Source organism: Trachurus japonicus, chromosome 14, assembly GCF_045865225.1.
Source record: "Trachurus japonicus isolate A0001 chromosome 14, Traja_1.0".
Classification (NCBI taxonomy): domain Eukaryota; kingdom Metazoa; phylum Chordata; class Actinopteri; order Carangiformes; family Carangidae; genus Trachurus; species Trachurus japonicus.
This window is the reverse complement of record NC_140920.1, coordinates 5,723,936-5,868,114: the sequence shown is the minus strand read 5'-3', so window position 1 is coordinate 5,868,114 and position 144,179 is coordinate 5,723,936. Positions and strand designations below refer to the sequence as shown.

The 144,179-nt window shown below is 41.6% G+C and overlaps 6 protein-coding genes across 12 annotated transcripts in view; 5 read left to right on the top strand and 1 right to left on the bottom strand.

Annotated features, from left to right (window-relative positions):
• The first annotated feature begins 1,056 nt into the window (after positions 1–1,056).
• Positions 1,057–8,247, top strand: LOC146974101 (solute carrier family 22 member 4-like). The gene is made up of 10 exons (XM_085797200.1): positions 1,057–1,616; positions 2,145–2,248; positions 2,343–2,497; positions 2,592–2,763; positions 4,440–4,566; positions 5,399–5,499; positions 5,610–5,824; positions 6,878–7,060; positions 7,486–7,621; positions 8,008–8,247. The coding sequence occupies exons 1-10, from the start codon at positions 1,206–1,208 to the stop codon at positions 8,084–8,086; spliced, it is 1,683 nt and encodes a 560-aa protein (XP_085653326.1). The 5' UTR covers positions 1,057–1,205; the 3' UTR covers positions 8,087–8,247.
• A 27,182-nt stretch (positions 8,248–35,429) lies between these two features.
• irf1b (interferon regulatory factor 1b) lies at positions 35,430–39,523 on the bottom strand. The gene is made up of 10 exons (XM_085797199.1): positions 39,382–39,523; positions 38,634–38,726; positions 37,934–38,033; positions 37,668–37,835; positions 37,437–37,474; positions 37,233–37,326; positions 36,987–37,091; positions 36,854–36,876; positions 36,574–36,688; positions 35,430–36,229 (listed from the first exon to the last, which is right to left on the bottom strand). The coding sequence occupies exons 2-10, from the start codon at positions 38,718–38,720 to the stop codon at positions 36,132–36,134; spliced, it is 828 nt and encodes a 275-aa protein (XP_085653325.1). The 5' UTR covers positions 38,721–38,726; positions 39,382–39,523; the 3' UTR covers positions 35,430–36,131.
• An 8,942-nt stretch (positions 39,524–48,465) lies between these two features.
• acsl6 (acyl-CoA synthetase long chain family member 6) lies at positions 48,466–88,173 on the top strand. 5 transcript variants are annotated; one of them, XM_085797195.1, is made up of 22 exons: positions 48,466–48,484; positions 51,493–51,617; positions 63,528–63,748; positions 65,193–65,307; positions 67,986–68,050; positions 70,540–70,641; positions 70,920–71,019; positions 71,812–71,990; positions 73,148–73,180; positions 73,780–73,831; positions 76,167–76,240; positions 76,474–76,551; positions 80,342–80,476; positions 80,925–81,059; positions 81,596–81,691; positions 82,410–82,482; positions 84,572–84,660; positions 84,833–84,949; positions 85,055–85,198; positions 85,303–85,404; positions 85,518–85,589; positions 85,881–88,173. In XM_085797195.1, the coding sequence occupies exons 2-22, from the start codon at positions 51,572–51,574 to the stop codon at positions 86,019–86,021; spliced, it is 2,169 nt and encodes a 722-aa protein (XP_085653321.1). In that variant the 5' UTR covers positions 48,466–48,484; positions 51,493–51,571; the 3' UTR covers positions 86,022–88,173. The 5 variants fall into 5 exon arrangements, with proteins under 5 accessions (XP_085653321.1, XP_085653324.1, XP_085653322.1 ...); XM_085797196.1 differs by lacking the exon at positions 48,466–48,484 and adding an exon at positions 50,233–50,352; XM_085797198.1 differs by lacking the exon at positions 51,493–51,617 and having other exon boundaries at positions 48,472–48,484; positions 85,881–88,164.
• A 690-nt stretch (positions 88,174–88,863) lies between these two features.
• Positions 88,864–92,245, top strand: LOC146974098 (uncharacterized). The gene is made up of 8 exons (XM_085798919.1): positions 88,864–89,050; positions 89,313–89,419; positions 90,074–90,416; positions 90,493–90,618; positions 90,842–90,878; positions 90,976–91,031; positions 91,176–91,222; positions 91,308–92,245. Exons 1-8 carry the CDS (start codon positions 88,969–88,971, stop codon positions 91,659–91,661), a joined length of 1,152 nt encoding a protein of 383 aa, XP_085655045.1. The 5' UTR covers positions 88,864–88,968; the 3' UTR covers positions 91,662–92,245.
• Positions 92,246–92,760: 515 nt separating this feature from the next.
• Positions 92,761–134,660, top strand: fnip1 (folliculin interacting protein 1). 3 transcript variants are annotated; one of them, XM_085797183.1, is made up of 19 exons: positions 92,761–93,008; positions 107,618–107,747; positions 110,974–111,111; positions 111,281–111,381; positions 111,696–111,770; positions 112,085–112,167; positions 112,847–112,930; positions 115,190–115,261; positions 117,109–117,244; positions 118,374–118,575; positions 118,936–119,021; positions 123,753–123,899; positions 125,565–125,734; positions 126,729–127,345; positions 127,727–128,892; positions 129,672–129,837; positions 130,691–130,891; positions 130,987–131,102; positions 132,074–134,660. In XM_085797183.1, exons 1-19 carry the CDS (start codon positions 92,917–92,919, stop codon positions 132,150–132,152), a joined length of 3,861 nt encoding a protein of 1,286 aa, XP_085653309.1. In that variant the 5' UTR covers positions 92,761–92,916; the 3' UTR covers positions 132,153–134,660. The 3 variants fall into 3 exon arrangements, with proteins under 3 accessions (XP_085653309.1, XP_085653311.1, XP_085653310.1); XM_085797185.1 differs by having other exon boundaries at positions 126,729–127,378; XM_085797184.1 differs by lacking the exon at positions 112,847–112,930.
• Positions 134,661–137,031: 2,371 nt separating this feature from the next.
• The window catches only part of rapgef6 (Rap guanine nucleotide exchange factor (GEF) 6), a 139,978-nt gene continuing 132,830 nt past the window's right edge, over positions 137,032–144,179 (top strand). Inside the window, exon 1 of the mRNA XM_085797178.1 lies at positions 137,032–137,494. Within this exon, the coding sequence (XP_085653304.1) occupies positions 137,420–137,494 (75 nt within the window). The 5' untranslated portion in view covers positions 137,032–137,419. The remainder of the gene's footprint in view (positions 137,495–144,179) is intronic.

Below are 144,179 nucleotides of genomic sequence, written 5' to 3'. Positions count from 1 at the left end.
ATGAACCCTTCTAATTCAAGAGAGTTTATTTTAGAGAGTTTGTTTAGAGAGTTTAAGACACAGCCTGGGGTGATTTCATCTTTGAATGGAAAAAAAAAGACTTCAAATTAGGTTTTCTATGGAGGCAGCTCATTTCCAACGATTATAGTTCAATATAGAATAGAAGAATAGAAAAGTACTTTATTGATCCTTTGTAAACTGTGGTGTCACAGCAGCTCCAATAGAATACACTACAGTAGCTATAAAAGATAAGATCACTTAGAAGAAATAAAATCATTTAACTTAGTCTAGCAAAAGTATTAACAAAAAAAATAAAAACCTGTAGACATTTTTTATGTGACACATTTACAATAACTCAATGTAATGTGTGCAATGTAATATGCAAAGTGCAGGTGTGCAACTCTTAAATTATTTGTTACAGAAGCAGAAACAGATGTAAACTGGTACAATGACTCTGTCACAGTCTAATAAATACAGATATAACACGTGCAGGTCATCTGAGGATCCACAGGAGTGACTTGTGTAAATGAATCCAGATCTAAAAACTACAGTCAGTGTTTATGCATTTATGATCTGAGGACTGGACATTCACTATAGCTGCTGGATGTTATGTAAAACGTTTACATTATACTGTATATTGTGCACTAAAGGGCCTCAGGCTGTTGTGCAGCAGGACTTTGGTCACCGGTATAGGCTATACAGGGGGAGTTAAATGAGCTCTGCAGGAAACTGAGCTGAGATTTCTTTATCTTCAACCAGAAGCAATAAAAACCTCACATGTAACAGTCAGAGAGATTATGAGATGCTTCTACACTGTTTCATCTGCTTGAGAATGATTAACTCCCCTCTTTGAGCTTTCTTGGAATATGAATCTCATTGAATAACGTTTTATATAATCGATTCGATTTTCTTATTGTTTTCAGTCTAAATCAAATATATTTGAAAGTTTTTGTGGCTCTACAAACAGGTAACACAGGAACGCACACGATGTTGATGTTTGTTAGGGTTGGTTTTGTTAGTGTCGGTGTGATTTTCACTGAGCTGTGGAGTTGCTGGGTGTCACTGAGTAACCACCCGGACTCACTGAAGCTGCTGTATAAAAGTAAAGCAGAGCTGCCCCCTCTCTCTCTCTTATCCATGTGTGTTGACAACCTGCTGCTCGTCTTTCCTCCTCCTATTACTTCATTTTTAAATCATTTTTAAAAATGGGAAACCCAAAAATCAGAGACTACGACAGCATCACGTCCTTCCTCGGATCTTGGGGACCTTTTCAGATCAGGATCTTTTTAGCTCTCGCCATCAGCATCCTCCCCAACGGGTTTATTGGCATTTACATCGTGTTTGTAGGTGACACTCCGCCTCACGAGTGCTTCATCCCTACTGAAAACTACAGCATCAGTGAGATGTGGAGAAACGTGACCATTCCTCTGGAAACAATGGACGGCGTCACAAAGCGCAGCTCGTGCTTGAGGCTGAACCTCGATGTTGTCAGGAACTTTTCTCAGCACGGTTTCATCCCAAATGTGGATGTGAATGTGAGTGAGATTCCTCTGGAGCAATGTGTGGACGGATGGACGTACAGCAGGGAGATCTACCAGTCCACCATCGTCACAGAGGTGAGTGAGTGAGGAGTCGGTTACTTTTCTTCACATAGATATGATATTTAACAGCTTTCATGTACCTGTAGGAAACCAAAAAGTTAAACAATAGACGTATAATCTATGAAATAAAAAAGGTTTAAAGTCAGGACCATTTTAACTTCACTGTCAGTGTCAACTTCACTGTCAGGGTCAAAGGTTAAACTCTTCTGCTTTCAGTTAAACAATAATTAACATGAGTAAATAAGGTGTATGATTAACTAAATAATCTGAAAAACAAAAAAAATGTGAAATTAAATTGCAGCTCACAAAATCAGGATAATAGTTTAAAATGTTCTTCTATCACTTATTTTTTTATTTTACTTTGAAATGCACTGGGGATTTAATTATCTATGCTGTTGTAAAGCACATTGAAACTGATTATTCTTAAACTTTTGTTTTAAATGAAGGAACTGTGAGTCTGTCATGTAATGACCTGTAATAACATTACTTAGTTCATATAATCATTATTTCTGTGTGGTGCTAACTGATCTGACTGATTCACAGTGGGACCTGGTTTGTGATAACGCTTATAAAAGTCCACTCACCACCTCCATGAACTACGCCGGTGTGTTAGTGGGGGCGTTTATCTCAGGACAAGTGTCTGACAGGTCTGCAGCTCTTATAATTACCCACTGTTACAGGTAAATAACATGATATTATCTGATATCTATTAACACTGAGCTGCACTGATCTCCTCCGCAGGTACGGGAGGAAGCCGGCGCTCTTCATCATGATGATTCTTCAGACTGTGACCATCACAGCTCAGATCTTTTCTCCAAACTGGGAAATCTTCACCTTCATTTTCTTCCTTGTGGGAGCAGGTGGATTCTCCAACTACATCATCGCATTTGTGCTGGGTGTGTTGTCCACACAGTATTGATCATATGTTTGTAAAGAGGGTTTATTTCTTCATATTTATATCATATATGTATTTATTTTTCCCACCCACAGGTACAGAGATCCTGAACCCTAAAGCCCGGGTGGTCTTCTGCTCTCTGGGGGTGTTCATGGCCTCGGCTGTCGGCTACATGTTGATGCCTGCAGTCGCCTATTTCCTCCGTGACTGGAGGATGCTGCTGATTCCCATGGCCGCGTCCGGCCTCATCTACATCCCTCTGTGGTGGTGAGAACATTCATACATTATGTTTTTATTGCTGCTTGTGGTTTGACTCAGTGACACCGTGACTTCAGGAAAAGTGTGAATTCTCTGTGTAAAGACTGAAGTTTGGCTTATGATAATAATAATAATAATTATTATAATAATATATATTTATATAGCAGTTTTAAAAGTGCTTGCCATCTTACTTTGCTGACTGCTTTTGATATCACAAACCAATAATTAAAAAATGCTGTGGGGAAACTGCTTGTGAAAAAGGAAGTGATAAAAGGAAATAAAAACAACAGATAGACACAGATAGATAAAACATTTTAAGTTATTTTTGGGGCATTTTTCCTTTATTTGAACAGTGGCGAGAGACAGAGGGGAATAACCACAGGTCGGGTTCAAGTCCCACGGCTACTACATGGTGCAGACTCATGGTACACCCCGCCCAAATAAAAAGTATTTATGAAAAATATAAGAAAGTGAGGTAGAAAATTAGGATAAAGGCCAAAAACAGGAAATGAAAACGATACAAAGGGACAGAGGAAGTCAGGGAAATAAACAAATTAAGAAAGAAGTTCAATAAGATAAGACGCTGCAGTGAGTGGACAACCAAAATTCTCAGAAAACATAACAAGTTGCTGTTTTACTCTTTAGCAACTGTGACAATGTCATCAAAAACAATGATACTGCAGATAGAACCTTACTTAAAGGGATAGTTCACCCTAGAATGATATTTCGCTCATTATCTACTCACCCTCATGTTGACTAAGGGCTGGAGGAAGTTTCAGATTCCTCCGTGGCTTCTCTGAGTTACAGGGGGTCTCGGCATAGCAGTGCATGTCCATATAACGGTTGCAAAGGGACACCGGAGCTCTTCGTAAAAAAACACACACAAAAAAACATCCAAATACCTCCATGATGCTCGTATGTAATGTCCGTCTTGTGCTGAAGCCCCAAATTGCGTAATTGTCCCGAAAAAAATTAAATAAGTCTATATTTTAAGCTTGTTTGTAGCGGAAGCTTCTCGAAGCTCCTCTTCCTGGTCCGTCCAAATCTCGCGTGATTCGCAGTAACCGCACTGACGCATGCTGACGCCGGCGCAAATCACGCGAGATTTGGACGGACCAGGAAGAGGAGCTTCGAGAAGCTTCCGCTACAAACAAGCTTAAAATATAGACTTATTTAATTTTTTTCGGGACAATTACGCAATTTGGGGCTTCAGCACAAGACGGACATTACATACGAGCATCATGGAGGTATTTGGATGTTTTTTTGTGTGTGTTTTTTTACGAATAGCTCCGGTGTCCCTTTGCAACCGTTATATGGACATGCACTGCTATGCCGAGACCCCCTGTAACTCAGAGAAGCCACGGAGGAATCTGAAACTTCTTCCAGCCCTTAGTCAACATGAGGGTGAGTAGATAATGAGCGAAATATCATTCTAGGGTGAACTATCCCTTTAATGTCTGATCACACAAAGTAGTGAAACAAAAACTACATTTTGGTTTTGATCAAACAACTGGTCCGACAATCTCTTCTTTGTCCAAGTTATTTAAAGTAAGTCAGGGGCTCTTTGTTGCCCCCTGGTGACCTGTGCAGGGAGTACATGAGATAGGCCCAGTGCATCAGTAGAGAGGTGTTTAATGATGTTAAATGATAGTCCACACAGTGAATCTGATGCTGTTTCTGTGCAGGTTGGTCCCTGAGTCTCCTCGCTGGCTGCTCTCTCAGGGACGAGTGCAGGAGGCCGAGGAAATCCTGAGAGCCGCCGCCAAGGCCAATCACATCGAGGCTCCGGCCGCCATTTTTACACAAGCTGAGGTGAGTTCATGCAGGGCCGTTGTATAGGGGAGAAAGGTGATGATAATTCTAGGGGCCCAGTGGGGCCCACAAAAAACCCCAGTAGTCTAATCTTTGTATGACTGAATTATTCTGCATAAGACCCTGACTAAAACTCATAGTACACTGTAAAAACTCAACATCTTTCCAAGAATATTTGTCTTATTTCTTGTCCAAATGTCTCATTTCTAGTCAAAGCGTATCTCGTTCCACTTAAAATAAGACTCATAACCTAAAAATTAACTTTTTTAAGATCATTTTCACTTGTTTCAAACAAATTTTCACTTGTAATAAGTTGAAAAATCTGCCAGTGAAAGGAAGTTTTTTGTGCTTGTAATAAGGAAGAAAAACTTGTTCCACTATCAGATTTTTTCTACTTATTCCAAGTGAAAATCTGCTTGAAAGGAGTAAAAAGTGTCTAAAAACAAGCTACTTTTAATATGATGTGTCTTATTTTAAGTATAATGAGATTTGTTTTGACTAGAAATGACATTTTGACTAGAAATAAGACAAATATTCTTGGTAAGATACTTGAGTTTTTGCAGTGTAATGCTGCATTAGCATCAAAACAAAGTAGGCTAAATAATACATGATAATACATAAGTAGTCTAAGAAAAAAAAAGTTAGGGGGAGGGGCCCACTTTAGTATTCTTTAAGGGGGCCCAGAATTCCTAGCAACGGCCCTGGTTCATGGTTCAGGCTTTACTTTGTTATCAATCATCATCACGTGCACAGTATCAGTCTGTTTGTGCAGCAGCGCTCATGCTTCATGTTTCATGTTGAAAATGTCTTCTTCTTCTTCTCCTTTTTTCAGATTGAAGACGCATTGGCTATGAAAGAAAAGAAATACAGCATTATGGTCATCCTGAGAAGCTGCAACATGTTTTCTATCACTTTACTGTGTTCACTGCTGTGGTAAGTCAACAATGTGCTTCTACATCACATCACAAAAAACCTTCATTCACAGACTTTGATCAAACAGAAATCAACATTATTCTTATCATTTCCTCTCATTGTCTCTGCAGGATCGTCATCACCATCGGTTACTACGCTTTAATCCTCAACACGTCCAACCTGCACGGAGATCCGTACTTGAACTGCTTCTTCTCAGCGGCCACCGAGGTGCCGGCCTACATCATCGCCTTGTTGCTGCTGCAGCGCTGCTCCAGACGCTTCTGTCAGTCGTCCTCGCTCTTCCTCGGAGGCGCCATGATCCTCTGTGTTCACCTCATCCCTATAGGTAACCATCACATTTTAGCTCCTCATTTTAACTCTCAGATCTTCCTCAGTTGATGACAAATTTATTCGATTCCAGCACCAGAAGAAAAACCAGGTGATCACCAAAGTTTCACATTTCATCTTGTGATGGACACAAAGATATTTAAAGGAGCTGTATGTCAGACTGAAGCCAAAATTGTTGCTGCCGTCAAATTCAAAATACTGCAGCGCATTGTTTCCCCTCCCTTTCCTCCCCAGACTCAAGGTTGCCAGATATTTAGCTACATGTTAACCTCTGCCCTACTCCAGCTTTGTGTGAGACTCACTCACACAGCCTCTACGCCACCGTTACAATATAGTAATAGAAGGAAATGAACGGGAAATGAACCGTATAAAGCTGTATACATGCACTGGGGAAACAGATTACTGTGCGAAAAGCGAGGTGTGTGTCCAGGAGAAAATGAACCATGCACTCCGACATCTGTCCTCAAGTTCTTCTTATTCAAACTTATCTCCTGTGCAGATCCCGGTTTTGTTTCTGCTTTTGTCAAGATGTTTTTGAGAGTTATAGCGAGGTCTTTTAATGTTAGTAACATCAGACATTATCCACAATTCTTGTAGCTGCAGCTCAGTCCGAACTGGCAACATACTACTACGACTTTGTGATTGTGAGATTCAGCGGTGGGTGGAGCAACAGGCCAAAACACAAAATCAAAAATAAATACATGCTTTTTTTTATGTGAATATTCTGGCTGTATTATTGTTGTCAGTTAGATCAATATTTCAAAGTAACATGATTCTTTACTCTCTGGTGACATTATGATTACTTACGTGTAGCTCCTTTAACCTAAATCCACAAAGGTGAATCTTATGTTGGTGCGATACAAAAAGCCAGAGAGTTGTTAAAGTCTAATATTTCATGGTAATAGAATATTATATAAACTAGAATAGAATATTATATAAACTCACTGAAATAATGAACCGATGGACTAAAGCTTCCATCATCAGAGTCCCGACTGGTCAGTTTTCACACATTTGCTGTAATAAAAGTTGTCATTTGTTGTAATTTCCGCAGGTTTACCGGGAGTGGCCGTGTTTCTGGAGATGTTGGGAAAGTTCGGCCTCACGGCAGCGTTCTGTATTGTTTACGCCGTCACGTCCGAGCTCTTCCCCACCGTCATCAGAAACTCGGCGATGGGCTGCTGCTCCATGGCCGCTCGCATAGGAACCATCATCTCCCCCTTCATCCTCTACCTGGGTGAGTGGGCTTAGTTTTCTGTTAATGAGCAATTAAGTAGGTTGAATTAATACTGGAGTTTAGACCTGCAGTGATCAGTCAATTAGAGTTGATGAGTTGATCAAGTTTATTTCATCATTTTGGTTTGTGACACTTTGCTCTTTTCCTTCCTCCTATGTCACAGTAAAGTGAATAAAATAAGATTACAGACTGTAAATAAAAATCATTTGCAGCAATAACGACAAAACTAGTCACTGTGGGGTCAGATCTTTTCTATTAATCTCAGAGTTTAGTTTCTCACAAAATGAGTAAGTTTCATATTTCTGACAACAGTGAAGTCAGTGAACAGGAAGCAGGAAGTAGCTGTGGTTTGTACTTCCTGAACGTCCAGGTGTGTGATTCCTCTCTACCTGTGTATCATGGTTATGGTCTCTCTGTCTGTGCAGGACAATATGTCAAGTCTCTGCCCTACATCCTGATGGGTGGTTTGGCCATTTCTGGAGCCGTCTTGTGTCTCTTGCTGCCGGAGACCTTTGGGAAGGCTTTACCAGAGACCGTATCACAGATGCAGCAGATCTGCAGGTGAGTTAACACACTGAACGAACACACACAAATGGATCCACTAAAGTTTCACCTTTGACTTTCAGCAAAAAACAGTTAAATAAAACATTAACAAGTCACAGCATCATCTTCTTACACTACGATATGGTGTTTTACACATTATATATCTTTGATTATTATACAAATAAACAAAATAATTATCAGTGTAGATGATAATTATAATTTGCACAGCTTGTTTAACTTTACAGACACAGATGTCATTTAGTTTCTGTCTCACTCTTTTATTTGTTTGTATTTTACTCTCAGTCTCACTTATGAGTCACTTTACAAACTGTGTGATAAAACTGCAACATAAATGTAACAAAGACATGTCCGACCTTTAATGTCCCTCTTTACTTCCACCACAGGAGACGAGACAGAAAAGCAAAAGAAGCAGAAAATGGAGAGATTGCGACTGAAAACCAGAGGAAAGAGTCAAAATTATAATTTGTTTTCATTTATTTCAATGGTCACAGACTGTAAGTGACATATTTTCTGTTTATTTTGTATGAATATTTTATGTAAGAGATAATGTAGAGTGCAGATGTTGTTATGGAGAATTATTGTATTTGTAACCCACATAACTTATTGTAAACTATGTTGTCAATGTTTTTTTTATTATCAATGGATTAAATAATAATCTCCAAGTGCTGTGATAAAAAAATAAGGAAACTCAGAGTGTATTTATGTTTTGTGAGTCTTTGTGTTTTTTTGAGGGATGTGAAGTTTTTTTTGTCAATAATAGATTATTTTTCAAACATGATTGATGAATAACATTAAAGATTAATTAAGATGTTTAATGAGCCACAAACACTCATAACTGATAAACAGTGCATTTTTAAAAAAAAATCAATTTGTATTTGTGATGTGGAGTGATATTTCTATTTCTATTTAGATTCCTATGAGTCTTAAAACTACTAAGGAGTATTAGGGCCAGCTAAAAAATTTTTAAAAAAAAGCCAGGCGAAAAAACAAAATTGCAGCCAAAAAAATAAGTCGCTGTAAATAGCTTTATGAAAATGAAGAAAAACATTTTTTCATGTCCAACTTTTTAATGTCCAACTTTGCCTTTGCAAAGCTGCAGTTTTCTACACCATAACAGTGAAACACTAGTATAATAAAACTTGCACAGTGTCAGTCGTAGCTACTGATCTCTCAGTGCTATAAATGTGCAGATTTATGTAAAAGCTGCTTTTCCAACTCTTAATATCATACACAGGATTTTACAGTGAAGGTGAAACTGTTGATTCAAACCTGCAGCCAAACACAAAACAACCAATTCATCCACTATTCAGTTGTCTTAACACTTTGTTCAGCTCTAAATGTATAGCCTAAATAAAACTGTTTTAAAAAAGAAAAGTTTAAACAGTGTAAAATACTTAAAAACAAAAAACATAACAATAAAGACCAAGAAAAACCAGCCCAGCACATGAAACCTGCAGCTGTTTGACGCTTTCACAACTAAAGATGACTCAGCGTGTTGCAGCTTGATCACAGTGGTTTCCTTTACATTAAAACCAGTTAAATCACGTCTCTGGTTTTGATCTGAATGTCACGGGGGTGGGTGGGTGGGGGGATCATTGGTGCATTTAAACCTGCAGCTGACGCGTCATCTGTTTCCCTGGAAAGTCCAACCACCACCAGACTCTGCACTCTTTCACTTCAGAGCTGCTGCGAGGATTCAGCGGTGAGCTGCGGTCTAAACACGAATCTCTCTGCAGCTTTAAAGTTGAAAACAAACCACAAAACACTTCTCGTTGGCGTTGAGTTTGAGAGTTAAGAACTAAAACGGAGTCGTTGTTTTCATTTTGCAGTGAAGTGGAAGAGCCTGCATGCGGTGAACTGATCTGAGGTCAGCTGCTGCTACTGCTGCTGTTGCTGTTGATGAAGCTGATTCCGCCGGAGGGGTTACACCGAAGTAAAAGTGAAAGCAAGAGTCAACAACACGGAGGGAGTCTAACCGTCGATCGTCTTTGTTCACTCTGGATTATTACCTCCTCCGATCTGCACAGGGAATAAACACACGGAGACACAGCTCCAGGTGAGTTTTATTCTCTATTTATTTAAACCAACATCAGCTTTACTCGGTTTTAATGAAAGAGCAGCTCTGATGTTTCTGAAATTAAACTCCACCTCTTCTCGTAACTGAGAAATCAATTCCTGAAACGTGTCGTTACCTAAGACAATGTATCTCTATTGATCTGTGATCGTGTGTTAATGAAAGTTTTTTTTTTCCACCTCAGTTGACACCAAAACATCGTCATCATTTAATCATCGTTTGGTCTTTTGATCTCTTTTTTTCCTATTTTCTATTCTTTCTCTTTCTTCTTCTCTCCTCCCACTCGTTGCACAGTCATCTTATACCTGTCTATAGAATAGGCCTATATCTGTGTGTGTGTCTGTATATCTGTCTGTGTGTATGTGCACATACATAAACAGGTCCTATATGTAGTAAATGTAAATATATGAATATAAAAATTTGAACCTATAGGAAATGTATAGACAGGACAAGAAACTGAACTTTTTTGTCTCAGTTTTGAAGCTAAAACAGCTCAAACATCAACATTATTCATTAATTTCATTGTAATTTTGATTCACTGTGAGTGAATTTAGGGTCTTTAATTGTTTTTTAAATCTCTGAGCCCTGCCCAGTCTCCTCCTAACAACAGTAACGGTGCATTAGTCAAAAATGTAAATACATGTAAATGTGATAAATGGCCACCAGATGTCGCCAAACGCGCTGCAGGCTTAAATGACGAGATCCTTTCAAATAAAGTTTATATACTGTAAATGATCATTTCTAAGCATCTGCTGCTGTGTATCCTTCAGTGGTCGGTGTGTTTATATTATATATAAACATGTTAATCTGCATAAGTTAGGTTTTTGGAATTTGATTAATGGATCAACAACATTTTATTGTTGTAGTTTGTTAAATATAGACGGTAATAAAAAAAAACAAACAAAGTTAGTAGTCTGTGTGTGAAGTAGAAACTTACTGTAAGGAGCTTCTGTATTTGTTCTTTTGCTCAATCATTTTCATGATGTATGAAAATTGTACATATTTCTTTTTATTGTAGGGCCTACTACAGTTTTAGAGTTGCTGGTTCTATTTTACACTAAAAATGCTTTTAAACTGACGATGAACCTGTGTGCAGCTCAGTTGTCAGAGATTGAACTTGAGGTTTTGTTTTGACTCTACTCTGGCTCTAAGTGCTTTTTCCGCAGCTTATCCAAAACAGGAAATGACCTCGTGACACAGCATTGTGTTTGATCCAACTGATAAGTACAGCTGATTAGGACACACCACTAAAATACCGTAATATAAAAAAAATACACTGTATAATTCAGTTAATTAAAAGGCTGTGTAACCTAAGTATTATCGGTGCATCACATTTAATGAACTACTCTTATATTGTTTATTTGAAACCCTCACTAACTTAAGGTGAGTCACTACAGATGAATAGGATAAAAAATTTAACAGATATCACCATGAAACTTCCCAAGTTTATCACTTACATCAAGACAAATATTTTTTGTATTACAAGTTTTGTCAAATGTTATGTTTAATTATGTAAATGAGGCAGTATCTAATGAAATATGTGCTAATTTGCATACATTTCCAGAACGGAAATTAGAACAATGGATAAATTCTTGTTTTATTTTGTTGACATATTAGAGTCAGAAGTTTTTACAGAGGGGATTTTGGATATCTCTTTTTACCACTCTGTAAATGAGAAAATACTGTCACCATCTTATCCCAGCATGTTTTTAGGGATAAAATGTTAAGGTCAAGGCCATGGTCACGTTTATTTATAGAGCACCTTATAAACAACCTAGGTTGACCAAGGTGCTTTACATAAAATGTTGTATGAATGAGGCTGTGAATGATATATCAACAATCCCCTCTGTAAAAACCTTCAGAATATAGACAGGAATAAAACTGGAAGGTTTGGTGTCTGTAAGTGCTGCTGAAGTGGAGATTTCTAGCTCAGAATCTGAGGAAAAACTCATTTTGAGAAAATGGTCTTTAAAGATTTGTACCGTAAAATTTCATAGATTGTTAATGTAAATCGTACTTTTACGATTAGTTGCGGATACGGAGGAAATTGCAATTTTTGGAGCCTACCCAATTGTTCAGGAGAGAGAGAGCTTTACAATGATACCTGACATGACATGGGTCAGACAACAGGTACACAGTATAGTTTGTCACTGTAGCATCATAACTTTTGGTGAATTTGGGAGAAATCTACAGACGAAAGAGACAAAATGAAGTAAAATAACCACCCTAATGTGGATTTTCTACCATTTCTTTTGACTTTTCTGAAAGAATATATGTTAGGGAAGAAAAATAGCCCAAAATCTCAAAATTGAACAATGCATGAATAAACAGTGTTTTTACCTGTTAAGTTAAAAAAAAAAAAAAGTGTATTTGCTCTTATATAATAAGTGGAAATACGAAGCAAAGAGCAACCATTGATACTGAAGTAGTTCAACCTGGAGCTGTTTGGACCAAATGCAATATTGAAATACTGTTTACACTAGGGCTGTCCCGATTATCATATTTTGATAATCGAAGCTTCGCGGACATAAAATCGATCAAAATCTAAGCTTCGACGGCAAGGGGGGGTGCAAAAAAAAAAAAATCGATCACAGCCTTCATGATCAATTGCCATGGCAACGAATGAAGCTTTGAAGCTTCAAATTTTTTGGGTCAGCCCTAGTTTACACAACGGCAAGTCAATAATTAGTCAATTATCTGTAATCGACCAAGCTTCAAAACAAGTGAAACAATCAGATTTCTGTCATCTTTCAGTTGACTACTTGATCCTGGAGAATGATAACTACTAGTCTGGTCGTCAGTATTAATATATATGCAGTTTCCCAGTCACTATCTATATCTATATGATGTTTGTTACTGTTACATTCAAAGGAAAGACAGCGGTTTGTGTTTTTCATAGCACTTCCTCAGTGTTAGGGTCAAATAATGAACCTTTTACTCTTCAGAGAGGCGAGTGATGCGTTTAAGTTCATGTAAATGTGTTGTTGTGCGTTTGTCATTGTACCTAGTGTACCCTTAAGGTTGGTGGTGAGGTCAGGAGAAGGTCACAGCTGGTGGAGTTCAGTTCAGGCTTTTCTTTTCTTTTCTTTTCCGTGTCTTATTCCTGCCACCAGAGGTCAGTGTTGGTCCATAAACGCTGTATCATGACCACGAACCACTAGATGGCGTCAAAGACCACGGTACAAAACACATGACACTGTGACCGTTTCATCTGGTGGTTGTTGGTGCCTGTGAATTAAAAAAAAAAAAGGGAAGTGTGGGGGTTTCAGTGTGACTTGACTCTCTGTGGATACCTGCTCAACATGAAACTTAAACCCTGACATGGTCACGTATGGAGCTGGAGTTTGTACGTGTGTTTGTGTGTGTGTGTGTGTGTGTGTGTAAAAAAAGAGTTGTACAGTACAAACCGGAAATGAATCTTGTAATCGGGGGCTGTGAAATTTGATCTAGTTAGGTTTGAAGCCAAGAAGCTGAGGTCAAAGGAGGAGGAGGGGGGTTACATAACAGCATTTCATGAACCTTTGAGCACCAACAAGTATCACAGCCGTGCCACAGACATCACAAAGCTAATGCCGACTTCCTCATTCCTCCACAGTGCAGAGGGGGGAAAAAAAGAGATAATCAAAGATCTGTGCAGCTCATCTTCAGCTGTAAGTCTGTCTGTGTCACGGTTCATGGTAACTAACCTTTGAGCTTTTAGGTATGTCTGTCTCTGTCTGAGGTTTCATGCAACCCTATTGTTTCCTGAGTGTCTCTCTTATCAGTTATGATCAGTTTCTTGAGATGTAACAACTGTCAAACAGACGACTGGCTACCACACTGATGGCAGAAGGATAAACTCAACACACACACACAAACACAGTGTTTTCAAGTCAAACACCGACTCCTGACAGTAAATGACCCAGTTCCACTCAGTCTCACACACATAGTTTGTTGGATGTTATCTTATTTTCCTACGACTTTGTTTACCAAGCTATTTCTATGACTGGTAACTGAGCTGCTGTGCTGCTGTGAGCCGCTCCACCCATCCTGATTCTCTAAAAACAATGAGGCATTTGCAGATTTGGGCATAATAGTTGAGATGTGACGAGATAAGACATTGTTAATGTTGTCTTTCATTCACTGAACCAGCAGCCAAATCATCCACTTGAGCCTACCTGATCAGGTGCCCTGAGGGGAAAAGTAATAGTCATAAGACAAACAAAGTAATAACATAAGTCATAATAATAAAAACAAAGTTATAAGTCACAAGACGGTGGTTCATCCGGCTGCTACTGTAAAAGTGCAGTTTAGTTTACTCTGGCAGGAGATACAGAGGCCATAAAACTTAGGTGTTCATTTCCCAACTCGGGGGCCTGTTTCTGAGAAATGCCTCGGCGCTGAACAACACCACCTGCTGGTCGGACGGTGCTACTTCAGGGCTTTTCAATGAAGTCACGTGATTTAGAAGAAATCGAGACTGCAGCTCAGAGCGGGTCACAGTGTGGCTGAGAAGCCTTACAGTGAAGCTGTGAAGCTCCTGACTCAGCAGTCTTTTCTTTAATTGCATTATGTGTTTGTGGGTTTTTATATTATTTATCTTATCAGGGGGTTATAAAGTAAAGGGGAATTTGCTCTAAGTGGGCCGTGCACATGGAATGTGGAATTTAATCCTAAATGCATCAGAGTTTTTTTTGTTGTTGTTGTTGTGGCAGCAACATGAGGCAACAGCTGAACATTTACCACCACCTGAACATTTAAAGATTTTGATCCACCAGAGATTCTCGTGAAACAAATTGTGTTGTCAGAGTAAAGCTGGAGAAATATGATGTTTTCTTAGAAAACACAGAGAAGCTATTGTGTGCAGTTCTGCATTTCGGGGGATTCGGAGGAATGTTGCAAGAAATAAGAGGAATTCTTTCTTAACTTGGAGTAAAAATAATCATTAAAAAAAGAAATACTGAATGCATTACACTACTGACAAGCCACATGGCAGCCTGAGGTACAGACAGACAGAGTGGTGTTTAACCTCAGCTCTTGTGTCAGTGCTGCAGAGCTGAGGTGAGGTTGTTGAACCACATGAAAACAGGCTCTCCTAAACTTACGTGAATAAAAATCTAAGGTATGTTTTTTTGAACCAGTCTCTCGGCCCGCACATTCAACCTTACCGCTCTTTGTTTATCTTCTTTCTTTTTTTTCTTTTTCTTTTTTACTGTTGTTGCTATAACTTTCCACTTGGCCTCACCTGTGGCCACGCCCACAGCAGATGGCACGGCAGCACAAAGACGCTCACAATGCAAGGTCAGTTCAGGTGAATGGGGGACGAACTGTGGGAATTACATATAGATGGTGCATGTTATGGGATTATACACTCATACATATTTATATATACACCAGATACACTATAAAGACCAACAGTAGAACATCTGGGTCATTTACAGGGAGGTTAATGTGAACAAAGCGTGTCCACACTGTTAAATAACAGACACACCTCGTTATTTTTGAATGACTAACTCCATCCAGACGCATGTTTAGACTGCTGACTCTGATCATTTCTTACTGTGACACACATACCATTATACAACCTGACACACATATAGAAAACCTTGTCAATTGAGGTGGTTGGATTATTGTTATTATATTCTAGGAGTAATGAGCAGTGGTGTGTGTTCACAGACCAGATGTACCCACTGGTTCCCTTAGAAACCATATCACTTATCTTTAAATTTGCCAACTTGTTTGTTCTTGCTGCTCTTTAGATTATTATCACTGGACCTGCCGCCGCCATGTGCAGGAATTATTTGTCAAACCTTCGTTGAATCAGTGCAACAGGTTGATTAATGCAAGTTTCTCTGAATCACTGATGAGTGTGTCAGGTGTTTTGTTGACTGCCAGCCATCTCCAGGTTGTTGCCCAGTCACCGATGTTTTCTTAAAAAGGGGTTAATCGACCTTTGGGATACAGAGAGTTGTTGGAATTTATTCCCAGGAAAACATGCCCTCAAATAACGTGACACAATTCTCCAAAAATTTGAGCACAAAGGCTGTTGTGAGCCTGTGGGTGGGTGTTATGGTTTAAAATAGCCGAACTACAGTATGAGGGCAACTGGGGATGGGGGGAGGCATGCTGGCACTATAGTAAAGAAATTCTTTTATTGAGATAATGCAAAAAGCAAAACACAGGCATGTTTTCAGAAACAAGGACAGAGAAGAGCAGGAGGATAGTTTATAGTTTATCATTTAAGGGATGAGGATGAGCTTCTCTAACATGAACAAAATCCTCTTTTTTCAAGATGATTTTATTTCACCATAGCGAACTTACAGTAAGACCTTAAATCATTAAATAGGTTTATTCACAAAGCGGTGACAGTCACATTTCTCTCTTTCAAAAACAGTTTGTCTTGCAGCCCAGCGAGTGATAAACAAAACAGGCCGAGAGCCGAGGACTGGACTCATTCAAACTTCCTGCACTCAGGATTTATGACCCAAAAAACCAGACCTCCTCCATTGTTTCAGTCAGAGGGGTGAACACGCCAGATAAAAATGTCAGGCATGCATGTTACAGTATGTTTGCTGCAAAAAAGCATGAAAAGCATCAGGGGAAACTGTGTGCAGCAGCAGCAGCAGCAGCAGCAGCAGCAGCAGCAGCAGCTGTGTGTTATACAAATTTGTATATGAGAAAGTGTGAGAAGTTATTGATAAAAAGGTGAAGTGACCCGGTTCAAAACTGGGTCAGGTGTTTTCACTGCAGGAGTCAGTGTGTGTGAGTCGTTCACTTGTTATGATGTGAATTTGCATGAGGTTTGCACCTGATAAAATCCAACTGCTGCCTGGTAAAGCTGGTCTGACACAGTGTGGTAACGTGGTCACAGTGTGCGTGCGTGTGTGTAGGACAGCATCAAACATCAACAGAGTAACTGACAGGTTCGAGTCTTTCCAGTAAATCAGCTAACTCTTGCAACCTTCTTCTCTCTGCAGAAACATGGCTTAAGGCTTTCCAGTAAGTCAGCTGACTTAGACTCCCTCCCTCCCTCTCTCTCTGTGCCTCTATTTGTTTATCTCTCTCGCCCACACCTTCAGTCCTCACCCACGCAGAAGGATATGTTGTCACATCTTGGGATTGTTCCCATATTCACTCAAGTTTGGTCCCTAAAACAGAGTCAAGTAGAGAAACATGAGGAAGACATTAAATACAAGTATCACACTGTAAAAAATGTCACATCACAACTTGTAGTTCTGCACTGGAAAACCAAAGGCGAACCAGTTTTTTTTAAAGTAATGGCTCCTGTGAGAGTTATAATATTAAACAATATATTATAAATTATTATTATGATGATTTATTGCATGAACAGACTCTGTGGAGGCAGAACTGCTTCTAATGATTTAATAGACAATGTCAGTTTAATATAATCTGGAACAATTCGCCTGAACCTGTCGCTGTGTGTGTCAGGTTGACTATGCAGGCAGTTTAGTTTATTTCGGTCTTTGGTTTGACACAGCACCTCATTGTGCAAAAGAAATTACAACTCAACATGAATACAGCAGCTAGACAAGGTCCAAGAAAAGACGACCAACCAAAAACAAGCAAATCAAAGTAAAGAAACAAACGAATACAGAAATAAAGAAGGTGTTCAATACACAATCAGACCGAAAAGGTGTAGGCTGAAGCTTATCATATTCACATACCCTATTACAAAACAGGTTATGTTACACAATGCAATCCACTGTTTTTTATCAATGAACAAACAAACCCCCCCAAAACTCTTCAGTATAGAAGAAATATAGAAGTTGATCATCCTACTCTTAAGTGTTTAAAATAAAGAAGTGGTTATTGTACTACATGTTTTTAGGTCATTTTCCAGATTATTCCATAAATTGACAGCTGTTACCATTGTACATCTTCGTTTTGTGTTTGTCCTGTCTTTGTCTTTGGCAGAAGATGCAGGAGAAGCTGAGTTGTGCAGCTGCGTGCTGTGTGTGTGTCCTCACACTCTTGTGTTTTGGTTTTGATAAGTTTCGTTTCACAGGAATTTTGGAACAACTATAGGCGCGGCTGTGGGAGCAGCTCATTACTCCTCTAAATAATTTATTCCGTTGACAACTTATTAAGTCCAAAGCTTTATGTATTTGGTTGCTGACAGGAAGTCGAGTCATGTTGAGACACTGGAAGACGTCCAGTCTGTTGTTTTAAGGATCCGATCGAACTAATGATGAGGGAGAGAAGATGTTTTCAGACGGGTCTGAGGCTTTTTTCACCACATTAATAGATGAGTGGTCTGGATAAGTTACAATGTTGTATATGATTTATTGATTAACTCAGAGGTCCACTGTAAGTTATGGATGAAAGGCACGTCATTCTTTCACTCAAAGAGGACAGGGAACTTTGTTTGTAATTTTGTTTACCGGTAAACGGTCAAAATACACTCTTCTTAAAGGATACGTTTTCTTCATCTTCATCTTCTTTTTCTGAAATGGCATTTTCAACAAGCTGCAGCAAGTTAGTTATCGTCCAGATCTCACTCTGCTTGCAAAGAGCAGGGCATCATCTGAATCCACAAACACTCGCTGTTCCCGCCTCCTGCTTCACCATCATGAGGCCGGCCCGTCGCCACAGCGACAACACGTTTGTATTTGGCGGGACGGCAAACAAATCAGCATGAAAACATTAAAAATACAGTGAATCAGAGTGAATGTGACAGACCAGTAACCTTCTGATATTTAGGATTTAGGAATATTTAGTGTTAATATCAAATGGTCGACATCACACCTGTGTTTTTATCTCAGGTGGTTCATCTTTTCTATTTGTTCTGTATTTATTTAGACACCTGTGTTTTGATTCATGTCATTGCTGCTCAGTCGCCGCCGTTGTCTCGTCTGGTTTAAACTTCAACGGAAAAGACTAGAAAACACTCACCTCGTCTGAACTGACTTGGAAACAACACAATAAACAATGAGAAAGTTCATGTGATTTTCAGGCTTACAGTATTATGTAAAGGAAGGTTTTTGATCATTATTATTATAAAGAAAACTTTATTTATACTGACTTTTCTTTACATTCTTCATATTCTTTACAAAGTAACATTCACAAGAGGCAGAAATCAAAGAGTAAAAACCAGATATATTAGTTTATGAATAAAATCTGAGATATAAAGTCAAATAAGTTATGTTCAGTTAGACAGAAAACAGAATTAATGAGACAGTGAATGGATCTTTGTTAGTTAAACGTACCGTTGGGCAGTTCTGCTCCTCCAACTGTCTGTGTCAAGATCAAACTTTGACACACGTTTAATATGTTAGAACTGGTTCATATGTAGATACGTTTATTTCATTAAAAGCAAACAGTCTTTGCACCAATCTGCTTCACAAACATACATGTCATACGAGCGTAAAGACGTGTACAGTATTTAATTAAACAGACTTTGCATCAAAGTGTAACGATTAGCCTATTATAGACACACAGATGCTTCGTCAAATTAAAAATGTTTCCGGCCCATCGTTTGGTTTCTGCTCAGACACATCAGTCTTGATCCGTCCGATTCATCATCTATTATTGATTCACTCTTGAATCTCCTCCTGCACATTAATTTAAAATGACAGACGTGGATTCACACACACCTGCTCGTTCTTTACCTGAACATTCAACGCTGAAGTGAGAGATTAGAGTTGATTGTCTGAGTGGAGCACAGGACAGGACAGCTGTTTTATGAAAGACAGGTTTTAATGTTTATATTTATCTATTTGTCTCCTTTTGGACTGAACAGTGGATTCATATCAACACTACTCTCTCCCCACAGTCAACACACACACACACCTGACCAGGTATCATTAAACATTTAACCGTTTAAACAGCTGTGAGTCGACACAGCTCAGATTGTTGACGCTCTCTCTCTGTCACTTAAAGTCAGCTCTGGTGTTTCCAGTAAATCAGCAGACTTATCACCGCTATTAGTTTCATTCTCTCTCTCTCTCTCTGTCTCTCTCTCTCTCTCTCTCTCTCTCTCTCCTTATCTATGTCAGACACACACATACGCACACACTCACACACTCAGACACAAATATGGAGATAAATGCTCTTAATTCAGCTTCAAGTCTTCACATGCAAACAAATACTCAGCGTTAAAATGTTCATGTGATCAATCATTAGGTCTGACTCATTACTCAGCTGGTATCAGTGCTTGGCGCGTGTTGCCATGGTAACGCCCTGACTGTTATTGATCCAGTAAATTAGCGTGAGAGTGATCATTAGCGTACGACCCCTTTTGGTTTAAACAGTTAAAATTCAGAAGTTAAATATCCTTAAACACACATGACACACATCTTTTTTTTCATTTTTTTGCATGCTGGTTCCAGTTGGTGAGATAAAACCTTAGACTGCTGCTCTCTGCTTCCTGCCTTTGTTTTCAATCATCTCAGATCGAAACTGAGTCAACAACTTCTTCTCCCAGATCATGAACACACAGCTTTTCACAATAAGAGTCTGTGGTTCCTCAGATCTGCCCCTCAGCTCAGTTTGTAAAATAAATACTAACACACTAAATCCTGTTAATTCATAAAAAAAAAAGAAAGTAATCCTGAAGTTGTGTTTTTATGCGAAGCCGCTCAGAGTAAGTGTTGTGCAGATGACAGGAGTCTGTGGGAGGAGCTGAAGCAGCTGCTGTGATTGATGGCAGCAGCTCGGGGCCGTGGGCTGAGGAGTAAGCTGTAATGAGGCATCGCTGACTTATTATGAAACTAATGTGTAACTGCTGAGCTCCATTTTTTTTATTATTATCATTATCATTTTGGTGGGCGTTTTTTAGATGCAGAGTTTGATGATCAGGTGAGTCATTAGATCTGTGCGAGACCAGAACAGATCATGTGACCCGGTCTCTAACCTCGACTTGTTCCAGCAACATCCACAGTCTCTTTATTTATTTTAAGGTTGGTAATAAATCAGATGAATGTGAAGCGGTACGGCAGCTCAGCCTGCAGGAATGTGACAATGTCAGTGATCCTTTAGGCTGATCAGGGATCAGTTGTTTCCGCGAAGCATCTGATCACACCCCATAGTATTTTAATTACTATTGTACTATGCACATTAAAGTCAATCATTCGGGCTAAATGTTGTGACCTCTGACATTTGGTATGTTCCCTGTTGGTTCAGCAGCAGCAAAAGAAGGAGATGAAACGTCCAAACCTGAAAATCCACCTCCTGTTCTTCACAGTTGGTGAATGTGCGTTACTATTTGTGGCATTGTTTCATAGCAAATTAATTAATAAAACCAGGAATCCTGCGAATGACACCAGACAGACAGAGTTGTAGTAGCCTACGCCCACGTTTGATGGATGCATCACTCGGGTAAAAAAAAACACTGCAATTAAAAAAGTACACATAAGCCAATAATAAACATGATAATAACTTTATCAATATTAGATCCTTAAAATGCAAGAGAAAAAAAAAAACCAAAACAGGAACCTGAAGGAACCAACGGAAAAACAAACAAGTATCAGGGCGTCATACTGTAAAACCATAAAAAGTCCAACACGAGAACTCAACAACAAATTAAATCGAATGGAGGAATCACAATAAATAAAATGTAAAGAAACGAGATCGAAATATGAAACTGCGGTAAACGAGATAAGAACGGTGAGAACAAATGAAGTATAAAAAGTAAAACTGTAAGAAGAAGTAAAACTATCATTTAAGCAAAATGTGCAAAAGGAGAAGTAGTTATTTTGACTGTGAATAAAAAGCTGTCATATGAATTATGAGTAACCTATAAAGTATAAATATAACCTCTATCATGCAAAAAACAGGATTTACCTTCACATCTCTGTTGGGTTTTAACTGTCAGACCGTGGCCGTGTTTCCCATTACTGTTTCTCTGTATTAGATGATGTCACTTTCTGTGAGAGAGAGAGAGAGTCAATTATGATGTTATTATCAGTTATACATTAGAGTATCAATTATAAACCCATTCAATCCGTTTTATATTAATGCACACGTGGCAAATGTCTGGTTACATACAGTAACAACACAACCAACAGTATTAATGTTGAGGCTTGTACTGTGTATAGACAGTAAAAAATATTTCCATAGTGGACGGTGTTTACAACCCAACACACAGGAGATGCAAATAAACAAGAAACAAACAAACAAAACAGGAAGACGAAACAAAAAAAAAAAACAGGAAGAGGGAAAATAGGATAATACAACAGTGATGCTCACCCAGCATTGAGGGGGTATACAGTATAAACTGAATATTATGGTATTTTTGATGATATTTTTACACAAAGGACTAAGGGAAGGAAAAAAGAGACGCAAAAACTGGACAGAATAAAAATATATATATCGATAAAGTCTGCCGATGCAAAATCTACCTCTTGTAGAAAAAGAATTACAAACTGGAGCTGAACACTGGCACATTTATGTAACACAATACAAAACTAATATTGACAGGAGCAACCGTCTGAGGTTAATGTGTTTAATTGTCTGGGTTCATTGATGTTACAACATGGACGAGACCAAACACACACACAAAGACACTTGTTGGCATCGGCCCAGTTCTCTCTTTTGTTTGTTTCTTGTGTAGTTGTTTGTACATTAAACAAAGTGAATACTCACACAGGTGGACGGCGGACTGTTTTAGAAACAAGTGTAACTGCTCTCGAACGCAGCTCCTGTTTCCTGTAAACTGGCATCTGTCGGGACAAACAGGGTTTAGACGACGGACGGATACATATTGTATATGCACACAAACGCATGCACGGTGCTACAATACAACACAAACAAATACAAACCTGAAGAGCAGAGAAGAGCTCAGAGAGATGATGATTACATACACACTGCTACATTCCTGCTCTGACTAAACATCATCGATCACAGGACAAACTCTCTTCTACATGAACTATATCTATAGATAGATAGATAGATAGATAGATAGATAGATAGATAGATAGATAGATAGATAGATAGATAGATAGATAGTACTTTATTATCTATCTATCTACACTCACAGTTTGTGACAGCACTTCTGCACCTGGGCCTGGACCAGGTGCCAAGTTCATGTAGAAGAGAGTTTGTCCTGTGATCAGTCAGTGAACGCATCATAAAAGCATCAACAATATAAGTACGAAAGTTTTTGCATGGAAAACTGAAAATCTGACTCAGTATGTGATGCGGATATAGAAAGTTTTGAGGAAGCAGATACTCTGACGAACCTGAGCAGGAAAAGACCGAGTCATCTTACAACAGAAAAAATACTTGCCATTAAAAAAAAGGCAGAAATTAAAATTTTCAGGAAGAAAAGTCACATCTAAAAAAACACATTAACAGATAAAAAGCAGTGTTAAAGGAGACTGAGCACCAGGCAGGTGACTCTGTAGCGTTGTCCTAACGGCAGCAGCTGTGTGTGCTGATGGAGAGGTTGTCGTCGTGTATGATTTTGTTTCTGAAGCGTTGGACCAGTTTTGTCATGGTGGTGGTGGGACAGTGGGGTTGTAGGACCGAATCCTGATTTTTTTGGGTTTCTGCCGAATACCGAATCCACGAACCGAAACATCACACAGTGTGCTTCCTTTTTTATTCTAACTGTTAGAATAAACAATGGGCCATAACTTTCGTCACTGTTTTGCATTTGAACAGAATTCACACTCATCACCGAACATTTAAGCTTCAAGTCATTCAGGTTTCAGGCTTTAGTATTTTTTCTTATTCAAAACAAGAAAGAAAAATACCTAAAAGTGAAATTATTTCCACAGAGCAGAGAAAATATCTGCTTGTGGTTATTATAAAAATACGTGTTTCTTATGCCATGTTTATGTTAAAATAACATCTGTGTGTTGGTTCAAAATTACCACGATAGCGTTGGTAATTTCCGTTTAGCCTGTCTATGGTGTTTTCCATTATATGTTAGCATCAAGCTAGTAGAATTTATATTTAGTTTGAACAAGTCGGAGAATCCTCGCGCTTCAGCGTCTCAGGGTCGGAGACAGATGAGCAACATATAGAGGAAGGAAGCTGGAGCACACTGTCAGGTTAAAGCTTTTAATAAGGTGCGGCTGCTGACGTTTCGACTTGGCGAGTCTTCTTCAGAGCAATGCTCTTCCTTTATATTGAGTTTGTTTTGATGACAGTGATGCTGGCTGTACTGAGAGCTTTGCATTGAACGTTGTCGTTCAGGGAGGAGCAGAATATTGGGTTCGGTCCAGTTGATGTTTTAAGGTTCGGCAGAAACCAAATCCTGGATTCAGTGCATCCCTAGTTTGCAGCCTATAATCAAACTAACCAGATGAATTACTTAGTTAATTTCTTGTCTTGTGCAGGTGCTCAAACCAGGAAACAACATCAAACCAGTTATTGGTGAACTCTCTTTAAAGTGGCCGACACCAGTTTGTGCAGCAGGAAAAGGCAGAGACACTTTGATGTGTGGTTTTTAAGTGCTCAAACTTTGTTGTGTCCATGGTGACGCCTCATTTCTCGCCACCTGGCCTGCAGACACACAACAGTGTTGACAGCCACATTGTGCAGCACTGCTTTGTATATTCACCGCACACAGACACACACAGAGTCCTGAGTCCTGAGTGTGCGGTGGACCAGGTTCAGGCCACAGGACTGTTATGTTTGGTTAAAGGTTCAGGGGGAGATTGTGGTTTTCATTCGAATCTAAATCAACGTTGTGTTTCATCATTAATCATCATTAACCTCATCATTAATGTTTATTACAGAACATAAACTTTCACCAGCTGCCAAAGAACCACAAAGAAAAACATTTAACTCTTCACCCAACACTGAACTACTATACTGATAAACTACACCCACCAAAAACTGAACTGATCGTTAGATTAAAAGCATTATATGTTTTCTAAAATAATTAGTTCCAGTTCCAGTATTTCCTCCTGGAAGCAGTGAAGTACTGAAAGTCTGAACTCAGCACTTGTTTATAATGCTGCACAGTACATTTACAGTGATCGTTTTACAGCAACAAACTTTTCCCTCCTTTATCTGTGTAAAGTGATGAATTCCTGATCTGTCTTCTCTTGCCCATGGTCTTTATTCTCCTCCTCCTCCTCCTCCTCCTCCTCCTCCTCCTCCTCCTCCTCCTCCTCCTCCACCTCTCAGCTTTCTGTCAAACTATAGCCTTCAAAACACGACCCGTTGTCCTCTTGGTTGGCAGCGGTTGCATCACTGCACCATTAGAAGCAAAGTGTGAACAGTTTCGTTTCGCTGCGTGTGGTCACGGTTATGCATCACTTGTGCATCCCTGGTGCACAAGAGTCGAAAGTTGTCGCGTGTTTTTTTGCTGCAAAAAGGCAGCGTGAGGTCTGCAACTTATGTCACAACAGGTGAAAACTGTTAAGAATGAAGAGTGTGAAACTATTTTCTCACCCGCTCTAAAAAGCAGGGTTGAAATGTGATTAATCAACTGAACTTGACCTTGAGTCAGAGCTCCTTCAATAATGGATCAATAATGGATCTTCTGTTATTGTCTTAAACTTATAGGACTTAACAGGCAGCAGTGTTTGTGTGGAATTATATAAATGAGATTGTTGTCAGTGTTAGGGCTCAGGACTAACTTTTTTCAGGCCTAGGGCTCAGGCCTAACTTTTTTTTTGCTAGGAGCTCAAAATGTTAAGGAGCGCAAGCAGAACATTTAGGGACACACACAATAAATGGATTTGCAATGCAAATATTCACATTTCCTTTTCATTCATGATCATCACAAACATTGGTCTGATACCTGTAATGACAGATTTCAGATTCTTTGAGTCTGCCCCTTCCACATTTCACCAGTGTTAAAGGGATACGCCAACATTTTTTTTGTGTGTCTTGCCTCACTCCCGAGTCCATGATAAGCAGATAGATGCCATCCTTTCGACTGTGCGTGCAGTAACAAGGGAGATACGGGCAGAGCTGGCGCACCACTAATTAGCTTAACTCAAATGCTGGAAGTGCATAGGTAGTGTTAGCCTGCCTCCTACCCGAGCCAAAATCAGCAGTCAGAAGCTGATTTCATTTTAGCTCTAAACTCTGTAAATAAATCACTTTATCGACATTTCAAATATTTTTAGGCCAGAAAGTAGCCATTTAGATCAGCAGCGTGTCGTTAATTTGTCTAAATACCAGCTGTTTACAATTTTGTTCGGACGAATTCGGCGCTACTCAAGCTAGCCGTTGTGACCAACACACTTCCGATTACTTCCGGTTACTTTCACAAATTAAAACACCTGTTGCCCTTTACATACAGAAAACCATGACAATAGAATTTGTGCTTTTACTTTGAAATAGGAAGCTAACCTACCCTCGATGTAGCTAGCCTGAGCCAAAATAAACCGTCTTTGCCTGGACCCTCCGTTTTGACCGATCTCGTCCCGTTACCCACATTTGACGGCTCAAGATGCCTTACTGGAGAGTTTTGTCAGCTCTGAGACGAAGATCGGCCCGCCGGTTTCCATATAGAGTTACCGAAGAGTGTCTCTGATGACTTTAGGTGGAGGCAGGCTAACACTACCTATACACTTCCAGCGTTTGAGCTAAGCTAATTAGCGGTGCGCCAGCTCTGCCCGTATCTCCCTTGTTACTGCATGCACAGTCGAAAGGATGGTGTCTATATGCTTGTCATGGACTTGGGAGTGAGGCAAGACACAAAAAAAAAAATGTTGGCGTATCCCTTTAAAAAAAACCTGACAAATTTACTGGTTGCACGTACATGTTGGATTAAAAAAATAACTTTTTATTGCCTCAAATTTTAGGGGCAGTCCGGAGCCTGCAGTGTAAATTATGCCACAAAAAAATATTTGGGACATAAGATTCCTGTGCACATTGTTGTTATAAAAGTATACGTGTGCATGCGTGTGTGTGTGTGTGTGTGTGTGTGTGTGTGTGTGTGTGTGTCTGACCATAGTGTCAGAGTTTGGGTGATAACCCGTCTGTGTCACGAGAGAGAGACAAGTAGAAAACTAGGGAAATACCAAGTCCTTCGATGTGACCCTGATGGATGGTGACTGTGGTGTGTTTGTTGTCAGTGAAGCTTCGAGAAGGAAGTAACAACCCCCCCACCCCCCCCCCACCACCACCACCACCACCCATCACCCCACCACCCCAGCCAACACACACATACACACACACAAAAAAAAGAAGATCAAAATGACTGTGGTTGATTCTCAGTGTGAACAGACCAGAGACTCAGTGTTTATACCTGGCAGTGGAAAGCACCAGAGTTTATCTCTTATCACACACACACAAGCAGACGCACACACACACGCACACACGTTCCCTCCCTTCCTATTTTCTCACACAGTCCTCTCTTGTGGTTTTTTGAGGTTTTTTTTTAACTTCCAAGATCAGGAGGGAGCCGTCGACTCCTAATGAAGTTCATTCCCATAAAACAGACACTTACACACCGATGCTGAATTAACTGCTCAGTCCTGCTCTGAGTATCTATTACAGTAATGAAAATAATCTCCAACATGTTTTATGTCTTTTCTCTGGGGGTTTGTTGAAAATCCCCTTCATTATGGTAAGATACCTAATAATAATATAACAGTTAATGAGGTGTATGTCCATATTGTTGTTAGCTACAGAAGCCGACAACAGCCTTGTGTTTATTTTTTGTTATAATTGTCGTGATAACTTCTTATTATTTCGTTATCTCGTCCATTTTCTCATGATAACGCATTAATTTATTTCTCTATCTAGATATAACAGAAGACTTTTGTTGGTTTGACACAGGAAGTCACATGTGTAGCTACCGCTGTAGGTGATGTAATCTGTCAGTTGTCATAACGAGATAATGAAATTAGAGGCCACACATTGCACAAATATAGAGAGAGCATTGATCATTCAATGATGGTGAGAAAAGAAAATGCATTGACCACTAAAATAATTTTCTACTGGGTGGAATCAAACCCACAGCGCTTCTGATTGTATAGGGCTACGATATCAGATGAGCTGTTCATTGCTCTTGCATCGTTATATTATTGTGTCTTCAGTCTCTTCAGAGTAAACCGTAAACCAGACAGCCCCAAGCCCACGTTTTTTGGATTTTTTTGTTTTGCTGTTGTGGCATTTGCCCATATTGCCCTACGACAAGTGTCTGATCCATGAATCCACCACTAAATGTTCTGGTTCAGTGACAGTTTGTATTGAAACAGTCGTCTTCATCCTGCTGTTCACACTCTGACATCATGAGACCAAGACCACACCCGTATAAGGACTCATCAACAGGACCTGAGACTACGTTGAGGCTTCAGACGATGGGATGTTGTCAGAGAGAAGTGTCCACTGAGCTCAGAGTGTCATCAGCAGGTTGAACAGAGACAGACACATTCTTCTACTTTCATGATATAATATCACTGTAGTAGGAACTTTTTGCATTTTCCGTAATTTCACCTGAAGGTTGGATATCCCTAACTTTTTGGGAGTTATGTAGCTATTCAAACTAATTCAAACCACAAGAAGTCCCTACAGAACTCCAATTTCTTATTATTGATATATTAAATAAGCTACTGTCAGATATTCATTTACATTATTAATAAGGATAAAGAACATTTCAGTCAGTTAATGTTGAGTTAAACATACTGAATAACATCATCCATAATATCCCCCATTTGATTAATGATGCAGTCTTAAAATCAGGGCTTTCAAACAATTAAAAGAATTAACTTGATTAATCATGCTTAAATTACTAATTATTATATTACTTACATTTTCTTCTATATATAAAGTATTGAAGGATGCAATTTATGTTCCTGTGGTTAATCCATTTGAATTCAAGGATGCAATTTTACTGATTGGTGAAAAATAAAAACACATTAAGATTGTTTATTTTTTTTCACATCAGCACTATATTTTGATCGGTGTATTAAATTTCTACTACTCCGGCTGCACACCTCAACCTTTATAAACAGCATGGCATTGAGTTTATCTTGATGTGATGATGCTGCATTCAAGACAAGTCAGAAATATGGGACAAACCCCCGTCGTCCCGTATTCACACAAAACAGGACGCACAATTTAATCCTCAAATACGGGACGTGACCACATTTCACTGGACGAGTGACAAACCGGCGACACAGACACAAACCGCAGCCTGTATAAACAGACAGTCATGCGTTAATTCTTAAAAACACATTATTGTTTCCAGATTAATCACGCGTTAACTTTGACAACCCTATAGTTAATTTATATGTCATGTACATTTAACACACTAGATTATGTCGTCCAAAATATTCCCATTAGATTAATGATGTGGTCTAAAAAGATGGATAATACATGACATATGATCCATTGAGTAATTTTGTTCAGTATAAAATCCTTTGAAGAGCAGCACACACACACACTCACACACACACACCTACAGTAACAGTGTGTCACGTTGTCAGATTTATTCTAAAAACACAAAGTGTCAATTACAAAACTTCCTGGGAGTCTTTTTCCACTTCCTGCTTCAGGGACCTTTTTGTTTTCGTGAAACGATCGAGCTGCTGCAGCAGATTTACAGATTTACACCTCAGGTCAGAAACACGTTCACACAGTTCACACACCTGTGGACTGGAGTTTCATTTTAGGTTCAAACTCTGATCTTTTATTCAAATGAGTTTATTTTTGGTGCAACTTTGAACTTTTGTTGTTTTTGTCTGGGATTTTTCTTTTCTTTTTTTGGGGGGTGTAGCATTATTTTATTTTTTTTATATATAAAATCATTTTCCGTCATAGTTGAAATTACAATTAATTTCTACTTGAACTTGAATTTTATAATTTATTGCCCAAATTTTGCCACTTTAGTGTGTGTGTGTGTGTGTGTGTGTGTGTGTGTGTGTGTGTTCTGTTGTTGTGTGAGTAATAGTGGTAATATGAAACTTTGAGTGTTCAGGCTTCAACAAAAAAAAAACACCTGGTTCTATCTTTACTAAACCTGAATTTCTACATATTTTATTTTGTTATATAACTCGTGTTTTGACTGAACGCTGAAATTAAAGTCTGCAAACAACGTGTTTTAACAGGCAGTAAATGTTTGTGTGTGTGTCTGTGTTAAAGTTTGTACCATAACCAACCAGCACCTTTTTCCTTTCACATGGTCTGAATTTACTTTACATAAATCATTTCACATGTTATTTAAAATAATAAAAAATAATAAAAGTTGTTCTTTTTAATTTCATATCTGGAAAATATAAACAAATGAAAACAACTGTATAAAATTGTCAGCTCAGTTTGTTATTGCAAAACGTTTTCAGGAACTTTAGGAGGGAGTGATATCTCATAAAAAAGAAAACGTATACATATTAAACAAAGATAAAAGTATTAATTTAAAAAAATATATTCATAGAGTTGGTCGTAAAACAGAAAAAAAAAGAAATCTGTAGTTTTTCTTTTAAAAACACGTTGAATAAAAGACACCAGTGAATCACAGGACATGAACAGACGACTCACTGATGCTCATGATCAGCGAGTGTGGGAGGAAAACAACACAAACAGCACACAGGCGCCACAAACCACCGGTCTACCGCGCCGCCACGGCTTCACGTGTGTTTCCTGATTAAACTGTTACATCATCCACTTTTTACACTTTACACCTGCACTTTGATCAAATTGTGATCAATTCGACCTGAAACCACAGATAAAACACACACACACACACACACACACACACACACACACACACACACACAGAGCCAGTCAAAGGAATATTATTTAGGGTAGCCTATATGATCAGAACCCCATGTTACATTATACGTACATTATATTTTACATTATGACACCAAATCTGTGGGAGTTCAGTGAGAAAAAGATGGAGCTTAATGAAAAAAAATCCAGTATAAAAGTCAAGATGATTGACAGGATTAATATGGATGAGACACAACACCTTGTTATTTTAGATCAGTACGTGTTTGAAGAAGATGCAATAACACAAAGAGACAAACTGGAGTTCTTAAACTCTCCGTCTTTCTTTCTTTCTTTCTGTCTTTCTTTCTTTCTTTTTTTCTTTTGTAGTAATAATTTAACATGGCTGCTACATTCCTGAAAAGTAAAAAAGAAATTGAAACGCTACTTTTTCCATTCAGATGTTTTACGCACTGTAATACGTGTATTACGAACTGTAATAAAAACAAAAATAAAAAAGTAAAAGTGTCCCACAAAATTCAATATTTGCTAAATTTACCAGCATGAACATGTAAAATGATAAATTATTTCTTCTCTCTTTCAGAGCAACAGTCTGCGGATGATCAGGAAGCTGCCGTCTGCAACAGAAGGAGGAAGAAGAAGAAGAAGAGTCTGAGTCTGGAACAAAGTGGGAACTGTGAAAATTTACATTCAGTGATAAAACACACACAGTAGCAATCAGGTTTAATGTTTTCACCAGTTTGTCCATTATATGAAACAACCTACAAACCTCATGAAACTGTCACTACACGTTCATCATCATCATCATCATCATGTACTGGTTTATAATTTATAGAGTTCAAAGTAAAGTATACTGACTTTATTCATTATATGAATTCATGTAAACCATCATAAACTGAACAATAGGATCATTCAACGTACGGTCGTCTGGTTCAGTTAATGATCAATTTGTTGTACGTTAGCAGCTCCACACAGGTGTTTGATATACGTTATCATATCTTTAATACTGTAAATGAGTGTGTGTTGCTGTTTTCCAGGTTGTAAAACTCCACAGTTTGTTGTTGATGTTGTTTCCTCTTTTGTGTGAATCATTTTTCTGATGAAAAGTTGTACAGTGTTAAAAAAAAGAGAGAAAAAGTGACATGATCCCTTTAAGGTGAATTAATCTCAGAACAAAATAAACCAAACCAAACCGAATCAGTTTGATGTGAGAGTTTGTGTGTGTCAGTTTCTTTGTTCGCGCACCATGGGAAAAACTATTCTGTCTGCTTCATTCACCAGTTGTTCAACACGACTATTAAAGCACATTCAAAAAAACCTTAGAAATTATGGTCTATAAATAGAAACAACTGAGTTTCTGAGCTTCATAAATCCTCAGCAGGAAAATCAAAGCATCTAAGATAATGATAATGTTTGGTAACGGATAAGAATCTTTTGATGCCTTAATGTTGTTTCCACTGGTGGAAGAAAGGTTGTAATAATACACTGTAAAAAAAATAAAATAAGAAAATACATTTATTTAAGGTGGTAAGCACGGTTCAAATGTATCAAAGGTTAAAGATGCTGAGTAAGTTTGACCTCATCATCACACAGAAAATGAAGTCATATCCTCGCTATTGTTTTTTAGGTTCTTTTATCGTATTTTTGACTCACTGTTAATACGTAGATAGATTGTTACAGAATTTCCCACCACTTGAATATGTGACTGTGAAACAACAACAATCCAACAATCCTTTCTCAACAGCTCCACATCTGAATAATTGAAACATTTTCTCATTTAATATTTAAAAATATAGATATACAGTATATGTAGATATTAGACAACTCTTTAAAAAAAACCTCTGATCCACACTTCAATGCTTCGGTAAATCTACTTGTTTGGTGGAAACAACACAATCACCTGACCAGTTAAAAGAAAAAAAAAAACATCTTGAAGACACAAACAGCCAAACAAAGCGCCAGGAAGGTGCAGGATATATTTGATTAAAAAAACAAAAACAAACAGAAAAACACTCGTCTCTTGAATAAGAGGTAAAAAGCCTTCAGGCAGCTTGTTCAAACATCACATCACGTTTTGGCTGTGCTCTGTGGCCTTCATCAGGACTTTTTAAACCTTAAAACCAAAGAAGAGTGGCCTCCACTGGTCTCAACTCTGAGCTCTTATCTCTTCACAAACTCAATAAGTTGCTGCAACATTCATCAATCACACTGTCGGTAATGGTCTGTATATATGAGGCAGACGCCACTGACAATGATCTTAATGGATCACACAGCCTAGAAAAAGCTCAGAGTGTTTAAGACAAAGAGCTTCACTCGGTTTGTTTCAGGCAGCTTCTTGGATTTCAGAGATCAGGTTTTCACTGGAGGCCTCACTGGACTGACATCATGGGATTTTTTTTATTTTTTTGTGTGTTTTTGTTGACTTTATTTAGCAGAAAGACACACAACTCCTGTGAGATCTTCGCTGTCATACTGTTTGTTTGTTTGTTCACTACTGTTAAACATTTCTTCCCTCAGCCTCCTGCCGAGCTGCTGACCACATGTTCAGACGCACGTCGCTGCAGCTGCATAAACTGTCAGATCGTCTGTGATCAGGAATCGCTTCATCCAGGTGAGAGCGGCGGCTTGTTGAGGCAGGTAGGGGATGATGTCATCAGTTTGAGGGGGCAACAGGCGAACTATACTGCAGGTGCAGTCCAGAAACATGAACGCTGTGTTGGTTGACGACTCTAAAAAATATATCAATACAGTGTCATGCAAAAGTTTGGGCACCTGTGGTCAAAAATCTCTGTTAATGTGAACAGTTCAGCAAGTGGAAGATGAAATAATCTCCAAAAGACATAAAGTTAAACATGAATGAAACACTCTTTTGCAATATTTTAAGCAATATCAGTGTATTATTTTTGTTTTCTACAGTTTTAGAGTGAAAAAGGAGATGCAGATACCTGCTTCCAAGATGTAAGACCAATAGATGGAGAGATTCATTTGTCCCTGCAGTAATCAGACTTTTAAATGACCTATGTTGAATGGGTTTTTTTGGATGTGTTTGTTGTATGTTTGCTACTCGCTGTGAAACAAATTGCCCCTAGGGGATAATAAAGACTCTTGAACCTGAACCAAAGCAGCAGCCTGCAAAATAATGGGAAACCCAGGAGACTTGAGCTCTCAGATAACTTTGACCAAGATATCAGACAAGATATTTACTATTTACACACTGTGATAGTTTCCACAGGGGAGGCTACTAGCTACTAATTATGCAGGGGGCCCAAACCTTTGCACGCCACTGTACATATATATACATGTATATAGTATCTAAATAATGTATGTATAACTGAGGAAGTGTGTGGGTGGAGGAGGAGCAGATGGGTGTCTGTCTCGGTCTCTGTGTCTCTCACCTTGAACATCAAGTGTCACGTTTGCCGTGTGAACAGTTTATTTTCATTGTAGAAAACTTGGTTTGGTTGCACAGAGACAGGTGTGGTTGAGAGAAGAGTGTGATGACGTTTGGGCGTTGAGGTTACGATTCAGTCTGAAACCAGACAAACTCTGAATTAAAACCAAAAAAAAACAACAGATTCTGACTTTAATCTGCAGCCTGAGCAGGAAATGTGTGGTTTTCCCTAAAAAAAAAACTGCACTTCACCCATCTGAAGTCATGTGATATACAGTAAACTGCATCTGCACACAACTCTAAATCCAGTATTTTACATTGTTTTAGTTTGTTTTGAACATCATGAGGAGCCGTCACCACTTCAGTTATCGTCACATTTTCATCTTTCAAAGCAGATTAACACGTCTGCTAATGCGATTTACAGTCAACAAAAAAATCCGATCTGACAAACAAGAACCAGAACCAGTGGATTCTCCCTGTGCAGCGGTCTGTGATGATGATGATGCAAAATGGCAGTTCCTCAAAATATGTAGATAACTTTATCAAATCCATCAAGATTGAGCCCTAAATCCTCACACGCTCTGCTCCTCTGAGGTATTTATCCTTATCTGCTGCTGACCGTGAGTAACATCATTGTATCCAAGATACACTGTGAGTAACATCAGTGTATCCGGGACAACGCCTGATTACTATTGCTTACACTATCAGGCAAAAAAGGTCAATAAATATAATTTTAAAAAGAAAGATGCCGATCCAGGTTCTGGAGCTTCAGCATGTGTTCTCCTCAAAGATCAGGATGAGCAAACATGGTCATCTCACTCTGTGGCTTTTGATGCCGGGGTGATTGTTGGTGCCAGTCGGGCTCATTTGAGTCTGAGACTGTGGATCTCCAGGGAAATCTCCAGTTCTGCAGAAATGGAAACGCCTCACCGGTGACACATCTTAGATGAGGACGGCCAAACTGGTTGGAGCAGAGAGTCCTGTAACTCAGAAAAAGAGTTTAAAAGGGTCATAGCCACAAATCCATTGACCCCACTTGTCTGGGGTCAGCAGTGCAGGCTGATGTCGCTGATGTCATGAGCGGGGAATGTTTCTCTTGGTGCACTTTGGTTTTCTTCAGTCTCAGGCAGCTTCTTTTTTCTACGGCCTCAGTTTATTGCCTTCTAGAGGCGACGTCCAGCAGGATAGCGACGATCCAGGTCGCTCAGAATAAAAACAGTTTGAATGGACGACATGACAATGATCACGTTCACCTCCCGGATCTGGATCCAGCAGCCGGACCGGACCGGACCGGACCGGATCGCCCGTCCTCCTGGAGATCAGCTGCACCGTCCATCTGCAGAAATAACGTGATGTGATGCAATCGTGTCACAAGAGAGTGAGGCTGTCGTGAGAGCAGAGGGAAACTGGACCTGTTAAAGTTTGTTGTTCCTCATAATAATTTTTAAAAAAGCTCAGAGTGTTTGTTGTGTAATGACACTACTTCCTAAAACTGTGGGGATTACAGGGGAATCCCAGATATTTACTGCAACAAAAGTTTCCTTACAGAATAATTTAAAGTCTCTGTCACTGGGAAATGACCTTGTTTGTAGAAAAAAATGTTTTGTGTGTTTTGTAATGTGTCACAATGGGTTTGTTTGAAAACTGGGAAAAAGTTACAATCCAGTTTAAAGGGGAAAGTTTAAGTTTGCGAGGTCGGGACTTTCTCTAATACTTTATCTCTCCGTCTTTTTGTGTTGATAATAAAAGAAACAATCACATTTTAACAGTTGATTTTTTCTTTATTTTCTTACAAAAACACAAAGACAAACAACTATTTACAATTTGTACAGTGGCAAAAAGAGTATGAAGTAGCTACAGCTTTTACCAGAAGTTGAGCGTTAAGGAAGAAAATAAGACATAATGCATTATAAAATCCCTTTAACTAAATGTTCATGTGTCTCAGTAACGGAAAAAAAAAAAAACAGACAAACAATGTGATAATTATTGTTTTTTTTGACACTGTACATCATAAACTACTTAAGAATATCAAACACAATGTCCAAGGCTGTGAATCCTGAAACGAATGAGGTTAATATTGAGTAGCTTTGCAGGTATTTGTAGGTGAGTATGATGGTGTAAATAATAAAATACTTTTGCCTGAGAAAACAAAAAAACAAAACAAATTCTGAGCTCAACATCATAAAACTACAACTGAGCACCACGATGCCTTGAACCAGCCAAAAACACACAATGAACAGTGCGTCCTCTATCAGCAGTGCACTTCAAAACTTCTCTTCGAAACTTCACATGGAGAGGGGAAAGGTGCCAGGTGTCCGACACAGGAGGAGGAGGAGGAGGATGTAGCTTAAAGTGTGGATGTCGCCATGAGATGGAGTGGGAGGGAGGATGTTGGAGAGACAGGAGCAACTTTTAAAGTCCAAAAAATTCTACAAAGCGATGTCCTGTCCCGTCCCGACACCTTATGAGGCGAATGGATGCATGAAGCTGTCCCACGGTTTGTAGGCGGGTGAAGCTGCGCTCAGATTGATGTAGCTCGGCAAGTCGTCTAAGTCGCTCACTGTAAAAAACAAACAGAGGAAACTCGAGGTCAGCATGTTGGAAGGAAAAAAACAAGCTTCAAACATTATGAGTGTGTAAAACATGTGGTGTAACCTGAAGGACTGAGCTATGATCAAAAAGCATGTTTAGCATCTTTCTAATCACCTGTCAGTTCATTTCCTTCATGCATAGGAGCATTTAATATCAACTGAAATCAAGTGTTTTCTTTTCCTTATTTCTCACTCATTCAAACAGCAGATGGACGCACAAAACTCTACTTATGTCACAGTGTTAAGGGATAATTATCAGTCAGATTATTTTAGAGGAAGCCGTCCATCTGCTGCACCAATTAGCAACATTTACCTGAGGAATCACTCGAGCTCATACTAGGACTGGTGCCCGGGCCATTGCTCAAGTATGATCCGTTGTTTAACATGTTAATTGTGGCGTTTGCTTCTTTCTCCAGCTGCTCACAGATCTGAAAGAGCAAGACTGGACTGAGTACAGCTACTAACGGTTTTATGCAACTTCACTTTTCCCCACACCCGTAAAAAAACAATCAAGCTTTTGTATCACTACTACAAAGACAAACAAACATGACTATGAACAATGAATGTTGTGAAGAGAAGAAGTCGATGCTTACCTCCATGATGTAGCTTTCCTCGTCTGTAAGGTCATAGTGAAGAGGGAGGGAGGGAAGAAGGGAGGAGACGTTAGTCTATCGCTGTCAATTCACTTTGACACATCTACTGTATGAGCATCTGTAGTTGTCTTACCGTTGCTGTGTTCAGGTGAGACTTCAAATCGTGGGTAATAGTTGTTTTCACCACTGATCTCCACTGAGTTAGCCCAGTCAGGGACTTCAGATGCGACTGTGAAACCTGAAAGGTCAGTAAAAAAAAAAAACAACAACCTTTGAGTTCACTTTGCTCCAGCCCTCTTCATGTTTTGTTTTTTGTTTTTTTTTTACAGCTCAGTGTGTTTTAATGCATTCATCATATGCAGTTCATTTTCTTGCTCACCATTCAGCTGTGTGGACTCGGCCTCCTCTGATGACGAAGACATGGGGGAATTGAAGTCGCTGTAGTCTGACTCCTCCTCTATCTTGTACTTCCTCTGCACAAGAGAAGAGTTGGTGAGATTTAAGGGGAAAAAAGGTTTCATGGTAACACAAGCAAGTGTCCACCTTTAATATCACAGTATAGGACGATATAAAAAGTATTTACCTCTTCATCCTTTGGTGTCTTTGGCCTGGATCTCTTCACTGTGCAGAAGAAGAAAGAGAGAGAAAAAAAACTTTGGTCACTTGACATGAAACTGACTTCACGTGTGAATAGAAAGAGAGAGAAGAAAAAAAAGGAGCAGCAGCCAGTAGACGCTGCAGACCGCAGAGCTAATTCATAAAAAAATAACCTAACAACACCGCCCTGCTCACTTCCTGTCGTTTGTCGCCTCACCTTTTGATTTCTGGGTGGCAGGCAGCATCCTGAAGACGCGCACAGCACCGTGTCCTTTGTTGACGCTCTTGTGCTTCACCTCCTCGATGTCAGGCAGGGAGTTCAGGGCGCAGCGGAAGTTGGCTTTCCACGTCTTGGGGTCGCTGGTCTGGCCCTCCACGTATTTGCCTGCACAAACACGTCTGATCAGTTTCATTCATCCCAAGACAAAGATTTGTTTTTGTGTAGTTTTGTTTTTGCAGGTGTCTTCTCTTCGCTCTGCTCACCTGTGTGTTTGGCCCACTGCTTGAACAGACATGCGTCCTTGTCCATCTCCCAGCCGTGCCGAGCTGCGTGCTTCCAGGGGATGGAGAACATCGTCTTCTCCTGTTGAAGAAAAAGGAAACCTTAAGTTGGAGTGAAGACGTCCAACATGGTCAGACACGAGTCACAAGATGCTTCCTGTTCACTCTGAGCATCCAGCTCTTTGGCCACTGTTAGCAGCTCTCTCTAGATCATTGCATAGCACATCAGTGGTAGTAAACACACACACACCAAAGGAGCTTTTGTCAAGTTTTTTTGAAACCACAAAATGCCATGTGAGGTGGAGTGTCTGTCAGAAAGATCTCACACTTCACCAGTTGTTGTTGTTTTTTTTACTTTCAAAGGCTGCCAAGTTTCCTCCAACTTTATCTGACCATTAAACTCACTAATGCAGCATTACTATGTCAAAACTAATCTCAACCGGTGTTGCAAACATGCTACTTCAACAGGAACATGCGGTGTTTGAGCTGCACTAAATATAAAAAAACAAAGACAGGAAAAACCCGTGCAGCTTTGCAGGGATAACTTCCCTCTTTACTTGCTTCTGGCTTCCCAGTCCTTCAATAAACACATTAAAAAATGTCCATTCTAACTATTTGTCCCATTACACCGACCGAGCCACACATTTTTTGTAAAACATCACTGTTGAATTCAGGCTCTCACCTCGTCCACCCAGGTCAGACCAGTTATTTGGCTGGAGTCGATCATCATCTCCAGCCATGGCCTCATCCTCATCCTGGACACTGGCATGTTTGACTGTATACAGCAACAGAGAAAGAAAGAAAAAACAACTTTAGACAAATGAGGAAGAGGCTGCGTGTGTGTGTGATATGTAGCAGTCAGTGAGAATAGCGGACTCCCACATCCGCCTCCGCATTTAGATTTACTGCTGCGTGCAGGAGCGTGAGGAGTTCACGGCCCGGGCGCGAGAGGGGGGGGGGGGCGGTGAAGGTTAAAAAAAAAAAAAAAAAAAGTCACTCTTGTCTAAAAAAAGAAGAAGAATAAATCCAAAAAAAATGTTTGTAGCGTTGGCTGTGTAGTCCAAAAAGTTTATCATCTTCATGCACCATGTAGCAGCTCCGTGACATCCAGGCAGGAGGAGGAGGAGGAGGAGGCAGCGTGCCCCGAAAAAGTTGCTCGGTGCTCGGCCAGGAGCGCAGCCTCCTCCTCCTCCTCCTCCTGCATCGCTACCTCAATCAATCAGCTCCACCACAGCTACAACTTATCACACAAACTTTACCAAAACCTTACTAAGTGACAACTTTAACTTGCATAAAATAAAATAAAAAATAAAATAAAATAAAATAAAAAGTCTACATCTCGCGACAAATTAAAAAATGTATCAACTCGAGGCATCCCCCCCCATGCAGGTTTAAGTGATACATTTAGAATCCTCTGTTAGATCACTTACAGGTTTTGGTGTGGTTGAGTAGTCCGTAAGAAGAAAAGGTTTAGAAAATAAGCCGTTTGGAGTTAAGACTGTAGGTAAGCTGCAGAGAAGCTCCTTCTCTCATTCACCTGAAGACTGAAGACCTGTCTCAGACAGAACTGACGATTCTCAGCGCGCTATCTCGTTTTATATACAGTCAGCTACGGCGGGTTTTCCCCAGCTTTGAGGGAGAGAGGGCGGTGCACACTGTAAGAAATGTCCTCAACCAAAACCAACTGAGTTTTTAGCCTGAGAGTTTCAGGGATGGAGTTCATGTTTATACACATCTATTTACATTTTTACAGGTTTCTATCACCACATGCTCTGTTCTGTGTTTAATGAAATTTTGCACTTTGTGAAAAATAGATGGAGAAACCGTTTATTGCAGTAAACAACAAAAACCTCCTGTTCACTCTGAAATCAACATTTTTCAACCACATTAAACACCTCATCATCTGGTGTGTGTGCACATCAGCAGAAGTAGCTCCTCTTTTATGTAATATAATAAGAAAATAATAATTTGAACACTTTATAAGATCAAATATGTAGCCTACACAGAGTGGATGGTTATTTTTTACAGTGTTCTCCCTCAGAGCAGTAGATGGTTTCCGAGAAATCATGCTGTTGAGAGCAAGGAGGAAGTCAATAACAACATGGGTTGATTACAGTGGCCCGGTGCACGTAGACGGCTGACATTGACCTGAGTCGTTGGTTACACGCGTGGTGTGTGTGAGTGTGCGTGTGCGTGTGCGTGTGTATGCGTTTTGTATATTTATCTGCAGCGTTTGCACCTGGACTGTAAGGCTGCTGCTACTGCTGCAAATAATTTAAAATGTGCAGGTGAAATCACACACTACAGGTTTTAATGCTGCTAAAGTCGCTTATAATGGTACTGTGTTGTGTTGTTATACTTTGCATCACACAAAAGAAAAGAGGCTTCATCCTTTAAACTGCTGTAAAACCAATGACTGCAGCTGTGATGACAGGACATGTGGACATAAGAACTGTGGAGACTGTGGGAAAATATGTTTTACTATAAAATAAATAGCACATAAAACTCCTATAATCAAGTAGTATAAAGTGCACACACACACACACCTACACACGCACGCACGCACACAAACACGTAGTCACGCGCGTTCATCCCACACTCCGGCATGATAAACATGTGCAGAGACAAGCCCTTTAGTATAAACAGTGGAGCAGCAGAGAAATCAGCCGTTTACAAGAAATGATGTAGTAATTTCAGTCAACCGCTGGGGGCGCTGCTGCTCTGCCGCCGCTGCAGCTGCTGCTGCTGCTGCTGCTGCTGCTGCTGCTGCTGGTTGAATCTGGGCCATGTAGAGTGAAGGTCTGAGCGGTGACGGCGGCGCTGTGGGAACAGGAGCAGCGGCGCAGACACACGGCAGCAGCAGCAGCAGCAGCAGCGGCTGCGGTGGTTGGAGGAGGAGGAGCGGGGTCAGTGTGACAGGATGCGGAGCGTTTTATTCACGGTTTCACCGAAAACTCACAAGATGCAACAAAGTAAAGTGATCATGCACAAAGACGTGACTGAAAACATGTAGTTATGTTATTTATTATAGTTATTAATTATGGCCATTTCTCCTTTTGCAGATTTACAACATGTAGGCTAATAATCCTGGAGGCGTGTGTGTGTGTGTGTGTGTGTGTGTGTGTGTGTGTGTGTGTGTGTGTGTGTGTGTGTGTGTGTGTGTGTGTGTGTGTGTGGGACGACAAAATCGTGCAAAATCAGTGTAAGCCCGTCTTTATGTAAACAACATGGGGGCAACATACTTCGTTCACTTTACTCGTGAGAGTGTGGGAAACCCCACACCGTGTTGTGGAGAGGAGAGCGCACCAGCTCATGCCCATATAGGGGCTTCCCGCGTGGCGTAATTGCGCGTTTGCCTCATTCAAAACGCGAGTGCGCGCGGCGCGAGAGAGTCTCCGGGAGGGAATGGCAGGGAGTTTTCCAGCGGAGTTTACACACCCGACCCATTCACTCACACACACATGCGCTGGGAAATCCCAGTGAAAACAGGCATCTGGATTTGCAGGGGGAAAATCATCCCGGATTTCTGGAGCGATAGCGGCTGGGTGAGAGGAGAGGGAGAGGGATTTATAAGAATCCACAGGCTGAGGGGAAACAGGTGTGGGAGGGGCTGCTCACTCCGTGTCCGATGTTTGATAAGATAGATGTGAGGGGTCACTTTATTAATAAGGATGAGAGGATTAAGCAGTTGAAGATTATTATTATTATTATAATTAAACAACTAAACTAAGACTAAACAACTTCACATGTCCTCACCTAAGGGAACAAAAACCTTTAAAAAACCTTCTATACAGCTGTGTTATACTGAAACTCACCATTTTTAATCATCATTTATTTATTTATTCAAATCCTATGGAAAAAAAAACACATTGAGAGAGAAAAATACATTAAATTCAACTATTTCAAAAATAAAACAGGTGCATATGTTTGCATTGACATTAATAAATAATTAAGATCATGGGAAGAATGAAAATAAAAGCAGTGACAGTTACAGTGAACAATTAACATTCACATAATCAATTAAACTGATGAGAGATGATTGGGGGGAAAAACAGGGTTTGAACTTAAGTCTCAGTTTGGACGGAAAACATGACACTGTTGATTTTAAAAGAAAGTTTATTGTGGATCTAATATTTATAGGACAGCACTCTATACTCTCTATAGCTGAGTTATCAACAGGATGAATTTCAACCATGTCATAATCGTCTGTGATTTTTATTCATATATTTATGATGCAGCAGGAACCTGAACGTCACACTTCACCACCTACATACAGGCGTCGACTGATTCACACATAATTTACTTGTCACACTTCATACGTGAGATTCAGGTCCAGCAGGGACGTTTATAGACACTCACATTCCCCCCCCCCCAACCACCCCCAACCCAGGCCACAAACATTAACCATTAATGAATCCAAAACTATTTATGTTATTAATAGTATTTTTTCGGGCCTTATTTTTTATAGGACGGTCGAAGAGAGACAGGAAATGGGGAGTGAGAGAGAACAACATGCAGCAAAGGGCTGCCGGGGGTGGACTTGAACCTGGGGTCGCTGCAGCGAGGACTATAGCCTCTGTTCATGGGGCGCCTGTGTAGTGTAACATTTTGTGCATGATGGCTTATATTCAGTAATGAGGGAGAACATAAAATGTGCAGGCCCTGTTACTGTATGTTACATATATAATCAAAAGTGTGTATTTCATTTATTATATAATCTATGTTTAACTTTTACTTTTATATCATTTTTAACATTTGATTACTCTTCATTTGAGCTCCTGTTGCTCTTAATGAATATCCTCCATAGAACCTAGACCTACATTATTATTACGTAATGTAGATGCAACTGTTGAACCATGTGACCTTTAGACCTGTACCGGGAGTGTGAAGAGTGTTGAAGAGAGTTGAAGAGAAACCTTCTCGATCCCATCTTTTACAGGCCCGTTGTGAGAGGCCACTTGTGTCATGAATTATGGACCAGGAGGAACCAGGGGGAACCAGTCTAGTATATCAACCTTGATAGGGGCTCAGTCTGCACGGAGAAGGCCTGAGTAGAGGATATGAGTTATAATTATGCGGTGATAAGGAGGCCTGAGCGAGAGAGTGGGGGTACCTGCAAAGTCAGAATCCATGTTTCAGAGGAACTCTGGGGAAAGATTAACAGTGTGATTGTGGAGAGTATAGAGATGAGAGCAGAAGAAGCATGAAGAAGAGAGATATACCGGTATGTAAGCTAACGTAATAAACATGTCAAAGTCCAATGTTTGATGTCAACAGTATATACAGTAAGGCACAGTGAAGGAGAATCAAACCAGTCGTGTCCTGTAGCATGCTTGGGTCATGTCTGTGTCTTTTCCTTTACTTTTCTTGGTACACAGCTCGGGTAGACTTATACTGGTGTATTAAAATACTGTTAAAGAGGCAGAAGATTGAACTTAATCTCCAGCCCAGTGCGGGTAAACCTGCTCTACCAACTGAGCTACACAATGCTCAGTTTTGCTGTACAGTACACAGCCATTGGCGACATCATGTTGTCACTGATATGGACCAACGTCAGCCGTCTCTAGGGGAACCCCTTCCAGCTGGGGGCCCTATTGGCAATTACCTGGGTCGTCTGCCCTTTTGCAGGCCTGGTGCCCCCTAATTTATTTCTTAGGTTACATACAGTATATTGATGTGAGCTTTAATCCCTTAAATTACCTAAGAATGGATTAAAGGTAGCTCACATCAATATATATTGCCTAAGAATTAAATTAATTGATATTACTGACATTCTTTCACAAGGTAATATACATATTTTAGCGATTTCAGAAATTAATCTGAACTCTACATTTGATAATTCAGCAGTAAGCATTCATGGATATTGGAAGGATAGAAATGAATATGGAGGTGGGGTTGCTATCTACATTCAAGATCACATACTTGTAAAAAAAATAAGGAGGAACCTAATGTCAAATGAGATTGAAGCAATATGGCTGCAATTAGCCTACATCCCTCATTTAAAACCCCTTTCGGTTGTTGTTATAGGCCTCCTAATACCTCATCATTAATTGGTTTGTTTGTTTGTTTTTGTGTGTGTGTTTTCTGTGATTGTGTACAGTGGAAAGATAATTGTGTTGGGTATGGACTCCAGGAAGAATAGCAATGGCCTTGGCCAAAGCTAAATGAGATCCAAATAAATAAAAATAAACCCTCTGAGCCTGTTTCTAAGATTGATCTTAAATCTATTTTATTTCCTTCCTCACTTTAAAGATGACACTACTCCCCGTGACCCAGTCTGCTCCCATAAAACTGGCCTCCTCTCTTGGTATTTGACCCGGCGTGCACACCAGAAACTGCCTTCATCACCTCTTCCTTTACTAAACAATTCCCATTGTTGCTGACTCTGACGTTTTTCTTTTTTTTTTTTTGCTGTTAAGGTTTTTTTCTTGGGAGTTTTACCTCAGTTGTTGTGAGGGTCTAAAGGCAGATGATGTTGTCATGATGCTGTGTAAAAAGAAAAACCCTAACTGGGCCTTACGGTACACATAAACCTGTAAACTGTTTCTCACACACACAGTGATGTACTGTACAGTGGTAATGGTGATTATTTAGGCCACCTGCACGGATAAGACAGTAATTTGAGGCTTTGGCATGAGGCAAGCAGCTTGAGCGTCCGACCTTCCTCTGGACCATCTGTTTTGACAGCTCACTGACACTGGATCAAGTCAAAGCCCTCGTTAGTTAGCCCGCGGTTACACTGCAACTTCATTTCAGGGTGGGGATGGGGGGTAGTGGGACAGTAGAATATCTACTTATGACACATTATTTGGACATGGATATGAACTTTAACTATGTCTTATTTTACCTATAATAAAAAAACAAAACAAGGAGACTTACAAGAAACCTGATGGGATTTATCTGAAATGAACTGACCCATGCCACACATTGTTACTGATATAGAAAATCTAATTTGGCAAAAGATCATTCCCTCATGAAGCCTTTGATCCCTTTTTTCCTTAAGTTTCAGTTTCTCAATGAGTCTCCGGAAACAGGGTGAGGGAGGGGGGAGAAAGTGCACTGGAAAAAGAGGAGTGTACTCCTGGAGCTGAACTACTGGGAGGTGATGGAAAAGATAAAAACAACCTAGGTGAGGGTGCTAAAAATAAATGAATATATATATGTATCACCACCGCAAACAGGTTCAGTGATATGATTCAGATCAGCAACATGATTGAACATGTCGACGTTCCCTGTCAGTCATCAGCCCCTCAGGCCGATCACACGTAAAAACAACGATGTCAGGTTTTACAGAAACCTGTAACATTCCCCCCCATACGTTTAGCAACATCCCATTAGACAAACAACACAGTGACACAATGACACGATGACATCATTCTTTGTCGACTCGCCGGAAAAAACAAACAAGTCATCAGAAAGAAAGTAACACGACGTGGTGCTTAGATGAGATAAATCTATACTTCAAATGAGGCTCAGGTTATTTTATAAATCCCTTATATGAGCAAAAGAAGTGATGTTTTCAGTTCAGTTCTATTCAGTTTAGTTTTATTTAATGTCCCAAAGGGCAATTGGTGTTGCAGCTCATAAAATCACAGGAAAAAAAGCAATACAACATAAAAGACAAAGAAACACACATCAGTATTACAGTAATAGCATGTGCACAGACAGTAATACAAAAAAGGCACTGTATAAGATAAAGTAACACGACATGGTGCTAAAAGAGGCTCAGGTTACTTAAAAATCCCTTGTATGAGCAAAAGAAGTGATGTTTTACAAAGTTTTCATCTGTGACTGATCAATTTTAACAAATTACATTATTAACACTGATAAATTATGATCAGAGTGGATGTAAAATGATGAATAAATAGGAGCAAAAGAAGATTCTTCAGATTGTTCTCTGTCTGCAAAGTTACCTATAGTCTAACATGTGATTGATTCATTAGAGAGGGTTGACAGTGAAGATGTGACCCTTCCTGTGAGGGGTCACTGGGTCAGACTCTAGTGTGTTTCTTATCTAGAGTGTCGTAAACAAAAGAAAGAAAATCTCTCTGACATATGGAAAGATAAAGATAAAGAGGCCGCAGACTGTCTGCATAAAATATACTCTCAATAAATGGCCATTTGTTTTACAGCCTGTCACTATTATCCAATATATCATTATCATTATATCATTCTCTATCTTATATCTTGTCTTGGACTTTTTATCCTGTTTTTTTTTTTTTGTCTTTTTTACAGCTGGTTTTATGATGTCACTCGCCCACACACACACACACACACACACACACACACACACACACACACACACTAATCTTTCACTCATTTACTTTAGATTTAATCTACCTTCTGATTAATCATTTATAAACTCATTTAACCTCTAATAAGCATCATGTTTTGGTCACTCTAAGCGTTGATATTGATATCAATGCTGTCGACCAGTCAGTTCACATCTTTGTCCATATCAACACTGAAGCAGCAGACAGACAGATTCACATGCAGCAGTTTGAGTCAGTAAATAAACACACGGCTGTAAACTTTGGGTCCCAGCAGAGCCAGATTCTTTTGGGCTGAGGACAGTCGGGGGTGAGGAGGGGTCACTAAAAGCTTTTTTAGCTGGCTGTTCTTTTGGGCTCCCAAGTGTGCATGGATCCCTATGGGATTATAGTTTAGATCTCGACCTGACTGGACGCTCAGGTTCCAGACTAAAATATATGACTCATTCAGGTCGCTCTGGGCCTCGGGCTTCTTTTAGTTTTTTGTTTTTCCTTTGGTCGGGTTCGGCCCAAGAATGAATGCTGTCTGTGTCAGGCTTGGGCATCAACACCCGTGCGTCAGTCCAGGTCGGCTGGACCCAATTTGTTAAGACCCACTTTTGACTAGGGGTGTGGGAACAGTAACCGGGATTTATTGAGAAAAACACAAGGTAAATAACTAAACAAGTAAGACAAGATAACGGGGAGGCAGCGGGTGGCGTCAAATCAACAACTGAACAAAACAAAGGTCGCTAAGGCTCAAAATGAATACGACACAGAGAACGCCACCCATAACTAAAAGAAAAAATACAAGAAAACGAGGGGGAAAACAATTTCCAAACAAAAGAAGCAACAAACTAAACCTAATGCCTATTTCCCAAACAAAGAACAACGTGGTGAGGGGCTGACAGCCACAACCAGACTTCATTTCAGGCCGGTTGAGAACTCTGTCTTAGATGTGCCAAGAGCAACACAAGTGTTGTCCTCAGCTAAAAATAAATGATAATTGTATATAAAATCTAAACCATATTTAATGTAAACAAAGTTTGGATTGAACAAAAGAACACAGCACAGAACCTACTGTGACAGTGGTGGTCCTGTCACTATGCCTCCAATTGATCATGTGCCCTGGCTACTTTGCTAAGAGGATGTCCCTTTGGGTGACTGGCAAGTGCGCATGACTCTTACCTGGGAGGTGTAGGTTCAATCCCCGCCTGGGCCCTCTTCACCTTGCCACACTACTGAAGTTTTTTCAGATGGTTAAACAAGGAGACACTTTAGTAGAACAATTTTAATTATCTTATAGTTATTATAATTACATCACATAAACCAAAGTGAGTGAGTGACAGAAAGACATTTGTGGTTAAAATAAAGATGTCATGGGGCGCCATTTAGCTCAGTGGGCACAGAGCAGGCCTCATGCGCAGAGGCTACAGTCCTTTCTACAGCCGGCCCTGGTTTGAATCCTGCATCGGGTGGCCCTTTGCTGACTGTCATTCCCCCTCTCTCTGCCTCCCCATTTCCTGTCTCTCTCAACTAACTTGTCAATTAAAGGTAAAAAGCCCCCAAAATATACACCAATCCGAGAGTTTATTTGAGAATCCACACGACAAGCGCCAAAGCATTTGCTTTTGCTGTGAGAAGTGTTTGAGAACAGCTCCTCAAGACGAACTGAGAAAACTTTAATCCTTTAATTTTTTCTATTTAGTGGCTCTAAATGTTTATTTGTCTTTGATTAACAACCAAACACCTGTAAAACTACAGACATTCCCATCAACCCCTTCTGTACTTGTGCAAATGTAAGCATGCGCACAATGCGCAGGGTCGGCATATGCTTCTTATTAGCATGTTATCAGTGTATTTGTGTCGAAGCGTCAGAGTGATTTGTCTTTCTTTTACTTGCCCATAAAATGTAATTTATTTAACAGACAAAGACTGAGCCGTGTGTTACATAACATGATGACATTTTAGCCCTAAAACATGAGGAATCCTCAATTTATTACGGCTCTGTCAGCACTCAGCAGAAAGTTCATCGCTGTTATTTATCCCTTTGACCTCTGATCTTTACCCTGATGTGGTGATATTTAGGATTCCTGTTGTGTAATGTCTTACACACTGAGCAAAGCCTTTTTTTCTCTCTCTCTCTCTCCTCTTTCTTGTGTCTGTACTTTGGTCACATTACAAAATAACTAAACTCAACTTAAAAGGGCAAATCAGTGTCAGTGTGTTCAGGTCAGGTCCTCACGCCCTCCTCACTCTCTCACTCTCTCCTGGCAGATCACAGGTAACATGATTCAGATTTACAAATGACATCTAGATGAAAAAGCATTTTTAGGTTTTCATTTATAATTCCTCCTGTTTGTATTTGTCTCTTTAACCCTTTTTACTTTCTCCAGCTTCACTTTTTGTCTTCATTTTTCCTCACTCCTCTTGTCTTATTATCAGCCACAAAACCAGAGAGAAACAAAACTGTGAATTTTACTTTAGACAAATTCATAATTTTCATAATGCTCTTTTAAATATATTTTAAGATGCAAAATGCTGAGAAGATCTTAGAGCTGAAACATTTGGTGATCGATTTTGGTGATTTGGTGGAAACTGAATCTTCTTTCCTGGTGTGTTTCTGTTAGATATCAGTGAAAGTGATTCAGATTATAGATCAGTCATAACTGAGATGAAAACAATGGTTTTCATTTGTAATTCCTCCTGTATTTGTCTGTTTATCCATCCTTTCTCTCTCCAGCTTCATTATTTGTCTTCACCTCCCTCCTTCTTGTTTTGTCTTATTATCAGCTGGTAGGTTTTCTCATTGTTTGTGGTCCTGAAGATAGACGACCACAAAGGCAGCTGTGAGCTCTCTGCCCATCTACAGTGTCATGCAAAAGTTTGGGCACTCTAGGTCAAAATTTCTGTTAATGTGAACAGTTAAAGGGACAGTTCAACATTGTGCCAAACTGGCCTATTGCCATAATCCCAATAATCATAGCAGTATAGGTTCATTACCTTTAATTATCGGTGCATGTTGTTTTGAGATCTGCGGGGCAGAGACGTGAGCTGCTCAGTGAACACAATGGAGGTGAACGGTACAGGTCCCCTGTCCCTCATCAAACTCATCAAATACACAATCCAACAACTCCAAAACGCTCTGGTGGACAAATTGTGACCTGCACATTCACCACTCTATGAAATGATCATGTAACATTTGAAACATTTGAACATTTGAACAACATTTGAAATCACTCCGCCCAGCAGTCGTGTCTGGATGTCGTTCCAGCTGCATTTGCCTCTGAAACAACTCTGTCTCATAATGTTACATGATTATCTCATAGCGTGGTGAATGTGCAGGTCACAACTTGTCCACCAGGGCGTTTTGGAGTTGTTGGATTGTGTATTTGATGAGTTTTGAGGGAAAGGGGACCAGTTGTGTTCGCTGAGCAGCTCACGTCTCTGCCCTGCGGATCTCAAAAGAACATGCACCGATAAGTAAAGGTATAATGACCCTACTCCTACTAAGGATTATGGCAATAGGACAATTTGCCAAAATGTTGAACTATTTTAAGCAATATCAGTGTATTATTTTTTGTTTTAGAGTGAAAAAAGGGAAACAAAGCAGCAGCCTGCAAAAGAATGCTGCGGGTCCTTTTCCTTTTCTGTCATTTTGAAAATGTAAACGATGAAATGTTTAAAATGTAAAGGGAATGTGTCATCTGTAACTTTATACCTTTTGGAGATCATTTCATCTTCCACTTGCTGAACTGTTCACATTAACAGATATTTTGACCAGGGGTGCCCTGAACCTTTGCATGACACTGTATCTGTCACTTCTGTGCAAAACAGTGTCATAATATTTTAACAGCTGTGCAACTGGAATCAAAATGAAGTCCTGAGATGAGGAGGGCGTGGTCAGACCCATCAGTCCTTAATAGTCCTACTCTTATCCTATAATTATGTAATAAAACGTCAGAGCTGCTGAGTGTCAACACGTTGTGAGGTGTTGCTGCTGATTTGATCACATCACACGATATTCTCTAGGTTGTCGAATTACAAAAGAAGAAGAAGAGGAAGAGCAGGAGGAGGAGGACGAGCAGACAGTTGGAGGGTGGCACTGCTGCAAGTGACAGATTAAATGCCCTGACAAGTGACCTATTTAAGGTCAGTCACATGACAGCAGCACAATGAGACAGTAAACATGTTGGTCACTATAGCGAGGGAGACTCAGAGGTGTTTTGATTGATAACGAGGATGGATGTGACAAAAATAACTTTAAATATCTGAGATATTAAAACAAAAACCTGCTGCTCAGTGCACTCACAATTAGGAATGAGGCGTTCAAGGTGCAAAGGAAAGTATATATATTTTCTCTATAAATAAGTTAGAAGTATCCCTAGTGGATGAAATGATGTTTTGCAAGGTCAAATAAAAAATTCCTTGGCACCAATCCAGACTGATGCTGAGTGGAAAATGTCAGCCACAGACTCTCAACTCTGTGATTTTCCTAAAAAAAAAATATTCTTTGTCATGTTTAAAAATGCATTTTATACATTTAGTCATCTCTGTGCGTCTCATCTCTCTGTGTTGTCACTCCACCTCCCGCCCCTCCCTCACTGTGTCAGCCTTTCTCAAGGTTACTTTAGTTCACTGGGCGTGTCTTACTGCAACCACGTGATCGTGATGCAAAGTTACTCTGTGTCAAAGCTGCAGGGACGTGGCTCCATGGCGTGATGTACCAAAGGTTTTCCTCAGATAAATCAATATTTAAAAAAAATAAATATAACAATAAAAACACACGGATGATGTTTAGTCACTGTCACTTAAGCACAGAGCGATTTTTGTGTTAAAAAACCAAACAAACATTTGAAAATATCACATATTTCAAGTCAAAACATCAGATCTATACATTTCCCAGATTATTTTATAATCGATAGACTATAAGAATTAAAAAGCAGGCTGAGTGTGTGTATTAGCTGGAGATCAGAGGAGACGGCTCGGTTCATCCTCTGTAACCTTGGCGTCGATCTCATCTCCTGGCTCGACCTATAAACCCTGTCATTTTCAGCGGGGGTGTCTGTCTGCCATTGCGCAGCAGCCAACTGGGTGAAGGTGGACCGTATCCAGCAGGAGGAGGAAGGATGCTTCACTAGGCCGCCGGGGTCCCCTCCATTTAAGGAAAGAAAAAAAGAAAAAAGAAAGAAAGCTGCACAAGCTGTAACAACCGACCGGACTGTACCGCTCCGCTCTCCCACTGTGCTCTGCCTCTCATATATTGTCGCCCCCCCCTCCTTAATCTCCCAGATTGTCGGCGACTTGCTGCAGTCGATGCTGCAGTTCTGAGCCGCTCCTGCACCGGGACACCTGACTCAATGAGAGAGACATGCTCGCATTCGTTTTGGTCTCTGGGTCGCTCTGGATTATTTTAGGTGAGTTGGAGATTTTCTGCTTGTTTATTATTGTCTTGATTATCATTTTTTATTGCTTCCATTCATTCTGCTGCTGTAGCATGGCCGGGCTGTGGCTGTGAAGCCGCTACTGCTGCTGCTGCACCTGCCTCTCTGGGGCTGAGGCGCAGCGTCGGTTCATTCATTGCCGGCTTCCTCCTTCATCAAACCCCTGTGCTATGCTATGCTGTGCTGTGCTATGCTATATCCGCCTTTTTTCTCTCCCCTCTCTCTCTATATATATTACCGACTGTTTCATGTGCACGTTAGCCTGCTCATCCTGCTGCTGCAGCTGGAGCTTTGCCTGCTCCGATAATGACACTGGAGAGACATCTTCAGTTTTCATCGGGTTGCACGTGTTTGTCTGTTGAGATGGGAGCGTGTTACATGTCGGTGTGTGTCTGTGTCTGTGTCTGTGTGTCGGTGCTGCGGCTCCAGTGCTTCAGAGCTGGGTTTATTGAAGGGGCTACATGCAGGGATGCTGTCAGGCCGGGTTTACCTCTGCTCAGGTGATGCACAGTCAGGCTACATTCATGTGGCTCAGCCTGCAGATCAGTGACTGGCTGTTTTCCTCCCTGACTGTGTGTGTGTCTGTGTGTGTTTTTAGGTTCATAATCCAACTATAAAACCAGGCATCTTTCCCACTGTCAAAGCTACAAGCCATAGAAACGTGTTCATTTTGAGGCCTGATGCTAAGGTCGTGTGACATTGTGCGTAGAAACCGGACACACGTCATTTAAACCCCTATTTGCGCACATCTCCCCTCAGTCTGTGACTCCAAAGCTGCTCGTCGTGCATCACATGTTTGTTGTGCCTGCAGGAAGCTGCACGGTGGTCCATCTATCGCACTTTGATTCACGGTGAAACCCGTCGTTTTGTCGGGAAGCCGGTTGTTTAAAAAAAAAAACTCAGCATTTTTGTCCTCCGCCATGCCTGGGTGATGGAGGGAGGAGGAGGGGGAGGATGAGGAAGGATGAGGAAGGATGACGCGCTTCAAAATAGCCGCAGCTGATTGGACGGAGCTGTCCAGGAGAGAGGGGGTGCTGAAATCCTGCGGCCTACCGGCAAAACCGGGAGAGCAGCGCGGCGTGCTCCTCTCCTCTTGTCAGCGACACCACCCTCCACCCTGCATCCCATCTCCCCCACCCCCACCCCCACCTTCCGAGGGAGCTCAGGGGCGTCGAAACTGATCCCAGACCAGCTCCGTTTACAGTGGTTTTCAAATTGGAGAGGCGCATCATTGGACGGACGGTTGTTGTTGTTGCTGCTTTACTGTAATGCGGCACAGAAACATCAGATCTGGTTCTGGATCAACATCTTTTAGTCCTGAATGATGATGATGATGATGCAGACCAGTCATCTGCAGCAGCTGCACCACATGGTTGCTAAGTGACAAGAAGCTAACCAGTAACAGTTGCAGTTTTTTTTTTTTTTGGTTGGTTCATTAATATTAAAATCTGCTGTTACAGGGTTGCAAGTGTTTCATATTTAATGAGCGACACAGCCAATCAGAGCCCAGGCGCCCAAAACTGTTTAAAACAAACTGAGCTGTTTGACTGAAAATAAACACTACTGAGGCCAGAGAGGAGCCCCTTGAGACCCCCCCACCCCCACCACTTCATGACACCTAGGCTACTACAACCTAATAATCTGCACATCCCAACATCCTGCTGCTCCTCAGAATAAATAATTCATTTTAATCACCATTTGGGCAGCTCAACACAGTGTAAACCTATTCTGTTCCCTTCCTGAATATTTAATTAAAAGGATGGCGACAGCTTTGCCCCCAGAAAAAAACAAAAAGACAAAACAACCAATCACATTTTAGTGTTCAAGAACAGGCAGCTCTTGTCATCCCACGACTTTCTGAATAGCAGCTAGTAGTAACAGTCAGTTATAATGAAAACAAGAGTGAAGGTGGGAGTGAGTGAGTGTGAACGTCTGTGACTGCAACATCTGACGTAATAATGTTGAGTGTTGAGTCTGTCTGAGTGTGTAGGAGGAAGATGAGGCTGAAGAGTCGGTGATTACACTTCAGTCCTGGTGCATCTGGTGATATCAGCTGATTTTGGGGTGGCAGCAGTTTCCCTTCTGAGTTCCCGGCTTATTGCTGCCTCAGCATTCACTACATCCTCTCCGCCTCACGTTGTGGGATGCTGGGCAGTAATGGCTCGGCCCTAAAGTGCTGAACCAGGTCTCGTATGCTCAAGTAGATACCGTATAGATTGGGTTTGTCTTGAGTAATGAGCCGGGTTGTTTCCTTGTTTGGTTTTAATAGTCCTGCTCCTTCAGGATGAGAAGAAATTAATGTTTGAATCCTGTAAATAGCTTTGTTGAATCATTAAAATCTCAGAGTGTGATTAGAGTTTCTGGTAACCCTAGAAGATTAGATTCGATTAGAAAAACTTTAATGTCTCTTTATCGCAGAAAATCATCTTTGGTGTGGCTCAAAACACGTTAAAAGAAGACAGACGCTCTTCAGACATGATAAAATCAGGCATTCATACTAAAAGGAAGCGGAAAACACAAGCATACTGCACTTAATTTAATATAGTTTACAGGCTGCTAATTACGTGATAATGTCAAGAAATATCCAAGAAATAACAAGTTATTGCATAGTAAGGTCAAGAAATAACCTAGAAATAACGGTCAATTTCATAGTAATGTCATCTTTTTCATAAATGCAAAAGATTACACATGCTTTCATGCTTTGATTTTTTTTCCACAAAGTGCTTGCAACTGTCAATTACAATCAATTATTTCTGGGCTATTTCTACACAATCAATCATTATTTCTTGCCTATATTTCTCGACATTACTATGAAATTGACCGTTATTTCTTGGCAAATTCTAGACATTATGGTGCAATTACTTATTATTTCTTATTTGTTGACATCATCACATAATTAGTGGCCTGTAAATTACAGTAATGGCTTACTGACATTCTTTATGGAAAGGAAAACTTGTTCTTTATTGTTCAAAAACGAACAATCACTAGAAGGAAGCAGGAAACACAAGCTGCTGTGTTTATGAACCGGCCTCTGATTGGTTTTTGGCAGTGAGATCAAACAGGGTGAATGTAATTTCTTTACATGCAAATATCATCAGTGCCTACAGTGTTTATTTACATGTGCGCCCAGCAGGTATGTCGCTGCTGTATGTTGTTGTGTGTCATTAAGGCAGCGTGGATAAGTGTCTGTATCATTTAGTGAAGGTGAAGAGGAGCATGGTGGTGTGTTTAGGTATGAGGAGGGGGGGAGGGAGTCAGAGAGAGAGAGAGAGAGTGGTGGAGAGAGAGGAGAGAGGGGAGGGGAGAGTGGGTGGGTGGGGTGGGTGTGGTGAGAGAGAGAAAGAGAGAGAGCGCAGCGTCTGTCGAGCCGAGGGTGGTGTGATACGGAGGCCAGCCAGGACCAAACTAGGCCAAAACGCATCTCGCTGCTGCCTTCCCCTCTTGCTTGCCTCAGCTTAATCTGGCCAGTGGCAATGGGAAGGTAATCACTAGTTTGCACAGGGCGATGTGATATCCGCCTGAGGCCCCTTGGCACACTACACACACACACACACACATTACACACACACACACATGTACTGCACTAGTACACACACTTACACACACACACATACAGACACTGATCACACCTCACCGGCTGCCTGGCTGCCTTCGACGCCTTTGTAAGTGCTGCTGCCTAGACCACAGCTGCTTTAACCCTCCTGCAGTGCAATTACACTCGTCTGGTTTGCTTGTCGTTTTTTTAATTTTTTTTATTTTAGCATTCGCTTGCTGTGTGTGTGTGTGTGTATTTGCATGTGTGTGTTTCTTTTGTTAATTTTACTTTGACTGCTACATTTTTAGTCTCATCTTTAGCAAACCCTGCTCCTGCTCAGCTCAGCTCCTCCTGCACTTCTTTTGTTCTGCAGCTTGTTCTGTTCTTGTGTCTTCACCTAGTTTTGCGATAATTGCATTTTTACCTGTTGTGCTTTGCAGCTCAGGGTCAGCAGCAGGACGGTTGTGTTTCATGTGTAGAGTGTGTTAACAGCGTCCGTACAGTTCATTTATGGTTCAGTGACAGTGACGAGGAGAAGTTGTGGTTTTGACTGGTGCAGGGTGGTCCAAGTGGAGGAGTGGGGCCGAGAGATAAGGATGGGTGAGTGGTTAAAGAAGGAGAGAGAGAGTTAGAGGAGTCGGTGCTGCTGTGCAGGGATGATAAAGCACAGATGGGTAAGAATAGAAACAAAACAAAGAAATAAACAAAGAAGGCGTGCGTTGATGTGAGTGACGCTGTTAAAAGAAAAAGCATTTTAAAGAATAAAAAAGAAAGCCGAGCACGTCTTTAAATAGAAAGCGGTAGTGAGGTTACTACTGGTCATCTGTCTCTGTGCTAATAGGCTGTAATCTCCCCACGCTGGACTCTAATCGTTAGTGACGGCCCTCAGATGGGCTGATGGGGCGGGACTTGAGGCTTGCGTTTCCTCCACTTTAAGCCTCAGAGGTCACAGGAAGTCTAGCTGGCCCATTCACAAGCCCTCATCCCTGCATGGCCTGCAGCAATTACACTGCACCAAAGTGTTTGCAAAAAAATAAAGGAGGAATGAGGAAGTGTCCTCATGCAGAGAGGAGCAGGTGCAAGCAGGGTTTCACATCTTCACTATTTATCATTTAAACTGAGTAAACAAGTGCTGCCAAATGTGTGACAGTTTGTTCTTCTCACAACTCTGCAGAGAAACACTTTAAATGTGGAAACACTAAAGTGACACGTGCAGTTTAAAGTTAGATTATCTTCTTCTAGAGAACATTAAGGTTTTTTTTTATGAGTGAGAACAGCTGGAAATGTATTTTTACTCCTTATGATTCATCTTCATAGTGAAATTAAATAATTTGCTAAATATGACACCTCAGTACATATGAGTTTTTTTTAAAAATTGTTTAAGTAGATATGTTTCACTTGCTTGTTCTGATCCATTTCAGCCCTGATATTTAAACTGGTAATAAACCATAAAGTCCCATGAGGCCTCTCTCTGAAGTCCATCCATGTATCTAAATGTACCAGACATTCACATGTTTGTTTGTTTTAACCCAGCTGTTCATGCACAGTATGTACATGACATGTGTTGTATGTGATATATGATACAGTGCAGTGTCCGACTCCTCACATCTGGCAGCCGAGTGGTGCTCCAATCTAAACTGGACATGGATTAAAGCTGCGTCCATGTTGTTTAGACAACATTTTACATTTGTTGACCTTGATTCTGTTTTCATTAGACAGTTTTTTCTATATAATGCACTTTATAGCTTTTTTAAATTTGTGCTTTCTGCTCACTGACTGACTGAGTTAGTTTAAAGAGAAGCTTCAAGTTAAACACAGTTATCTTAATCATACGGTAAACCTTTACCACTGGATAATTGTTAAAATCGTATTACAGTAAAAGTCTTGAGTCTTTTTCCTGATCCTTCATCGGTGCTCGAGCTGTAAATGGCAACAGATCCTCAGCAGACGTTGAACGTAACTCAATTTTTGGTGGCGTGATGTGTTCGTAATTTCACAAATTAAACTCTGAGGTCTTTGAGTTCAGACGCTGGTAAAGGTCACCGCTGTTGCTGCTGGGGGCAGAGCTGCCCTGCTGTTCCTCCGTCACTCCAGCTGAAGCAACAGTCTTTGTAGAAAGGACCTAAAGACCTGTAAGTGTGTGTGTGTGTGTGTATGGGGTGACTTCTTTGGGTTACTACAGGACAGAGAGCTGGACACCAAACAGTACAAACAGGCTGAGCAGAGGAAGCAGCTCATCTGAAACAATCATGCAAATTTAAGCAAAGAGCCTCGACTCTCCTGCTTCCATCGTTTTTTTTCTTCTTTTGTTTCCGATCGAACAGAGAAGTGATTTTGTAAACTGTTCCTCTCTGAGTTAATTCACTGTGTGAACACAGATGTCACGGCCTCCAGAGGACTCAGGGCTCGTACATGTATCGTCACCTGTGAGGCAGCAAACAGAGAGTTCACCTCGAGTGACAGAAACCAGATTAGAGGAAAAAGGAGAAGAAGGAGAGGAAGACTGCAGCTCCTGAAGCAGGAGGCTGATTTATTTATTGATTGTTGATACCTTCCACTAATTCCCGCCCAGCAGCACTCAACCCCAGTGAACTCTGCCTCTCTCCCTCTCTACAGTCTGACATCACTTTCTTTTCTTTTTTTTTCGATGAATCATGCAAGTGAGTTATCGGAGAGGATACGATCATCATCAGTGCTCTGTGTTCACTTCCTGCTCTTTATCTTTTATATCACAAGAAAACTGAGAGTTTTACTTTTGCCCCTTGTTGGCACGCCAACAGGAAATGCAGAGAGAGCAGGAAGTTGGATGTTTGCATCCCTCCTGGAGGCCAATTAGGTGTTTTTGGCAGCTGGCGACTCTCCTTGTGCTGTCGTGCTATTTCAGTGCAGGGATATGAGTCGGTACTGTGGCAGCGCTCACCGCTTCATTTAACCCTGATGCTTAACAAACAGGAGCCTGCAGAGGAGAGAGAGCGTCCAGTTATGTGGGTTTACCAACCTGCTGATGTGGCTTCACGTCCTCAGCCAATAAAAATCTCTGTTTCTCAGTCATAAAATATGCTGCATGTGAGATCTTCGTCTGCATGGGATGATATTTTTACACATTATTTACATTCATAGATAAACTCAGTAACTGCTTCATGCGTTTTTGTCTTTATTTGTATTTATTTATTGTTATTTTTGCCATAAAACAGAAGCAACATCAGTCAGGAAGCTCAGTTTGATTAAATATGTGAGATAAAATGAAAAGCTCTCAGAACATGTAGGCTATCATAGATCAGTGCCATGCTTTGACTGGACTTAATTGTTTTTCTATTTATAGTACTTTTACAACCTGAGCCTTGCATTTAAAATATGTCAATATTACAGTAAAGCCCACGGTCTTACAGTTGTAGTTGTGTCCCTTTCATCCAATTCACCAGGATATTCTTGCTTTAAACATTTAACTGTGTTTTTTTAATGCATAGACTACATTTAGAGTTGAAATCACAACATATAGAAACGTATGCAAAATCACTTCTAACAGTTTTTCTCTGAGTCATCTGTGCAACAAATTGCAAATGTTATAGTCGTATACTGTTGGTATTATTATGGTGTTATTACTTCCACTACATCTGCCTCCAGCCGCTCCCCCATGCTCCATCACTTTATTCTCAGTCTGTGTGTGTGTGTGTGTGTGTGTAATGCTTTTATAACCAGCTGCACTCTCTCCCTCTCCCCCTCCCTCTCTATCTCTCTCTCTTCCAGTTATCTGCTCCGTGGTGTTAGTGGGTTATGGAGTCTGTCTATATTTAGAGCTCGTTCCCCCCCGCCTCTCTTTTTCATATGTGGACAAAGCAAAGTAAATAAACACAGCGTCAGTCGCTGCCTCTGTCTGTGGGTCTGAGTTCAGTTTGGGCCGGTGCTGCGTTGTCCATGGTGGATGGAAACCTGAACCAGATCACAGATCAGTGCTTAATTTGTTCAACTTATCAACCAATCAGTGCTCTCCATGGTGCTATCTACATGTGTGAGACTGGACTGGGTTTTACTAAGAGTCAGAAAAATGCTCCACCACTCACTGATGACATCATTTTTATAATTAGCTCACACACACACACACAGAGTGATGTTGTCGTATCAGAGAAAGGAAACATGGCGGATGTGTGTGTGTTGTGCAGTGCTGCATGTCTGGCTGGTGCTTCTGTCATAGATCTGCTTCAGATTCATTCAATCTGAACTGTAGGAAGTTTAACATCCTAAACTGTATCCTGAAGAGTAAAGTGTGTGATGGTTTAAACATTAAACATTTAAACATTCCTCAGTCAAACCAGTGAATCCTCCACATGAAACTAAACTACATTAAACATGAATCAATGAAGTGAACTTATGAGAATTTGGTGTGTTCTTGGCCATAACTCATTCATTCTCAGCAGCCACATGTGTCCAAAAGCTCATAAGTCAATGTCAGAGTGCTATAAAAACACTCCCGGTCACTAGAGTTAATATCACTCTTATTTTTGTGAATTAAATTGTACTAGTTTGACATTTAGGGAAAATCTGCCACTTTGACATTAACACCTCTCTGATTTCTTTACTATAAATTATATGAAGCTTCAGTTAGTATAAAACTACTAATTGCTGCTAATTGTTGTATCATTTTACAGATTTTGACTATTTGTGTGATGGCTTTGAAGCTTTTTATAAGAACCAGGAAGTTAATGGTCAAACAGTCCAGAACAGAAACCTCCATATGAAACGACAAACATTTCCCAAAGTGGAGTTAATCTATAGCTTACCATAAAAAAAAGAGAACTCCATTCAAAGTGAAAGTTGTGCCACTAATACATATCTTATCATGTAGCCTATTCATTTAACAAAGTCATCTTATAACAGTGATGATCAGTCGCCTCCAAGTTTAACGATCCAACCTGAACGTTCTCCAGAGTTTCTACATGAAGTTTGTCAGATTGTGTTTTTAATTATCAGTAATTAAGTCGACCTGTCAGAGCAGCTGTGCACAGCAGGTGACTTCAGTCCAGACTCAGTGGAGCAGGATCCAACAATTAACTCTGACATTGTTACTGCTTCAGTTTCCACACGGATGCCAACACACAGTTTAGCTCGACATTTCCCAGCACTTCAGCTCTAAGCAGCGGCTCTAATTCCCCGTCAAACCACAGAGAGAGAAAGACAGAGGACAACAGAAAAAGAGGAAACATCTCTTGCAGTAAAAAAAAAATCATAAAAAGAAGCAGGGAGTCCTGCGGTCTTAAAGGCACGGTACCGTTTTTTGTTTTGTTTCTTTAACATAACAGAGAGGGAGGGGAGGCAGGGAGGGGATCTGTCATGTTGTGGTTTTTCAGTTACAGATGAGAGTTTCTGTCTGAGTAGAAACTTTACCGTTGAGTTTATTTGTAACCGAGTAGAAACAAGAGGGAATTCACTGTGAGAGAAGTAAGAGAGCAGAGGGAGAGATGAGCTGCTGTGTCACCGTACGTAAATGTGTCATCCTGCAGATTTATTACTGACAGTGACCACCGATGTGTGTCACATTATTATGTCACATAGAAATTTCAGGAAAAGTGACAATGTGAGCTCCAAGAAGTTACAGTGTGATGACTTCGATGAAACATTTGAGGATTTTTAACACCACCTTTTAGTCTGTAAATAACTATAATAGCTATTTATGTTTGTTTATAATGAGCAGATGATAAAAACGTGTGGTCTGTCTCTATGGACACGTCACAGACTTTTAATGGATATTTAATAATCTCAGTCTAACTGTGTCAGTAGATTCGTTATTTCCCACCAGGATAAAGATTTTAAATATCCTTTGTTTTCATGTCAGGTCACAAAATTCAGAAAGAGTTTATTCTCTTGAGTCAAAATGAAATTATATTAATCAGGTTTTTAGACTCATTTCATAGAGAGAGAAAAACAAGAAAAAAAAATAATTTATTCCATTACTAAGAGATGACACAGAGAAAATTAATAAATGTTAATTAATGTTGTTTTATCAGACACAACTCACAGACCAGCTTTAATGCAAAGATTTAACTTAGTTGTTTTAATAAATGAGAAGACGAGTTAGACTTTTATTATTCTTGGCAGCTTGTTTACATCAATCTATTTCTATTATATTCATACTTCTTTTATTTTTTCTTAAATCACCTTTGCTTTTTTTTGCTGTTAGTTAGTTTTTAAAGTTGTGCATCTCTCTGTTCACTCATCTGATTCAGCTTCAGTAGCTACAGTTGTGGTGGTGGTGGAGAAAATACTGTGTGCACCCAAAATAATAATAAGTGAATGAGGAAGTCAGTGTTCCCACAGTGTCAGATATGTATATTCAGTGTGTGAGAGAAAGAATGAGGTGACAGGAAGTCACTCTGATTGGCCGTTAAGTTAACTGCAGCGCTGCCCTGAAGCCATTGGTCGGTGTCAGGTGGTTCAGTCTCTGACTCATCTCTCAGGGTGGGAAGACACCGTTCAGTCATCCCTGCAGTATGCCGCCCCTGTAGCCGAGTTATGCATGTCACATTGTGTGTGTGTGTGTAGACTGAGCCTTAATGAACACTTTGCATGATGTGTGTGTGTGTGTGTGTGTGTGTGTGTGTGTCTATTTTCCAGTCCCACCACCTCTCCGTAGTGTAACTCATCTATTCTGAGCAGCTCTTACAGTAAGAGCAGAAACGCGGGGGACGACCCTCTACCCCCCCGTTCTGAAACGGTGCGTTTAAGGTTACAGGATATTTGTGGAGGAGTAGTAAATGCACATCTGTTAACTACACATATTTATCAGACAAGACTGAAATAAAACATTTGAAACACACAGCTCTGTGGGGTTTGTACTGTAGGGGAGGGGTGGCACAGTTTTGCACAAGCGTTTCATGGCCTGTTCACATACACAGCGCTGAATGTGGAAGTGGTAGCGAGGGAGCTTTACCACTTCCTGCATAACAGGTTTTTGTTCGGTGCCCCTAAATGTCACATGTCATGTGGTGAAGTAAGGTGCACTTGTGATGTCTGACCATGATGGTCATGTTACCCTTAACGGTTAAATTCCCACGTTTTTGGTCCTTGAACCCGTCATCTGGTACAAATGAACATGTTGATTCATAACAGGGGACAGTTAGTGACTGATTCATGGCACCAACACACAAACTGTCAGTTCTTACATGAAGCCAGATGTAGTTTCGTACCAGGTTTGGTGAGTTTATCGCCTGTGGAAGTGAAAGATGCTATTTTTTTTATAAGCAGGAGGATTTGCAGACTGTAGTTGTCACATGTTCACATGACTCTGGTCAGTTTTCTGCCGACTGCTGCAGTCTGCTGCTGCACGGTGCCAGACTGTGGTTTTGTCTTGTTCAATCACTCGTCCTCTGAAGAAAATGAGGAGGAGGAGGAGGAGGAGGAGGAGGAGGAGGCTGCACGTGAGGGTTTCCTTTGGGAAGCTGCTCTGACCCGATGTCGTCTTCCTTCTGTTGGTTTGGCAGAAGTGAACTGAATGAAACTGGAATGAAATCTCGGTTTTGATCTTCAACCGCTGTGGATCACAAACATCTGAGGCTGTTATTTAAATACCAGCCCCGCCCTGGCACATCTGATTTAACTTTAACAAGGTATTGATCAGGTATTTACTGATCAGGCCCAGACACATAAGAGCTGTGAGGTGTAATGTGGCTGAAACTGTGCATGCAAACAGATAAAGTACCAGAGTTTTGTTTGGCTGGACTTCACTGTAGATGCATCATGCAAAAGTTTAGGCACCCCTGGTCAAATATCAGTGTATTATTTTAGCTTTCTACAGTTTTAGTGTGAAAAAGGGAAACAAAGCAGCAGCCTGCAAAAGAATGGGAAACCTGGAGACTTGAGCTCTCAGACAACTTTGACCAAAGTATCAGACAAGATATTTACTATTTACACACTGTGATAGTTTCTAGCTACTACTGTAACTATGCAGGGGGCCCAAACCTTTGCTGTGGGCCCTTTTCCTTTTCTGTCATTTTGAAAATGTAAAAGATAAAAAATAAAATATATAGTTTAAATGTAAAGGGAATGTGTCTTTATGCCTTTGCAGATCATTTCATCTTCCACTTGCTGAACTGTTCACATTAATAGAAATTTTGACCAGGGGTGCCCAAACTTTTGCATGACACTAGACCTTAAGTTTAAATATCTGTCAGTCAGAACTGAAGAAGCCCATTGGGTGAAAGCTGAGAGTCCATTTGCCTTCGATTCATTCACCTGTTCATGTGTAACTGCACCTTGGCAACTGTGAATCTTCCCTAATCAAATCTCTGACCTCCTCTTCCTCCTCCTCCTCCTCCTCCTCCTCCTCCTCCTCCTCCTCCTCCTCTCTCCTGCAGAGCTGAGTTCCACCCTGATGGAGAAGATGCAGGCCCAGGAGATGATGAGCGGCCTGAGGATACCGGAGATGGACGACATCGGGCAGTTCTTCCGCTCCCTGCCAACGTCCACGCTGGTGGGCATCGGCGCCCTGACGGCTGTGCTGGCCTATTGGCTGGCCACCAGACCCCGCCCCATCAAACCGCCCTGCAGCCTTCTGCACCAGTCTGAGGAGGTGCCGGTAAGACACACACACACACACACACACACAGATAGAATAGATGCATGCAAATCTATATCAGTTGAATTTGCAGATGCAGACATAACACACACACACAAGACTAATCTTTGTCGCCCACACACACGTTTGTGTTGTGTTTTTGTTTGTTTTACTCACTAACCGTGCGTCCAACACTCTCTGCCGTCGAGCTGCCAACATCCAGATGAGAGAAACAAAACGCTGATGCCCTCATTGAGGTCACCTTCATGCTCTGCAGGAAGCAGTAAGCTTCATGAGCAGGAGTGCTCTGGGGGTGTGTTTGTATGCTCGTGAGTGTGTGTCCTTGTTTTACCTGTCATGTTACATGAGACGGAAACCTGACACCACCATGAAAGATTATTTTTTCTTTGATTTTATGGTGTGTAAACACAAGACCGTCTTAAAGAGAGGTCGTAATTGATGAACACGCTGAACAGCATCATAAATGTTCACATAAAAGTTACATTATCAATACAAATGTAATAAGAAATAGATTTATTATTATTAAGACATAAAGAGATGTTTGCCACATGTCATAACTTGCCCCGGATTCAGCCACGTCCTGGTTTTACCCTAACCACCAAACAAACAAACCAAAGACATGTTTTTCACACAAGCAGACACACACACATACACACGCATCTCGGCCCCTGTGCCCTCTCACTGACTCATGAAGCGGCGGCAGCAGCAGCAACATTTGCAGGAACTGGTTTGAAATGTTCTTTGTCTTGCGGTTCTGAGTATTTGTCGCTGTGTGTGTGTGAGACACCGAGACACCGAGTGTGTCTCTGACCCTTTTGGCAGAAACACGTCGGCATATTAAATCTGATGACGACCTGAACCTAAGCCTGCTACTGTAGTATTCTTTATAAAGTGTGCTGCTATTCCCTCCTTGGGACTCTCTAAGTGTCTCTGACAAGTGTTGGCACAAACCACAAGACATGCACACACATGCAAACACACACACACACACAGACAGTCTGCCTCTGTGTGAACTTTTACAGCCCTAAATGACTCATTTGCATAAAAAAAGTTGCTCCAACTTTTCTTTGTCCTCGTAAAAATTAACTGTAATCACCCACAATGCATCAGTGGTGTGAACACAGGGGAACAAAAACAAGACTCAAAGATGTTTTATATGAATTTGTGAGATGACAAAAGGAATGGATTATTATTGTTTAAGTAACAAAAAAAATAACTTTCTCTTCATCTCTACCTGAGGCTCTGGTGTCTGTTCAGCAGCGTCTTCTTTCTTTGTGTTGGAGATGAACCAGACATTTGTTTGTTTTCTTCAAGTTTTGTTCCATTGTTCGACTCATTTTGATACTAACACCTGCAGAGTTACAGAAGAAGTGTGAAAATGTTGTTTTCACAACTTTCTCCCTGTCTCTCTCTCTCTCTCTCTCTCTCTCTCTCTTTGCATTAGCATGAAGATGGAGGTCGCAGGTCCATGATGGGCGACAGCTCCAAGCTCCTCAGTCATTACCATGACGACGCCAGGACCATGTACGAGGTCTTCCAGAGAGGCCTCCACATATCCGGTGGGTAGGAGGGTGGAGAATAAACATCATGTGGTTTTTATGTCCATATATAGTTTAATGTAAATCTGTTACAGTACAGGACACAATGTAAATGTATTATTATAGTTTATTATTAATATAACGTTAATGAAACACTGTAAATAAGAACATATTTTACAGAAGTGACAGAAACTAAGACATAGAAGAAACCTATCACACAAATTAAAGATAGAATAATAATGATATATAATGAAGAGTGTGAGCAAGGATCAAAATAGGAGTGTAACTGATATAATAGCAGATGAGGACAAAAACACACACGCACACACAAGCAAATTTTCATTTACACTTTGATGTAGCTAATGGACATAATGATGGGAGATGCAAATGAGTCGACACAAACAGACCCATACAGCAGCTGTAGGCACATTAACAGTCATATCTTCATATCCATGCAAATATTAATGGAAACTTTCACAGAAATAAAGAAACAAACACACAAACACACACAAAGACAAAAACAAAATGTTTCTGCATCGCTGTTTTCACCAGGATTGAAATGACAAAGTGCTCAAATATTTACCAGCGCAGGACAAGGTGACAAAACCGCCTGAGTCATGTTTCAGCTTTTCAGAATCACAAATGAGATAAGAAACTAACATAAAAATAAAGAAAGAACAAAGATGACATGTAGAAAACACGAAATCAAAAATACTGATCAGGAGCTTTGAGTCTGTCGAACTCACGTGTCATCACACAGAAGTTTTTAGACACACACACACACACACATACTCATCTGACAAGGCCATGGTGTGACCACAAGGCGTCCAATCGTTGCTTTGTTGCCACTTGAGGTAAAACGAGTCCCCTGGTTTCCAAGGGGATGGCCGTCGTTGCTAACGGTAACAGCATCAGGGTTCACAGCCGGGGAGTTTGAAGCAGAGAGACGTCGTTAAAGTGACTAAGCAGCAGCTGACTCACAGGTGCAGAGAGATGCAGAGACAATGTATTTCTGTCTCCTCCTGCTCCTCTGAGGTGATGAGGTCATCAGAGTCTAACACCGGCGTCCATCGCAGTTTAAATGCTAAGCTAGAAGACATCCCATAACAGTAACTCAACGCGTCTGCTGCTCATGTCTTACGCGCCCCGTAACCCGTAATCTCTTGTTTATGACAGATAAGACTACACAAATATACACATCGTAGCATAGTATATGATAAATAACCAGTGGCGGCTGGTGGTCAAATTAGTTGGGTGGGCTAATAAATAAATTATACCCATTAAATGGTTAACACAGCTAAAAGTTAGGGTTATCCCATCTCACAAAAGTATAGCAACTAACTAGGCCTACACACTGCATTAAGTAAAGGTCTAGTCCAAAACAAAAAAAAAAAACTTCACCTGGTTATCTCACACATACACACACAGTCTCTCTCTCTCTCTCCCTCTCTCACGCACGCACGCACACACACACACACACACGCACACACACACACACACAAACACTTACACAAACACACACACACACACACACACACACAAACACTTACACACACACACGCACACACACACACACACACCCGACGATATTGCTCAATTAAAAAATAAAAAAATAAATAAAAAAGACGATATATGCAGCTCATATCGACGGCCTTTCTGGTCTGTTATCGCCATGTCATTTAAGTCTGGTGCTCCCGGTGAGTTTAGAAACTAGATTCTCCACTTCGTTCATGTTAGCAAAGACAGTTTAGAGCAGTAAAGTTACGCTACCTGTGATGCTAGCGCCTAGCGCCGCTGTTTCTGTCTTCTCCCTCCCACAACAACACAACTTTTCCTCCGGTTCCTGTCATTGGTCTGAAAACAGCGGTGTTGGGCTAAATGAAATTAGCCCCAATGACAAGTTAACCAAGGGGGCGGGACATGACGCCTGTCAATCACTGACCCTGCGTCAGCCCGCTGCTGATTGGTCAGAACCGCTCGGCCTGTGGGCTGAATGAAATTAGCCCCAACAGTCGGTCAATGGCGAGGGCGGGACATGGCACCTGTCAATCATCCACAGTCGGAAAATGAATGAGAGCAGACTCGGTGAGCTCGGGCTGATTAAAATTAGCCCATTTAGAGATATCCTGTGTTTTTCTTGAAACTATTTAATATTGTTGCCAGTTCCGATTTTACTAAAACTTAGAACAATATTTTGTATGTTATTTAGAGAATATAATATAGGCTATATATAATATTTTTTCCTCATCTTTTGTTGTGTAATGCAGGGAGGGCTTAGCCCCACTAGCCCATTGATACCAGCCGTCACTGTAAATAACGTTATCCATCGCTCCATGGATTGATTTCTCACCGGCTTTGTTGAAAACAAATGCACATGGAGGAGAGGAGACACAGAGGAGGAGAGACCAGACTTGCATAGTTCCCGGGGTTCAGGGTTTTTGGTTTGATATTATTTATTCTTAGGTATTCTTAGGTAGAGATAGGAATTGTATTTCATAATATATTGTATTGTTGTTTTGATGTCTTAGCTTCTGGGGTTACCCTTTTTACAAGATCATGTCTGCTGTATATTAGGAATTGAAAATGTATTTTGGATTTTAAAATGATTTGTAAAATAAAAATGAACCTTGAACCTAAATGTGATGCTCTGTCCACAGTGACCTTGAACCTGTCTCATGTCTCCCTCTGTCTCTCCACAGGTGATGGACCCTGCTTAGGCTCCCGGCTCCCGAACCAGCCTTACAAATGGATGTCGTACAAAGAGGTGAGTGAGTGAGTGAGTGAGTGAGTGAGTGAGTGAGTGAGTGAGTGAGTGAGTGAGTGAGTGAGTGAGTGAGTGAGTGAGTGAGTGAGTGAGTGAGTGAGTGAGTGAGTGAGTGCTGCTCAGTCTGGGGCTTTTCCACTGAAGAAAACAACTGTAAACCTCTGGATGATCGACAGGTTATTATAATGTTTAAGAAACAAAAACACCCAGGGATTAATGTGAACAACAGTTCACACAGGAACAGGTTGAATCAATCAGCACAAGGTAAACTTGACTTTAGTGTGGAGTGACAGCTCCTGGAACAGAAATCAGACTTCCTTGTTTGATTCAGTCTGGTTACAGCTCAGATTCATCATCTCAGTGTGTTCACAGGCGCCACTGATGATCTTTTATGGTTTCTTGGGAATTGGTTCGATAGCAGAGGTGAACTCTTTTTTTTTTTGAGCCAAAGAAAATCAAACACCCTGACATCATACATCATTGTGACGGCTTTAGTTCCATAGAAGAATAAAATACATTCACATATTTTTGTTTTACACACATTAAAACGTGAACATTTCCTCCACGACCAACCAACGGGGAATCAAAAATAAAGAAAAGAGAAGAGAAAAGAAACAAAACAAAAAAACAATAAAAAGGGGGGCAATAATATAACTTGTTATAAACAAAAAAGACAAATGAAGAGTTCATTTGCAAAGGCAGATAACTCCATTTAAAAAAAATTCTAGAATCTTAATTTTTTATTTACATAAGGTGATATTAGTCAAACCAAAGTTGAGTGACTTTGAGATGTAACAAAACAGACATATCTCAAAAAAATAAAGTTTTATTGAAAACAACACTCTGCAAAGAATAATTACAAAGCCTCAGCTCATTTTTTTCAAAATGGCACTTATCTGGTTTTGCAAATGAACTCTTCAAATATACAAAGTAAATATACAAACATACACACAAAGAAGACAAAAACATTGCAGTACCTCGATCAGAGACATTATAAAATAAATAAAATAAAATAATGGTCCATTAAGAGTTGCTGTGCTCAGATATAAGGAGAGAAACCAGTAGAATAAGTGAAAAAAAGCCTCTGTTCATTAAATAAAAGAGGAATACATCATCAATATTTGTTGTGTCTGATGCGGTCAGTCCATGTGATGTATTGATAAACGATCGGCATCTTCACTGTAACAACACGTGTAAATTACACAACAGTGTTGATGTGTAATCTGATCTCACAGGTTCAGTTTATTCTGTGGGTTGTTACTGTTTCTCCCCTGTGTCAATATGTTTTCCTGTTGAGGAAACTGTGGTCGTCAACCATCGTTTATTGATTCATTTATCTATTTAGAAATAAATCCCCTCTGTCGGTTGCTTGAGGTTTCTTTTCTTTAATATCTGAGCCGTTCAGAGTTTTTCCCTCCTGATGAATTGAAGTCATCTCTGGCAGTAACATGAGTAACCGAAAACTTCCAACGTCCCGTGAAGCCACGTCAGGATCCAATAAATCTCTGACAAGAGGAGAAAAGTCGACAAGTTTCCGAGGCTCATGGGAGCGGTGGTTTGTGGGAGGGAGTTTTTTTTTTTATAAAGACGAAGAAGTGATGTAGCAATCCGGTGTAAAGCGAGGCCTGAGGCTGCACAAGCTGTGAATTACACCACCTTTACACAACATTTTTACCAATGACATCACGTGTTTTGTTTTTACAAGAGAATAGTGGGTGGACGATTTTCTTCTTTACTTTATTCTCCTGGTCCTTTTTATTTCCCAGGAAAGTCAGTGTGAGTCTGGGCTTGTTTACAGCCTCACTCAGAGAGAAAGACACCGTTTATTTTCCCTATAATCTAAACAACGAAGCATTCACTGTCGATCCAGGTTGGAAAAATGTAATGTGCAAGACGACCTCACTGGAGCGTGTACTGTAACAGCAGTTTGTTTTTTTGTTTTTTCAATACTGTCTTTTATTGTTGAAGTGCAGTAATTTAAACCCTGTTTTCTCCGATAGTGTTTCATAATCACGGTAACTTGAGAAATAAGTCTGGTGATTCAACAGTTTACATAATGGAGGATCATTTCTCAAGAGTTGAAATTGCGGATGTTTCCAAAATGGGCTTTGAATGTTATTGTATTTTACAGCTGAATCATGTAAAATCCATATTATGACAACCATGGATTTCCCTTTTTTTCTTTTTCTTACATATAAAAATACTACAGAGGTTATCTTTATTGGCTTAAATTAGTAAACGCTGACATCAGCAAGAATTCCTGCTCTCAACTGTTTACTTCCCGAGAAACTCAGTGTTTTTTAATATAACATCAACGGAAACTACCTCAGTCTCTGTGGTTTCATTCCACCTGAATCACTCACCTCCCCTCTCCTCCTCCTCCTCCTCCTCCTCCTCCTCCTCCTCCTCCTCCTCCTCCTCCTCCTCCTCCTCCTCCTCCTCCTCCTCCTCCTCCTCCTCCTCCTCCTTGTCCTCCTCCTCCTCCACAGGTGACATCCCGGGCTGAACACCTGGGTTCAGGCCTCCTGCACCAGGGCTGCCAGCCCAACCCCAACCAGTTCATCGGGGTGTTTGCCCAGAACAGACCAGAGGTGACTGCGACTCTTCTCTTCTCTTCTCTCTGTTTCTCACGGTCGTCTTTGTCTCGTATCGCCCCGACACTTGGCTCAGATGAGTTAAATACAGATGTTTTCATTCACACATCTGACCACTGATGTAAACAACACACACAAACACACACTGTTCTCTTCATGTATCCTCCTTTGTTTAAACAATTACACTTTTCTCTCTTGAGAAAGTCAAACGATGTGACTGATGCTCTCTGACCTCTGACCTTTGACCTTGTGTGTGTGTGTTTCTGTGATGACAGTGGATCATCTCAGAGCTAGCGTGCTACACCTACTCCATGGTGGTGGTTCCCCTCTACGACACTCTGGGCCCAGATGCCATACGGTTCATCATTAATACTGGTAGGAACACACACATCCACACACACAACGTGTTACTGTAATTTGATTACTCTTCTTTTAGTAACAGAGTAATTTAACGCGTTATAAATTCTAAAATAGTAGGCTAATTAGATTATAGTTACAAGCCCAGGTAACTTTACGTTACCATTGCCGCTCCTCTCTCCCACACGTAAGCACCTGTATTTATGGGCATGGAATAACTAGTAGTGTAACTCCTAATGCAACAAATTGCTTTTGAAATAAAGTAATCTGAACAGTACACTATGTGATTACTTTGCAAAGGAGTAATCAGCTTTTAGAAATGTAATTACCTTCCCAGAGTAACTTGCCCAACAAGCTTCATTTAACAGAGTGAAGTGATGAATTGATGAGACATTAAAGGGCTTTTACTTAACCTCAGACTGAGTGTGTTGTGTTTCTGGCTCGATGGCGTTTAACCGTCGAACCCACTGACGACTGAAAGCAACATTTTTCAGCTTCCTGACTAAAAGCTTATTTACAGACTGCAGAAGCCACAGAGGCGACGACGCTAATGTGAGAAGTCTGTTACCAGTCGCTGGCGGGCCAGTTGTCGAGCTTATAAACAACAATGTTTTTATAGATTTGAGCCGCCAGAAAGTGACTGAGCTTATTTTCAAACTGACAAACTTGACTAGTACAATCTTCAACTGAACCCACTCCCTCCCCCTTGGCTTCTTTTGTTTTATTTTATTTTATTTTAATTTTCTTATTCTGCTGATAATCACACAAGGGTGCGTGTGCTCTTGCGTGCTTGTTGTGTTGTGATTTCAGCCGAGATCTCCACGGTCATCTGCGACAAAATGGACAAAGCCGAGGTGCTGCTGGACAACGTGGAGCGGAAAGAGACCCCGGGCCTGCGAAGGATCATCCTCATGGACGCCTTCGACTCCGCCCTCATGGAGCGCGGAAAGGACTGCAGCGTGCACGTGCAGGCCATACAGGAAGTCGAGGTGCGAGGCGCCGGAAACAAGATAAATCTATGTGAAGCTGGAATGAGTCATGCAAACTTTTTATATATGCAACAAAGTGGTTCAAATGAGTCTTTAGAGGAGATATTTTAATATTTTACACCGGGTCAATGTCAATCCAGCATGTGATATTAAGAGTAATTCAGTTTTCATGCAAATCAGATTCATATTCAGGTTCCTCTACATCTGTCATGTGAAGTGAGTGAGAGCACGACAGTTTTAGTTCAACTTTGTCTCCACACGAGCGGCTGCAGCGACACCAACAGTCGACCAACTCCTCCTCCTCCTCCTCTGCCATCATTTTTCTAACAGCCAGTCAAAACAAAGTGACGTTTGGTTTTGGTCAGAATCCAATCAAAACACAGTTTCACCTCTCAGACATGTCAGATTAGATCTTTATTCATTTCTCTCTGCAGAAACAGACACCTGTGGCTTTTCATTATCACAACATTAAGACATTAGATGTCCACAGTGACCCTCCCCACCTGCTCTGTTCATTCCTCCAGCTCAGACACATGAAACTGGTCCAGCAGGTCACGGCCACAGATACGGTTGCTTAGAGATGGACGATGCACTGTCTTCACGCCTCAAACGTGGTGTCTGTCAGTCCGTCCGTCTGTCTCGTTCTCACGAATATACAGTATAGTATCTCAGCATCAGGAACTTTAGGGAAGTTTTTAAACTCAACGATGAACTGATTCGGTCGACAAAGATAGATTCAAGGGTTAAGGATCTGTGAGGATGTTTTATAACGAGGTCTGGAAAGCAGAGACAATCACAGGAAAGTGGCCTGTGGGCAAATGAACATCACTGTCATTCCTCCACACACACACAGAGACAGACACACAGACAGACAGACAGACAGACAGACAGACAGACACACAGACACACAGACAGACAGACAGACACACCTGGCTTTAAAGAAAGGAGAGGACTTATTGTAAATGTTGTTGAACTTGACCCGCACACTGTCGCATGCAAATGTTTGGCCTTCAGCAGCCAAATGATGACAAAGCAAACATGCCCTGGAGTGACCCACATGTTGTTACCCACGATTGTTGTTTTGATCTCATTCATGCATGTGAAGCGTTAATTGATTAAATCCTAATTCTTATTTCCACCTTGTTCTCCTCTCACAGGCTCTGGGCAGAGAGCACTACAGAAAACCTATAGTAAGTACTGAAGGACTGAGCAGCACGTTCAGTCACACACACACACACATACACACACTGTGTTGTTGACCTGTCAGCCGCTCCAGTGCTGCAGTCCAGTCTGAGATAATATTTGATGTTTGCCCGCTCACACGCTAAAACAACATATGAGCACAGTCAACCTGAATCCTGTTGAACACGCAACAGTGAATTTGTCCTGAGCTTGACGTGTGATTAATGTGATAATCTACATTTTGCTTGTCAGTGCAAAATACAAAAGACTTCACAAAGTGTCCTCGCACGGTTTTACTCGCTTCATTCACTTGTTATTTATTTTTTGTGGTTGTACAGATTAAACTAGACTGAACACCGACTGTAGCTTCTGGCTACTGGACATTAGCCAGCGAAAGCTTAGCCGGGTTGAATAAGATGTTGAATGCACTTTGATGAAATCCAGTCCAGTGATGACATAAAAAACAAAAAAAAATAGGAGGACGGAGCCAAACATTATGAATCTAGCTTAACATTTTACAAACAGGTCCTGTAATAATGACAGCTCAGCTCATCACCGTGTCACACGTCTTCTGACTTCATATCATTATTTTCTCTCTCTGCTGCAGCCGCCGGCGCCAGACGACCTGTCCATCGTGTGTTTCACCAGTGGAACCACAGGTATTAACCCTAATAATTTATACCGATACCATGATTCATTGTCTTCTTTCAGTTTATGAAACTTTCCAACAGCTCAGTAGCTAACGATGCTATCAACACTGTAGATTAATATTAATAAATAGCATCAGGTTTGGACTACAAAGATGATAAATTTAAATAAAAATAGTTTCTTCTTGCTTTATTTTGCCTCTCTGTGCCCATACCGATGCAAATTATTTCCCATAATGCACCACCAATACCTTCTCCACCTGCTGTAGGCTACTTAATAATGGGATGATTGCACTTTCGTGAAACAGCTTGTCAAACAGTAATCTGTCCCTGACTCATCAGCTGACTTTGATCCTTTTATTCTTTTGTTCTGCCTGGTGTTTATGTTTTTACTGGGCAGGTTATAAAACACTTGTTGACAAATGGCGACCGCGCACGGCAACTCCTGGACAAAGCGGTCCACGAACGTCACTCACAGGTTTTTTTGATTGGTTCGACACATTAATAGTTTATTAACAGGTCAGACAGGAGGACACACCTCGTTAAGAAGAATTCCTTCTGAAGCCAGATAAGTAGCTCAGATTAATCACGCATCGTTTGTATCTTGATTTGTTAGATTTTTTTAAAGACGCATTTCCAGGTAGAAGCAGAAACACTCTGCAGGTTTGTCTTGTCTGTTCCTCTGTAAAACACAATGACTTGGCTGCAGAATCGGTCGCCTGCCCCTTTGGCTTCCTGGATGTTGATCCTATGTGACTCAGTAGATTCAGCATGCCACTAATACTGTGAGGTTTTGACAGAGTGCCATTCCAGCCCTGCAGAAAACATGCACTCATGATGCTGTCAGGTGCTAGTGTGTCATTAATTATAGTGATAAAAACTAAGTGATTCACTGCTCTAAATGGGATCTAATTAAAGTATTTTAAGGATTATGTGCGTAAAAGTAGCACAGATAACATAGATCAGTCAAAAGTTGGAACCTGCGGGACATTTTCTAACAATGTTTGTTCTTAAGATTCACTATTATGGTCTTTTCTTCACATTGAAATTCCTGTTTACATCAAGGCAGCAGCTCTGTAATTCCTAGAAATCCTAGAATTCCTCTGGATCTAAAAACCGATCATATCCCCACCTAGAAAGATGAGTGTTTATTGTAAATATATTGAGTTTCACCACAGCTGCAGAGTTACCTAATAGTGAGAGTATCTCATTATATAAATGGATTCCACCGGCGAGTTTTTACAAGCCACAGGGAGTTACATTCATCAGGGTAAGGAGGCACTTGTGCTTTCTCCAGAGGTCCGACCTCACAGCAACAGCGAGAGTCTCTGAAACCAACCGACAAGGGAACCAAGGCCGGGTCATGTGAGGACGCGCTGGTGTCAGTTTACAAGGGACAACAGCAGCAGCTCAGCACGTTCAGGAGTGCAGCGGTTTATTATAAACACTGCCACCTGCTGGTGAAGAGCGTGACACTGAGGAATCTACAGTATGAATTCCTCCTGTCCTCTGTTGCAACATCTCTTCTGCCCTGCTGCTCTGTGTGGGGATTGATGGCGTGTTTAGAAAGAGGAAGGTATTTTATCGAAGAGACGTTGCTTCACATAAACCAGCGTGTGTGGTGTGTGTTTGTGTGTGTGTTAGGACGTAGCATCGAGGAATCTAGTGACTTTACAGAAACAGCTGCTTAACAGAAACTGCTCTGAACAGAAATGTTGGTCATTTCTGTCTCTTATACTGTAGGAATTGGCAAACACTTACAGTCAGAAACAGACTTTTTTTTAAAAATTGTGTCCAGTCTGATAAAAAAAAAAAAAACTATTCAGTCAAGTGCTAGAGAAACTGTGAGAAAAACACGCACATCAAAAAAGCCCAATTGGGATGGGTGTTGGATCAAAAAAGGGGGAAACTAAAGAAAATGAATAAGTCCGCACACCAAAAAGCTCCCTTTGAGAAGGATCCACCTGCGAGTGACGTCTCGAGCAGAACGCTCCCTCCCAAAAAAATCTATTCAGTCAAGTACTGACATTTTTTAGAGGCAAAGAAAAAAGACAAATAGCTCGAAATATTCCCAAATCCTAGTATCTCACATGATTCATTTCTAAAATAATAAATCACTCTCTCAGTCTTTATATATCAAAAAGTAAACAGCATGCTGTTGTATGTGAGTGTACAGGTGGCTGGGAATGCTGTGGTCAGGGGTGTCACGTCTCTCCAGGCCTGGATCCTTTTTTCTTTTGTCTTGTGTCCATTTGATGACTGTTTGATCCCCGGCGAGGTGAGGGGGAGTTTCACTTCTGTGATTTTGACCGGTCGGTGTCTATTCTCTCTCTCTTTGCTCTGACAGGAAACCCGAAGGGAGTCATGCTCACCCATGGGAACGTGGTGGCCGATTTCTCCGGCTTCCTTAAAGTCACAGATGTAAGTGACCCTCTCTGTCTTTGAGCTTGTCTCGGGAAACCTTTCATAAATGCCCCTCCTCTTCCCCCATAACCCCCCCAAAAGTTTGATCCAGGCTCAGGGATGATGATGATTCAGTGTCAAGGCCGGACTGTGTGATTCATCAGTCTGACTTGATTTCCATGTAACTCCTGTTTGTCATTACTTGGCTGCCAGGGTCATGGGGCTGATTCTCTCCTTTTGTCTCCCTGCAGAAAGTCATTTTCCCCAACCAGGATGATTGCCTCATTTCCTTCCTGCCACTGGCCCACATGTTCGAGAGGCTCATTGAGGTAAATGGCTCGAGCGGAGACTTCGTGCCCACAGGAATGAGATACTGTAGATGCGATGTGTGTTTATGATTTCCAGAGATGTTAAGATGGCAGCAGGGGCAGAGGAAGGAAAGTGGGCACTGATCTGAACTTGTATGAATGTCCTTGTGTGAACTCCGGTGTGTGGGACGGAGGAGTGGGAGGAGGAGGAGGAAGAGGAGGAGGAGGAGGAAGAGACGTAGTGACACATCCCACATCCCCAAAACTTCCCATCATATCCTTTTCTTTTTCCCTCTCTCTTAGTTTTGCTTTCCAACTCTCCGAGGAGAAAATACCGTGTCTGCATTTTACAGCCAGTGGTGTGCAGCATGTTACATCATTTCCCCTTACTGAAGCCCACACACACACACACACACACACACACACACACACACATACATATACAGAAGTCTGAGAACCTTCAATCTATATGCACACCATGTTATTGCGAGAGCTCAGATTAAGGCAGGAAATCAGGCGGCATGTTAACCAGCATTTACTGTAAAAACCTGTGTTTACATGCAGCCACTCAAATTCTAGAAAACCAGGCTGCTCTTCTGTTTGTGTTGAATATTTGAATTGTAGTAAGAGCATTCATTATTTGTGGTTCACATTGCACAATTCAAAGAGTGCACTGTTCAGCTATGGGAGAAAAAAAATTCATAAGTTTCAGTTTTAGTCACTGTGGCTCCAGTTGGACACACTGACTTTGAATTCCCTGCCATCCACATGTTTTCCTGGAAACTCAGTGGAAAATCTACATGCCCAAAGGAGGTGTAGCTGCAGTTGCCTCATACTGTGTAGGTGATGATGTGTGTGAAATACTGTTAATTGCATGTAAACTGACACAATTACACAACACTGACCACTGTATGTCCGAACTAAACAATGCATTAGAAGACTCCCCCTCCCCTTCTGTCTTTCTGCCCTGGAAAGGTCAAATGTTTCTCAGAGGTGCAAGAAAAAAAAAACACACTCTCACACACACATGTGAAGATTACATCATATTCTGTGGTCATATCACATGCCAAAATCTTGGTTTACACCTCACTTACATGATACACACTTTACATAAAAGGACACACAGGAAACACAGGGACTGTTCTATCTTTTCTTTTTCTTTTTTTTTTCTTTTTTTCATTTATTTTTTTTCATTGTACCCAGATGTGGTTGCAGCAGGGCGGCAAGCGTTTTGAGGCTGCCATGTTTCCCTCTAGCTGAGAACAAAATGCAAAGTGTCTCATTTTCAGAAATGTTAAATACTCCAATTTGGGAAGAATTTCTGGGGTTGTCATCTTTTATCTGCCACCAGAAGTTTCCACTCAAGTTTTGACTGCATGTCACGGGGCAGTTAGCCTTTAGTGATGACAAAGAGGAGGTTGTTTTTTACACAGAGTCATTGCAGATAAAGCCTGTCAATCAAGACTGTGGGTTTAATCTTTCTCACACCACTCCAGGGTCAGTCACTGAACTTGGCATTCAACAGCTGAAGTTGGATGTAATGACATTGCATTTTTGCGTGCGTCCTTACAGTAAATGACCTTTACCCCAGCTGAGCCTGTTAAGTCTTAGATATCATTAATGGATCACTAAGGGTGGTTTATTTGTGTGCACATACTGTATGTGAGTGTATGTGTGTGTATGTGTATGTGTGTGTGGTCAATCGGGTTTTATCAGGTTGAACCAGCCCGGTTTGTTTGCCTTCGCTGCAGCGTCAGATTCAGACACAGGAAATCACCTAACTTCCCTACAAGGCAGCGCAGCAGGTCACAGCAGAGACGAGTCGCAGAGACTCACAAATGCACACAAACACTAACACTAACATGAACGCAAACAGGCCACAGTCCATTTCTGTCATTCTGTCATTGGGATCAGGAAAAAAAAAAAAAGGAAGGGTGGTCCCTCTTCCACTGTGTCCTCAGTTGACCACAGAAACAGGAAGTGTGAGAAAGACCTTTTGACAACAAAGGACTTGTGCAGCGTTCATGTTAATGTTCACCCGGTCTATGGAAGTGTCACAATGTGCACAACAAGCGAATTGTGTGAGAACGCGACACACAATGCATAAACATAGAGTACGGCATATCTCACTAAAAATAAACTTTGTGACATTGTGTGCTCCAATCTCTGAGATGCACGAACATTTTGCAAGCTGCAAAGTTAAGTTTTCTCACTTTTGTGATGTGTGTTGTTCTTGATTTGAGTCACAGTTGTTAAAATGTTATCAGCACCACCACACATATTTAGCAGCAGCCGCAGCAGCAGCTACAGAGTAATGAATCACTACTTTTGCTCATCCTCTCTAATGTTTCCATTTGGTGCAACTTTTTATTTTGTTTTTACTGCGACTTCAACTCTTGTCGTTTTTCTATGATGATGATGATGTCAGTTATTATTGTTATACACAATTTTAACAAAAAAACAAAGATTAGTGGTAAAAAAAAAAAAAAAGAAATCTGCCATTAATCGTCTTTTGGCACCGCAAATTTTTATTAATGACAGTTTAGAACAAGACTGACAACATTCTTGTGCAACATCCTTGGTGTTTTCACGTGATACATATTTTTTGGTGACTGCTTGCGTGGCATGAACGTTTTCCATAAGTTTCATGTTTGTGGCACTCAGAGTTTCCTGATACTGGCTATAAATCTGTCACTGGTTTTATCAGATACACCAGCTGAACAGCGGCTCCTTTGTGCTCCTGCAGGCGTTGGTATAAGAAGGGGGAGTTTCACAGTGTTGTTCTGGGGACTCTCCAACACCACTCTCTGCCTTGTGCATATGAATAGTTCAATATATTGTTATATTTTTAATCCTATAATACACATCTGCTACAGCGATGTTTTGTCTGTTTTTATGGATGAAATTTCCACACTTAGTGCCACACTGACAGCTTAGCTTTTAATACTTCTTGACTTTTATGTGTCAAGCAGAATGAAAACATTTTGCCACTAATAATAATAATAAAAACATGAAAATGGAAGCAATAAAAACAGTAAAAGAAAAAGGAAAAAAGAATAATAGCATATAAAGAATAGAACCAAATTGCATTGTGTGTTATATTACAAATATATATATATATATATATATATATATATAAATTTAAAAAAAGTTCTTAGCAGGCCTTTCTGTAAAAGTGAAGATTTAAGAAACTGCAACAGATGTGTCTGATGTTAAATATGTAGATAGGGTGTTCCACATTTGGACCAAAAGGCACCTTCAATGATAAGACTGGCCTCCCTCCCTGAAGTTCTTAGGTTTCGTTCTGACTCGTGAGGGATGAGGACTGTAACAAGGAATGCCTTCCACACACTGCTGCTTTTAATAAGTGTATGTTGATCCAAACTTGCATGAATTCTCCTCTGTTTCTAACAAATGCCTAAATTAACATTTTCCAGTTCAAACATTCATACAGAAACTGAGGTTCCTGTTTTTGGTAAAGGGCCCGTCGGGGCTCGAGAGGTTTGCGAATAAAAACCCTGAATCTTTTACCACAAGTGTGATGACATGATACATGAGCTTGTACTGTATTTCACATAAATGACCAACAAGTGCTTTAGAGCAGATCTGATTTCATCCTCTGTAGGACAATTAGTAGAGTGAAGTCACTCAGTGCAGAATTTTATTGACATAAGGATTTATTTTTCTCTCTGTTAAACAACGTTTATCTCTAATTTACATCAATTGATGGTTGTAATGTGAGTTTTTATCACCTCACTACTGTGTCTAGTAGCTTTAATCTCACCCCTTGTGTTGTGTGTTGTCTCTGCAGTCTGTGGTGTATTGTCATGGAGGACGGATCGGCTTCTATCAGGGCGACATCCGCCTCCTCCCAGACGACATGAAGGCCCTGCGGCCAACCATCTTCCCTGTGGTGCCTCGACTGCTCAACCGCATGTACGACAAGGTGAGAGAGTCATCCAGGACAGATACAGATAGAAGTTGGGCTTGATTACTTCATCATGATTTTCTCCAGAAAGCGACGCCCACTCATGGGATTTGTGGTTTTGAAAATCAAATTAAATCCATCACCAAACTTTGATGATTCACACGCAGATCATCCCCATGCAGGGCTGCAACTGTGGTTAAGGGATTAAACTGAAGTGCTGATTTCCACCCATAGAAAAAACTTTGTTTTTAAATAAACTTGTGGGGAGTTACAGCGAATAATGCATGAAAGATGTACTGTGTTCTTGCTCTCATTGCCTGGTTTTGCCTGTGTCCTGGTAATTTCAGGACAATTTGCATGTTATAGATTTACATGTTTTCCATAGCTGGAGGGAAGACGGGATAAGTGCCAGATGATCCCAACCCTAAAAAAAACCACAAGTGTTTCATCTTTGTCGCCTCTGCAGATCTTCAGCCAGGCCAACAGCCCGTTGAAGCGCTGGCTGCTCAACTTTGCTGCTAAGAGAAAAGGTGCTGAGGTCAGCAGCGGGATCATCCGCAGCGACAGCATCTGGGACAAAATCTTCTTCAGTAAGATTCAGGTAAACAGTGTTTTACACCTGCTGGTCCTCCTGTCTGTGTGTCACACGCTCCTGTTGTATTTGGATCCCAACCGAGGTCAATGTTCACATTCCCTTGATGGGTTTTGGTCTCTGAAAAGTCTTTATATAATCTGACACAGTCATAAACACGTGTGATCAAGTGGTCTCTGTACATATGTAATCATTCCATAACACTACGTATTCATGGCTCAACTAAACTTAGCTTATCTTCTTCGCCCAAAACGGGGTGGGTGTGTTTTGTTTAGATTTCCCTGACAAATGAACCCACTAACCGTCGGGCTCCGATTCAAGTGTTGCTAAATCCTGTTTGGTGCAGGACACATCCTCACACACACAGGGCACAAGGAAAAAGGAAAAGAACACAGTGTCATGTGAAATAACCAAAACAGTTTTGACCGCAACACTGTAATTAAGAAGCATTTCAATCCCAGTCTTTTTTCTTCATTATTATTACTACTATTATTATTATTTTAAAGGAACAGATTGTATTAAACCTATGTTTCTTCTCTGTACAGGCCAGTCTGGGAGGAAGGTTGAGGATGATTATAACTGGAGCGGCTCCTACCTCGCCCAGTGTCCTGGGATTCCTCAGAGCAGCTCTGGGATGCCAGGTGAAACACACACACACACACACACACACACACACACACACACACACACACACACACACAAACCACACTAACATAATCAATCATCAGGCCCTAACCCGACCATCAACCATCGTAAACGATCATGAACCATCGTAAACGCGCCTAATCCAAACCCTTAACCCTTGCCAGAGGTCGAACCTCGAAGTGGCTGCAGGAGATATTTTTTTACGATAATGTATCAAATGTCGTGAGTGAAAACAACATAAAAAAGTCACTCGTGGTGATGAATCAACTGAGAATCATTCACGGAGCTTTCAGTCCCACTGTTTAACTGAAACGGAGCCACGGTGGGCAGCTGTTTTCTGCACTTTGTTCGCCACCCACTCAACCAAACAGCAGACACAGACACAGTGAACAAGCTGCTGGGACATTTACAGAGAGACAGAGCCAGATGTTGAGTCCAACACAGAGAGTGAATATTGAATGATGGTCAGAAAACATATGACTTCCACTGAATGCTTATGTTGCTCTGTAACAACTGGATGATTGTAACATTACGCAGCTGTTTGCTGAGCTCTCCATAGAAATTTAAAAAGTGATGGTATGTTATTTCCACTGCCTCCATGCTCCCACACATTCCCCCAAATTATGCAATCACACAAACAGTACATGATGGATCTAATCACACACTCCTTTGAACTCTCTATGTGTGTGTGTGTGTGTGTGTGTGTGTGTGCAGGTGTACGAGGCGTACGGCCAGACAGAATGCACAGCTGGCTGCACCTTCACCACACCTGGAGACTGGACCCCAGGTGAGCCGTGAGTTTATGCAACTGACCGACCTCTTTATCTCTGCTGTTGGCCATTCCCTGAACCTGTTTACTCGGCTGTGGTATCAGTCCAAAGGTCTGACAGTGATGTGGCCCAAGGAATAAACAGCTCCCTCACGGGAAATAGTGTTTTAATTGAGGTCACTGCATCTATAAACGTGATAAGCAAATTCCAACCACCTCTGCTGCTGCTGCTCCAATCTACCGGCCATCTGAATTTTTTGATGACACTGTTCAAAACTGTAACTGTGCCACTCGGATAATGATGTAAGCTCTCCCTCCTTATCATCAGCCCCCTGATAAACAATTTACAGTCGGCTCTCAGGAGTAAAAAAAACAGGACTTGTGCTGCATCCTGTAGTTTGAAGGAGGGGAGAGGCCCAGGATGATGATGACACAACATGAGAAAACAGGGCTGTTAAACGACATTAATCAAATACCAAAATGTCGCTCAAGTTATTGCCAATGTCAACAAGACAGCAGCTAACAACCACCTGCGTGTTTAGGCACACAATACAAAACAGTACCACTAAGGTTTATAGATTGTTTCCTCAAAGGTAAATAAGAGTTTTGAAGCACTCACTGTTTCCTCTTGTTATAATATGCCAAGTATGTTAAAGGAGAGAGTGTGACTGTAACTGCAGTGAAAGGCCACTTCACCGGGGGTAGACAGAGCTGTTGGGACACGTCGCTGCCATGAGAGCAGGATACAGGGAAACTGGAGGTTGCATTGTTCACTCCATTAACCCAGGCGTCTTCATTTCTGAGTCTTAGTTTACTCTGTGTACACAGAGCTTTAACGACAACTGGTTTTGTATGACAGAGGCTCCGAAGCTAAAACCCCAGCAAAGATTTTGATCTCATATTAAATTAACAAAGTAAATCCATTTTGAAAGAGCTGGAGGGGGAAGAGAAACATGATGATTCTAGCAATCATGAAAATCAACATATGGATGATGCCCACTTAGAGATTTCTGATTGTCAAAGGTTTAACCCTTTTGTTAGCATTAGCTTTTTCAGGGTGAGTTAATTAGTTAATTATTGTCTTGTTCATCATGAATGTGTCGCATGCACAGAGGCTTGCATTGGGGTATTGTTTGGTCTAACTCTCTGGATTGTGTTTATTGTGGTTTGTGAGCCTCCTGGCTTCAGCTCATGTGACTAACGCCACAATCAGGCCTTGTAAAAAGGTGAAAAGTAGAGGTCACTGACAGAAAGCATTTAGACATACTTTACTGCAAAAAGCAGCTTCTGCCAGTTTGCATGAGAGTGTAGTCTTCATTGTGCAGCACGTGCAGTGTCAAAAGACTTCTTTAACAGAGTAATTTAACTAGCCTCACAAACACAAGCACAGATCAGCTACTGGGATTTGACTGCTTATGTAAAAGGCCCCTTATATGCACTCAGTCTAGAAGTGAATGACTTATCTCTCAGAGGAGGCGCTGAGACAACAGTGTTGGATCTGTGGTGAGCAAAGCTTCTTTGAGATTGACTTTAGGGACATAAAAAGTAAATATCACTCCTGCTAATGTCTTCAGAACAGGTTCAGTCTAATGCAGGAGGAATCATGAAATATATTACTCAAAAATCAAGTTTCTACAACCTCATTTACTGTAAATCAGCTCTTTCTGCTCGTGTGTTTTGGAGAGAAAGTTTGGCACAAACAAATACCACACAAGTTGAATGACTGCATTTCAGACACAGCAGTTTCTTCAGATGGTATGTGTTGTGCCCCACACTGTTATGCCACTTCCAGCTCAGGCAGCTATTACACCGAGGTCACACACCATGTAAATGCAGGCTAGCATCGCCCCCTGCTGGTCACTCATAGTATTTCAGATATACTTCCTATATACTACTGACTTCTTGGAAATAGGACGTGAACTGATGTTAGTTCCTTCATTTTCTTTAGATGTGGTTGACATGTTGAAGATTAATTTGTTATTTTGTGTTTTGAAACTCACTCAGCTGGCAGTGTTGGAAACTCACTGTGATGAAAAAACTGAAGAAAACTTCTTTATTAAAGTTCCTAATGTTCCCTAAAGTTCCTTTTCTTGATCCGATCACACAGGTCACGTCGGGGCTCCGCTGCCATGTAACCTCATTAAACTGGTGGATGTTCCTGAGAAGAACTACTTTGCCTCCAAGGGGGAAGGAGAGGTAAGAAGTCTTGATATTGTATGTACTGTAAATATACGTACAATTACATGTGTGTGTGTGTGTGTGTGTGTGTGTGTGTGTTCATCACAGTATTCAGATTTTTTCCAATGCCACTTTGACATGAAGGAAAGAAACAAGCCCAGACATAAAGTGTTAATAATCTTCCTTTTAGGTCTGTGTGAAGGGACCAAATGTGTTTAAGGGCTACCTCAAAGACCCAGAGAGGACGGCTGAGACGCTGGATACTGATGGTTGGCTCCACACTGGAGACATTGGAAAATGGTTACCTGTACGTACATGCATCTTATACTAGATAACAGTATTTAGTATCTTATGTTATCAAGTATTTCCTTTAAATATTCATCCTCTTATCTCAACCTCTCTTCTCCTGCAGAATGGCACGTTGAAGATCATTGACAGGAAGAAGCATATCTTCAAGTTGGCGCAGGGCGAGTACATCTCACCTGAGAAGATCGAGAACATCTACATCAGGAGCGAACCTGTGGCTCAGCTCTATGTTCATGGAGATAGTCTGCAGGTAAATGTCCACATGCTCACCTACCTGTTGTTGTTTTTAGGGAAAAAACCAGTGCACAGTCTTTTGACGTTTCCCCTCCTATGTTTTGTGTTTGTTCTTCCCAGTCCTGTTTGGTGGGCATCGTGGTTCCAGACCCTGAGGTCATGCCTGAATGGGCCAAGAAGAAAGGCATCTTAGGAACCTACAAGGACCTCTGTAAAAACACGGTACGGGACACATCAAACCTTTGATCCATAATAAACCTTCAGATATCATTATATTACAATGATAAGATGCTGCAGATAATTGAAGAAAGACAATTTTGTTCTTTTGTCAACAGGAACTGAAGAAAGTGATCCTTGAAGATTTGGTGCGTCTGGGGAAGGCCAGTGGCCTCCACTCCTTTGAGCAGGTAGGCAGGAACAGTATAAAATATAGTAATTATACTTTGATGTGGACAATATCCTGGGTCTTAAAGGTATAATATGACTGGGTGAATACTTCTTCATAGGGTCCAAGAGTTATTCATAAATTGCTTCAACGCTCAAAATGTTCTTAGGCCAATGCTTTTGTTTTCTCTGATAACACTGCTTTACATTACACTCAGCTGGGATTCATGTCTACTCTACTTGTGCAATAACTTCAGGAAGACTTTCAAGACTTTTGGTCTCAGTCAGTTTTTTCTTTTCCATTTTGCATTAAGGTGAAGAACATCTACGTCCACAACGAGATGTTCTCCATTGAGAACGGCCTCCTGACTCCGACGCTAAAGGCCAAGAGACCGGAGCTGAGGGAGTTCTTCAAGTCGAAGATCGAGCAGCTCTACAGCAGCATCTCCATGTGAAGGCCGGCGGACCTCTTTTCCCTAAAGCATCTTAACACTGAGATCCGCTCTGACCTTTGACCTGCAGCGGTCAGAGATGAGACACCTTGGGTTTAACATGCTTTTGGAAATCAAGCCAAACCTGGCTCCGCTGTGGAAGATTTAAGATGCATAGAACAAAAACACATCAAACAAAGAAATAAAGTGAAATACAATGCACATTGTCATATGTATTTCCTTTTATGCTTGTTTACTGTGTCATAAATACATTTAAAAAACATATATTTCAATGATAGTTATTTAGCTTTGTGGTCTTTAATAACTGAATGAATTGATTTCATTGTGACATGAGTTTTCCTGCTGCATTAAAAACAAAGACGACAGGATGGGTGGATTTTACCGTACATGACTTTACTACTGCTGATCGTCAGCTGTCACTGTCACGTGCTAAATCTTTTAAAATTACTGTCTGATGAGGAGATGTAACGTGAGTGGCCTTTTGTACCTGGAAGTTATTTCTTTAATTGGCAAAAACCTTCTGGACTTTCTGCCGTCCTCAGCAGTGGGAAAGTTACTGTACTGCAAAGTGCATCTTCGTCTTATGTCCATTGTCCAGTTGTTTCCTAACTCTAACAATGACAATGTTTTTTTGTTTTTTTCTCAAGTGAAATGTCCTTACAGTTTTTTCATTTAGTATAGGCAGGTTTAAGCTGTTACCTGCCAGCACTAACACCTCTTTGTTTTGTGTGTTATGTGTTTTTAATCCAGCATGGAAAATGTCACATGTCACAATGATGAAGAACGAGACAAAAAAGCTAATTAATTGTCTAAGTAATTATGACATATTAAACTAACGATGTGTATTGCTTTTTATTGTTCTTTGTTTGATTTAGTTTTTCTGTGTTCAATCTTCCACATACTGCTACCTGCTATCCACCCAAACAAACCATCAAATGCTCTGTCCCCAGCAGCAGAAACTCATCAGCACTTTTACGTTGAGAAGTCCATCCATCCCTTCTTCCTGTCACTCTGCTTCTCTCTCTTCTCCTCTCTCCCTCATCAGTTCAAACCTACCAGCCAAACACGACCGACCAAACTCCACAGTTGTACGACAGCAAGCGTGATGTCTTTGTGTTTAGTGTAGCTCAAGGAGATGTCTAGATGTGTGATAGTACTGACACCTTGTGGGGGCAATAACGGACTTCATCCCCAGTGGAAAACAAATTTTCATATGATCAAGCAACCCCTTATTTCTGACAGCATCTCAGCTGATCTGACACAGTGATAAAGATCTGCTCAGAGTCCCAGGTCAGTAAGGTCAGGAGAGTAGCAGCTCTTACCTTACAGATTATTGTTGTACGAACTGTTTGCTGCAGAGTGTCACACCCAAAACTTACAGTATGTGTCATGTATTCACCCATTCATACATAGTGTCATCTCTACAAGGCTGTGATCAGCAGTTTAGCATGCATGCTCCTTGTTTATATGAAGGACTGGCCCACTGTAACAATCATCAGATTTCACTGCACAGTTGACTAAATTTTGCAACTTTCTTTTCATCCATCTCTGCACAAAGAGTATGTCAGGTAAAAGAAAAACAAAAAGAAACAATGCAGAGCCAGGGCTCAGGGCAATGCATGCAGTTTGCCCTGCAGTGCTGGGACCATTAGCATTTGATTTGGAAAAAGGACAAGTGATTAATTCTTTGTGGCCATCATCAATAGCAGGTTGTACTCAGCTGCCCACAGCCACTGCTGCTAGTGCAAGGCTTTGTTAACGTAGGCAAAGCTGATGAATTCCACACACGAAGGTTAAACAGAACAAACGTCAACTTTTAAACGAACAGAAACAATTTTTTTGAAGGTGTTTACACATAGAAGTAATGTATAGGCTTTTTAAGTTGATTACCGTCCCAAAGCATAAACAATGTGGATGTACATAAACGAGGACAGCTAGATGTAAGCATATTTATTGAATCAGTGGTTTGAATGGATTTTTTTTTCTCTCTTTTTGCGTGTAGTGAGATGAATTGTACTTATTTATTTATCTATTCTGCTGTAAAATGGAATCAGCACCATATCCTTGTAATGATTGAGTGCAGCAATAGGGACGAGGGAGGGTGGGTAATAGGACCAGGGCAATGAAATAAAAGATATTCTGGAATGATTTTAAATGAGTGTCTGTTTTCTTTCTTCAAAGTCTTTTCAAAGCTAAATGTTTTTTTGTTTTTTTTTTACCAAAAGTACCAGTGAGCTGTTGTGTCTGTCTTGAAGCTGTCTTGAAACATCCAATCTACTAATGTAAACGTTGTAAAGCCATGAGAGAATAATGTAGCCTATGCAAAAGTAAAGGAACAGCTATCATATCAGCTAAATGTTATTAAAGACTGAAAATTAAGTTTTAAAATATCATTATGAATTAAGTTATTGGTTCATTAATGATCTCCAGGTCAGTCATCGTTTCTTTTCTTGTTTTGTGTGTAAATGAATACTTTTTGCTTGTCTCAAATCAAATTGCCCCTCTCAAATGAAGTGGGCGTCAATGAATTGACGTGCAATTCCTACGTTTTTCCACTAGGGGTCACTAGAGGTGAATATATTGAAATTTACCAACAACAGACTGGTTAAAACGCAACATCCCCGATGCAAAAAGGCTAAAAACAGACATGGTACTCTAAAACTAAAAGACTTATCAAGGACTTCCAAAGTAAAAGGATATCCGATGTGCATTGACATAGTAGTGTACTGAGACAGATAATGCAATCAGCCTCTGGTTGGCAGGTGGAACGTGCAGGTGTGTTCGGTTGCTAAGGACCAAACAGCCAGACAGACATACACCGGAGACAAAACGTCTCGTCTCACGAAATAATATCAAGGTTTTTGATCGTTTTTACTGGTGCATGTCTTTACACATCAGTCGAGTCAGTCCAGGTAAGCTCGGCAGTTTGACGCGAGTCTGTTAATCGACGATGGGACGGAGCAGGTACACGGTGAGTCGGGACAAGAGACCGGCGAAGAGGCGAGGTACACCGGCTCAGAGCAGAAGATACAGTAAGAAATAATATCAAGCACACCTACTAGCCTACAAGTAGCCTGTGCAGTTGTAATAAGGCACTATTTCCTGAGCCTTTATTGGAAACCGAATGACTGTCTGACATCCTTGATTGTCAACAGTCGTTTGCTCTCTTACAACAATCTAAACAGCCCACTGATTGCACATATGCTTTAGTGAAGCCAGTGTTTGTATCCCCTTCTTTAGGCCCCTAACTCTAACCATGTATAATATTCTCTACAAACCTTTTTCAACACTCAGAGAACAGGAGACTTCTGCCCAAAAAGCTCTGTGAGACGATTATGGAGGAACCTGATCTGGAGAAGATTGTCCCCAGTGTCAAACCAATCAGTAGGCTTACAGTCAGGGTGAGTGTGTCTAGTTATCTTTTACCCGTGACCTAACTACAGTAGTATATTGATAGCTTTAACATTAACCTATACACAAAACCAGATTTCCTCCTTTTCCTCCTTTTCCTCCTCCTGCTGTGAAAGTGCCCTGGCCAAACTGATAACATGAGAGGCAAAAAGATGTTGCTGGGCCCCAATGACCCTCTACTTACTACACAAAGCTGTTTCCTTATGTCATTGGGCTGATTGTCAGAAACGTTTGACATAATTGTTGTAACATTTGGTAGTTTTCCTGTTTTCTTTGGTAGTAAATGTGAAGGAATGGTACCACATTACCTGAGGTTTTCTCTGTGTGTTCATCTTCTTGACAGAAACCCAAAGTTAAAGACATTTTTAAGCAAATGAGCTCAATATAAACTCTATATTGTGTTGTGTAGATGACAATATTGTAGATGATATTTGGGGCAACCCTGGGGTATTTTAGGCCTTACACTGAGGTCAGGGTGCATCAATGAAGCCAAACACTCAATCCAGCCGTTAGATTTAAGATCATGTGGACAGCAGATCTTTTCTCAGATCCTAGAATTTAAAGTCAAGTTGTTTCTTTGAGGTTTTCCAAACTTTTTTAGTGTTTTACTCTCTCCTCCTTTTCCATGTTTATTCTCTGCACAGACAAGTGTTAAGCCAGTCAGCTGCAAATCTGTGTTACCCTCGACCAGACCTGCAAACAGTCGAAACTCCAGACACACAGCTATCCCAGCTTCCCCTGCGAATAAACAAAACTCTGGTTACCAAGTGTCACCAGCTCGGCTCTCACCTGTTCAGACGACTCCTGACCCAAGGAAGGAAGAAGAGGGAAACTCGACAGCGACTCCTGAAAGCACCACATCCTCTAACACTGAGGAAGACACAACCTTCAGTTTGGATGGTGATGATGATGACTACTATTTCTCCTCTGCCTCTTCGTCTTCCAGCAGCCTACCTTCACCAGAGATCTTCAGAGGAGAGATTTGTGGTGTGTTTTCATAAATCCACAGCCAAACTACAAGGTTATGCTGTTTTTAATGATGTGTCATCTTCTGTCCTCACAGTCCAGACTCTGACTTTCTCCATGAAGGAGGAGGAGCAGGGTCACATAAAAAACTCTACATTGCTGGATATGAGCAACGCTGAGACCATCCACATGCAGGACCCCCCTGAGCTTTCTACCATTATTGGTAGGTGTGAGGAAAAACCGTCATGTTATTCTGTAGTCAGAAATTACTCAGTACAGTTAATTCTGCATTATACTTAGATGCAATCCAATAATTATTGCATGTGACATAAAGTATCTCCATTGTTTTAACAACAGAAAAACGGAATTTGATCAAATTTGATGTCTGTGTGTTGTATCTTAAACATTTGACAATTGTCAGGTAACAATTGAACCTCTGTTTCCAGATGCTTCTGTTCTTGGTGAAGAGATCTGTGACATCAGGTGAGTCACTTAATGTGTTGATACTTGACAGGTGAAGTGTGCGACCCCGATTTCAGTCATTAGAACTGGTTCAATAACCGTCTGTTTCTCTATGAAGGAACCACAAAGGTCCTGAAGCTGAGACGAGCACACAAAACGGCCCAGTCCAACCAGGTATCATGCTTCACTGCATGAGATGCACACAGCATGCTCATCCAATTGTTTATAAATCACCTAGGGTTTTTTTCTACCATAAAAATTAATCATAATCAATGTAAATCATAGTATTTTTTTTGTCTTTTAATTCTCCATCTGTAGACAAAAGCACAGCAAAACCAAGAAAGCAATCTAGCTGTCTATCACAGGTAAAATCTAAAATACAAAGTCAATATAATTTATTATTGTTTAAATCAAAAGTAATCATGAACAAATCTGATTTTACTCCCTCAGGTCATCAGCAAAAGACCCATATTGTGCAAGAAGAAGGTTTCATTTAAAACTCCCATCATTGCTGTTACCTTTGGATCAAAACACGGCTCGGCCACCAGATCAGCCACTGACAAAGAAACGTCCAGCCTGGTCAAAGGGACGAGGCCTGACGAAGAGACGTTCGACTTCAAAGATGGGACCCCACGTCTGACGGTGAAGCTACAAAGGCCTGTAGAAAACAGCCCAGAGGCAGTTAAGTTATTTGACTTTGTCAGCGATAGTGAGAGGGACATGCTCTTTGAGATGATGAGAGAAAGGTCTGTCAAACTGAAAGCTATCCCTTTATTTCCTCTCACAGCTGCTGAGATCACATAATATCCTGTAAAAGAATAATATGTTTAATACTATAAAACATTTACATTTATGTGTTAGTTTAAAAGAACAATTGCCTTTGTCTTTTAGGTTGTGTCCGCTCACAGTAAAGGTTGAACATAATCTGAGTGACATTATAACCTTCTTTGCCAGGCATTTATTGTGTCAGAATTACTTTTAAATTAATGCTGTCCTATATGTTTTTTCCACTTACTGTAAGAATTGAACCCCCTGCACACACACTTTATTCACCTAATGACTTTCTGTTTTTATTTATTTCCATTAAATTTCACCAAGGAGTGTGTGGCTCAAAGCTACCACTAGATGTCAGACCTGTACTCTGTTAAATAACTGTCCTTGTCTTTCTTTTCCTGGTTGTTCAGTTTTTTTTTTATGTGAAATATATGCATGTTGTTTGTGATCTTTACTGTATTTCTATTGATTTTTTTTTAAGTGTGTGTCCACACTATAAGAACTTCATGTAAATATTGAATATAAGGCCAACTGTAAAGTTAGAATAGGTGTTTATTTTAGATCTTTGTAAGTGATATTTTTGTATTTCTGACTTTTTTTGTGGAAAATTAATTAGTTAGGGAAGGGGGAGGGGCTGGGTGTAAAATGAAGCATGTTGTAAAGTTAAAATGTATGTTAAAGTTATAATATATCTTTATAATTGTAAAGTTCAAAATATATTTGTATTTTTGTGTGACTCTTCTTTCTTTTATTATTTTATCTATTTTCTGGGGGGGGGGGGGGGTTAATACAATTGTGAGCATCAGAAAAATGTGTAAAAATAAAGGAAGTACAATAGATAAATACGTTTTTATTGTTTTTGTTTTATTGTTTTTATTGCACTTAAATCTTCTCACGTGAGTTTCCCGTGAATCTTTAACTGTGTCTCACTTGTAAGGTTTTATTTTTATTTTTTTTATTTTTTTTTTATTATTTTTTACTGTGAATACATTTCATGCTGTCACGATTCCCGACAAAACATCAACACAGCGAATCCGCTGACCACGTGGTACCGGGTCCAAAAATACCAGCCAATCAGCTTTTTTGTAGTAGCAGCGAGCAGCGTCCGGTCAGCCAATCAGATAATATTGTAGTGAGTTACCAAGCAGCTCCTGTGACTAATGCCTGTCATATGACTGTGTGACATCCATGGAGACAGTTACAAGGAACAAGATTTGCTCTTGGATTTGAGAAGGAAGGAAACGAGACCTTTTTTTGTACCGAATTTTAGTAATTTCGGTACAAAATGCCTCCGACTCTCTTCCAGAAACTTTTCAACAAGAGAAATGCGTTTTCGTCGCCGCCCCCGAGATGTAGCAAAGAGGACCCCGCTTTCAGGTAGCTGTGTGTGTGTGTTTGTGGTGTGTTGTGTGTGTGTGTGTGTGTTAACGTTATTTATGACTTTTCGCTATCATGAGTTTTTTTTTTCTTTCCTTTTTCCTAGTCGTTGTGTTTGTGTTGAAGTCGCTGGGACACTTTTTTTTTTTTTTATTATTATTATTTTTTTAGCACACCGACGTTGCGTAGTTTGGTTGAATCACGGACACGGACGTTATCAAAGTGTTAGCGCGAGACGTGGACGTTAGCTTAGCCGTTAGCAGCCGTTAGCGGCGCGTGCGCTGCTGTTGCTGCTTCTGCTGCTGCTGCTGCACGCGCTGTCTGTCTGTGGGACTCGTTAGCTTACGTCACTTTTTTGTTATTTTACCCCCTCTTTTACACAAGTAGTTAATAAACCGATAATAAGTAAAGATGATAAACACTTCCTCCTCTTCTTGGAGCAGCTAATCGGTGTCACGCTTTAGAAGTTAACAACAAGGCAAGGCGATTTTTGTTTGTAACGTTTACATCCCGTTTTTACGAACAGTTTGTCTCAAAGGGCTTAACACAGCATCATTACAACATCCTCTGCCCGTCGACTGAGGAAAATCTCACAAGAAAAAACCTTTTAACAGGGGAAAACATAAACATTAGAGAAGGAAACCTCATGGTGAGCAAAGAAACAGAGGAGGGATCCCTTTACCCAGGACAGACGTGCAATAGATGTTGTTGTGCACGGAAAAGAAAACTGTTTACAACGTGGGATATGAGAAAACATGGAAACGGCATGGTGTCGTGCTGCTTTATCCTTTGTCTCCCCCCTCCGCACCCAACAACACCCACCACCACCCTAGCCCCCCCCCCCCCCCCTTTGTGTTTCTTTGATAACATCTGCCAGCGTGGTAAGAAGGAAAACAACGAGGGAGCCGTGCCGTGCCGTGACAGGGCAGGACAGACATGCGCTTTCTATGTATTTTTTTGTAGCTTATCATCATCATCACCACCACCAATAGCCCCGATAAGTTGGAGCAAAGTACAAGTGGCTTCTCTCTCTCTCCTTCTTGCTCTCCTTCTCTCTCTCGGTCATGATGCCGACGGACGGGACCGTGCGGTGCGTGCACGGCTCAGTCGGCAGCAGCGCGGGAGGACACAGTGTGCTCAGCTCAGTCTGGCGCACATGTGATCACTTCAGTCGGCCACTGATGACAGACAAGATCCACGACTAACCGGGTCCAGACTGAGCACACACAGACGAGAATAGGCACGCACAATGCAGTAATATGTATAATTATACGTGTTCCAAGTAATAGATTAGATATATCATCGTGTCGTGTGTCTATTTTTTAACACCTGGCTGTGATGCCAAATACAGGTGTGTGTGTGTGTGTCCTGGTTTAGTATTGAACTCTGAATTCGTGTTAACCTGACAAGTTAAAACCATATTGCACGTCAACAACAGTACGGCTTAGGAGTGGTGTAAGATAATATGCCCTGGTTGTATTATTTAACACTGCGCTGGGTGTAACACAGTGTCAGACACGTCTCAAACGTACGTGACTGTTTTGTGCAGAAAGCATCATGTTGCATGAGGTGAACACCCCATGATGTGATGCAGAGCACCTTCTGCACATATTCTTATATATATTCTTATATTAGAGCTCTGTACTAATTACATGCGCCCATGCAGCTAAAGCATGACACTGTCACTGGACTCATTTTAAGTGCTTGTTATTGAAATACCCAAGGGTTAAATTCAACCTGACTGAGCAATGCATCATGGAGCGGGGTAGTAGGATACTTTATACTCCCAGAGTTGATTTGCAGTTTCCCTCTGTATGTTCTTACACACATTCTGGGTCAGGGTCAGGTCTGCTGCCAAGGGGAAAGTGCTCTTTTCAGTTTTTAAATACTCTTGCATAAGAATATGTTGCTGTGAACCCGTCACCTGTGGAGCATCTGTATATTTATATATATGCCAGTGGACCTGAATGTTCACCTCCTCGTGGTGGCTGCTTGTACTTTGGTCCATGACGGTGCCAGAGCACGTTCTACGGCCATAAAGGTGATATTATAAATGCTGAGAGAGAGTGTGGGTGTGTGTGGCTGGCTGGCTTCAATCCTTGGGCAAACAGGCTGGCAGCAGTGGTCAGCTGTGATGGAGAAGACACTTGGCGGGGAGCAGGAATAAGCTAACACACATACTTTGAGTTAGTTAACAGAGCATCTGAGAGATAAGTGTTAAGTGAAGGGTGAGAAAAGATGAGTGGCTCCTTAGAGGAAAAGAACTGGAGGAGGATCACAGACTTTTGATAAGATGATGAATGAGGAGAAACTAATTGTCGGACAGTTTGGATGGTCAGTAGTTAGCAGACATACAGGATGGGCAGTTGAGAGGATAAAGTGTGACTGTGGAGATGCTGATAATCAGTTGATTAACATTCATGCTTTTGTAAGAGAAACAGATGAATTGAACTTGTTTGGTAAACAATTTGAATCCTTTTGAGGACAATTATATCAACACCTGTGCAGGTTATCTTAAGAGTGATGCCCCTCCCTTAATGAAAATAACGGAAAAGTACTTGCACACTGGAATCAGAGTTCCTCTTAATCTTTTAATAGCAACGTATCAGTCTGTCAAAGGCAAATACCAACATGAGGGAGGATAAAATAATGATGGCACTGAAACTGTGTCTTTATTTACTCTGTCCCACTGACTCCAATGTTTTTGACACTCTGGAGAGAGCATGTCACACTTTGACACTTGGGACTTTTGTGCAGATTTGTATATATTCTTTAGTGCATTTGAAAGTTTGACGTCAAATTGGCACAGCTGTGCCAGAAATGCACTGATGTATACAATATATAAGAAATCATGAATCTTTATCAGTGCAGTGTAGAGTTTCATGCAGCACTGCATTAAGTCTTACTCTCCTACTCAGCGAAATAAGTAGAGGTGATTAATGGAGGGTAAAAGAAATATACATATTTTGCTGTTTTGCAACCTGCATAATGCATCAGCCAAAGTTGTGTCACAACCCAGCACTGTGCCCTCCAGAATACCACGCAGGGCAGCAGGTTGGCTGACCCTGCGGGGAAAGCCTAAAGAGCCTCTCCTGTTCCCTGGCTGCAGCACCTGACCACGGACGGACGGCATACTGTACATTACACCCAGAGCTCCTGGCTCATCCTTTAGCCGGTCGGAGGACTGATCGCTGGCCAATAGCTTTGTCCTCACCCACGCTCAGACTGCTTGTTCTGGCTGCCCCCCCTGGCCTGCTGCTGAGGAAACTTCCTTTTTGATCCGGGCGGGCAGTAGAGCTCAATATAACTGTGTTTGTTCTGTGATGTGTGTGTGAGTGTAAGTGAGAGAGAAGACAGGGTGAGCGTAGGCAGTTGTTTTCGTTCATACACATTGTTTCATAAGCCCTCAAAATCCAAATCAGAGGTGTTCAACAGTGGAGAGAGTAGTGTCAACATTTTGGTATTGGTACCGGTAACAATATGTATTTCGATACTTTACTTTACTTTACTACTTTTCAAATAAAGGGGGACACATACACATTACCTACCACCACTGAGAATAACGAATGAATGAACTGCAATTTTATGCAACAAAGAAACCTTTTCTTTTTTTAAAAATTATTATTTATGTAGCCTACATCTCTCTCTCTCTCTCCCCCCCGTTTTTCTCTTCCCCGTCACCACTGACAGCTGAAGGCTTCAGTCATTTGTGTAAAAAAGTACTGAATTTTCTACAAATGCTGTATAATACCTTTTTAATTGCTTTAGTACCGCATCGGTACCATTTTCGTACCGGTATACGGAACAAACTTAGGAGAGAGTGATATCTGAACTGTATTAAGTGATACTGATGAACTTTTTGGGAAAGCTGCTTAGCTAAAAACCCTGACACTTCTATAAAACCATATAGTTATAATCTTTCTATATATGGGGCAGCTCATAGACTACACCTGATTATTTTTCAAGGTGCACACTCAGACTGATGTGCATTTCAAATGAGCATCAGTCTGACACACACATTATCCTCTTCCACCTGTAAAAAATGCACGATCTGCAATACTGCAGAACAAAACTTTACACCATCAGATGTATATTTATTTATAGGGATGCCTTTTTTCCCCATGGTAGTTTGCAGAAGTAGTGTGTGTGTCTCAGGTTCCTGACTTGGCTGCGGCGTCTCTCCTGCACCACGTACTTTCAGTCATGTGAGGCTTTCATCAATCTCTGGCTGTCATGTTTGTGGGACGATCACATGGCTGCCTTCTCACTCACTGGGACAGTCCTACGAGTTGGATAAGTAGGGAGGTGTGTGTGTGTGTGTGTGTGTGTGTGTGTGTGTGTGTCCATTTGCAGCCTCACACTCACTTGTGCATATTTGAAGAATTTTAACGTCATGGATTTATGCATATATTATAACTTTGCATTGCAAGGTTACTTGTTTTTCTGTGTGTGTGTGTGCATGTGTGTGAATGCTGCAGGCCTGCCAGGGTCCTGTAAAGACAGCGGCTGTCATCAGGTTCCTATCAGGGCTATTTTAAGTGGCCACACTCGGGGCTTCTCAGAATCGCAGGGTCATGGTAAAGATATAGTTTTACGTAAAAGCTGCATGCCCACTACACAGTAGCCTTCTGGTGAGTGCTACTATGTCGGCTTAACATCTATTTAGGCCTGTGTGTGTCCTCTTAACTTTGTGTGGAGGCTAATTCAAGGGCTACGCACTTTACACACACACTGCAGGATGGAGAGTTGTTTGAGGCGTATTTATTGGTTTGTTGTTGATGATTGGTTTGTTGTCGGGCCTTTTGAGATCATAGTAAAACTGAACAGAAATGTCAATTCTTGTTTGTCAATTTCCCAAAATTGCGGTAATTATAAGAACAACGTGTTTGGTAATGATGATGAGTCTGTAGTTTCACAGTTGCTGATGCTGATACGTGATACAAGAGCAGCGGGGACCTCGCTAACTGTGCAAAGACACAGCGCATCATATAATGTGGACACCAGACTGTGTTACTACCCCCATAAGAGATGTGAACATTTTAATATTATATTCAGATAAATCCAACCAGTGCATTCGACATCCAGTGGAAACTTGTGTTTGCTTTCTTACTGTGTCCACTGTTTGACTTGGGTTGGATGCACGGTTTTTAAAGTCACGGATCATAATACAATGTACTTAAACATATATAGATGTGGTGTACATTTTCTGTAATCAATTCCAACAATTCACTTTAGATTGATGCACAAAGTGCAAAAAATTTGCTTATTTTGTGCAGCGGCATTGATTTTGTTTCTTTTTTCTTTTTTTGTCATACTGATTTATTGATTTATGTAATGGTGAAACTGACCTGCTCATCGAATGTCCAAAAAGCAGTGTGAGGTGTCAGTTCGTGGTGATGTTTATAGGTCATCCTGGTTTGCCCAGTGACATTTAACCCACAATTTAGAAACACACAGAAACACCAGGGGGGGAAATGTGTAAAGCTTTAGTTTAATAATGCTTTTTTCCTAAGATGAGCCCAAAAATATCAGTTTTTTTTTGTCTGTTAGTATGACTTGATCTCCAGGACTATTTCTTATTGGAATAACTGTGTTGTATTCAGTCAAGTTGAATACCTGTACTACCTCGTCATCACTGCCTTGAACGTCCACAGATGTCTAGAGTTGTGATTCGTTTCCTGGGATTGTGAAAGTCAAACATCAAGTTCAAACCGTCACATCACTTAATTAGCCCAGTTTCAGTCTCTAAATGAGAGAGGGAGAGAGAGAGAGAGATGACAGGGAGGGAGGAGGGGGTGGTTTGACAGAGAGAGACAGGATGTGCTGACTGACAGTGTAATCACTTCGCTTTAAGGGCTGAGCAATTAATCACGCAGATCATATGACACTCTCCAGATCCTTTTGATTTACTAAATGGAGATAGGAGGAAAGAAAAACATTAATAACGCAACACTTGTTGCCAAAGTCACGTTGAGGCAAATAATCTGCTGTTTTTAAAACTCGAGTCGACCAAACATCCGACTGATTTCCACAGAGTTTATTTCCCCGTACCACTCCTCTGAGGCTCGGTGACTCGTCCATGTGAGACACAGTCATATTACCATCACTCCTTTTATAGTCAAGGCAGGGGTTGCTGGTTGTCACACAGCACAGAAATAGGACACAGTATAGACAGTCATTAGATGATGCACAGCTATTTATTTGACATTTATCATAGCGTGTGTTGTCTTGTCCTTGTCCTTTTTGATGCTGAAAACACAGGTCGATTCCAGCTGCTTTCAGCCTCTGGCCATGTGAGTCCTCTCAGTCAGCAGGTCGATGGTTAAAAAATGCATCGAAGCTGCAGTGCGAGTCGGTGCGCTGATGCATCTTCGCTCCTCTCACCATCATGTGACTGCTGGAATGCAGAAGCCCTTAATTCAACAAAAACCCGGCAGGTATGCAGGTAGTCAGGTGCTCTCGGATCATGTGGGCCAGCCGGTCGCTGTTTACTCCAACGTCACAGCTAGACAATTGTTAGTTCAAGGAAGCGCAGCGCTGTGAGAACAGGTACAAGGTGTATTGTGTTTCGCCTTGCAGAAAGTGGGATTTAGTGGCCCTCTATCCACAGACACACACCCGTCTCTTTATGGAGAACTGGTGTCCAGTTTTACAATCAGGCAGGCAGACCGTGGGAAACATCAAGGTGTCAATGCATCTCTGATAAGTGTACGTGCAGAAAGTGCCCCTATGAAGCTCGACATATCTAAAAGATTAAATGTGACTGGAAGCTTTTGTCACTGCAGTGATGCGTATCTAGTAGAAGTGATGCACAGCAGCATCATGGGAGAGTTGTACACGGCACAGAAGGAGCTGTTTCTAATTAGCGTCACAGATTAAACCTGTGATGCATCAGGTAGTTTGTCAGGGACTGGGACTGTATGAGGCCTGTGGTTAATATGACGTATTAGGCTTGTCACGATACCAAAGTTTTAGTCAGCCATACCAATACCAGTGATTTTCCACGATTCTCGATTCCCTTATTCAATACCACGATTAAAAACAAAAAAAACTTGTTCTAAATTCACTATTTAAAAAACAAACAAACTATATCACATCAAACTTTCTTGTATTTAAGCTTCACTGTGACTCAACAGCTTCTCAAACTGCACAGAATTTAAAGAACTGACAACAACATAATGTTAAGAAGAAGAAGTTTGTTTTCATTCGGTCCAAATGCAGCACCAAGTGGCAGTGCGTCATGTTTCCAATGGCGACTGACCGGGAAAAAGACGCGTCGTGGCACGTCATGTTTACATGAGCTCAAACTTGTGGCACAATTGGAGCAGATCAAGGTCCGGCCACGTTCACATAACAGACGGACCGCGAGCGTGTTGGCATCGACTTGTTACCAAAGTATCGGTTCTTGTGACAACAACCCTACTAAGTATTGCTGAGAGAGCAGACTGACCTTATGCAAAACTCATCTCTCTTCATCTAAATTGTTCTTGTTGTGGTTTGTGTTAGCCATCACTAGTCTGTGTTAGTCTCACAGTTTCCCAGGGTTTAGTGTTCAGTCCCGACCCTCTTCACGAGGTACCATCATGTTCCTGCTGTGCTGTCTCCGCTGCATCAGCACCTTCACCTTAGATTAAAAGAAAAACAGCAGGCGAAACTACCTGCAGCGGCTGCCTGCCAACACTGTGGCCCATTAGCAAGAAGATCCTAACTGCCCCTAAAGTGTCGCAGCAGGACTAAGAGAGGTAGTAACGTTCATCAGCTAGATCGTCTGTTGTCTGCAGCAGAGCCGTCTCCTGTGACACATGTGGAGGACGAAGCTGCTGCTGGATCTGACAGAAACCTCTGTTACACACACACACAGCCGGAAGAACGTCACGCTGCACGGACTGAGGGGATATTTATGTAACCGTCCCCCCTGTCTCCAACAACCACTAACACACATGCGCTCACACACACATGCACGGGCGTTCCAGTGGTAGCGTAGCGAGAGAACGAGGTCTGTTTGAGGTCAGTGAGAGGCCTGATGTCAGACTGCTGTCAAGGAAACCTGATTGCTCTGTTATGACCTTTTATCAGCTGCACACACACACACACACACCCTGACCAGGAGCAGCTGTGAAAACTTTTACCTCAGTTTTTTTTTAATCACGGTTACATGAAATTTTTTGATTTTCTCCGTAGTTTTGCAAGACTAGTAGTTTCTCTTTAAATATCCCAAAAAGTGCAGAGGTTTTCCACTCAAGGCCTCATATATAAAATGCAATTATAGCACATAGGAGCTACAGTTGGTAACTTATTGATAAAATTAGATTGTTGTTGAAATATTGATACCTCAGATTACTCCCTGCAGCTGGCTTGAGTCCTGGAGATGTTATTGAGGTAATTTTAATTAAGCTTGAACTAATTATATTTGAATAATTTAAATATCTATCTATCTATGGTTCAATGTTTTATAAGTGATATTTAAAGATGTGTCAGACAGTAAATCCTGTTGCTATCACTGCATAAGGTTTGACATTGAAATTCTTTTCACAAATTTGAAGATAATATAATTTATTACGACCGGTCTTTGGTGTATACTGTGGTGACTGTTTTTGTTGTTTGCTGTCAAACTGTGTGTGTTGTTCGGCATATTTTGTGCAGCTGCATTCGTCACTTTTAGCCTAAAACAAATTTAATCTAAACAATAATAAAGTTTTATGTAATCTAATTTATTTAATCTAATCAGTCGATGAAAACCACAGTGACCGGAGTTCACAAACTTACTCGGTTGGCGACACCTCGGTCAAATGTGTGACCGAAGTCTCGGTTCTTCACACAAAAATCGAGAAACCAGAAGATTTGATTTACAAGTCTTAGTTCTTTAAACATGAGCTGTGCATTCATACGTTCTTGTTTTTTTTTTTAAATTAAATTTATCGAAGAAGCAAAGATGGATAGAAGGGGAAGAAGGCAGAGAGGGACACAAAAAAAAAAAGAGCGGGACGAATAAAACGACACACAAACAAATGCCCACTGTCTCTCTGTGGCTTTTCACAGAGCTCTCTGGCAGTCGGCGGTCGGGGGCTCGCTGCTGTTGCTGCCTCTGTACTGTCCGGCACACACAGTGCTCCTGAAATCACCTGACAGTCTCATGTTGTTGTGTGAATTTAGTTCACCGCTATTCTTAGACCCTGCTTTGGCTGAGAGAGGAGAGGAGAAGAGAGAGGAATAGAGAGAGAGGGAGAGAGGGCTGGGGGAAAGACTGGCAAACTCGCAATGATGCCCAGGTAGGAGTCGGTTTTATACCATCCAGGCTTTGTGTGCATCCGAGTGGCCATGATGCTGTTTGTTTGTTTTATTTGTTGAAGGATAATTGAGAGCGTTTGTTAATGTTGTTGTTTCTCTCTTTTCTTTTCTTTTTTTTTTGAGTTTTGTCTGCTTCCTAACAGTGTTGCCAATGCCAACCTGTGGCTGCAGTTTGAAGTAGTTTCTAGCATCATGGGTGTTGGTGGTGGTGATGGTGATTTGAGGTGTTGTTGTATAATGAGGATTGTGGGTTTTTGTTGTTGTCGGATAAGGAAACAGAAAAAGCGTCGCCTGGCATATATATATGTGTTTGGGTGTGGAGTGTTGGTTCAAACAGATTTGCTGTTATCCATATCTGTGAAGTCAAGATGTGATAAGGATTTTTTTTTGTTCAGAGAGGCGGTGAATCATTTTGCAGTAGTTTTTTAAACGACCAAGCTTGTTGTGAGAGATGTAACCAAAATAAAACTGTTGCTGGGACTTTCCTCTTGAGATCCACAAACTGCTCATGAAAATGAATACCTGTGTGTATGTGTGTATTTGTATGTATGTGTGTGTGTGTGTGGGGGAGGATTTTTGAGTCATTTTTTGGTTCAGACAGTTGAGGTCAAAGCAGTACAAGTATGTAACAGTCATGAAGTCATGTGCTGCTTTTATGAATGACTCCCCTTTCTCCTCTGTCAGCGCTGTGACTGTCACAAGCTCACTGATGGGACACTTCCTCCTTCGCTCTCTCACTCTGCCTTGTCTTTCTCTCAGATGCTTTTCTGTCCCTGTCAGATGTTTGTTTTTCTGTTTACGTGACCTTTTTCTCCCTTTTTCTGTGCTTCATTCTGCCTTCCTCTCTCTCTCTCTCCATCATCTTTCAATATTTGCTGCATTTTCTGTTGCGCTTTTGTTCATTCTCTCTGTTATTTTTTCTTTGCCCGTTCTTGTGGAAATATTTTTCACTCTGTTTGCTGTTGCTCAATAAAAGGTCTTTGTCTTCTTTCTTTGCCGTCCGTCCTTCTTCTTGCCTCCTGTCCTGTCCTGCACTTATTCCTTCTCCCCTCGCTTATTCCTTCATCTCTCACTCTTGTCTTTTCTCTCTCTGTTATGTCTCAAACAAAGGGAGCAGTGAGCTTGGTGTCAGATCCCTTCAGGCCTGGTTTTGTAAACAACACATCTTATTTTGATAAGTGCTTCACCCACATTTGGCCAGAGAGCGGATGGGATTTTATCAATTAAAGTTGTATACTGGTTTTAAGCCCCTGAAGCACACAGTTAATTATAGTGAGGAAATTATTTCCAGGACCTCTTTTTTTTTAACCCAATTGTACAATAATGCACAAAAAACTGAACACACATGAGAAGCAACAGCAGCATCCAGTTTTATAAATAAGCACACATAAAAGGTGGTAGTCAAGTTACAAAGAGGCATGTGACTGACCGGCTAAAGAGACCACCTGGTGTGTAATCTTACACACGAGTCTATAGGCTTAATATCGACCCATTCCCATCGTGCAGTGTTATTTGAGCTCATTATGTGGGCCAGGCCGACATTACGTCACCCATTTAGCACTCAGACTGGTGAGAGGTGGGGTCTTCCCATGGATGGGAGCCAGGGTGGGAGAAAAATCTATGTAACATAGAATATATTTTTATGTTCTGCACATTTAAATACAGTTAAAGCTCAGATTACATAGAAAAAACAAAGAAAAACAGAAAACTAGTGCATTTGTTCACCAGCTGATAAGTATCTGCCTCATGTGATTAGATCAATAGCTGAAGGGGTAAAAGGCAGTTGCAGCCTGGTCAGTGATGTGTGATGTGTCATTGAAGAACAGCTCGTGTGCATGTGACAGTACTTAACAATGGAAAAAGAGCTTCAATGATTAGTTGGCTCATGGACGAGAAGAAACTACTTTGACTGTCTCTCAGTCTCTCTTTCTTCTTGGGAAATTGCAAGAATGATAGATATATGCTGGTTCAGGCTTCTCAGGTGAGGATTTGTTTTCTTATTAAGTGATCAGTCAGTGATGTGTCTTTGATTTGTCAAAATGTCATTTTGGTCTGGAAGATTTGCGATGGCGTTTTTTTTTTTTTTCTTCTTCTGCTTTTTGGTTAAACAAATTCTTGGTAAATCGTTTTGAGTATTCAGCAGAGTAATAAAATCTTTACTCGCAGTGTAAAACCTCAAACTGGGTCAAAATTAAGTTTTTAAAATCCCCACTTCATGGAAAGTTCCTGAGAGTCGTGACTGTGGGTTTGAATACCAGTAACCTTTGATCCGAGAAGGAGGAATCAGCCACCAGTACTCTGAATCATAAACTTCAGTGTGTGTGCACGTCATCATCACACGTCATCACGTTATTACATTACACTAAGAAGAGGTCAGTGATACCAGTCAGGTCTGCAGTTATGAGTCCTCGACAGACACACTGTCCAGATTAAAGGCTGATTGAATGAAAGTTGAAGAACCTACTGTTGTTTTTAAACTAATCTTCATAGTCGGATAACAGCAGCGAGAGTGATAGCATCCAAAACTATTGTAAACGAAGACATCTAACATAACTAACAAGCAAGATGCAGACCTGACACTTTTAACTTTAAATTTTAACAATGGATTTTTCAAACGTTCATTTTGGCCTGATAAAAAAGAAAAAGAAAGCAGAGATTTTAAAGCAAGTGTATCCTAGCTGTTAACACACACACATGCATCAGGGAGGAGGAAGTGTGTAGCAGCATGCATGCAGTGAAACGCGGCTCCTTCTGCTCAATGCCCACTAAACCTAATTTAAATTCAGATGGTGGTTTTGGTCCATATTGGTCGGCAGTAGCAGCAGCAGCTCTGGAAAGTCGACAAGACAGTTGAGCTCAGCTCACGCTTCCCAATGCCCATGATGTTTCCACATAAGAGGTGCCTCATGGTTCACTGTCGATTCTCACATGAACCCCTATTAAAGATAGTTTTGTTTTTAATTTATTTATTTCTACCTCTACCCAAGGAGGCCTCTTCTGACTGAATAACTTTGGTTTGACAAGTTAACACGAAGGCTGCAGCACATGACTCTCTGCTGCACTGCTGCTGCTCCCTCGCTGAAGCGTTTTGCCCCCAAGAACGCTGGTCATACTTTTGACACCCTTGTTTTGTAAATAGTAGCTCACATGCATGTGCACACACACAGACCCTTCTTTCTCTGGTGCACACACACACACACACACACTCTCAGGTATTCCCTGCCCGGTGGTCAAGGCAGCTCACTAAGGAACAATTGAAAGGCTTTTTGAATGTGGGCTTGTGTGTGTGTGAGCTATTTGTTGACAAGTAAAGTGGACTTAACTGTTCCATTTCCACCCCCTCCATCCATCCAGCCTATTTGCTGTTAAGGCCTGTGTTTGGAGATGCTCTAGTCTCTGCTGCTTCCCCCAATAAAAGGCTATATTTAGGTCCAGCAATGTGTCCATCTGCCTTTTTAACCGCCTATCTATCAGATCCAGAGAGAAATCCTCAGCCGTCTGTCTGTTGGTCCAATCCCCTGTCATCTTTATAGCCCCACACTAAATCACCCAGGAGACTGAGTTTCACCAAACTTCACAGAGAGGGGAGTCCTGTGACGCCGGCAGGTCGTTCTGCGGCTGCAGGTGTAGATTTGCACCCGTCTTCATTCACAATATTACTCGAGATGAGCAGCTTTAATGGGACGAGCAGCTATGTGAAACCACAGGTTACTTAGCAACAGGCATGGAGCTGAGGGCGGCCAGTGAAAAACGGGCTTAGCTGTTACTTAACTGCTGTCAAAGTGTTTGCTGCCAGAGAGGATGCACCACAACGAAAGTCAATAACCGTTTGAAGTCTAATAATCTAATAATAACATCTCAAATATATATGTTCGTTGCAGTGAGTGCATGTGCGGCTTGATTTACAAGTTACTGAGAAATTTATATCTGTTTTATTTCTGGAAATGCTTCCATAAAACCATTTGGTATTTAAACTTTGATCATCTAAAGTACAGTTAAATAAGGAAACCATATGACTGTGGATTAAAATAGCCTCAGTGGGGACAGTGAATGAAAATAGGGAGGAGCCACAGACAATATATGTTGAGCACAGTTAAAATAATCCCTGTATTAGTAATTTAATAAATTGAATAAGTAATTCTTTTGGCATACACAGATGAAATCAGCTGGATGAGTGTCAGTAGTGACTATATTTTATCTTGGTGCGCTGTAAATCTGTTGCGGTAGGTGGGTATTAGGTTGTCGCGGGCATATCTTTGCAAACTCCCCACTGATTGAGGTATGAAGCGGATGAATGGCAGCCGTGGCATGATCTGCTGGGTGTGCACGGCCCAGCAGGGATGACAGCTTTAAAGAGAGTTTATATACAAGCTTGGAAGTACGTCATCCCTCTTATTCACGCTCATTGCCAGTTTTCTGCTCATATGGGTGATCCGGGCGCTGGATTGTTGTCGAACGCCACGTTGCTTAAATATGCATCACATGTCAAAATTTAAGAAATGTCAAATCTCATGCTCCCATTTTTACGCTTCACAAATAAGACAAGGCAGCTTTATTTATATATATTTTTATATTCAAGGGGTAACTCTATGTGCTTTACATAAAAACATTAAACATACAATTAAAAGCAAGAAAAAGAATGAAAGAAAGTACAGGAAAAAGAGAGGAAAAAATGTGTACAGCATAGCTTAATAAAATAAAAACTAGACTAAAATATGAGTGAGTTTTCAGCATGAAATATTGATTTGTATTAAAACAATTTACAGTGCAAATTCAAGATTAAGATGTACCGTTCTTTAAGAGCTCAGCCATGAGCACATGAAAAGAGAAATGTTTTTAAGATGCATGAACTGAACTCCCTCACTTGTGGAAGCAGCTCACTCCCAAACCTCAGGGAGGAATCCTCTTGTTTTCCAACAAAGTGACCTCAGATTAATAAAATGCACGTCTTGAACCTGCACTACTATACTTTTCTGTGCAAGTGTTTCCTCCTGCTGGTCAGGCATCAGTGCATGGGGCCTGGTCGGAGCAATGGATGCTGGGTAGCAGCAGCAGCAGCAGGCAAGATGAGAACTGAGGCGTGCTGACTCCTGGCATCAGAGTTTGTCTTTTCAGTGAATCAACATTGTTTTGTTTTGCTCCTGGAGTTTCAACCTCACTGTCTTGTGACGTTTCTCCTCCTCTTTCCCCCCCTGTTCACTCAGATCTCTGCTGCTTTATCAGGTTGTTTGTACTAATTACATTATTCTCTCTCTCTCTGTCTCTCTCTCCCCCCTTTTCTACCCTCCTGCCCCACATCTGTCTTCTTTCTCCACGTCTAGCTGGCCACTTCCCCAGCTGGAGCCCAGTCAGATCAGACTGATAGTGTACCAGGACTGTGAGAGGCGCGGCAGAAATGTCCTCTTCGACTCCAATGCCAAAAAGAGGGGCACTGAGGAAACCCCCATCACCGTGAGTCACATGTCTATTTTGTGTCTGTGTGTGTTAGACATTTGGAAGTCCATCCTTGTTTTTGTAGACGGCAATGAAAATAATGGCTCTGGGTTTTGTTATTATTGGAAAGATCAGCTGATCAGTGGAGCAGCTGCATATTTGATTTAATATTCAAAAGCTTTCCTTAATGCAGTGTGAAAAGACATTGCAGAACATTTACTTTTCCTGTATTTTCACTTTCCTCTCCTTATTATTCAGTGTGTCTTTACAATTACAGGTGTCTGTCTTTGAGTTTTTTTTGCACAGTTTGGTCTGAGGCAGCGTTTGGATCATTTTAAAGCTTTATCTTGCAGAAACTTTGACTTTCAAAGCTTGTGGACGGTCAGAATAGATGAGCAGAGATAAGAGCAGGGAGACAGACACAGGAGTCATGTGACTGCCAGGGGACACAGGTTGTACTTTTATATCTTGCTGCTTCTGCTGCAGGACACCTCACTGCCCACAAGTGGAAGAAGATAATGAATCGTTTGACAGTTTGTTTTGGTTTTGTGAATGAATTAAGCTTTACTTTGGTTACTCTCATTTTGGTTTGCATGAGGTAACCATCTCCGGTCTTGTTTGTTAGTTTTGTTTTTGCAGTTTCTAAAACAAAAAGGTGCGGTTTCTGTTTGACTCAACAGGTGTCAGAAAGTCACATGATTTTTTTTTTTACAGGGCAAGGCAGTCCTGGAGATAGATATGAAAACTGTGTGTCAAGCAGGTCATTTGATTTATAATATAATTGTGTGTTTTGTTTTTCTATTCAGCAGCATAAGTTGTAAACACTCCCATTTCAGCCACATGCTGATAAAAAACTGTTTTACTGCAGAGATAGAGTCTGATCAGGGTGTGGACAACAATAGTCATCAAACATGTGAATTATGTGTTTTGACTACCAGCCGTGTGTGTGTGTGTGTGTGTGTGTGTGTGTGTGTGTGTGTGTGTGTGTGTGTGTGTGTGTGTGTGTGTGTGTGTGTGTGTGTGTGTGTGTGTGTGTGTGTGTGTGGTGTGTGTGTGTGTGTGTGTGTGTGTGTGTGTGTGTGTGTGTGTGTGTGTGTGTGTGTGTGTGTGTGTGTGTGTGTGTGTGTGTGTGTGTGTGTGTGTGTGAGAGAGTGTGTGAGAGTGTGGCCTCTCCCTGACACCACATGCCTGCTGATATTTCCAACAAGTAGTGACACACGGTCATCCCTCTGTCTGTTTGTTTCTTTTGTTTTTGAACTTTTTTAATTTTGAGCAACATGCCTAATATTTTCACAGCACTGCTTTGTGTTCCTGTCTGACCCTGACCGGTTTGTTCTGGTGCTCTTATCTCCAATAATAATAGCCTCAGCTGACAGCCCATGTGTAAGCAGCATTCTTTCATCCTCACATGACAGCCCTGTCACTTGCTTGTCTGTCTTTCTCTCTCTCTCTCTCTGTCTCTGTCTCTCTCATCTGTCTTCGTCTATCTCTGGCGTGGTCTCACCCTCTCTAAAATTTCCTCTCATTCTGTATCCACCCCAAAAATCTGATCTCTCCTTCCTGTTGTCTCTCATGTCTTTCTTTTCCCTCCTTAACCTCTAACCTCTAACTCTTTATCTCTGTCATCTTTCATAAACCTCTCTCTGCCTTTATTTCTTTCCTTACCTTCTTTACCTGTCTGTCATTCAGCCCCCCCCCCCACTGCTGATCTGCCCTGTGTGAACCTGACATTGGACGCAGGATGAACTGTTTGCTTAACTTTCTCCACTCTGACATGTGGATTTACCTCAGTCCTACTTTTGGATCGGACCGGTGCCAGATATAGAATTGAAATAAGAGTTGTGCAGTGTGTGTGTGTGTGTGTGTGTGTGTGACAGCGAGAGTGAGAGTGTGTGTGTTTTCCCCAGGATCATGGATGTCAATATTTTTTGGTGCATTCTGCAGCGTTAGTGTTTTGCCAGCCTCTGTGTGACTCCTATCACATGATGGCTCTCCTTTTTTTTTTTTTTACTGTGTTTGTTTATCTTTTTTTTTTTTTTGTCAACTCAGGAATTCAAAATTCATTTCTGAGCGATCAAGAGCATAAACAAGTCAAGGAGAGGAAAGAAACAGATGCACTAAAGGAGAGAAAGAAAGCTGCAGGAATTGGAGAGGAATGAAGTTAGAGCGAGAGAGAGAGAGAGAGAGAGAGACAGAGAGAAACAGGGAGAGGGAGGGAGGGAGGGGGAGGGGGAGGGAGGCAATGATTGCAGTGCTGCTCGCTCACGAGTTCCCGAAAGAGTCATATGACTGGCAGTCACATGCTGCTGGCCTCTGTACACATACTTCACACTGCACTGCAGCGGACACACACCCATCTACACACACACACACATACACTCGCTTGCTCAGAATCAGATTCGTTGCATTAACGTCTGTGCGCGTTTAGAAAAAGTGAAAGAGCAGAAAACGCACGAGTTGCACACACTTCTTTTCATATTTATAAGAAAAGCAGATAAAGAAACAATAATGATCTTTCTTTCTTCCTCGCTTCCTGTTTTCTATCCCTCCTCATCTCCCTCTGTTGTTCTTTACCTCCCCTCTCTCTCTCGCTCTCTCTTTCTCTTTCTCTCTCTGTTTTCTTTTCTCCTAACGTTTTTATCAGCTGTGGCTTCAAGTGAGACATTACCAGAGCCCTGCTAAACAGCACACAGCACACAACACTCACACCCTCCCCCTCCTCCCAAAGGCATTCCTCCTCAATAGGCTGCAGAGTTAAGAAGACACATGACACAGGAGGCTGATTGAGCTCACATTTTAGTTTGCCACAAATGTTTTCTGGATGAAGTTTTCATGGTTTTTTAAACTTGAACAATTTCCCTTATGTTTTTGTTTTTACTTTATTAAGACACATAAAGACTCATTTCAGCACATCAGCAGGCCACGTGTGTGTTGTTTCCACATTAATGGGCTGTATACCTGTATATAATAGCCTGTGTCTGTTTTCATGATATCTTGTCAATGTGCACAAAATAGTTGTATCAATTCTTACACATTGTTATTGTTTTGTTGTTTATGTTATATTATGTAATGTTATGTTTTACAAGGGTTAGGGGCCAATACAATACCAACCAAGAAGCAAAGTTGATCCATTGCAGCTGAATGTACTTTCTTTGTCAACAATACATTTCTATGACCCACCTGTGAAGTTAAATGAGTCTGTGTTCATATTGTTTTTTTTTCCCCTTTGGTCTTCGTCCCACAGAGCACCGAGGGCCAGGTCAAGATGTTCGGGAAATGCTGCCAGCTCCGACCTACAGGGGGCAGCAGCAGTTCCCTGGACAGCTCCTCCTCCTGCGCTTCGGAAACCAAGGAAACCAAGGAGCAGGGTCTCCGCTTCCAGGTAAGCACAAAAAGAAACATGCACAAATTCAAAAAATTCCTCACACAGGCCTCACACATAAGCACAGACGAGACATTTGCAAACCTGCATGTACATGTCGACATGTTCAGACGGAAATCACCCCGTCTGTGTTTTCCTCTTTAAGGCTAATGATACACCTCCTCTCCAGGGTTCGAGGTGTTCGTCTGACGTGGTGATGTTGGGGGAGATGATGTTCGGCTCAGTGGCCATGAGCTACAAAGGCTCCACGCTAAAAATCCACCAGATCAGGTAAGAAGAACAGGGAGCCAAGAATCACATGATGTATAAACATAAACACACCTCTGACCTGGAGCTTTTTTTCCATTTAGTCCGGAGATTTAATATCTGTTATGGAGCTTTTCAGATTAGATTTTGACATTTTGCACAACTTTTAGTATCGGGTGCTACTTTCAATTCCTACTGACTGTAAGGAAAAACGGATAAACAAGCGGAAAGAAGAAGTCGTGAACTGATGTGTTAGCAGAAGGGACAAATAAGACACACAGATGATGAACCGAGCACACGTGCTGATGATCTTTGTCCCTGCTCTATCATCATATCAGATCGCCACCTCAGCTGATGCTGAGTAAGGTCTTCACCGCCAGGACTGGAGGCAGTGTGTACGGCAGCCTCAACACGTAAGCACACACACACACACACACACACACACACACACACACACACACACACACACACACACACACACACACATACACACATACACATACACACTTTGCTGCTGGATTCCTACAGCAGCTTGTCCCATAAATCAGCACATGCATATACAGTCATCTCATCTTTCTCTTTCCATTGCCGTAAATCCCCCCATGTTTATATCAGCCACAGATTCAGTCACATGTGTGTGTGTATATATATATATATATACACCGTATGTTGTAGGTAAATCATCCACATTAACTAACTCATCAGTGTTTTTTTCTGATTTATTCAGGCTACAGGACAGCCTGGAGTTCATTGGACAGGACAGCAACACCCTGAAGCCTGATCAAAACACAGGGCCCCTGGGGAACATAGGTAACCATAGCAACCCAGTACCATACCACAGATTTAGCCACCAATGACTGTAGTGTTAATGTCTACCTTTTGAGAATAACACAAAAAAGTAATAGAGGAAAAACTATTGACGATGAAACATTATTGCTATTTACACAATGTGATTTGAATTTTGCCTTTATGTCACAGTTGAAATGAGTTTGTTTGTCGACCTGTGAGGAAGCAGCAGATTTCGTTTTTCTCTTTTCCTACCTTGTAACATTCCTGTGTGAAGACGAACCAGACTAGAAAGACCGCCAGCAGCTCTTCCTTACTACTAGAGAGATGAATCTAAACGACTGTTGCCATGTTCGGTCCTTTTTTGTGCATTTTCCCTGTCATCCTCACAGAAAAGATAGAAACACATCAGAGATGTTGAGACTGTTAATTTGTTATAAATTGTTATTACTGTAGTTATCTGTGTTTTCTGTGAGCGATACCAGCCTCTCTGTTCCTCTGTCTGATCGACCAACCAACCAACCAGATGATGGGCGTTAAAAGCTCCTGCAGCTCAGTTGTAACAAGATGGCTGGTCGACAGGAGGTTGCTAGTTTTCCTCCTTACTCATACTCGCTAACCGTGGTTCATGTTTTATTTTCTTTTTGTCTTTTTGCCCTCTTCCTTTCTTCTCTTCCATGTTTTTGTTGTTTGTGCCGCGCAGGATTTTCTCAGCTGTGCAGCCCTCGCCGGGCCTTCTCTGAACAGGGCCCTCTGCGCCTCATCAAGAGCGCATCTTTCTTTTCAGGTTGGCGCTTAAAAAAACTGGCCATGACTGACGTGCCAGTTGCATGCATGTGTGTAGTAGGCTGTAGTTGCTGTTGTTGCTGCTGCTGCTGCTACGACAGTTAGTGGGCTGTGCAGGCCTCGTCTCTCAGCGGCTGCATGCCTGTGTGGTGACTTTCTGCACTTGACGCGGTAGCTGTAGTCACAGCATGTAATGTCACAGCACGTCTGCAAATAACCTGGGTCAGATAGAAGCTGCAGAAATAGAAATAATGTTTCGTATAATGTCCCCCCTTGATGATTTTTTACACAAGATAACTGTGAAAACATATTTTATTCCAAAACATCCCCAACCTTTACATTTACATTTTCTATTGCTTTTTAAAATGTGTTAATTAAGACGACCTTGAGCCGATCATTAGATATATCTAACCAGTACTGTCTGACCCAGGTCTGGAGGTGTATTACACACGTGATAAGGTGCCTGGGTGCTCACTTCACTGGTGTTGGTGGCTGTAGTTCTAGTTCTGGTTTTTTGCAGTTCCTTTTTCCTCACTCTCATACTTTCACTAACTTGTTGTCTTTGACAGTGTCTGTGATACTTGGGCAAAACCTGAACACCAATGTGTTATTTAATGGATTTATGTGGTTTAAACTTTATTTTTGTTGGTTCTTATAAACCTGTAATGATCCAGTGAGAACTGCCTCAGCGTGCACGGAGCATCCTCCTCCCCCACATCATTCATACAGTTACATTTCAGGTATCAGGACAGTGAGCAGCTCTAAATCTAACTGGTGTTATCGAAGGGAAGCTTGTTTAATGAAAATAAAGAAGTAATTTACTTCCCTTCTGAACTCACCTGTTCAGGTATTTGAACCAATTTCGATTCAGTCACAATCTCACTTCCTAAAATGTGCATCATACACTCGCCTCATCTTTTCCCTTTTACAGTGAAATTAGGGACCTGTATTAATATTATCAGCGTCTGCAGGTGATATTATTTAAAAAAAACTTGCCCATGTATCATCACTGTGAAGAAACTGACTGAATTCTCTCCTAACGAGCTCTTTGATCAGCTTCAGATTCAGTTTGCCCCTCTTTGTCGATTTAGTTTGGATAGTAAATGCAATGCACAGCTTTATTTTCACTCAGTAGATTAAGTCCATGCTGCTGATCAGGGAGCTCCTTGGCCAGAGGTATTCAGTGGTTATTCTTCCCTCCCTTTCACTGGGGGTGAAACATCTGCCCTTGCTGTTGTAAAGTTGGTGGTGAGACTTAAAAAGACCCTTGTCCCTTGCTCCATGCTGTCCACCCGCAGTTCTGTTTAGGGCACCCTTAGGTTGGCATGGCACGTAGCTCCGTCATTTACACAATGTCGGTTCGGTCGTAAAGCAACAATGCGCCACAGGAGTGCACACACATACACACACATACACAAACACCCCGACAGCTTTGCCAAAAAAGTCATGTTGACTTGCTCATTAATCATCTCGAACCAAACTACGCTTTCAGCAGCACAATCAAATGCTGCGTTTGTGGCTTTCACACCTCCGCTGTGAGAATCATTGACATTTCTCCCTTTTTTTTTTTTACCCCAAAGTGTTGACGAGCGGGACATTTGAGAACAATCACGCCGGCTCAGTGACGACGTCCACGCTCCGCTGCATCGTTCCAAAAAAAACAAAACACAAGTGCAATCACACACAAGTCTCTGTAGAGGTAGTGACAGTGAGCGGCAGCCTGTTACAGCAGGCAGAGTGGTGTTTTGCATCATTTGTTTATTTCTTGTGACATTTCCTGTCGCAGAACGACCTGTGAATCAATCAGTTAACAGACGTTTCACAGAGGAAATTAGTCCCACAGCAGCTGCTCGCGCTTTTGAGGCCTTTATTGTGGCGACCGCACATCTAGGAGTTTTGTGTGTCGTGTTATTTTTACTAAACAATAATTTCAAACCTTATTTGTACTACTGTATATGAACTCGGCAACAAGAGAAGCCCTTTGGTTTTTAATTTTAGCTGTAGATGTGACGCTGAGTATTTTCCTTTTTTATATTTGTTTGTGCTTGTGGTGGTGAGAAGAGCATCCTCAGCATGCCTGATGCTCCATGTTACCGATCAAGTTGGTCTGTTTCTCACTGGTTGTTGTTGTTTCTTTTGTTTTCTTCCTCCCCCTCTTTTCTTTCTCTGTATCTCTTGACCTTTATCTCCCTCTGACCTCTCTCTACCTTTTATCCTTACACTTTGTCTTTCTCTACACCTTCCTGCCTCCGTCCTCCAGGCCACAGTCACCCCATGGACATGCCGGGCCGAGGGTTGTACGACGAGAGGGACAGTGGCATCGCCAGGTCAGGTAGGTTAATAAGACTTGGAGCCAAAGCCTGGATTGACCTACTGTACACTCACTCACTCTGCGCTGCTTTCAGTCGCGCGGCTGAGCTTTCACATCAGGGTTTTACACTTATTCTTGTCAAGATCAAAGAGGTTTAGGGAACAGAGAAGATCAAGTGTAAGCCAGGAAATTGTGACGGACTATTACACTTCACGAAGTTTGTTCCACCCTGTCCTCCTCACCTCCCACACACACACACACACTTGTAGGCTCCCACTTCGAAAGCTGCTCAGGCCCAAACACAAGTGACGCAGCTGACGAGTTAAGTTTTTCAAGCTCTTCCCTTCTGAAAGTGGTTGACCCACTTTGACTTCACCCGCTCAAGGTCAAGAGCAAGAACATTTACGTAAGCGCCAGGTTACTTTAACCGCCGGTGCTTAAGCTGCTGCTTCCATCACTCCTGTGGCATGCAGATGCACTCGGCCACAGTTTTCCATTCATTAACAAAAGAGTGACCCACGGGGCAACCACCCACTCGTGGATGGTTGGGATGAGAAAGGTGTGAGATGCAGCGCAGGAGACGATGACAGCAACAACTCTCTCTGCGCTGACACTCGCTCAGTGTTTCACTCTAAAAGAGGCAGGAGATGATGCAGAGGAGGAAGACGATGGCGTGGAAGTCTTTCCACAGCCAGCAGCGTCTGGAATACCTTGTGCAATGGAAACTGACCCCTCACCCTCACCCCCCCCCACACACACACACCCCAGCCCCCCCCCCCTTTCTCCAAACACCACCATGCCCCACTGGCATGACTGGTACGAGGGGAATTGTGCTTTCTGCTCAAACCAACCAGGGTCACATGCTGCTGGTTAAATATAGCAGCTTTAAAAAAACCTGTTACTTTTAAATGAGCTTCTAATTCAAGCCTCGTCCTCTCATCTCCATTCTCTACACCCCCCCCTAGACCCCCCCCACACCGCCCTTTTGCGGTTGGGCTGTAGAGCTCTTTATCTTTATCTAACTCTGACACACACACACACACACGTAGATGTCCCTCAGTAACACACGATCTCCGTCCGCCCCCACCTCCCTCTCCTTTTATTACGGATCTCTTGCTAAGTCTTCAGCCCCACAAACCCCCAACCCCCCAGCACAGTTTTTGTTTTCACACACTCATTCACTCGCTCTGCATAGTTATCTCTGTTTATCTCTCCGTACACACACACACGAACAGAAGATTACACACTGTCTAAATGGTTCATGTGACTATTGATCAGAGCCTGGGCTGTAAATAACCCTGTGATCAGGCCATCAGTGTGTGTGTGTGTGTGTGTGTGTGTGTGTGTGTGTAGGTTGTCATTACCATGCCAGCCTGGTGTAAAGCCAGGTTGTCCAATAACTGCAGCATGTGACTGTGTGTGTGTGTGATATTAGTGTGTGTGTGAAAGCTATTGTAATTAGAGTGTGTGTGTGTGGTGTGTGCATGTGTGTGTGTAGTGTGTATGTAGGTGTGTGTGTGTGTGTGTGTTTCTTTGTGTTTTGTGTGCTGTATCTGTTTGACCTTTTTCAAGTTGTTTTCTTTGTCTTACTAAGAACAGTTATTGTCCTCTATCTCTGTGTGTTATAGTGTGTGTGTGTGTATGAGGTGTCGTGTCGTTCACAATGAATAGCCCTCCGCACTTGTTGTCTGACTCACTCTTGTCCTTTTTCTCTTCTGTCACTCACCACTCCCTCCATCTGTTCCCTGCTCCTTTCTGCTCTCCTTGTCCTCATTCCTGCCGTAACTCTTTTTCTCTGCCCATCTCTCCTCTGCTCATCTCTCATCTCTCCTCTCTCCCTCTCTCTCTCTCTCTCCCCGTCCCTTCAGCCTCTCTGAGCAGCCTGTTGATCACTCCCTTCCCGTCCCCTGGCTCCTCCTTGACCAGCAGCTGTGCGTCCAGCTACCAGCGCCGATGGCTCCGCAGCCAAACCACTAGTCTGGAGAACGGTGTTTTCCCCCGATGGTGAGGCGAACGCAACTGCAAACACAAACACACACACACACACAACTGTGCAAAAAACATTTTACACAAACTATCCTGCAGATCCTGCAAGACTGCTAGAAAGACACATCAGTAAGTTGCACAAGCTTCCAAATAAAAAGAAACATATTACACAAAGTTTTGACCACAGAGAGAAGGTTTTTTTGACTGACACTCAAACAGGCAAGTACACAAACACACTAAGGCTTCAGCTAATGATTATTTTTATTAGTGATTACTTTGCCAATCATATTCTTGATTAGTCGATCAAGTGGTTAGCTGAAAAATGTTTGAAAAATAATGTAATAATCTGTAATTTGCGTTTGTCAAGAGGTTTAATTTACTGTATTAAAACCAAAAACTAAATATGTTTTATTTCCTCTTAATCAAAATAGTTGATAGATAGATAAATTAATCGATTAACTGATAAGATGTGGTCAACTTATTGATTAGCAGACTGACAGAAAAACAAAATAGTTATTTATTCCCCTCCATGTTCCTCTCCTATTTAGTTTATCCTGTTAGGACTTCCTCAGGATCCAACAGGCAGCTGGGAAAATGACACACGCTGCTGTTATGTGCTAATAACTGGGCTCAAACACACACACACACACACACACACACACACACACACACACTCTCTCTCTCTCTCTCTCTCTCTCTCTCTCTCTCTCACACACACACACGCCCAGTGCTTTGGCCAGACGGGATGCTGTGTTGGCCCGTCACTGTAAACGCAGCTGTCAGCCTCTGAGTGCTCTAATCTCCCAGGTGCTCCGGTTCAGCAGCACCAAAGCGTCTTGTTTACCAGCTGCAACAGTTAAAAAAAGTTCAGGATTAAGAGTCTCTTTACATGTTTCCTTTTGCTCCGTGCATGTGTTCGAGTTTTTTAGCTGTTTATCAAAAAAAATGCATCAGTGGTAGCAAAAGTGAAAGACACGGAGCAAAAGCAGATCTTAAAATGCACAGTCTTCTGACAGGTTGTTATCTGGAGATTTCTATGACAAGTGAATGTTTACAAGTTACACACTTGAGCCTGCAGACGTCGTCGTATCAGATGTGTCTCTGCTCTGACGTTTAACCCCCTGTGTGCCGCGTGTGTCCGCATCAGGTCGGTGGAGGAGAGCTTCAACATGTCAGACGAGAGCGGGGGTCCGAGCCTCGGCGTGGCCCGCAAGAAGAAGATCGCCATCGGGGTCATCTTCATGCTGTCCACCAATCCCGAGGAGAACAGCCGCTTCCAGGATTTCTTCTTCTCCCACTTCCCTCTCTTCGAAAGCCACATGAACAAACTCAAGAGCGCCATCGAACAGGTGAATGCCTGCAATTATAGGTTATCGCTGCATGTCTCACTCCCTGTTTCCTTTGCTGACGTCAAGACGAATGTTTTACCGACTTGCAAATGAGTATTTTAATTGAGGTTCGTGGAGATGAGAGAGACATGTCAGAGAAATCTATTTAGCAGATATTTATATCTGGTTTTGTTTACTGGTGTCTGTAGTTGGCACCTTCGCAGCTCTGGATTACTTCCACGTTCACCCTCACCCACCCCCCCACCGTGTCTTCTCCTTCACAAATTCCCGACTCCACCTTTCCTCTAACTTTGTTGGTCAGCTACTGTGCCAAATATCTCAATGCGTGTGTGTGTGTGTGTGTGTTGTGTCACTCTCAAGGCCATGAAGATGAGTCGGCGGTCAGCTGATGCCAGCCAGAGGGCCCTGGCCTACAGCCGAATGGTGGACGGGCTCAACGAGTTCAGGTTGGGAAACATCTTGCGTTGACTCACTGTGACACACACAATACTTTTGTATTAATTGCATAATCTATTTTTGAACTTTTAATACTACTTACATACCACAAAACACAATCAGTTTATAAGAACGTTCTCTGGCTCTTGAACAAAAACCTCACTGGCACTAGAGAACATCTCGGGTTTCATTTCACTTTCTTACGTGCTCATTCTCTCCCTGGGTACAGGGCGAGGTCTCCACATTATGGAAAGCTCTGGAAAAAATGTGACATTTAAAAATCTGTCTCCAGGAAACAGACGCTACACTTAATAGAAATATATCTGGCATGTAACCTGACACAAGACCGCGACTCTGCAGCGACGTGCACCATTCATTGTGTAGTTATGAGTCGTCGCCGCAGATCATGAGACGCTGAAAAAACTGTTGACGGTTTTGTTCCTTGATGGCGTCGGGACAGGTGTGATTTAACCTGTACTGGGGAATGAAGGACAAAAACTAGGCTAGTGTCACACCTTCCACATCATATTTAGATATCTTTTACATATTAGTGTATGTGAAACAAATATTTTAAGTACACAAGTTTCCCATTTACACTCCGTAGATAAAATCCCAGGAGTCTGAGACAGTCTAACACACAACGGGGCTTATTCTCAAACAGTAGTCGTTAATGTTGCTTTAAATAGGTCACCAGGTGCTCAGACTTCTCCTGTGTTACTTATGTAATGGCACTAATATCATCAGGGCACAGCTTTAATGACCTGAGAGGAGTTTCACACATGCCTTTCATTCCAAGTGTACTTTGTCAAGCGAGGGTGTTGTCAGGATTTATCAACTCGTAACAACTGAGAATCGTCGACCTCTGCGGCTTCTGTTCACAAAAAAAGCGCCTCGCAACCTCAAAACGACCGGATCACATGTTTATCGTTTCTCGTTCAAGGCTACAAGATAATAATCAGTGAGCATCTGGGTTTCTGTGTAACAAGGTGAATTTATTGGCTCTGAAAGTTGCAGGTGAGCTGAGGGGATTCTCCATTTCTGCTCTAGATACTGAAGCCAGTGTGCTGAGGTGTCGTAGTGATGAATAATTAATTGGCTGACGTGTCAGGATGGCGAGATGCGAACAGTCTCTGCGCTTCCTCATAATGTTCAAAGTGAGAATGTAAAAATAATTGATAAGCTGCAAGGTGGAGATGTTGAAATGTGTTGGGTAAAAAAAAAAAGAGGAACAATTTGTTCCTTACCTGTCTTGAGCAAACTGTGTTGCATTGTGACTGCAGTGCATGCTGGGAAGTCTTGCTTTAGGGCTTTTGGTTGTGTTTAGGGAAGCTCACTGAGTTAAGGAGATAACGGCTAAAACTGAACTCGACACAGCGTGTGTGTGTGGTTGAGTGTGGTTGTGTGTGGTTGTGTGTGTCAACGTCAGTCGGTGTGTCAGTTCTGCAGAACTATTTAGTTCTCACACACTCGACACACAAACTTATTTAATTTGTGTGTGTGTGTGTGCGCATACATGCCTGTCTCCACCGTTACTTTCACTTGCCACTCACACACTGGCAGGCAGTTCCCTGTCTGAGCTCCCCCTCATTGCTGCAGTCATATGCCTGTTGGCAGCTGGCCACAGCAACCCAAGCCTCCTGAGTGGCAACCCTATCAGGCTCCGGCACTGACCACCGAGCACCAGAATAGTAAATAATATATGAGCGCCGGCAGGAGGAACGCTATAGCACGGGACAAACAAAATATCTGTAAAATCTCACCTCCAGACAGCGGCTAAATATAAGCATGGCCACCTTTGCCATTTAGGGGGAGTTTTGACTTCATGGAACATTTCAAGAAGGAAACTGGAAGAAATGCCTTCGCCCTAATGATGAAGCTGCTTTGACGTAGGTGGAGGGCAGGCACGCACACGGACCCATGCGTGCTGGCAAAGATAAGCTGCACCTTTTGGCAGAGGCATGTGTACATAAAAGTCACACCAGCCCTTACTGGGGTGATGTGAAGGTTTGCAGCTACAAGAGCACAGCAGCCGGGGGGGGCGGCGAAGGAGAAACACTTAACACATCAGGGGGGATGTCTAATTCCCACTTTACCGCACATTCATGACAGAATGCACATTGTTGTTTTTTAGATGCACGCACCAAATAGCTGCAACCTGCAGCATTTGTGGGAGAATTAGAATTTTTTTTTTTTTACTTCAGTCCATTCAACAGAACATATATACAGTACATATCTGGATTACTATGTCAACTAGGGTTGAAAAGGCGTAGGCAGAAGCTGCAGCTCACTTTGCCTACCCTATTTAAAAGAAAGTTGCATAATAGAGCATTGATTTAACTAAACTGAGAACAATAAATAAGATTATCTAAGCAAGAGTCTTACAATTTATCAAGTTTATATATCTTATTATACTGTATATATACCTTGTATACATAGGCTAGATACGTACACATGCGTGTTGATATCCATAATGTATAAAACTCACTCATTATATACACTCAACACATTACTAATCGTAATTAATGCATTTATCCTTTTTTATCGTATTTTGGTTTTAACTTGTCATTATACATTATTATCTTTTTACTAATACTAACCCTTTATCATAATGTTTTATATTCAGAATACCTTTTTTCATTTTAAACTTATTTTAAAATTTAACTCTGTGTCTAAAGTGGCGCAAAATCGATTGAACTGAAAGCGAAAAAGACTGAAGTCATAGTGAAAGCTTCATTTTTCATTCAGAAACTTCAATGCTCTTTGACCATGACCATAAATAACTGTGCAGCTGTAAGTCTCCATATGCCCTCTGTACACCGTTTAAATTAGCATATGAAAACACAACACATGGCAGAGTTGAGGTTGGGAATGTTCAAATTCGGGTTCCCCCCCTCTCCACACACTGACGTAAGTTAAATCTGTCGCGTCATTTTAATTTCACATCACAGGCGCGCTCTTTTAAAGTTCACCTGAACAGCTGCTGCAGAAAGACTGAGACCAGATCCTCCCGCTCATCCAGCGCTTGGCTCGGCCTCAGACCTCTCTGCCCACCGGTGGGCTTTAGGCCGACGAATCTACACCGCAGCGGCCGGGTCAAGTGGGACTTAACGAGGCCCCCCCGGATCAGTCGACCTGTTTATAACACAGGAATGAATAAAGCACTATTAGGTCATTTGATGCCGCTTTCCGAATGACGGATCGTCCCTGCTGCCCTGCTGACAGAAATATGTAAAGACACTCGGAGACATGTTTTGCATGTGTTGAGTTACAATTGACATCGAGTCCACTCGGCTTCACTCCAGTTTATGGCCACAGAGATTATAAAAGATTCATCACTGCCGAAATGATCATTCAGTGTAAAAAAAGTTTTGTTTCTTGGAATTTTCTCAGGAACTTTTGCACTTGTTCTCGTTGAATGATTCACAACTTCTTCGACTGAGAGAAAGTTCGGCGTAGGGTTGTCATTAAAAATGTAAACGTTTAACCAAACTGAATATCGATAAAGCGCCTTCAGCATCAGTCTTTTCAACAGACTCCTAACTGATAATCTGGAGAGAGCACATGTTTGGGGTTACAACACTAAACAGCCCTGGTCAAATAAGAAGTGCTTGCAACAACTGTAGTGCAATCGAGCTGAATTCACCAGTTCTTCTTTTTTCTACGGAGTTGAAATCTTCTTGTGAACCCAGAGACACATGCACATCATGGTGTTCCTGTTTAGAAAAATGCATCAAAGTAAAAAAAGACCTGATCACAGGAATGTTGGTGCTTCAGCCGTGGACACTTTTGACTGTGTGACACCTCTGTTTTCACTCAGCATGCAGCATGTCTGCATCAACCCCCCCGTCACTGGGTTCTTTATAGGTCAAAGACACTGTAAGTTTACTGCAGGATTAAACTTGTTTACAGCTTGTGATCTCACTGCAGGTTCCAGGCAGCAGGACCTCTTAGTCCTGGGAAACAGCAGAGTTTTTTGTTTCTTATCAGTAGCACCTGCACTGCACCTGAAGTCTTGTGACAGATCACCTGAGACGATTGTGGTTGCTTACATTACTTTTAAAAGTCGGTCTGGCTCTGGCTGTTGGCTGTTGCATCACATCCCCTTTGCAGAAAGATCGCAGTTGTGATATCGATTCAAGTCAAAGGAACGAGAGCGAGTGGATACAAAAACAACACATTTCTCCACATTTAAAACCCAGAATCCAGCAGCTGCAGTCCATATTTCAGCCTCGGACTCGAAAAAACGCCTGATTCTCCACATTCCTCAGGCTGCAGAGATTCCCCTCTGCCCCTGTGTCAAAGCTTGGCCCCCGGCCGAGACATGCTCACCAACAGGCCCCACGTTCCATGGAAACTCCAGTCCTTCTCAATGGACAAATGCCCAAGCCGAGGCACATACAGATAGTTATACACACACACACACACACAGTACAAGAGACAAGGTTGTGTGTGTGTGTGAGTGTGTGCACAAGTTCGTCGGACTGTCAGTGACACACACACACACACCCAGGGTCTCCCATGGCCTCAGTGCAGACAGCAAAGCTCTGTGAACTGAGATCTCTTTTGTTTACCCCGAAAGACAATAACGCTCCTGTTCTGTCTCTGTCTGTTTTCTCCCTTTTTCCCCTCTCCTTCCCTTTCATTCGCTCTCTCTCTCTCTCTCTCTCTCTCTCTCTCTCTTTCTTTCCATACCCTCTCCTTCTTTCATCCCTCCCACCCCTTCTGCCGTACCTCATCTCCAGGATGACCATCTGTGACCTCTACACGATGCCCCGGGTGGCCGAGCCCGTCTGGTTGACCATGATGTCTGGGGCGTCGGAGAAGAACCAGCTCTGCGGTCAATTCATGAGGGAGCTCTCCCTGCTGATGGAGCAGGCCTCCAAGAACCAGTTGAGTGAAATTTCAAGAATTTCTAAAAAGTGATGCAACAGCCTGAAAGGTTGCCTCGTACCCTGGTATTTATGGGAACTATATGAAAATGCATTTTCATATATTATATCAAATATGCAGGACTCATGCAAGCTCACAGATGCAAAGAGGGGAACAACATGCAATTTAAGAAATGAAACACATAAATAGTCTTTCCAGCTCTTTTCTTGGCTTGTACTTCCTGAACAGGCTTAAGAACAGAGAAACACATGCAGATTCACACACACACTATTCATTTTTCTCTCCCACACACACACTCTCTCTGGACTGTCTCTGCCTTTCTTACACTCACACAGTCGGCCTCAGAGGGAGCTGTGAATGAGGAGCTCCCTGCCAGTCTCTAAATGCGTATTGTTGCCGTTACAAAGCCATGTCAAACTGCTGCTGTACATATATGAATTGGTAGCAAGGCCTTTATTGAACATGGCTCCCAGTTTAAGTAGCACTCAGAACAGTGAAGTGGATTGTTGCGTGGCGTCGAGCAGTAATCGTCCACATGTTTTTTGTATGTTTTCTGATCCTGATTACTCATTGAGACAAGCAGAGATAAAACCTGAACGTTTGCTCCTCCTGTTGGGAGCATCCATTATATGCATGCATGCATTTATTTTTTTAATAACTGATGAGCTGTTTAGTATGTGACTGATACAGGCTCAGACAGAGAAGCTGAAGGCAGGCGTCACAAAATCTATTACATTTGCAGTTGAATTTTTTCATCATTGGTTTGTTCAGTTTCCTCTGTGTTAATTCCTGCAAAATCCAAGTGTGAAACGGCAAAGCTGGAAATGAGAGTATTTGAGAAGTTTGGTTCATTTCGCTTGATAAATAATGACCTGATGGTGAGCTGTGTTTATTCTGCCATGAGCAACAAATAATTCAAAAAACAAAAAAACAAAAAAGGATGGAAGATTGGTGGAAATTCATCTTGAGAAACCACAGCTCTGTCTACTATCTGGAGAAAAAACAAAAACAACCTCTTGTTCTCTAAAATCCATGTACTCTCGCTGCACGTCAACCATTAATAGAAACTGCGTCGCCTTGGCAACCAGTGGTGTTTCTCTATCAGAACCACTTCTGAGCTGAAGTGGAGTCACTGTTTCCACCGCCGTCGGTCATCACGACCACCACCACCATCATTACAGCTACTTCTCCAGTTAAGCTTCGCATCTATCTCCCTGGCAACCACTGGGGTTTTGTCCGTGATCCATTTTTTTTTCCTGAGGCATCCCATCAGCGTTTCCATGACTGCTGCTTTTGATGTGTTGCCGCGGCCGCAACTGTGTTTTCTAGCACGTGATTGAACTTGACTGCTGTGACAGTGTTGAGTCATGAGACAGGAAAGGAAGTAGACACTTGTGGTCGGGAGAGGGAAGTGAGTCATGCCAATACAGCATGTGTGTACGTGTGTATCATTCGTGTGTGTGTGTAGCGAACAATGGATTAGTGTATTTGGCGTCCAGGTCATCAAGGAAAGGTCTGATCAAAGTTTTCTGTGTACAACAACATGTGACCTGACTAAATAAGGTCGGAGAGAAACTGGGAAATTATTTCTAATAGATTTCAACCAGTTAATTTTTGGCATCTCTGCTGACCAAGCTGTGTGTGTGTGTGTGTGACGTTTCCAGATTCCTCCCCGCCTTACTGACGGCCGTCCTGACCAATCATCTGGCCTGGGTCCCCACCGTCATGCCCAACGGGCAGCCTCCAATCAAGATCTTCCTCGAGAAACACTCCTCCCAGAGCGTCGACATGCTGGCAAAGACACATCCCTACAACCCACTGTGGGCTCAGCTAGGTGAGAGTCACATGAAAACATACACACACACACACACACACAGGGTGGGGGGGGTGTGTTCTCTCCAAGCACCTGGCTGCAAGGGGAGTGAAACATAACACCTGTGTTTGGTCTTGATCTCAGCTGAAGCTGGAACACATCCTGACCTGCCTTTGTTAATCATTACAGCATGACGACGAGTTAGGACTCGACTTCTTTCTCCACATGCGTCTGTGAAGTCGTCAGTCTGTATCAGTCAGACTCCACATACAGTAGATGTGATGTTGCTCCCTTTAAAAATATATTACATGAACATACAGTACAGATTTAGCTTGTGTGTAATAAATGTGCTGTTTTCCAAATAAGATGCAACAACGCTGTGGAAATTGGATATAATTTTATTCTCATTTACGATATTGAACGTTCTCTTGTGTCCCTGGTTAATGAAAAGCGGGATCGTCGTGTTGTTGTTTTTTTGCAGAGGAACATGTTGCATTTGTGGAAATTGGTAGAAATCTCGATAAAAACTTTGAACTGATGTGTGAATAGTTGCTGATGTGCAGTGATTATATAATGTAATGATATTTCCCAAGTGCACAGATGCTTTAAGAGCATGTTGAGTAATTCACATGTTCACCTCAAGTGACATGGGAAACATTCAACAAGTGAGTCAGTGGTGACACCTAGTGTTGGAAGTTCAGAGCTGCAACAATGATTACTCGCAAGAGAAAAGTATCTCATAAGAATTACTTTATTAATCCCCAAAAGGAAATTCATTGAGAGTGGAAAAATGTGCAAATGTATTATGATATTGTTCTAAAAGGACTTTTTTTTTTTTTACCTAATGGCTGTCTAAATGTGGCCTAATCAGTCCAAATAAAACAACTAAAGTACAACAAAGATTGATGATTATACTACATGATCAGTAAATAAACCTGTTAAAGTGGATAAAAGTTGGAGTAAATGTCTTTAAAGTGACAAAGCTGATGAGTCGTTTCTCTCTCCGTCACTACAGGCGACCTGTATGGGGCCATTGGTTCACCGGTGCGGCTGTCGAGGACAGTGGTGGTCGGCCGCAGACAGGAGCTGGTCCAGCGGCTCCTCTACGTCCTCACCTACTTCATCCGCTGCTCCGAGCTGCTGGAGACCCACATGCTGGACAGCGCCGAGGACGAGGCCATCGTCATGCCCGGTTCCCTCATCACCACCTCCCTGAGGAAAGGAGAGGTGGAGGAGTCGGACTACGTCTTGGTCACCGTCCATAAGCCCAGCGGAGACTACCTGTCCCAGGGGGCCCACGGCCGTCAGACGGAGGCAGAGGACGGCAGCTACCGCTCAGACAACAGCCTCCAGAGCAGCACGTACACGGACGCCGAGGTTGAGCACGGCGCCGGGATCACACCCAAAGAGGAGGACGAGGACGAAGAAGAAGAAGAGGAGGAGGACAGCAGCGAGAGCCAAGGGTCCAGAAGCAGCGTTCTTCAGACGGGAGGTCAGGCCACCATCCCCGTTGTCAGGACTGCCGGAGCGGCCGAGCCCTCGGAGCTGCACAGGGAGTCGAGCAGCCCGCTCAGCACGGACGCTCGGCTGGAGACGGTGCTGCGCGTCGGCTCGGCCTCGCCCAGGGAGCAGGTGTGTGTGCCCGATACAGACACCAAGGGTTTAGTTCAGTTTAGTTTAGTGAGTTTAGTGAGTTTATTTCGGTCACACATCAACAACATTATACACACATATGTTTAAACATAAATAATTAATTTCTTTTTTTTCTTTTCAAGTATAAATGCAAAACAAAACAAAATAAATGTACCTTGACTGAAAAGGTGTAGGTTACCTACCCTTCTCAAATTATCAGTTTCATTTTAGAAATTTAGACAGAATAAAACATGTGTATATTCTACATACAGTAGACAGTTTATGAGCACACTCACAATTCAGTTTTATATTTATTTTAAAAGAATTGAATCTATTAAGTGTTTTACATATTTTTGTTTCTGTTTCTGAATTGTTCCGTAGATTGACCTTCACGTCCCATCACTTCCCACGACGACCGTGGCGTCAAGTCCGTCCCCGCCTCCCACCACAGAGCGTAAAAACTCTGGTACGGAGGTCGGGACGGACGCAGGGACGGGGAACCAGGCCACTAAGGTGTTGTCTCCTCGGCCTTTGGGGATCCCTCTGGAGAAGAAGCCTCCGGATAAGAACGTGGCCGCCACGGTGCCGGTACCGGTGATAACAGGAAACACCATGACGGGGCCCATGGCTCTGACTCTAACGGAGGAGGACGAGCCAGCGACTAAAGTCACCTTCCTCATCGGAGACTCCATGTCTCCGGACTCGGACACTGAGAGCCGCAGGAGGAAGGTGGACGAGGATATTAAAAAACACAAGAAACACCTCAAGGACAAACTGCACCCACAGGTGCTCTTGCATCAGCAGCAACAGCATCATCATCATCATCATCACCACCACCATCATCATCATCATCAACATCAACAACACTTTCAGCCGCCACAGCAGCTGCAGAGAGAGAGAGCAGATTCAAAGACCAGCAGCACCAGCGCGTCAGAGGACCAAACCAAACAGACCAAGGCGGCTCCGGCCCTGCAGCGGGTGTCCAGTAAGATGCCCCAGTGGAGCCCCAACATAGAGGACTTCGATGAGTATTTCAGCCCGGAGAACCCGGTGGAGACGAGGACAATAGACGACGTGGCCAAGCGGCAGGCGGCCAGCACCACAGACAGTATCCACAAAGACCTGCTGGACCCGTCGGGAGCCCCCCGGCCCGGGGACGCCGAGGGTCACGGCTTCCCGGGCGGGACGAGGAGTCAGGGTTTGGGTGTGTGTTTAGGTTCGGGTAGAGGAGAGGTGGGGTCCAGCAGGAAGGGAGACACGTTCTTGGACGTCCAGAGGAGGTGCAGGTGTGGGTCTACAGACTCCTCCTCCGACGTCTGCTGCTGCTGTCGGGGCTGTTCTGTCGAGCAGAACAAGGGTCTCGTGTTGCCGGTCCCGGCCCCCCCTCAGGACGGAGGCGGCAACAACAAAGAGGACCAAAAACGCAAAGTGGCTCCGGTCAACGACTGGGAGATACCGCGCAACGAGAGCTCGGACAGCGCGCTGGGCGACAGTGAGAGCGAGGAGACGGAGGACTGGCAGGAGGAGGTGCTGGTTCCCTTCCCTGGGTGAGGGTCCAGCGCCTTGTTTTAAAGGGATAGTTCAACATTTTGGCAAATTGGCCTATGACCATAATCCGTATAGTCATAGCAGTAGGTTCGTTACCTTTAATTATCGGTGCATGTTATTTTGAGATCCGCAGGGCAGAGACATGAGCTGCTCAGTGAACACAATGGAGGTGAACAGTACAGGTCCCCTGTCCCTCATCAATTTCATCAAATACACAATCCAACAACTCCAAAACGCTCTGGTGGACAAGTTGTGACCTGCACATTCACATTTCTATGAAATAATTGTAACATTATGAGACAGAGTTGTTTTAGAGACAAATGCGTAGCCAGAACTACATTCCAGACACGGCTGCTGGGCGGAGGGATGTCAAAAGCACAAGTAGTTCACAGTATTTGCTTTGTGTGTCGTAATGTTACATGATTATTTCATAGCGTGGAGGTCACAACTTGTCCACCAGAGCGTTTTGGAGTTGTTGGATTGTGTATTTGTCTGATGAGTTTGATGAGGGAAAGGCAAAAGTATCGTTCACCTCTGTTGCGTTAGCTGAGCAGCTCGTGTCTCTGCCCCGCTGATCTCAAAACAACATGCACCTATAATTAAAATGAACCTACTGCTATGACTACAGGGATTATGGCAATAGGTGAACTTGCCAAAATGTTGAACTATTCCTTTAACCAGTAACTATAACAATGTGGTTGTAATTGCAGGGAATAAGTGACAGTAACATTTTATCTTCATAAGAATAAAAACCTGACGTCACTTATTTGATTTCCAGGTCAAAGCTGGTGGAGAACTTCTCGAAGCCAAGTATAGCCAACTTTGGCCGGTCTCTGTTTGGAGGCTACTGCCCCACCTACGTGCCGGACTTTGTACTGCATGGGATGCCCAGTGACGAGAAACTACGGCAGAGCCTCATGGCTGAATTAACCCATGCTGTTCAGGTGAAGATTCAGAGCCGTTCTTCAACAAGGAGATGCACTTTTCCAATATGATATAGAGGCTTGAACACACTGAGAACTCGTGTGGTTTTAGTTTCTGAACCAAAGGGCTGATGACTTCATATCCCAGTGACAGATCTCAGATCCAGTCATCTGTGATCCTGTCTGCACTCTTTGCTAAAATTCAGGCCATAATATGGGAAAATATATCCAAATACAAGTAATTATTTTATTTACACTCTTTACAGGTGCATTACAATATAATGGAAAAGTTTATTCATGTCAGTAATTCAATTCAAAAAGTGAAACTAATACATTTTATAGATCCATTACACACAGAATGAAACATTCCATGTCTTTTATGTATTTAATTTCTGTTAATTGTAATGATTATGACTTAACATTTAATGAAGACCTAACATTCAGTATCTCAAAAAAAAATTGACTATTACAAAAGACCAATTAAGAAAAGCATTTTTAATATTGAAATGTTGGTCTTCTGAAAAGTGTGTCCACCCATATGCACTCAATACTTGGTTGGGGCTATTTGACTTGAACTATTGGAAATGTACTTTTCCACAATATTGTTATTTATTGAGATGCACCTGTATATTAAGTAAAAAACTCCACAACTGAATTATTTCTTTTATTTTTATGTATTCAGTACATTTTTTATACATCGGAAATACTTGGTGTGGATGCACTTTCACTGTAGAAACGTCTTTATTTGACATTTTATTGGAGATAAATCACAGTAGGATGAGGTTAAGACACATAATCACACACATGAATCTGTGTTTTCCAATTTCTTTTGTGTGTTTCGTTGTTCTGATGGACTCGTTGTCGTCCTCTGCAGCATCCAGTCTTGGATGAGCCCATAGCCGAGGCCGTCTGCATTATAGCAGACACAGACAAGTGGACGGTGCAGGTGGCCAGCAGTCAGAGACGAGCCACCGACGTCAACAAGCTGGGGAAGGAGGTGCTGGTGTCCAGTCTGGTCTCCAGTTTACTGCAGTCCACTCACCAACTCTACAAACTCAACCTCACCCCAAACTTTGTACGTCCCCCACTTCCTCCTCCTCCTCCTTAGTGTCAGTGATATGATGATTTGACTGTGTTACCAACCCTGCTCCTCTCTCTCCTCCTCTGTAGTGTATAATGCACCTTGAGGACCGGCTGCAGGAAATCTACTTCAAGAGTAAGATGCTTGCTGAGTATTTGAAGGGCCAGACCAGAGTCCATGTGAAGGAGCTGGGCATGGTCTTAGGGTAAGAAGTCACGCTTTGTTCTCAACTCACAGCAGCTGGATAGATCGAGCCATCCCTAGTCATCCATAGATTGATTTAGTGTGGACAGAAAGAGAAGAATTAATGCGCTCTGCACATCCTCTCTTCTCCAAAACAAGTGGAAGAGTTTTCTGGAGCTGTGTTTGTAATAAAAAAACACTGCTAAAAGTGTGCAGTTGAAACTGTAGACATGTTATAAAAGGATTCAGTCCCAGTCAGATCTGTAGCTGCATCTGTTCTGCAACAGTAATGTCACACTTTAACCTTTAGCATTGGTAAACAAAGGTCACAATGACCCCAATGACCATTGAGTCAAGAGAAGTGTCAGAATAACTCAGTACGTTTACATGGCAGTTGAAAAAAACGAATTATTGCGTTAATCCGACTATAACTGGACAGCTGAAGTGCATGTAAACATGTTAGTCCGACTAAGACCGGACTTCTCCAAATCCAACTAAAACACCCAGATAATGTGATTGGAAACTGTTTTTCTTCTGAAACTGGAGAATGTCTGTGCGCATGCTCCACAACAGTAGAGACGGCACAAAGTGTGGTGCAGAAGCCAGCACAAACCCCACCAAAAGTAAAAAAAAATAGCACCCAGGCTGATTCGGTGCATTTCACACAGTGCAACCAAAAAAAAAAGGAAGCCTGAGGTTTGACCTGACCCGGGAACTGTAGTTGAGAACTGTAAGTTATTTATTTCCAGTTATTTTCTACGTGACAGAAAAGTCAACTAGACAGGGGTCGGTATTACGGTAACCTGCTGAAACGACACATATCACCTCCTAAGTTGAGGAGATGTAAACTGGGACAAGGACAAGATGCTCAAAATCGAGCTATGAGCATAACTCGACCAAGCTGTGCATGTAAACGTACTGATAGTTTGTTGTTCATGATCATTTTAAATCCTTCCTGTCCTGATCTTTGCTCTTGTTCTTGCGTCTTTGCAGAATCGAGTCCAGCGACCTCCCCCTGTTGGCTGCGGTGGCCAGCACTCACTCCCCGTACGTGGCTCAGATCCTGCTATGAGACTGTAGAGACACCGAGGTCCCGACAGCTCCAACAACAGACGAGAGACCAGTCAGTCGGTCAGTCAGTCAGACCCGGGTGGCGCCACCTGAACCGGCCGTCCACGCTCCACAGCCGACGCTCACAGGGGTTTTTCACCCTGAGTCTGAGAGCTGCACGTCTTCACGGACCACAGCCAGCACCGCCGCCGCCCCGGCCCCGGCCCCCCCTCACACTAACGCTGCTGCTGAATGTGGTGTAATGCTGCTGCAGCACCACAAGGGGGGGCCAGAGACCACAGACCTGCAGGTGGAGGGAGGCTCTGTGGGTGACTGAAGCATCCCTGAAACGACCTTCTCCTGTTGTTTGAATGTTTCTTTTTTAAAATACAAACAAAACAAGACTCTTGTATTTTTCATTTGTTCGGACACAAAAGCCAAAGACTTTTTTTCATTTTCCCAGTCGAGAATGAAATTTTTAAAGATATCTACAGTACATTAACATTTTTTTTCTTTTCTTTTCTGTACAATCTTAAAACACAGTCGTGCAAAGTGAAGGACTACATGTTGAAAGGAAACGGATGGACATTTTTAAAACTTTTTTTTTTTGCTTTGAGGTAAATATCATTGAGAACAGTTATCAAACTCATGCCAACAATGTTTTGTTGTTGTTTTATCTTCATGTTTTGTGTTTACAAGCCAAAATTTCCCTTTTTTTAGGTATCTCAACAAATCTGACAAAATTTCAATTTCTTTTTTCTTTGTCAAATTGCAAATGCACACCTGCGACTTTAAAGTTTCTGTGGCAGAGGTGGAAATCGATGCACACCATGATTTTTCTTTTTTTTTTTTAGTTCTACAAACTGGTTTTGAAATGGCTAAAAGTGGCTTTGACATTCTTATCATAGGTACAGCTCTACCTCAGATCTTCATATGGGCAGTGGTGGGTGAGACACACATGTGCAGCTGCCCCATAGAAAACCCTGAGGTAAACTTTTTAAGCTATTTTAATCAGAGGAATGTCAGCGTAAACTGTGTGCAGACTCTATGCTGTGTTCTTTGAAGAAACAAAAAAAGAGAATAGAAAAAGGGAAGGCTGTTTAATTCTCTAGGATGGTCGTTACAACAAAGAAATTGAGGAAAAACATATTTTTTTGCATCGGATTGTGATCCAAGAAGGGAAGGGGTTCCTTTCTACTGTGGGAAAAGCTAAAAGAAAAACAAAACATGCACCATCTACGTATATTTTAAAACTAAATGCTGAGATATTTTCACACTTTTATAGCTTTGCCACCTTTATACCATGTTTACGGCTTCGATGTTTGCTGCAGAGAGAGAGAGAGCGAGAGGAGGAGGAACACAGTAGGCCTTATAGTGGATATGTATGTATCAGTTAACACTACTGTATTTTCAGACATGTTTCTACGACGGTTATACACACACACAAATGCAAAATAGAAAACAATGGTAGCACACTTTATCTTTTTTGTTTTCCTTTCATTTTCCACAACATCGACAGGTAGATGGATTTGGCTGTAACGCCGTACGTACGTATCGTATACACAGGGTGCGATTTGCTGAGTGTAGAAGATAAAATAAAAACACATAAAAGAGCTTGAGCTTCGGCATAAAGTGAAGTGCAACCTGCAGCGGGGCCAAGGGGCATTATCCTCTTTTTATTTTCATTATTCACAGTATTATGATTTCTTTTCGTCATATGTTGATTGACAGCATTGGGAATGAATCTATGTTTTCTTTTTTCTTTTACTTTTTCTTTTTGTTTGAGTCACTCAGAACTCATCCAGTAACTGAGAGGACGTTTCAGACACATGCACGTCCCTGTTCCTCTTTGCTGCAAAAGTTTAGCTTCACTCCGAGCAGATGATAACGACCAGTAAGGTGACAAATCCTCAAGTCTTTTGGCTCAGGTTTGTGAGTTTTCTGGATCTTTTTTTTTCTCTTTCCTTCTGCAAAAATGACTTATTGTATCACCAGAGTCAGTTAACAGCGGTGGAGCCCTGAGAACTGGACAGTGTTTGTTAGTTTGTTTCTTTGTTTCTTTGTCAAATCGCACCCTGAATATAAAACCCAAGTCTTAATGGAGAAGTGGCATGAATGCACCACAGGCTTCTGGAGAGCTCCTGTTGCTGGTTTTCAATTGATACATGCTTGTTGTTGTTGTTGTTGTTGTTGTTGTTGTTGTTGTTGTTGTATTGGATGTGCTCAGCTATATCAGCCTGCATTTTTTGTACGACCCCAGCCATTATGTTTTAAAACAAACAAAAAAAAGGTATGAATTTATATCTGCTTTTTTTTTCTTTCCTTCTTCTCCCTCTTTGTACATTGGATAAATTATTTAGTTGCTCTCGGTATGTGTTAACGGTTCACGTAAAAAAAAGAAAAAAAACTGTACATACTCAAGTTTATTTCCATTGCATTTGTACAGAATGTCTTTTACTGAACTGTCTCCTCGAATTATTTTTCCCAATTTTATGGGAATGTTGTGCAATAAAGATGCCGATGTTGAGAATTTATGCGTCTGCGGGAACAGTTTTTTAATGTCGCTGACTGAATCAAAGAGGAAAAGAGTGAAGAAAAAATCCCTGGAAAGGTGACAATACTGGATGTGTGAAGAATATAATAAAAACTGAAGAGCGTAAGATCCAAGAGCTATAATTCAGATCCAGGAATTTCATGAAAAGAGAAAGAAAGAAGGAAAAAAACTGATGGGTTTGTTCATGTGAATGAAATCAGCCGCAGAAACTGTGCTGTAGTTATGACCACACGCTGCTTGTTTAGACGATATTGCATTAAAGCAGCATTACAAACAGGCTTCATGTGAAACCACCGTTTGGCTCTGGTGTCTTCTTCACATCTCAGATTAGCAGCTGTGGTTTTTCCTCTGCTCCTCTCCCCACAGACGCTGAATAAACTGTGTAATTGTCACGTGTGAACTGTTGTTAGGTCGGAGGATTGTGGTGGTAAGATCCCAGATGGGAAGTTTTTATTTTTGTCCAGTTTTCTCCACCTACAAAGTGATTCATTTACACATTTTTATATTTAAATGCTGATTTATTTCCTGCTGTAATACATCAACTGCAGACTCTGCACAAGAATAGCACTGTTGTTTGGTTTGGAGGTCAGCTGACTGACTGACTGACTTCCAGTGCTCACCACCACCATCTGGATCACACATTTGTTTTACCCACCTTTAAATTTACCACCCTGGAGCTGTCTACACCACCACCACCACCACCAGTCCTCCTCCACCTACCGGCGGCACGGGAGGTGAAACGAAACGAGCACACACACCGCAGTTATGCAATACAGAAAAGGAGTGTCCCCTTGGTCCTGGCTGCTCACTGGCACCGAACATGAACGTGTCTCCTGTCTCTAGCAGAGGATCAGAAAACCGTGCGAGACCAAAACAACTGCGTTTCATTTTATTTTAGATCAATTAAATATGCTTTATTAACGTCAACTTCTACAGTAAAACAAAACAAAACGTTTAACTGTGAAACAAAACGTTTTTCTGCTGAAACAAGAGACTTAAAATGACACGAGTGAGCCTTTAATTGCACTACAATGACCTGATTATTCCGCACTTTGAGCAGCGGTCGTGAAGTGTCACCAAGTCAGAGGGCGGATCTGTGATGCGTTTAATGACTCCCCTGGAAGCTCGTAATCTTGAGCTCCAAAACTAGTAAACTAGCAACACAATAAAATAAATAGTAAAATACAATAAAATAAGCGAGATTCAATCTCTTTGAATGAAATCAACAACTGATTTATTTATTTTTACTTTTTAAACCCTGTAAGGAGACCTGAACGGGTGTTTCAGATGTGTATGTCAGTTTTTCTCACTAACGTAGACCTATCTATCTACAAATATTATAACCTTTGACAGAATTACAGAATTAAATTAAATTCAGTTTCACATTAATATGTGTTTTTTTTTTATCTTAACCTTAAACTGACCCAAGCTTTGACCCTGACGGTTTTATGATGTTTAATAATCTGACCTCAAAATGACACAGACCCACTTATCTCCTCTCCCTTTCCCAAAGAGCCACAGACTAGTTTATTGTTTTATTGTTTATTGAAAAGGCATGGAACAATCAAATGTACAGAGAACATCAGACAGGTGCTCCATATAATATCACATTAATCAGAGAAAAATAATACTCAATATATCATATTGATATGAGCAGTAGTAATAATATTAAAAACAAAAAACTAAAATTTAAGTAAATAAACACATAAATAAAATGACAAGGGGATAAGACGAAAGGGAAACAGAATATGATTCTCATATGATGCGTTGTTTTGTATCCAGGGCTCCACACTAACAGTTTTCACTAGGAGCACAGTGGCCCCTAACTTAAAATTTTAGGAGAGCAAATTTAGGGGAACACACTTGTAAATTGATTTGCAGGCAGGGCCTATTTACAATACTCACACACATTGACCTGCCACCTGTAATTACAAACATCACCTGTAATTACAAACATCACATTATTTGAGTCTCCCCTTTCATGTTTCACCAGCGTTACAAAACAAAAGACAGGCAAATTCACTGGTTGCACATGTGCACAAGTAGATGAAAAATTTACTCGCACTGTCCCAAATTTTAGGGGCAAAATGCCCCCATTTAGGGGCAGTCTGGAGCCCTGGTATCAATAAGTGTTAAGGTTTTCATATACTCCTTAAATTCACATTAAAAAAAGACTTATGCAGTTGGGTGGGATCTTTTGGAAGAGCCACAGTTTCATGTTTACAAACATAGCCGCCACCACCACCACCACTTGTGACGTTCACCATGTGACACTCGTCTTTCCGACAGGCCCTTGAACGCAGCAGCGCCTCGGAGCAGACAGATGTCGTCAACTCTCCGCTCTCACTGAGCTCAGGAGGAGGAGGAGGAGGGATCATCGAAATCTGAACTCCTGCTCTGCTCTCAGAGTCGCTACCGACCCGAGCCGAGTTTGGAGGCTAATTTTTTGTGTGGCTTTTGAAAGCAAAGATGTTTAAACTCCGCGACAGGAGCTCTTGTAGATTCAACTTTATGTCACTTTCTTAGCCTAGTTGAAGAAAAGAAGAAACAAGACGAAGAAGCTCCAGGGCCGGTGCGTTCACTGAACTCCATCCATGCTCGGTCCACGGGGATGTGATTTAGTCCGGCTACAGAGCAGCTAAAAAAGGAGACGAGAGAGATTTTTTACAAAGAAAAGAAGCAAAACAAAGAGGGAAGTTATACACAAAAGTTGGATTTGAGCCGCCGCCGAAGTTATGAAAATGACCGGAGCCATGGAAACTTCCTTCAAACTGGCTTTGAAGAAACCGCCCTCGCTGCGGACGGCAGAGGTAAACAAAACCAACGTTTCTTTAATGACTAGCATCGCTGTGCTAATGTTAGCCTCAGTGCTTTAGCTACTGGAAAAAAAAGAGTTAATGAATCAAGATGTTTCCCCCCCACACTCCAGACACTGACTAAACAGTGACAGACTTTAATGACACATGGAGTCAGAAAAGAAAAGTTAGGTTGAATCATGTAAAAGTGAAAATCTGTGAGGTGGTGGAGGAGGGTTTAGTTTTTAATGATGGGCCCCCAACTTTATTCACAGATGTTGTAATCCTTGAAGAAGAAAGAAAGGAAACCAGAGCAAAACATTTGCATAATCTAAAAATATACAGTATGAGGTTGTGAGTTTTTTTTTGTTTTTTTGGAGGGCACAGTTTGGGAAACCCCTCAGATTGCAGCATTGCATTGCATTGTGGGTCAAAATACAAACACAAACACACAGGCTTAACTTAACTTAACTTAACAAAAACATAATGTCACAGCTTCCCATCAAAAAGGGGCGTAGTTAAACCCAAAGCCCAGGAGACAGTTTGTGTAAACTGTAGTTTTAGATTTAATCACTGCTGCTGCTGTCACATCGCTCCTCCACCTCCTCCTCTTCCTCCTCCTCCTCCTCCTCCTCCTGCATGAAGCTGTGGAAACACAGCTGGCTTGTCACTGCTTTAGTTACGCTCCCTGTCCCAAAAATAGCTCACACCATCCTCCCTCCCTCCCTCCCTCCATCCCTCCCTTTCTCCCTCCCTCCCTCCCATCCATCCATGTTCTGCTGCTGCTGCTGGTAACAGTTTTGAAGCGTGAGCACTTTTTTCAGAGTACACATACACACACACACACAAAAAAAAAGTTAAAAAAAAAAGAAAAAAGGGAAAACCCAACTCGGCTTCGGCTTTTCAGCTTTTTCATGACGCTCCTGAATGAATGGGCCCCTTTTTATGGCGCTGATCCTCTGTTTGTTTGTGGCTGTGTGGCAGGTAGAAAGCCTCTTTCACACCTTCATAGTGGAGTTGTTGTGTGCACATGAATGAAACTATATAAACTGCATTAAGTCCACACACACATATATATGACACACACTCAGCAGCAGCAGCAGCAACAGAGATTTGATAGTTCAGCAGCAGATCGTCCACCTGGATCCAGTGGAAAACAGCTCAGTCTGTGCTGCTGACTGACGCCCTCTCTTTCTCTCTCTCTCTCTCTTTCTCTCTCTCTCTCTTTCTCTCTTTCTCCGTCCACTCCCTGTTTCTTCCTAAATTTAAAACATTAGCTGCACCGACGGAGCAGAGGTGAAATGTTTTCCAGTCAAGTTATTCATGATTCATGAAGACATAGACACAGAAGCAGTGGTAATGTGCCTCTCCCTCCCTCCCTTCCTCCCTCCCTCCCTCCCTCCCTCCCTTCCTTCATGAGCATTAGCCGTCTTGACCATCAAGGCTCCGGTTATTAAACCTCTCCCCACTGATGACATCACAACTCTCACACACACAGACACACACACACAAAAACGCTGAGGAGTTGCTCAATAAATCCCCCCAAAAATTGACTCATCATATTATCTCTGTGTGATGAAATAGAACATTTCCCTCGCTCCCTAAATCCTACAAGACAAATGTGAGTCTGCTGATGATGATGATGATAATGTGTTTTAATAGCTGGAAATCTCTGTTAATAACCAGGTGTAAGCTGCTGTCTGTGTGTGTGTGTGTGGATCATGGGTGCAGCTGTCGACTTCTTTCTACCTTTTCCCACCTTTTGGTCGGTCTCTCCGTGTTCCTCTGACACACCACCAGCAACTATTTTCCAATAGGTCTGGACCTGTCGCTGAGAGCAGACGTGTGGCCTGCAGACACAGATTTCACATCTAACTTCTCAGTTCAGGTCGTTTTTTTTTTTTTTTTTTTAGAGACGAACCTGCGATGAGGAAGGAAATGTCACAGAGCGAGAGTTCGCTTCTCAAAACAAAACGTAGATTTTGAGAAGTCGACCTGTGAGAGTGAGCATCATGTTGATGCTGTGTGGGTATTTATTTTTAAAAAAGCACAGCGCTTGTATTTTCATCACGTCGACGAGGAGCTGGTGTGGGGTGTTAAACCACAAGGACAAGAGGTTAAGCCAAGTTGTGTCTGTTTATTTGCAAAAACAACCTGGACTGAGCTTTAATAACTTCAGACTTCAACAATAACAGAAAGTCAAAGTGTGCATGTGTCAGGCTGCAGGTAGAGCTGCTAAAGTTCATTTATCACTGCTGCTATTGTTGTCTTCTCATAGTTATATTGTCTTCTATCGTATTTAAATGTTGTGTTTATGTTTTTTGGGGTTTTTATTTTGGTTGTTGTGCTTGTGGCTTGGCTGCAGCTGTAATGTGTCAGGTCGGCACAGTTCTCTAAATGCAGGTGGAAATGGAAAAGTAAAAATTGTGTGTGTGTTCGCTTTGTGGTGGAAGTTTCTCACAGCGCAACTAAACCATGGGAAATGGGTATTTAGACGTTTTTCGGTTCTTGTTGTTTTACAGGTGCTGGTATAGCTACGTCGACCACTCCAGAGTATTCACAGCAATCATTACTGTCTTTGGGAAAACAAACATTTATATATAGGGAAGTAATAAGAGTCTTTATTATGGTTGTAGAGGAAACAGTTGATCAGTTGCTGAATCGTCATTTTCAAACAAAAACATCAAACACAGAAAATACAGAAGTGCTTTTTTTTTTCCATTTTCCTATAAATGGCTCCATTACTATTCAGGAAGTCGGAGGCAGTGAAGACGTTGGTCCAGTCAGGTGTCCTCTTGTCTCCACAGTCGTCTTCTTCTGGCTAAATTTAAAAGATGGAAAACTTTCTGCCAGTCTGGTGGCACATCTGTCTCCTTTGCAGATGTTTGGCTCGGTGGGTAAAACTCTCCCACCACCGCAGGGTTTATGCAGCGTCAACCTTTTTCACTGTTTCCTGGGGTTTCTTTTTTTTTTCCGTGTGGCTCTTCTTCTTCCTCTGCGCCCACCTTCCTCCGTACCATCCATCCAGAGTAGACACTGTTACCGGTGGCAACAGGCAGGCAGCAAATCACGTCGGGTGATTTATGGCGTTTATTTTGTTTTTTGGCGGCAGCTGGTACGAGATCGGACATTTATGGGAATTCCAACGGTGGTGAAGCCACAGGCGCTCGCTCAGGAAGGAGCAAGTGAAGGAGGAAACGCAAAACTTCAGTGGTGACTCGATGCTTTTCTCTGAGCTGCTGGAGCACATCGTTGAGTGCGTCTCAGCAGATTCACCAGAAGAAGGTTTTCTGCTGGATGGACTGAAGGTTAATATAACTGTCGGTGTTGTTGTATCTTGTTGCCTTGGTTCCCTCTGCAGACAGTCGGTGTGTTGGGTTTCCTCTCTGCAGCGGCTCCCGGTCGATGTTTACGTGCACAGCAACTCGACATTAACCTGGATAAGAATAAGTCATGTAAACAACAGGTTCTAAGTCAGAATAAGTTCACATCTGGAGTGATCAATACTAGTCATATTAAAGGGATACTTCACCCAAAATCGATAATTTGGAGACCTTTCGGAGTCATCAAAACTTTTTTGGAGTTCCAGGGGGGGTCCGGCTGGCAACGGGCTTTCATATAATGGCGGCGGATTGTGTTCACATGTGGATCGTCCAAAACAGACATGAAAAATCCAGATACCTCCATACTGCTCGTCCGTACTGACCCAAGTGTCCTGAAGCCGCCACATGAAAAAGTTGTTCGGAAAAAATTTATTTGATCTCTGTTTTTAGCCTTGTTGTAGTAATAGCTCCCAGTGGCTCTGTTGATGTTTGTGCACGTGTGCGAGATTTGCTGCAAGATGTTCGTTCATCATTGTAAACCATTGGATGTTTGATGTAAACACGGAAGAACATCTCGCAGCAAATCAAATCAAATCAAATCAAAATCAAATCAGAAAATCAAATTAATCAACTTTTTCATGTGGCGGCTTCAGGACACTTGGGTCAGTACAGACGAGCAGTATGGAGGTATCTGGATGTTTCATAGTTTGTGTTTTGGATGATTCAAAAGTGAACTCTATCCGCCGCCATTGTATGAAAATCTGTTGCCAGCCGGACCCCCCCTGGAACTCCAAAAGCGTTTTGATAACTTCGAGAAAATTGGTGAATTATTGATCATAATACTCCACATTGTTTACTCCTTAACTGCAGTAAATATTCCCACTGGAGTTTTCCGGCATGTCCCAGCAGTCGTCATCTTGGCGACGTGCGTCCTCATGTGTAAACGTATAGAAACATGGCTGCTTCAAAGAGGAGGTGTCGTTTTTGCGGAGAGGGAGAAAACTTTAGCTGTTTATTATATGCTTATTATTATTATATTAAAAACCCTTTAAACACTTCATACTATGCTGTCAGATATCACATAAAATGGCGATTAACTTGTAAACCTGAATATTCCTGTAGCTGCTGCACATGTCAACACCTTTATTCAGAAAATGTCCTTAATGAGAATATGGACTATAGTAGGGTTCAGTTATGATTATTGTTGTGACACACGACTTTCTCATTTAAAAAAAATCATTTTACATCCTTCATGTGTTCATCATGTTACAGTCACTCATTCACACCTACATCAGGGATCTTATAGAGTCTAATGCAGCTTTACTTTACCTTTCCTTCTCAGTCCTGTTCCTCTTTTCAGAAAGAGAGAAGTCAGACCATAAAAATAAAACTACTCTGAGGTTTGGATGTGAAACCGAAGCCTTGAGGTTTTTCACTCTGGTATTTACTGTGAAGAAGAAGAAGAAGAAGAAGACGTAGATGTAGGTCACAGAGGACAAGCTGTGTGTGTGTGTGTGTGTACCTGAATGCATGTGTGTGAAACCTCCTCCTCCTCCCTTCAGCGTCGCTTCACCTGTCTCCATTGTGGCCCTGTGCATCATTGTGTTGCTGCCATAGTAACTTTAAATACCTCCTTTACATCTATGTGTTGGTGATAGGTGTGACAGCAGTGATTAGGGAGCAGGTGTTTCCAGCTGTGGCATCTGATTGGTCACTGATACGATCGCCTGTGTGATTCCGTTCAGGGATATCATCATCATCATCATCATCATCCTCCTCAGATTCATCTAGTTCAGACTGCAAATGCAATTTGATATCATATGGAAAGATAGCCTATTGATTCATTAATCTGCATATTATTCTGTCGCTTAATTGATTGGAATCGATTAGAAACCACAAATCTGAACCAGTGTGCTGTGAACAGCGGCTGCGCTGATGTGAGGATCCTAAAATGCTTTGGCACAGATAAAAATCAAAGTGTTCAAATCAAATGATGTGTAATTGGTCGTGGCTGATTGAAGGTTGTGTCAGACCGGAGCAGAAGTGAACACGTCTGAACGCCGACGCGTCACTTTATTGTTTCAGCTCCAGGTGGAGTGGAGTGGAGACTTTCCCTCAGCGTCCTGGGAGGAAGAAGTGATGATTTAAGAGGAAAACAGAGATGTTTTATCTGTAGATTCATGTCCAATTATGAAGTTTTCTCCCAAAAAGTGTGGAAAATTTGACTTTATGGTTCATAGCAGGAAGATGTTCACTAAGAGTTGGTCTGAACTTCATAACAGAGGAGTATCTCTGCACTTCTTGAAAATGACTTTAAGTGTTGACAGTCCAAGGTTGACTTTGTTATATCCAGTCTAATGTGATGATCAGTATTTGACATTTTATCAATATATATATTCACACATGACTTCATAGAAGCTGCAGCTCTTATCGGCAGGTAAAGGTGATGTATGTTGTTGTGATATTGCAGCTGCTGTTGACCCACTTGTCCTTGTGTAAACACTTCTCTACTCTGACGAGGTCCTTTTGAGCAAACACTAGTATTCGCACACACACGCGCACACACAGCCAGCATGAAAACCAGTTAGACACCAGTGTCATCTTAACACTGGCCTGAGGGCTCGTCTTCAAAGTCCAGCTGAACGTCTCTTATGTGACTCTTTACACTGGGAGCAGTGGATGAATGTATATGACTTTAAGTTAATTTAACTTTCTTTTTTTTCAAGTTAAAGAACAGAAATCTCACAATACATTATATTATTTTAGCGATTTTACTGTTAAAATCTCAGTAAATCCCACTTTGTGAGTCATTTTCAGTTGGTCTATGTAGATTTTTGTTGAGGTAAATCAGATTTACTGTTGTCATATTTAATGGTTCACAACTGGATCATGCTGTAGATGTGTTTTCTAGATTATCTCCTCAGGTGGGGAAGTATTCACACACAATAGATGTTGCTTTATTAGACACTAATTATTATTATGAGTCCGTCCTAAATTTAAGTGTAAAAGATATTTTATTTTTTTCTCCGGTCCAGACAGTTTCTCACGTCTGGACGCCGTTGTTTCTTTGTCACTTTCTCACCTTGTTGAGAAACTGTGGCCCCGACAGCTGCTGATGTGAAACTGATATGGTGACACTTCCTGTCACAGTGGCATTACCTTCAACCACATTAGCCAGCTGATAACTGATGTCTGAGACAAACAGGCCCTGAGAGCGGTGGGAAAATGAAACACAAAGAGCAGAATGAGAGCGAGACTTTAAGAAAACAAAGGGTTTTATTTTTTTTATTAGAGTTGTAAAAGAAGTGATAGGAGACAGAAACAGGTTTTACAGAGCTGTCATGGTTTAGAAAGATCTATGAAGGAGAGGAGGCTAT

Excerpts from the sequence above, each read along its gene's own strand:
- LOC146974101 (XM_085797200.1), top strand. The coding sequence starts at position 1,206 with ATGGGAAACCCAAAAATCAGAGACTACGACAGCATCACGTCCTTCCTC. Across the intron at positions 2,498-2,591 it reads CATCATCGCATTTGTGCTGG|GTACAGAGATCCTGAACCCT; the intron begins GTGTGTTGTCCA and ends TCCCACCCACAG. Across the intron at positions 5,825-6,877 it reads TGTTCACCTCATCCCTATAG|GTTTACCGGGAGTGGCCGTG; the intron begins GTAACCATCACA and ends TAATTTCCGCAG.
- irf1b (XM_085797199.1), bottom strand. The coding sequence starts at position 38,720 with ATGCCAGTGTCCAGGATGAGGATGAGGCCATGGCTGGAGATGATGATC. Across the intron at positions 38,034-38,633 it reads GTCTGACCTGGGTGGACGAG|GAGAAGACGATGTTCTCCAT; the intron begins GTGAGAGCCTGA and ends TTTCTTCAACAG. Across the intron at positions 37,836-37,933 it reads GCAGTGGGCCAAACACACAG|GCAAATACGTGGAGGGCCAG; the intron begins GTGAGCAGAGCG and ends GTGTTTGTGCAG.
- acsl6 (XM_085797195.1), top strand. The coding sequence starts at position 51,572 with ATGCTCGCATTCGTTTTGGTCTCTGGGTCGCTCTGGATTATTTTAG. Across the intron at positions 73,181-73,779 it reads AGCACTACAGAAAACCTATA|CCGCCGGCGCCAGACGACCT; the intron begins GTAAGTACTGAA and ends TCTCTGCTGCAG. Across the intron at positions 80,477-80,924 it reads TCAACCGCATGTACGACAAG|ATCTTCAGCCAGGCCAACAG; the intron begins GTGAGAGAGTCA and ends TCGCCTCTGCAG.
- LOC146974098 (XM_085798919.1), top strand. The coding sequence starts at position 88,969 with ATGGGACGGAGCAGGTACACGGTGAGTCGGGACAAGAGACCGGCGAAG. Across the intron at positions 89,420-90,073 it reads TCAGTAGGCTTACAGTCAGG|ACAAGTGTTAAGCCAGTCAG; the intron begins GTGAGTGTGTCT and ends TTCTCTGCACAG. Across the intron at positions 90,879-90,975 it reads GAAGAGATCTGTGACATCAG|GAACCACAAAGGTCCTGAAG; the intron begins GTGAGTCACTTA and ends TTCTCTATGAAG.
- fnip1 (XM_085797185.1), top strand. The coding sequence starts at position 92,917 with ATGCCTCCGACTCTCTTCCAGAAACTTTTCAACAAGAGAAATGCGTTT. Across the intron at positions 111,771-112,084 it reads GTGTACGGCAGCCTCAACAC|GCTACAGGACAGCCTGGAGT; the intron begins GTAAGCACACAC and ends TGATTTATTCAG. Across the intron at positions 117,245-118,373 it reads AACGGTGTTTTCCCCCGATG|GTCGGTGGAGGAGAGCTTCA; the intron begins GTGAGGCGAACG and ends TGTCCGCATCAG.